We start from the raw sequence: 144,179 nt of genomic DNA, 5'->3' as shown, positions 1-144,179 counted from the left end.
TGACCAGAGTATTTCTTACATGGATTTTATATAGCAAGTTAATACAAGCAACTTGATATAATGGATCAAGTTGACCTGAGTATTGCTTGCAGAACAGACAAGGATTATCTCCTTTCATGCATGACTTGGATCGTCCTCCTTGATCTTAGGCTGATCATATCCTGAGACAAGTGCATACCGTAATAAGAGATAAAACCTTTATCCAGTTTGGATGAGGTAGGAGGAACCAAAGAAAGAGCATTGTACCTACAAACAAATAGTATATACATAAAGAATAAAGAATATGGATCCTTGGTAATGGTTCATGCTTATATGGTCGAGGTATATGTTGTAGTTAGCAAGCCATAATGATCTATGACTGTATTTTGCATATGATCACGTAGCTTGGTGAACTTCCCACATAGACACCATTAGTACATGCCCCAGAACTTCATCAGAATAATGTGTCAAAGATACACAAACAATGCCGTAGGAACCTGATATAAATTACTAGACCATAAATCAACCAAGTATTTGATAGCGTAAACAGAATTTTCTTGTCAAAGAAAATGTCATCTTGTCTTTGTTTTGGTAAGGAAGGATGCATCCTTGTTGAAGACAGTTTTGAGTGTTGATGTTGATTGTGTGGTCGATTGATAAGTGGTCATTTTGTGGAGTATATCACAATGTTTGTTTGGTATCTGCGTGGATGAGTATGTACAATGTGTTTCCATGTTTTTGTTTGATTTTCGACGGTTTTTCGTTGTTTTTTGGATTTTGTATTGTTTTTGAATTTTTTGGTTTTTGAAGTGTTTTGAATGTTTTTTGGATTTTGTGAGATAGTTTTAAATGAAGAACTTTAATGAATCACAAGACAATGTAGAATCCACTTCCATCAATAGGTTAAAGGCATTGCCCCCAGTTTTTAGACATGACTATAAAAAAGCAGGACGTAGGATGCATGCAGTACTTTCATAATTGCATATGAATAACAAGCCCTAGTTTTGGATGGATGGATGTATGTATGAAGTAGATGTGATCGCAACGAGCCTGAAAGATATTGGAGCCATTATCTTTACGAGTGGCGCCTGTTTGCCAGGTTTTCACCATCGCACTTACCCAAGGTGCCATCGGAGTGGTTGTTCACCATTTGGATGCATGATTTTTCTTTACTTTTTGAATGTTTTTGTATTTCTTTAGGACATTTTTCTGAATGTTTTTGGTATTTTCTGATATGCAGGGGAGCCTGATGCTCTGTACAGCTTAGGTATAAAACTGTTTGAGGTGCATGTTGTTAATTGGATCTGCGAGCGGTTCTCCTTCTAATGTAGCCAACCGATATGCCCCGGACCTGAATACAACAGTGACAACATATGGGCCCAGCCAGTTTGATTCAAACTTTCCCTGATGTTCTCTGTGTGGTTGGTTGCGAGGATTCTCTTGTAGAACAAGATCACCTACCTCAAATGTACGAGATCTAACTTAATGATTGTAGCTTCTACTCATGCGTTGCTGATAGGCTTTGAGGTGATTGTATGCAGCTTGTCGTTTCTCATCAAGTAACTCTAAGTCCTGAAGATGGGATACTCTGTAGGCTTCGTCATCGATGAGATTGTGCAAGGAAACCTATAATGATGGTATCTCGACCTCAATAGGCAAGATAGCTTCTGCACCATAGACCAATGAATAAGGAGTTGCACCTGTAGGGGTTCGAATGCTAGTTCGATATGCCCATAGTGCCGGATTTAGTTGAACATGCCAGTCATGGTCGGCATCATTGACTGTCTTCTTTAGGATCCTCAATATGTTTTTATTGGATGCTTCGGCCTGACCATTGCCTTGTGGGTAATAGGGAGTGGAAAAGCGGTGTTCGATATGAAATTTCTCACAAAGTTCGCGGACATCCTGATTTTTGAAAGGAAGACCGTTATCTATGATGATGGACATGGGTACACCATACCAGCAGATGATGTAGTTGAGGATGAATGAGGCGATCTGCTTGCCGGTGACTTGGGTAAGTGGAACAGCTTCGATCCACTTTGTGAAATATTCGGTGGCGGTAATAATGAATTTATGGCCATTGGATGAAGATGGATGAATCTTACCCACAAGGTCAAGGCCCCATTGATATAAAGGCCATGGTGTCGTGATTGGTTGTAGTTCCTGGGTCGGTCCATGTATCAGGTCGCCATGAACTTGACATTTTTTGCATTTTCTGAAAAAGTAGTAGGAATCCTTTTCCATAGATGGCCAATAATATCCAGCTCGCATGAGTTTCTTGGCTAGTGATGGACCACTTGAGTGAGTCCCGTAAATTCCTTCATGTACCTCTTCCAAAGCCTTTGTTATCTCATCTTGTTCCAGACATCGAAGGAGAGTACCATCAAGACCGCGTCGGTACAGGGTTTCGGCAATAATGGTATATCGAGCAGTTTGGCGAATGAAGGTTTTACGTTGGTTATTTGATTGGTTGGGAGGAAGGGTGTGATCGCGGAGATAGGTGTAGAACTCACCGTACCATGGGGATTCAGAACCGACAAGGCGACATATCATCTCGGATTCAGGGATATCATAAGCGGGGATCCAAAGCTGTTCTACCAAGAACTCGTAGCATGTTGAATTTTGTGGAAGATCTAGGAGAGATGTGATGGTAGACATAGCGTCAGCAGCTCGATTCTAATCTCTTGGTATCTGCTCAAAAGTGATAGTAGTAAATGATGTCTTTAGAGTGTCCACCATTTGCTTATATGGCATGAGTTTATCATCTTTGGTCTGATATTCATCTATTGCTTGGCGAATGACTAGTTGGGAATCGCCATATACTTGCAGTTCTTGTAATTTCCATTGTACAGCTAACCTGAGTCCTGTGATCAAGGCCTCATACTCTGCTATGTTGTTTGTGCATGGAAATGTGAGCCTGTAAGACTTCGGGATGCTATCACCCTGAGGTGTGATAAACAGAATGCCTGCCCCCGAGCCGTGCCTAGTGTATGAACCATCAAAATATAGTTTCCATGGTTGTGTTGTTGTGATCATGAATATCTCTTCATCTGAAAAATTGGAAATGAGAGGATGATCGCCTATGAGTGGTGCATTGGCCAACTGATCTGCAATAACTTGACCTTTGATAGCTTTACGGTCCACGTACTCAATGTTAAATTCACTTAGAATCATCACCCATTTGGCCAAGTGGCCTGTCAATGCTGCTTTGTTAAGTAAATACTTGAGTGGATCAATCTTTGCAATGAGTTGTACTTTGTGTGTTAACAGATAGTGCCTCAGTTTAGTGGCTGCTAAGATTACTGCTAAGCAAGCTCGTTCAATAGGTGTGTAATTGAGTTCATAGCCCACCAGTGTGCGAGAGATGTAGTAAACAACACACTCTTTTCCTTCTGCATTATTTTGTGCCAGTAGTACACCCAATGCTGTACTGGTTGTTGAGATATAGAGTAACAATGGTCTACTTGGATCTGGTGGGATCAGCAATGGTGGTTTCATGAGATAGTCTTTAAGTGTCGGAAATGCTTGCTGGCATCGGGCATCCCACTGAAAGCGGATGTTCTTGTGTAGCAGGTGTGTGAATGGGTGACACTTATCAGCCAATTGTGTAATGAATCTTTGAATGGATTGAAGTCATCCTTGTAATGTCCTTAGCTAACTAATATTCTTTGCAGGTGGCATGTCCATGATTGCTTTTACCTTTGCTGAGTCAACCTCAATACCTTTGCTTGAGACAATGTATCCTAGAAGCTTCCCGGAGGTCACTCCAAAGACACATTTCTTTGGGTTGAGTCGAACATGGTATTGTTCCAATCTATCAAAGATTTTATCTAAGATGTGGAGATGCCCTTCTCTGGTGAGTGATTTTGCTAGTAAGTCATCAACATAATCTTCCATCATGGTATGCATCATGTCATGGAAGATGGTGGTCATTGCTCTTTGATAGGTTGCTCCTGCATTCTTTAGACCGAAGGGCATTACATTCCAGCAATATGTGCCCCATGGACATGTGAAGGTTGTCTTATGTTGGTCCTCTGGTGTGATCTTTATCTGATTGTATCCTAAAAAGCCATCCATGAGTGAAAGCATGGCATGTCCTGCTGTCAGATCCACTATGATGTCGATATTTGGTAGGGGGAAGTCATCCTTAGGACATGCCTTATTCAGATCTCTGAAGTCAGTACAAATACGGATGCCCCCTTTTGGTTTGTCGACAGGCACAATGTTGGAGATCCATTATGCATAATCAATTGGCCTAATGAAACCAACATCTAGGAGTTTCTTGAGTTTTGTTTTGACTAGCACTGCAATCTGGGGATGCATCTTACGAAGCTTCTGCTTGACAGGTTTGGCTCCTTCTGCTACAATGAGGTGATGCATGACTAAATCAAGATCAAGCCAAGGCATGTCTGCATATGACCATGCAAAGTTGATCTGACGCTTCTGGAAGAACTCTATAAATTTAGGTTGTTCTTCTGGAGTGAGAAGAGATGCCAGATGTATGATATGAGGATTTTTAGGTGTCCCCACATTGTATTCTTTGGTTTCCTCGATGAGAATCGTTGATCATTCCTGTTGTACATTAGCAAGGAGAATGTCAAACCCTTCATCCTCAAGTGCCTCAGATAGGTTTTCACTGTTGGATACGCTCTTTCTTTTTACTTTTGTCGGATCAAACAGTGCCACAGTGTGGTTTTCACTGGAAGATCCATGTTTTATTGTTATATTTTTGTAGCTGAAAGGTTTGGCATCCGCCCCAAAGTATGTTGCGCTATTAAGTTCGATGGCAAATCCAGCTTTGTGATCCCTGCTTGGTAGGTTATCCCTCAATTCCAAAAAGTCAATGATGGCCTCATCGTTTTGGAAGAAGTCAAGACATGGAGGATTTGGTTGCTTCCATTCAATGAGTTCAGGGTGGATAATGGGCATTACTTCATCGATTAGGTTAAGTGTGTTAGATGTATCAGTGAGGGTCAAGACATTATGGTGAAGGTCGTTAATGGTACTCTCCCTGTCAGAATTAGGCGTAGGATGAGACATAGGGTTTGTGGAAGATGTTTCCAGTTCAGGAACCCAAGTGGTCTTTATCTGTGCTTCTCCGTAAACAGGGACGTCTTTGCGTGGTGGAGGTGGTGATGTGTCTTCCTCATCTGAAGTATTAAGTTGTATCGAATCAAATTCCCATTCATGTAAGTCGATCTCTGAATCACTTTCCAGCATTCGATTACTATACCATACTGGGATGTCCTTGGAGTTAAATACTGCAGGTGTGATTGGTTGATGTACCTTTGTGGTGATCGATGTTGCAGGAAGGTCGATGGGGATTAAAGGATCTGGTACGGGGAGTATTGGCAGTGTTGACTCAGTGGCTTCTGCTGGAACTGCTGGTGCCATAGATGTTGCTGCGGGTTCTGATACAGTTGTTGCTGTTGATGATGTCTTGGATGTTTTTGTTGTTGCGGATGGGATTACAGGCTTGATTGGTGGGATGATTGGCATTGGTGATGGTTGTGTTGGGATTCTGAGCCTCGGTGGGGTAGTGGGGATGGTGCTTGATGCCACTTTGATAATGAAAGGTGTCCTTTTGGCAGTAGGCTGACATAATGGTTTGCTGGGTTTTCCTTTGAATTGGAGCTTAGGAAATATCTCCTTTTCAAAGCCTAGGCCTGTATTATCTTTGGGCTTTAATTCTGGCAGCAGAGGTTCATGTCATCCTTGTTTGCAATATCCTAAAGCACTCTGACCATCATATCCCATTTGTTGCATAATGAGGAGACCTTTGCCATACTGATCCGTAGGAAGTTTAACTTGTGGTAGATCAGTGGTGATGGGATCTTTATAGATCCAGTCCGCTAAGTCCTCATCTTGGGTTTCTTCTTCTTGACTCTTTCCAAGGATGAAAGGCGTCAAAGCACATGCGGGTGTGATTAGTGGTTGCTGGAGTAACTGCTGTGGTTTACCATGTGTTCTAGGAGAAGTGGGCATCTGTTCCACACAAAAGAGTTGACTCAAGTTGTATTCCTCGGGACCTTCCTCTGCTATTTTCATCTTAAGCTTTTCTTGCTTGGGTATAGTGGTGTTTGATCTGGCAAGAGAGGTAGGACTTATATATGATGTGGAGGAAATGGCTTCTCTATTATTAGGAATGGTAATCTCTGGTTGATGGCTGATATTATGGCAAAATGCAAAGGGGTTTGCATCGCTCAAAATTGTGATCTCTACACCGTTATGTGGGAACTTGATACATTGATGGTAGGTAGATGGAACGGCTTGCATGGCATGTATCCAAGGTCTTCCTAACAATAGATTATATGGCAGAGGAAGGTCCAGAACCTGACAGATGATGTGCTTTACCACAGGGCCCACGCGGATTGGTAGTACCACAGCTCCTTTGGATGAACTCTCTGCATCATCATAGGCTTTGAGTGTGATCTTCTTACGAGGATCCACTGATTCTACCGCATATCCCAATGTTGTGACCAACTGTAGTGTATAAATGTTCAGGCCTGCTCCATTATCTATCAAGACTCACTTGATCCTATGTTGGTTGATAAAGCCTTCAATGTGTAGCGAAGCCTTATGAGGTTGCTAGAAGGAAGAGTTGTCACTTTCGGAAAAAGTGAGACAAGGTGATGACTTGAGACTTCCAACCATGGCTGGAAATTGGTTTGTATTCAGATTTGCAGGGACTAACACCTCTTGGAGTGCTTGATCCAAGATAGTTTTATGGGATGGCTATAGGCGCAATAGTTCTAAAATGGATATAAGCGCAGGTGTTTTGTCTAATTGTTCCACAAGATTGTACTGCTTTGGGATGGAGGCGGTGCCTTGTGGAGCTGCCTTTATGGTAACTTTGCCGCGACGCGTAACAACATTGCAATTTGAGTTGGGATTTTTGAAGGTTATAGTTGCAACTTGTTCATTGGCATCATACAGATGATTTACAGTATAATTATATGCAGCCTGTGTATAATCAGTGGTATCAGTGCCTCACCTAGAAGTGGAAGGACCCCTTTGATCTTGTGATGGAAGTGGATTTTTGAACATCAGATGATCATTATTTGTTGTTTTTGGGTCATGTCCTTCAATTTCAATTTCTCCTCGATCAATAAGATCCTGAATGAGATCTTTCAATCGATGACAATTACTTGTCTTGTGCCCTCTTCCTTGATGGAATTCACAGTGTTCAGTATCTCTCCACCATGCCGGTTTGACCTGAGGCTCATAGTTTGATAGTTTAGGTAGAGTGACCAAATTTTGAGAAATGAGTTGTCGCAATACTGTTTCAATGGGTTCCCCTAAGGGAGTGTATGTGCGTTTCTGTTTTTGCTGATGAGGTCTAGGTTCATCGTGAGATGTGATGTGACCTTGATTAGAAGGAACATTTGTGTTGTTTTGAGGTGGAGGATTTTGTCCTGCAAATCGAACCACAGGTTGTGCGTTTTGGATAGTCCGGGCATCCACAACGCCATCGTTGATGATATTCTTGTTTTTATTCCAGAAGCTTGGTTTATCACTATTGAAGCGCGGGCGAGGACCATCTTTTGGTTCATTAAAGATTTTGATGAGTCCTTTCTTGATGAGTGCTCGTTCACATTTTAAACCCTTGGTGATCATATCATTAAAAGAGTTTGTGTCTTTGACATCCAGGTGAAATTCCATTTCTTCGTTTAAGTTGGAAATGAATATTTCCACTAGTTCTCATTCAGGTAACTGAAGAGAACGTCTGCTAGACATTTGGCGCCATCGTTGCAGGAATACTGAGAATAGTTCACCTGGTTTTTGTTTGGTGTTGCACAGATCATCCATGGTGATGTCGCGTTCAATGTTATGAGAGTAATGAGTGAGGAATTTTTGGATAAGTTCCTCAAATGTTCTAATGCTACCTGGTAGTCGGCAAAAACCATGATGTGGTTGTTCCTCCCAAGCTTTGGGGAAAAAGGCGCATTAGGTATGTGTCTTCATATGCTACTTCAAGAAAAGCGGAATGAAATTCTCGGACATGATCGCGGGGATTCCCCTTTCCTCTATATTTTTCAAATTTGAGTGTTTCGAATCCTCGTGGAAATGGTGGCATGTAAAGATTCCTATCAAAAGGATAGGGACAGATGTCATTGAATGAGAATTGGTTAGTCTTGACACCACTATGAAGCTGTTGGACGAGATTCTCAACTTGTTGCCGCAACATCTCCATTTCATTTGGAGGAGGAGGTGGTGGGTTACCTCGAGGAATGTTATATCTGATGGGATCTCTATCTCTTTCCTCTTCATGGCGACTTTGTCTTTCTGATGCTTGTCTTAATTGGGCAAGATCAAAGTCAGAGGGGAGTTTTGCTCCTTCTTGAGCGAGTCTTAAGAAGTGAGCATCCGCATTGCTCCTGAGTATTTCGTCAAAAAGTCTGTTAAAGAGAGGGTTATGCTGAGCCCTTTCTATTGTTGCAGGAGTGGGAGTACTTGGGTTTTCGTCATCTGCATTTCCTCCAAGTGCTTCTTGAAATTCATTGAGATTTTCCTCTTCTTCTTCTTCCCTTTCTATTTCTCGTTGCTTGGACTGTGATCGGGTTTGGGCCATTTTGTTTATAAGCTTTTTGTTGAAGTTGTGTGAAAATGATGATGAGTTTTTGTTGAAATGAGAGATTGATGGTTGGTGAATTGTGTTGCACGTGGATCTCTAGCACCTTTAAGGTGGATGTAACCGAAATTCCTTCTTTGAATTGCTTGTTTGTTTGATAAGTTTTGATGTGATAAGGTGTAGAGAAATCTGAGATGTGTTATAGATTTAACTACCTAGTAATGAGAGGATTCACTCATGAACTAGTTTTAATCTGCGTAGATGTGTCTCTTAGGATGAGCTTATCCTAGATGTAGAAACAATCTAAAAAGTGATGTGATGTGTTTGATTTCAAGCAATATCTAAAAGAGAACTTGGGACAAGAACCTCTTAATGTTTTGAGAGTTGGGACGGATTGATGATGAAGTGATGATGTATGAGTGAGATGATGGATGAAAATGTTTTCAACTTCAATAAAAACTTTGTGTTACAAATGGGACAAACTCTATCTCTTCCCTTTCGGGTGTTGGTGGTATTTCTCGAGCTATGTTGTATGTGATACATACGTTTGGGAAGAAGTTGGGATTAATCTTTCCTCCTTGGTTTTTGTGATAACTCATAGCTCTATATTGCATAAAAGCTTTGCGGTTCAATGATTCGGAATCAAATTCGTTTGTTTTTCCTTGAAGGTAGAGACGCATGTGATGCAGAAAGACTCTATGTGAGACAAAGATTTGTCTATTTATATAGAAGAATTTCCTCCTTTTGATCAAAACCTTTGAGCTCAATGGTCTTCTTTTCAAGTTGATATTCTGATGACGCTTCTTCTTTCGCAAGATGTGAAGAATGGTCATAAAATTTGACTCTTTGTTGTTTGTACCTTGTTTTTGATGTTTTTGGTTTTTTGACAGATGTTTGGTTGGATGAATACTTTGTTTTTGGGAAGTGATTTTTTTATTTTTCTTTGACAAGAAAACAAAGCAAGCACACAAACACAAGAATGTTGCCCCAAAGGCACAAATGAGTATGGGTCTAGATCAACCCAATCCTTGGACTTTTATATAACCCTTCCTTTAGATGTATTTTAAGGTGTATTTCCAAAGCTTGAAGTTGGCTCAATTTGCACTTGGTCTTGACTAAAACGAACACACTTCAAACACTTTTTATCCCTAAGGTCAAATGGCCAATTGTGATAAATTTAGCCCACATCTTGATATTTCTTTGACTTTGGTACTACATACCTTATGAATCTCGCCTTGGCAGGTAAGGATGTGATATACTAAGTCTTGCACGAGCATAACAAATAGATGATCCCTATGATGGGGGAGTCACCACTTTTATCAAGCCACAAGTGACTTTTTAAAAAGCTATGTTTCTACTCAAGGAAATATGTATGGTGAGTATCTTGGGAGCAAAACCATCTATGCTCTTGCACTAAATTATATCGCAAATATCCTCAATCAATAGAACGGGTGGGCTACTACTTAAAGGTGTTTAGTCATGTTTGATGTTTTTGGACATAAGTTCATTTTGCAGTGACTCACTTAAGAGCCTTGTAACCAGTGGTGGGGCCCATTTGTCCTTTCGGCCAGTTACACTGTAGGAACAGCTATACCCAAGGCTATAGCTTTCACTCACACCTGATTTCTATAGCGGCTCGAAGGATTTATCGCTCGAGGTCGTTCCCAAGAGTATCGATCCCTTGGCAGGCCTCTTTTAAAAAGATAAAATTTGAGTGTTACTAACACTTTTCTCTTGCACTTAGGACCACAAGAGCCAAGGGAGAGGATAGTGTGTGTTAGAAGTAGGACCACTCGACCAACTCTTTTGTACAAGTGTGTCAAACACAAAATTCACTCGTTCCTTTTAACTTGTCATCGCAATGATTTTCTATCTATTTGGAGATGTTGCTCCAACAATCATGGTGTTCTTTTTAATTTTCAAAGGCAATTGTTTGAGTAAACTAGAATTTGAAAATCCTGGTTAACTTAATGAAAAACACGTTTGCATGAAGTAAAATTGCTGTAAAAATGAGACAAGTTGATTGTGAATTTTATTTGCACCAAAAATGGAAGTGTGGATTGTGAGTTTTAGCTTGATGCAAGAAATAAAATTTGCCTTGTTGATTTTAAGCACCAAAAGAATTTGTTCCTAACTTTGCAAAAAAAAAAATTTGCGTGTTTGTTTTGGTGATTCTTTTTAACTTTGAACAAATGTGATTCTTTTTAGAGCTCTAAACGAAAGATGTGGTTCTTTTTAAAACTCCAAATGAATGTGTAGTTGATTTTAACCCAAAAGGAAAATGAATTTATTTTATCCTAACTTGAAAGACGAAGTTAGAAATATGAACAAATTTATTTCCTAAGCTAAAATTGCTAAAAAGTCCTATTGTAGGGGTTAGTTAAAACCTGCACAAAAGATAATTAGTTAGAAAAATCTGCATGTTTTGGTGGGCTTCTACAAGCCTAAAATTTTTGGTTTTCGGTTACAAGGAATTTTCTTACAACTCTTTGTTACAATAGCTCTACTCTGTGTGAAACAGAAGTGCTATTTAACACGAAACAGCAACAATATAGACAATAGCGCTAAAGTATCAATTTGCGAAGGTGCTAAATTGAGAACAAAAATGCAAGAGAATGACCTGTGTCAATTAAAACATTCAAAAGTTAGTAGTCTTCAAAATGATTGCTCTTTGATTCACGTCGGGTTCACCAAATGATGCTTTGCAAAAAAAGGATTAGAAAATCTGTTTGATGGCAACACACACAAGAGCACAAGAAACAAGCGTTAGTGTTAGCAACAAAAGATTATCCTAAACAGGCATATCAAGAGAGATATTAAGCATGAAATAGAAAGCATATAAACATAGAATAAAATAGCTAATCAAGATGCTCATAGTTGCTCCTCCCTTGTTCCTCTCCTTTCCAAGTCCCAAATGAGTGTAGCTCTCAACTTTTAGCACTAGCCATGGATGCCATATGAAGATTCAAGATAGTTGAATATGATAAGCAAATGCTATGCAAGTGTAGATAGTGATGCTATGAGAAAGCTCTATGCTAATGCCAGTATAACAACAATACTCTAGTGCTTCTTTCTGCTTGAGGAGAAGGGTTCTATTTATAGAAGAAATGGGGAAATGAAGGGTTAAGATTGAGTAATCTTAACAAGGGTTAGGATTGAAAGATATTCAATCCATGTGAGACTTTCAACCCAATCCCATGTTGACAAGTGTCACCATGAGGAGGCTTGAGAGGAGTGATAAGGAGAATTAAATGCTTGAGGGGACATGATGGTTACCCTAGTCAAAGAAATAAATGCTTTGAAGAGACACATGGGTTACATGAGGGTTAAGTTAGGGGTCAAAGTCCTTAACCATGGGTGCAAGTGGAATTAACCATTAATGGTCATGTAAGAGCCATAAGTGGTTTGGAAGACTTTAGAGGTTAATTTGTTGAACACAAAGCATTAATTGCTTTTCAAAGACTTTGGAGTCTTTGAGAAGTGACTCCAATTTGCTTAGGAATGTGACAATATTTAGGGGATGGATTAGGTTAATTAGGAAGGGTTTAGAAGAATCTAGAAGGGGTTTAGGCATGCAAGTGGATTTTGTAGGAAAATGCAAGTGGGAGAAATTTTGGTATTTTCAATTAAAATAAAATCATTTATTTCAATTAAATGGTGTAATTTGCATTTGGATAAATATTCAAATAAATATTGTAGACACCTAAAATTGTCATGTCTAATTAAATAAATATTTTATTTATTTTACCTAAGCCTAATTCTTCTATTAATTAAATAAATCCTTATTTATTTAATTAATTCATTTATCCTCTTCTAGCCTTATTTCTCATTTAAATAAATACATTTATTTATTTAAATTATCATTTTCCTAAATTAAATAAATATCTTATTTATTTAATTATCCTACTTCTTCTATTAATTAAATAAATCTTTATTTATTTAATTAATTCATTAGCCTTTTCTACCCATGACACATGTCATTCATCTCTTAATTCATACACTACCTACCCCTTTCATTATTTTATTATTTCTTTTACCTACCCTCTAATCATAGCCGATCTCCTTTTACACCTCTCAATCTTATCCCTCCATTTCTTATTGTGTCTTCTATATAAGGAGATGCCTCCTTCATTATCAAACCCTAATCATTCATCCTAATCAAGCATTCTAATGAGCCAACTACTTGATCAATTGGACTACACTACGATCCTACTTGCAACCACATTCCGTTCTTTGTTGAGCTCTTGTGCATATAAAATCTGAGAGCAAATATATCAAGCAAGATCAATGGAGATAGGAAGAATGGAGATTCAAACCCTATTGGACATGTGATGGTATAATCTTTGTGATTTCATGTAATTTGCATTGTCTTAGGTAATCTTCATATGTTATGGTGGATCTTTCTTGTTGTTAGGCTAGGGTTTGGTGGTTGAATTCATTTAGCCTTTCAATCTTGTTGTTATTGTTATCCATTTTCACCATATACATTTTGGCACGCCCGGTGGGACTCTTGTCCCTTTGCATTTAACCTCCTTGTTGCAGATCTTGTGTTTTTGAAGTTGCAGATCGGACATTTTCGGCAGCATTTTTGGTATTTTCGCGTCTGCGCACTTTCGGATCGCGTTTTTTATTTTCAAGCGCGTCTGAGACAACTGGATCCGCGTCTGTGTTCTGGAAATATCTCATTTTGCAGGTTCCAGGGAGGCGCGTCTGTGTCATTTTTACCTGCGTCTGTGTTCTGGCAATATCTCATTTTGCAGGTTCCAGGGAGGCGCGTCTGTGTTACAGAAGCGCGTCTGTGTCATTTTTACCCGTGTCTGTGTTTGGAAAGAGCGTCTGTGGTTTTTACTCGCGTTTGTGCCTCACAGAACCGCGTTTGTGTCGCAGAGTCGCGTCTGCGTCGGGGGTAATCGCGTCTGTGTATTGCCTGTTTCAAAATTTTGAAATTTTATTGATTTAGTTTTCGGATTTTGCATTTAGGGTTTCGGATCTGTTTTATTTTGAGCTAACATTTTCAGATCTAGCTAACAAAAGTGGTGCAACTTGCCTTGGAAGCTAAATCGTTTGGTTGAAGGCTCCTATTTCACAAAGTCTTTTGGGTTTTAAAATTTACCTAACTTGTGTGTTTGCAGGAAGGGGTGATTATTTCAAACAACCCGAACTACTAACAACTCTTTGTTGCAGGTCCTCGGCAAGGGTTTTTGGATTTTTATTGTGTGCCTTATTTTCATAGACTAGCAAACACTTCCATTGGTGCACTAAAATTGAATCATTGTCTTTTGTGTCTTGAGCAATAGGCTCTTTTTGTTTAATCTTTAGAGGGCCTGTCTTCTCATGTGGTCATTAGGACTACTAGTGAGAAGAGAACGACCCAAGTGGTAGCGAGGAAAACCCACCTCATCCGAACCACTATAATCAAATGTATTCATGGTGAAAACTATGAATAACGTATGCTGATTAGTTCATACCGACACTATGTCTCTCCATAAACCCGTTTGATCAAATTTATTTGATCAGTTGTAGGGCGTAACCCCTACCGGCTGGGAGCCTTCTGTATTTACAGAGCTGAAAGTGCCGCATGTATGGCCACACGAGCGGATGCCCTTACTAGCACCATTTTGTTTTAGAGGCCCAAATCCTTCTAGTTGTTGGGGCAGGAAGTCAGACCTCTGGTAGCGGCCCACACACATACGGTTCTTAGTAGAGATACAAAGTTTGCCATGGGGAGTTTTCATGGGGACTGATGCTTGGCTGACCCGAGAAGTGAGTGTCGAGGGTGGAGCCAGTGAGGTCAAGCATCTAAGTATCCGCTCTGAATAGCGTAGCCTCGGGGGTAAAACCCCATGTGGGATCAACAACTATTGTCTTGGCCAGCCATAGGAATTGTGCTTGACTTATGTTAAACATTCAAAACATTCAAGACCAAACAACAAAAACATTGTGTCTTTTGTGTCTTCAAGTGTATGCAAAACAATTTTACATCAAACAACACACTTTTCTTGGAGTCACTGTCAGTCTAAACACTTGCAAACATTGAGTCCTCATCAACATTGTGTCCTCTTGTCACGAAAAACAGTCAAACAGTCAGATTTGGTCACAACAAAACGACTTCACAGATTGGAAAAAATTGCACAAATTTTACAGAAACGCGTTTGTATCTGTTTTAACCGCGTCTGTGTTGTCTAGGCGCATCTGTGAAGGGCAGAATAGCGTCTGTGTTTATAACAACGTCTGTGTTGAATAGAAACACGTCTGTGTCGGGTAACCGCGTCTGTGCAGTATACAGGCACGTCTGTGTTCAAAATTGCAAAAAAAGTTTACAGTCCAGCAAACAAAAAGAAATCAGTTTCGGAATACTTGAGCTTCCTAGGTCATTTCTCCAGGTTTCATCTAGCATTCAACCTGTCTTTGGGTCTCACAAAATCCATCATTGCTTTACATCTTGCTTTACATTCACACTTGTCTAAACTTGAGTCAAAAGGTCATTTGTTTGTCCTCACTATACTTTGTCAACACATTACATACAACAACACTTTGCTAGGTGGTCCCTCATCAAGGTTTCTTACCTTTGGGTCTCATTTGATCTTACTTAGGGTCAAGGTCAGCTTACCTCATCAAGAGAAACTATCCTCTCTTTGGAAGTCACACCTACTCTACTACATACATACTTGGTCTTACACTTTGGACATTGCAAGTACACCTCAGATTCATTTACATTCCATACAACTTTTGGTCTTCCATACTTTTTACATTTTCATCTGGTCTCACACATCTTGGTCAATACCTAGTTCATGGTTGAAACCCGTCTTCAAAAATCTAGGAGAGAAACTAAAGAGGCTCAAGAGTCCACAAACATGAGTTCTTATGAGTATGAGAATGATATCTTTTTCAACACTGATCACACTACATTACCCGACATGGATGTCTATAGAAACATTCCAAATGTTGAAAACACAGGCACTACAAACAACAATGTTACACACAATGACAATTTGGACAACTTATCAATACATTCAGCAGATGTGGAAGAATCCATTATGAATCCCCATTTCAATCGATTGATTGAGGAAATAATGAGGAGAGATAGACAATACTTCTTACACATGATGGCACAAAGTGGAGCCAAGATACCTTATGATTTTGACATGTCTCAAATAATGGAAAACCGACCTTTGCAACAAACTCACTCCAACATGGATCAAAGGAGACCTAATAGTGGAGGAAATAGAGGACCATATATGGTGCCTGAATCACCATCGTCTTTGCTTCAAAAACCAGAGGTCCCACATACACATGGTCAAGCATATGATACTTACCTTCGTAGACCATTATGGAAGTTTTATGCAGACAGATATGCTCAATCACATACTAATGCTAAGGATCAACCAAAGCAATTGGATATTCAAAGGCATGCTCAAAATTTGGACACAAGGAAACCTCATGTCAAATTTGGGGGCAACACAATGGAACATGACATGCCTGTAGAATATGGTATACATGCACAAAATAGATATGGTGTTCCTCAACATGAATCTATACCAAGTGCTCCATATATGCCGCATCACTATAGACCTCCTCCATATGAACATGTGTATGATCAATATCATCCATATATGCAACATGCTCCTCCTCCAATTGGTGCCTTAAGCATGGGGTATGGTCCAAGAAGTCGATCTCCACCTAAGAGCAATTTGGACCAACAAATCAGGGACTTACAAAAGAAAATGGAGGACATAAATACATCGAAGCCAACATACACAATGAGAGACATATGTCCTTATCCATTCGACAAGAGCATTCCAATGCCTCCATTTCCTACACATTTTGTGACGCCTAAATTTGATAAGTATAGAGGAAAAGGGGATCCTAAGGCACACATAAGACAGTTTTTCACAGCTTGCATTGAAGTAGCTTCATAAGAGACATATTTGATGAGATTATTCCCACAAAGCTTAGGCGATCAAGCTATGGAATGGTTCTCCCAACTCCCACCTGGTATTAAGTCATGGGGTGACTTAGCAGAGGCATTTATTCAACATTTCTCCTACAATATAGAGACAGACATATCAATCACTACTTTGTGCAACACCAAGCAAAAAGAGGGAGAGTCTTTTGCATCATTTTTACAAAAATGGAGAAATCTAGCCAGCAGATGCTCTTGTGAAATTCCACAAAAACAAATGGTAGAGATGTTCACACAAAATGTTAACAAAGACATTGGCTATGATCTAAGGAAAGCTTGTTTGTCTACCTTCAAGGACGTCATTGAAAAAGGCTTAGCGACAGAGAAGGTCCTAATTGAACAAGGAGTCATTAAGATATTCAAGGAGAACAAAGATGACTTTAAAGGAAAAGACAAGCCAAGATTTTGGAATAAAAACAAGAACACAGTCAATGATGGTGTTGTTGATGCCAACATAGTGCGACCCAAATTCATCTTTTCAGGATCAAGTTCTACAAACAATCAAGTGAATACTCAAACAACTTCTAGATCATGAAAGAAGTACACCCCATTGGGAGAACCACTTGAGTCAATCTTCAAGAAGCTAATGGCAAACAAGGTAATCACAGTTCCAGATTTTCCTCCATATGAACCAAAGGTTAAACCAAATTGGTGGAACGATGATGAGTATTGTGAATTTCATAAGAGCAAGGGTCATAAGACAGGAAATTGTCATCGACTCAAGAACATCGTACAGGATCTCATTGATAGAGGTGACATTGAGATTGAGGGACACTCATCCAATCAAGAACATGAGATGTTTAAGGAACCATTCCCAAAGCACGACAAGGGAAAAGCTAAAGTCACAGATGATCAAGCTAACTATACTAGAGCACCTTACAACTATGATTCAACTATCAATCACATCTCGAAGGACAATCATATCTCTACTATTACCATCAAGAACAAAAACCCTGAGAATCCTACTCAGAGACCCAAGATTGTCCTAAGAGGTGTTGGATCTTCTTCCGAGCCTACCTCTGAGTGTCATGTTACAACCCGTCGAGGTAAAATTACTTTGTCAGGTGCTTCAACTAAAAACACCGCTTCTTCATCAACTAAACCTGAGTATGACCTTGTAGAATAGTTAGGGAAGACGCCCGCGCTCATCTCCATACTTGAACTATTACGCATATCTCCCGCACATAAAGCCATTCTTGATAAAATCTTGAGAGATACTACTGTTCCTACTGATCTGAATGTGGACCAGTTTCAAGCCATGGTGGGATACCTTTCCGTTCCACGTTCACTTACATTCACAGAAGTCGATGACGCCTCCGTAAGTCAGCCACATAATGCACCATTACACATTGAAGCCTTCATACACAAATATAGAATAAAGCGAGTCCTGATAGATGGAGGAGCTGGTCTAAACATTTGCACATTAAGCACTATCAAACAATTGGGATATTCCGACAAAGCTGTAAATTCAACAAATCAAATCACCATCAAGGCATATGATGATGAAGAGCGCTCATCCAAGGGCACTGTCACCTTACCTCTAAGAATTGGGCCAGTTACAAAGGATGTGGTTTGTCAAGTCCTAGATCTAGACCTCACTTATAATATATTGCTAGGATGTCCTTGGATTCATGAAATGAGGGCAGTCCCATCGACATATCACCAATGCATTAAGTTTCCTCACAATGGAGTTGAAGTAACAATTAACGGTGATCCTAATCCGTTCATATATTGCAATAACCTGAGATCACATACGGAAACCATCATTCCCAGTAATCGTGAAGCTGTTCCTTCTTCCGCATACGTTGATCCTGAGTCATTGAAACCTTTGACATCAAAACAAGGTGAGCTTAAAGGCAAATTTCAGGACAAAGGCATGGGAGAATACACTTTAAATCAGACCATGTACTTACGACAAGTCATGAGTTCTCCAAAAGAATATGGAAGACCACATCCTAACAAATAAGTGTCCGTCGTGATACTCGAATGGGACCCTACTGTCTTTCAAAAATGGGGTAAACTGGAGGAGGAAGATCTATACAAAATGCTTTACAAAGACATTGAAGATGACACACAAGATCACATCAATATACCTTGTGAGAAATATGGTAAAGGCTTCAAGATTTTACAAAAATTTGGGTATGATGGAAGAAGCCCTCTTGGGTTACGAAAGGAAGGCATCATTGAACCTTTACAACCTGAATTGACTTTCAAAAAGGAATGCTCAAAGGGACTTGGTTTTCTGACTTCCAAGATCCACACTAAAAGGACAGAAGAAGCATTACAAATCAAAGCTACCAAAGTTCAACAAGAGGATCGTTATTCCACAGACTCCAATGAATGGGAATGGGGTTCAGACAAATCCTCCAGTGATTATGAGCTCACCGAGACATTTAGAGAGCCAGATGAACCCACAGAAGAAGAGGAATTTTATAAAAAGTTCAGAGTTGGTCAAGAAACAACCCATGAGGATTCCACACAGTCTTCATCTCAAGGTTCTAGGTTGAAATCACATAGGATGAGAACACCTATCCCAGAATGCGCTACTAGTGATGACAATTTGGATTCGCTCGCGATTAAGACTGATGAGGAGAGTGCCATCGATGACCTCGATAATTACCTTGACATACCCGAACATAACCACATCTTCACTCTTAACCCCGCAAACTCCGAAAACCTTAAAGGCCTTCCCCTTGTTCATCACCAACTCATTGACTGGGATTATGAAGGACCAGTACAGTTTGACACATTCCAAAATGATGAAGCTGTTATTGACTATCTTCACATACGAGATGATCTCCCTCCTGGGGACCATAAAGCAGGATACACTATAGAACTCAACAACATGGCATATTTTGGTGAGGGTGTCGGACTTTCCAATCGCAAAAATGTGAAAATAAGAACAAATCAAGGGTCTTATGGCGAAAACCACACTGTGGCGCTATCTGATCCCAAAAAAGTAAAAAGAAAGGACGTATTTGAGGGCGAGAACCTCTCTGAGGCACCCAAAGATGGAAGGCTCGACATTCTCCCAGCATCATATGAGTAAAAGTCATCCATGTTGGTAGAGGAGACTATCAAAACAAACATTGGTACGGAAGAGGTTCCACATAAAATATTCCTGGCTAAATCATTGACAGAATCCGAAAGGTCAAAATTCATAAGCTTCTTCAAAGAACGACAAATCAACTTTGCATGGTCATATGTTGATATGCCTGGACTGGATCCGGATTTGGTAATGCATCATTTGACAGTCAAACCGGGGGCAAAGCCAGTGAAACAGAAATTAAGAAAAATGCATCCACAAGTGGCATTACTAGTCAAAGCAGAGCTGGAGAAGTTATTGGATGTCGGATTCATACGCCCAATTGATTATCCTGAATGGATATTCAATCTAGTGCCTGTCAGTAAACCAGATCGTAGTATCAGAATATGTATAGATTTCAGAGACATCAATAAAGCTTGTCCAAAAGATGACTTCCCATTACCAAATATTGACTTGATTGTTGATCTCACAACAGGCCATGAAATGTTATCATTGATGGATGGATTTTCTGGTTATAATCAAATCAGGATCGCACCCGAGGATCAACACAAAACATCATTCACTTGTCCTTGGGGAACTTTTTGCTAGAATGTCATGCCCTTCGGACTAAAAAATGCAGGTGCTACATATCAAAGAGCAATGACTACTATCTTTCATGATCTCATGCACATAACTGTGGAAGATTATGTTGATGATCTCTTGGGTAAATCAGTAGATAGAGATACACATTTGGACATACTTCCAGTCATCTTTGACCGATTGGAAAAATACAAAGTAAGATTAAACCCCAAGAAATGTGTCTTTGGAGTAACCTCCGGCAAGCTCCTAGGATTCATTGTGTCCAAAAGAGGAATCGAAGCCGATCCAGCAAAGGTCAAGGCTATCTTGGACATGCCACCACCCAGAAATATCAGTCAACTTCGATCCTTACAAGGGAGACTCCAGTCTATACGAAGATTCATAGCACAACTTGCAGATAAGTGTAATCCTTTTCAACACCTGCTACATAAAAATATCAAATTCAAATGGGATGATAACTGTCAAAAGGCTTTCCAGATGCTCAATGATTATCTCTTGAATCCGCCTGTTCTGATGCCACCAGTTCCAGATCAGCCTTTGCTACTATACATATCAGCTACTCCAACAGCACTGGGAGCACTCTTAGCACAACAAATTGCTGGGGGCAAGGAAAAGGCCGTATACTATATTAGTCGCACATTGGTGGGATATGAGCTAAACTACACACCAATCGAGCGTGCATGTCTCGCCGTGGTCTTTGCTTCACATAAATTATGACATTACATGCTCACTCATAAGACTAAGTTGGTTGCAAGAATTGATCCATTAAAATACCTTCTCAATAAAGCAACACTTACGGGGCGACTGGCCAAATGGGTAATGATCCTGAGTGAATTCGACATCGAGTATGTGGATAGAAAAGCAATAAAAGGACAAGCCATCACAGATCAGTTAGCAGATGCCCCCATGATTGATGATGTTCTTCTAAATTCAGAATTTCCAGATGAATCCATTTTAACAGTATCACATACAAAGCCATGGCAACTGTACTTTGACGGCTCATACACACAGCATGGGGCAGGAGCTGGTATTCTCTTTATAACTCCTCAAGGGGATTCTATACCAAAATCATACCGCTTATCATTTCCTTGCACTAACAATATAGCGGAATATGAGGCATTAACAACTGGATTACGGATTGCAATTCAGTGGAAGATCCAGGAACTTCGTTTTTTTGGGGATTTTCAACTTGTCATCCGTCAAGCAACTGATGATTACCAAACAAAAGATGAAAAATTAATGCCTTACAAACAAATGGTGGATGACTAGAAACAACACTTCACAAGGATAGATTTTGAGCAGATACCAAGAGAGCAGAATCGCGCCGCAGATGCCATGGCTACAATTGCTTCATTGATTGATTTACCTCCAAATGAGACCCGCTATGAGTTCTTGGTGGATAACCTTTTGGTTCCATCATATGAGATCACTCCTACTGAAATGATATGTGTTGTTGGTCCCGAATCCCAGTTATATGGTTCCATCTTCACATACCTTCGCGACAATATCCTACCTCCTGATCTATCAAATAACCAACGCCGCACCTTCATTCGCCAATTCTCTTGATATGTCATTTTAGCTGATATCCTATACCGACGAGGTCTAGATGGCACTCTTCTTAGATGTCTAGAAAGCGACGAAGCTCAGATTGCGTTACGTGAAGTGCATGAAGGGATATGTGGTCCACATGCTAGTGGTCCTACCTTGGCCAAGAAACTCATTAGGACTGGATATTACTGGCCCAATATGGAAAAAGACTCATATCAGTTTGTCAAGAAATGTAAGCAATGTCAAATTCATGGAGACCTCATACATGCCTCAGCATAAGAACTACAGCCACTTGCGTCTCCTTGGCCCTTTTGTCAATGGGGACTCGATCTCATAGGCAAGATTCACCCTCCTTCTTCCAATGGTCATAAATTCATTATCACAGCCACAGAGTATTTCACGAAGTGGATTGAAGCTGTGCCTCTCACACAAATCACTGGAAAACAGATTGCCACCTTCATCCTTAACTATATCATTTGTCGATATGGTATCCCTGTTTCCATTATCACTGATAACGGGCGGCCCTTCAAAAATCAGGATATTCGTAAACTCTGTGACCGCTTCCATATTTCCCATCATTTCTCCACACCATATTACCCCCAAGGTAATGGTCAAGTTGAGGCGTCTAATAAAACAATCCTTAAAATCCTCAAGAAGACAGTCGACGATGCTGGCCGTAATTGGCATATCCAACTCAATCCTGCACTTTGGGCCTACCGCACAAGTGTCCGCACACCTACAGGAGCTACACCTTATTCACTAGTCTATGGTTCTGAAGCCATCTTGCCTATTGAGGTCGAGCTACCCTCTTTACGGGTCTCTTTGCAAAACATCATCACTGATGAAGATTACAGAGTCTCTCGCTTACAAGAACTGGAACTGCTAGATGAACAGAGACAAACTGCTTTTAATCATCTCAAGGCTTACTAACAACGAATGAGTCGCAACTACAATCGCAAAGTCAAGCCTCGCACATTTGAGGTAGGTGACTTGGTTCTTTGAGAAAATCCCAAGAATCAGCAAGACAGAGAGAAGAAGGGCAAGTTCGAACCAAACTGGCTTGGTCCTTACATCATCACAGCAGTATATGGCTCTGGGGCATATCAGCTCTCAACTACAGAAGGTGAACCTTTGGAGGATCCTATCAACAGCATGCACCTTCGCAGGTTCTACACATAGCTCTTCGGAATATCCTAATTCAAAAATACAAAAAAATCAAAAAATTCAAAATACAAAAAAATTATAAAACAAAAAAAATCGTTACTTGGTGAAAACCTGGCAAACAGGCGCCTTGTGACACAAAAAAACATTGAAAAATCGAAAAAAGTAAAGAGAAATAATTTCGTCCAATGGTGAAAACCACTTCGGTGGCGCCCTGGGCAAGTACCATGGTGAAAACTAGGTCATCAGCGCCATGCGTAGAGACATTGCTCCTCCCTCCTTCAGGATTCACTTTCATCATTTCACTTTGCACACACTCACAACCTATTCATCTATAATAAACTTACCCATTCCCATCATGGCTTGTTATTGATCTACCCAAGATTGGTTAGCCATTCATAATAAATCTCCCTTTCCATCCATAATAAACCGGATCCTATCTGTGGCTAAGGCAAATCCTACGTCTAGTAATGGGTGTGGAACTAAGAACATCACATGTTTCAAGGAGTACAGTTTCTTCCAGCTTCCTTCAGTCTATCCACGCACAATCCGCAATAAAGCAACATCTGCATCGCCAGTCTGCAATAAAGTTCCATCTTCTCCACAATAAAGTATCAACTTCATGGATTCAATCAGTTTCAGATGAGACACAGCAGCAACAATGGGCTTCAACAAATCAAATCTTTCAACAGACTCAAACAACATTATGGTTCAGTGCTATCTATCCTTTCTGTGACAGTAAACATTGTGACCACAATCAAATAAGACTTATACAAGTGACAAGAGACACTAAACTTGAGGACTACAGTGGATGTTGGTGTCGAGTCTTGGTTTTCTTTTGATTTCATCTTTTGGTGACATGTCTTTTAGCTTTTCCAGGATGTCTTTGACTAGAGATTCTATCTCCAGGATGTCTTTGACTAGAAAGGCGAGGATGGGGTATCGTCACCTATTTGTATTTGTTGTCTGTGGATTGTCTTTTAGTAATGCTATGACTTGTCCAAGGATATGAGGACACTGTGAGTCTAGTGTGAACTGGGGCATTCCTTGTTTGTGACTGTCTTATCTCCATGTAAACAGGTACAATGACTTTCTGGGTCGAGCATATGCCTCGATTGTCATAACCTACTTGCCATAATAAAGCTTAATGATGATAACGCACAAGAAGCTCTTTCACTTTCATATCTTCTATCTTTCATCCCCCTTTCTTGATTGACTTCCATCGTCCTTCTCGAGTCCGCGTAGCCTGCTATCACATGACTGAGTATAATGACACACCAAAAACATTTGCATTTCATATAGTTGCACCTGCATTACAACATATAAGCATTTTATACATACATATAGATATCACAACTACATCACATCCTGCACACAACACTCGTTAGCACAATTTACATTTGCATTATCATATTCATCTACATTACATACATTCACATTTGCATCATGCATATACAACATAAAAGAACAAAAATATGGCATTTCATACATCATTAAACATCTCATCACATAGGTACACATGCATATAGTTGCCGCAAAGATGAATCATCTCATATATATATATATATATATAAAGTGTCATGATACAATGATGTCAAAATCATATGGCTACAAGCACCCGCAGGTGTCTACATCATCATACAAAAAATGGTACAAAACTGATACAAAGGGGAGCCCTCTAAGGCAATGATGAACTCCCTCCCTCGGAGCCGCCTGGCCTCGGTGGAATCTGAGCCCCTGAAGGACCCGCCCCAGGATCACCCTGCCTATCTCCTCTATCTGGTGGTGGTGGTGGACCCATGACCCCACCACTCGATGCCTGTCTCCTCCAGCTCCCCCCCATAGCTATCGCTGTACGCAACGGTCTATGGAAGCTCCTCGCCCACTGATCTGCTGGCACTGCACCATAGTAGAGATCCCTCCAGTAGCCTATCTCCTCTCCTGCCCGCAACACATATGCATATCCTGCCCCTGTGTCCTCCGCCGCCTGTCTCCCTGCCCTCAGTGCTGTCTCAGCCTCTGTATAGCGCTGGATCGCCTGATCTCTCTCTCGCTTAGTATCTCTGAGCCTCGTCCTGAGCCGATCCCTCTCCCTCTCTAGCTCCTGAATCTCATCTGCCTGTCCCTGGCAGATCTCCCTGAGCTCAATCAACTCATCCTCCTCTGGGTCAGCCCCCTCTACCTCTGCCTGTGGCTCCCCCTCTGTGGGTGCCTGCCCCTGTATCTGTACCTGTACTGGTGCCTGTACAGGTACCTGTCTCTGTACATGCCTCTATGCCTATACCTGTCTCCGTCCCTGCTCCTGTGCCTGTACTGGCACCTGTCCCTGTACCTGTCCCTGTCTCTGTACCTGCCTGGGACCCTATGCTGCTGGTACCTGTAGAGGCAATCCACCGTGACCCCTCACCACCCGAGCCTGCCTCTCCTCTCCACCCTCCCTCCGAGGTGCAACTCGCCTCTCTCCAACTACTCCTCGCCTCCTCCGTCGGCCTCGGCCACCATCACCTCCATCATCATCCTCCTCACCACCACCATCTCCCTCCAGTGCCTCTCTTGGATCTGTCAATCGGGGAAATGGATGCTCTGCCCAATATGTTGAATACTCAGCATTCATCCCGACATCCTCGATCTCAGGCCACATGTCCCAGGGTAGGGGTACCATCTCTGCTAGCTGTGTGAGTGCTTGATCATATGACAGCAACGACCCAAACTGCGCCTGATCTCTGACTGTGCGGGCATACATGCCCGAGCCCCGTGGCATCCTCTGAATCCTGCCATACTGCCTGCAAACCCTGTCCACAAGCTGCCTCTCTATCACATAGGGCGTCCGCCCAATCAGGTACCTGCTCTGGAAGGTGTAGGGCAGCTCCACTGCGTCATCCTCCCACTCCTCGCAGCCTAGATATGGTCTCCATATGACCACATCAATATCATCTAGCACTTGCCGCCAATGCTCCAACCTGCCAATCCGTGGCTGCGAGGTGATCATATTGTATAGATGCACAAAACTGCATCCATGTCCCCTGCCTTTGAAGTGTATCGGCCTCATCACTAGCAGATGCTCGTAAGCCCACACCTGCAGCAGTGTCACCCCGCAGCCCAATCCCACTGACCCGTGATAAACAAACTGGTGAAGCTCGTAATACAAATGGGCCAGCACACATGGTCCCCAAGCGTATCTGGTGTGCTGCGTCACCAGTGTCTCCAGTGCTCCCCCCCAACCCACAACCAATCCCTGTGTCGCCCTGTCTGGACACAGGAACCCACTGATAGCTCCTCCGATCACTGCCGGTAATGCTAACCCTGTGGCTGTCATGGTGTCCCATGCCACATGTCCTGCCCTCATCTCCAATCCAGGGTCCTGAAACACTCGTCTCAATGCCTCCCGGTCTCCATCTCGATCGTAGGGGATCAAATCTCCATCGATCGGCACCCGCAGAATCCTTTAAACATCCTCCAGGGTGACTGTCATCTCACCCATCGGTAAATGGAATGTGCATGTCTCAGAGTGTCATCTCTCAGCAAGCGCAGTCAGCAAACCCATGTTTGCCCGAAACTCAAGCACATATAGTACATGTCTCAAACCCATCGCCTTAATGGCAGCTCGGTCCCCAAGTGTCAACTCAAGTCGCAACCTCTGCATCGACGGGAATCTCTCCCGTGACTCTAGCATCGGCAAATACTCCTGCAGTCGAACAACTCAATCATGTCAGTTATAGTGGCATTCACTGTTTATCACAAAATGCTACTCGCTATCTAAATGCATATGGCTATCTATCCTAGTGACACTCACTGTTCATCACAAAGTGTTGCTTCTATCCTAGTGGTACTCCCTGTTCATCACAAAGTACTATGTGTGTGACACTCCCTGTTCATCACAAAGTGTTACTCACATTCGCACTCCCTGTTCATCATAAAGTGCTGCTCATACTTTGGGTACTCCCTGTTCATCACAAAGTACTCTATCTTGGTACTCACTATTCATCACAAAGTGCCTTGATCTATCCTAGTCTACCCTAGAGGACCTGCTTGAGTGTATCCTCTCAGCAGCTTATCCAATCGACAGCATATGTTCATCACAGAATTGCCGATTTGACCTAGAAGACCAAACTTGCATTTTTCAATGCAAACGCGCTTACATTACATAAACGCGCCTACAGACTGCACAGACGCCCCTGCACATCGCAGACGCGCCCGCATTCGACGCAGATGCGGTTCCAGACACAGACGTGCCTGGCACCGACACAGACGCGCCTGGCACCGATGCAGACGCGGTTAGACGGTTTATTACATTTTTCAACTCTACTTCTAAGCGCATTTATGACCCTATTCGACATGCATTAATGACAAAATTAAATGCGTCAAAGTACAAGGAGGTTTGGTGGTACTTACTGGCTCTCCTGCCTCTGCTGGCCTCTGAAATCGGCGAACACGGTCGAATCTATGCACGAAAGCCATCGTTGCTGACTGCTCGTGCTCTTTTCTCGCTCTGCACTTTGATCTCGTGAAGGTGTAGATGACAATGAGGATGTATTTTCCCCCGTGGTCTATCTTATAGCCTACCCTAGCCTTAGCCTTCATTTCCCGAGTCAGTCTTCATTATCTCATGACTTTGTCACTTTATCCGGTCAGTCCATTCTAGCCTTTCTTTCTTATCAAGAGATTGTCTGCAATCTTTTCAGACATTTTCATCCAATCTCTCGAGGGGGCATATCATTCCCATCCTGGGGCAACTCTATATCAGTTCATCTTATCTTCTTTGAAACAACGCGACAAGCCGCGTTGTCTCAAAGAGGGGCAAAATGTAGACACCTAAAATTGTCATGTCTAATTAAATAAATATTTTATTTATTTTACCTAAGCCTAATTCTTCTATTAATTAAATAAATCCTTATTTATTTAATTAATTCATTTATCCTCTTCTAGCCTTATTTCTCATTTAAATAAATACATTTATTTATTTAAATTATCATTTTCCTAAATTAAATAAATATCTTATTTATTTAATTATCCTACTTCTTCTATTAATTAAATAAATCTTTATTTATTTAATTAATTCATTAGCCTTTTCTACCCATGACGCATGTCATTCATCTCTTAATTCATACACTACCTACCCCTTTCATTATTTTATTATTTCTTTTACCTACCCTCTAATCATAGCCGACCTCATTTTACACCTCTCAATCTTATCCCTCCATTTCTTATTGTGTCTTCTATATAAGGAGATGCCTCCTTCATTATCAAACCCTAATCATTCATCCTAATCAAGCATTCTAATGAGCCAACTACTTGATCAATTGGACTACACTACGATCCTACTTGCAACCACATTCCGTTCTTTGTTGAGCTCTTGTGCATATAAAATCTGAGAGCAAATATATCAAGCAAGATCAATGGAGATAGGAAGAATGGAGATTCAAACCCTATTGGACATATGATGGTATAATCTTTGTGATTTCATGTGATTTGCATTGTCTTAGGTAATCTTCATATGTTATGGTGGATCTTTCTTGTTGTTAGGCTAGGGTTTGGTGGTTGAATTCATTTAGCCTTTCAATCTTGTTGTTATTGTTATCCATTTTCACCATATACAAATATTAATTTATTTAAATGAAAAAAAGGAAGATAAAGCATTAAAATGCTTGAGGACTTTGAGGGAAACCATTAAAGGCTTGAAGACTTTAAGGAAAACCATTAAAGTCTTAAGAAGACTTTAAGGGAAGCCATTAAGTTTGAAGACTTTAAAGCCATCAAGTTTGAAGACTTTAAGGGAAACCATTAAAGGTTTCAAGTGGGTGAGGATAAATAGGATTTTAGATAAATAATTTATTTAAAATAGTTGTGCAACTTGCTTTTGTAGGAAAATACAAGTGGGTGGAGAATAAAGGTGATTTAAATAAATTATTTATTTAAAATAATTGTGCAACTTGCATTTGTAGGAAAATACAAGTGGGTGGAGGATAAAAGTGATTTAAATAAATGTTAATTTATTTAAATGTGAGAGGTGGGATTTTGGGGGATTTAAATAAATATTAATTTATTTAAATGTGAGAGAATATTTAATTAAATAAATATGATTTATTTATTTAATTAATGGTCTAAATTTGGTTAAGTGAATTAAATAAAATAAATTGAATAATTTATTTAATTAATAGGAGAAGAGGGTTAAAATGAATTAATTAAATATTAATTTAATTAATTATTAATTGATGGTTAAATAATCAAATAAGTACTAAGTATTCATTTAATTAAGTGGACAGATTTATGTGACTATATATATATATATATATATGTATATGTATGTGTGTGTGTGTGTATGTGTATCTATGTATGTATGTATATATATATATATATATATATATATATATATATATATATATATATATATATATGTATGTATGTATGTATGTATGTATATATATACATGTATGTACATATATGTATGTATGTATGTATATATACATATATGTACATACATACATACATACATACATACATACATATACATATATATGTATGTATGTATGTATGTATGTGTGTGTGTGTATGTATGCATCCATACATACATACATACATACATGTATGCATGTACACACACACACACACATATATATATGTATGTATGTATGTATATACACATACATACATGTATATACATGTATGTATGTGTATATACATACATGTATGTGTGTATATATATATATATATATATATATATATATATATATATATATATATGCAAATACACACACACACATATATATATATATCTGTGTGTGTGTGTGCGTGCATATATATATAAATACACACACACACACACACATATGTGTGTGTGTGTGTGTGTGTTTATATATGTGCATATACATGTATATATATACGTGTGTGTGTGTGTGTGTGTGTGTGTGTGCAACTGATTCTTTTATTTTATTTCGTTGATATATATATATACCCAGAGTTATATATATCAGCGAAATAAAAGAAAAGAATCAGTTGCACACACACACACACACACACACACACACATATATATATATATATATTACACACACACACACACACATATACATGTATATGCATATATATAATTACACACACACACACACACACACACACTATATATATATATATATACCCAGAGTTATATATATCAGCGAAATAAAAGAAAAGAATGAGTTGCAAATATATTTTATTTAATAATGGTCTTATGTTTATTTTTTGTCTTTTGTTTTTCAATAACAAAATTATTTATGAATATGAATCTGTAATAGATCAACGAGGAAAAGAGATTAGGTAATAACATTATAATGTCTGGGAGTGAAAATAATAACACATAAACCACATTTAGATCTGCTAACTTTGTGTACTATGCATTTTATAACTAGCCTATTCTATTTCATTGCAGATGAACAACTTAGTCTAGATTTCTAACATTATCAAGTATAAATACTAATAATGCAAGCTTAAATACCTTTCTTTGAGTTCTAAATTATTTCTCACATCATCTATACATTTTGTTTTGCCATTTTAGAATTCTCTACACTATTCAACAAGGAACAAAAGAATGAAATACTTATTACTTCTTGAAATATAGCAAGAATTGTTGCACTCGTAGTTTCCTTATGAAGCTCACTAACATTTATTTTCATGAAACATGTTACATATGAATAACGAATAATGGTAATTCCATAAAATAGTATTTAGACAACTTTCATGTAAGGAACCAACAAATTTGGAAAAGGAACTCCTAACACAACATTTCTTTTGTTTCATAGGCAATAGAGAAACTTCTCAAAATCCAAATTGCATAAAGGTGACGTGGATGAAAGGCCCACCAAATAAAATTATTAACAAATAGCTACCAATGGGAGCTCACCCCCCAACCATAGGGCTTAAATTAGTCCACCCCCGAGCTAGAGTCAGTTGTAACCCAGGTCTAACAATTCACATAGCACCAAGGCAATTACACAAAAAAACATTTTCAGCAACCAATTCACACTCAAATTTCACTGCACGGGTTTTACACAATACTCCCGATCCCAAAACAAAAGAGAAACCAATTTTTTCCTCCCAAGGGGTGAAATGGGGGCACCTCTTAAGTAAATAATAATCATTACCTTCAACTTACAACACAAACATTACTTCTGTGGTGGCGGGAAAAGCGAAAGAGCCTAGGGAGATAGATCACTTTGGCTACTTCTTGTGAGAAAGAGAGAGCCAAGGAATACCTCTTAGGGTTTCTATTCTTCTTGTTGCAAATAATGAGAAAAACTAGGGTTTGAATGATCAACTAGATTATGAGATAAAGAATGAAGCATAAATGAACTCGAAATTGAACAAACTTGTAAATCTAAAACTGAGATACTAAAAGGATAAAAGGGGGAGGATTCTGGATGTGAACTTGATGTTGCAAATTGAACAAAAATGACCTAGACCAAGGTGCCACGCCATTGTCCTATTTCTGTAGACAGGAGACTACAACTGAGAAAATGCAAATTTGAGATCCTGAAGTTGCAACCTGTTAAAGATCACTGAAAAGTAGGGAGACCATGGTGCCACGCCACTATCCTAGGTAGGACCAGGGCACCACACCCCTATCCTAGGCAAATTAGGGTAGATTTGATGATTCTGGGTGGTTCCTGTGCCTTTTGCTGAGTTGAAAGTGCCTCCGAGTACCTGTTTCTACACTTGCAACTGAAAAGGGAAGGTTTGGGTGGATATATGGGTTTTTTCCTTAGTCAAACCCCTGTGTTGGTGATTTCCACCTCCACAAATAGTCGATAATGTACTGAAAATGTGTGTGCCAGAACCTTATGTGTATGCAAGATCCTAAAATGAAATAAACAATCGAGAGCAATCCTAAATAGTAAACCCTAATTGCTTGTAACTGACAAAGTAAATGCTCTAAATCAATGATGCAAAGTGATCTAAAGCATGAATGTAAATATTCAAATTGATGTAAAGAAGCTCATACAAAGACATGAAAATAACATGAAATCATACGAATCCCAAAGGGAGAGATATTGTCATAAGATCTCCTATTACTCTTAAATGTCTTCAAGGCTCCTAATTAATGATGAATCCTTGACGAAATGTTGTTGAATGTTGTTGAAGCTCCACATAGGCTTCTCTTTCACTACATAGAAGGCTCCTTATGCTCTAAAAACCCACTCTTAGATTCTTAGAAAGATCCTTCCATCTAATTCTTAGTCCCTTTCAAATGAAGAAAAAGAGCTCTTATGTATGAAACCGTAGATCTTAATTTTGACTTAATTATGACTTTAGGCCAATCTAGGAATTGAATTCCCTGCCAATATTTCGGGGTTGACCATTATAATATCATAGAATTGTGCTCCAAAAATTTCAGGAAAAAAGTCGAGAACCATGGCGGGAACGTGCATGGTCCGACCAACTTTTCACCAAATTTTTAGGGTCATTAGATATGATGATATTAGAGTGAATCCCAAAGTTATAGCTAATTTTGAGGTGTTTTGATATTCTAAATCGGGCCTTAAAGGTCGAAATAGGACATAATTAGGGTTTATGATTAAATGATTTATTGGAGGAATAAAATAAAAAGGGGAACACTTAGGGTAAAGGGCCCAATTTTATGATGTGTGAAGCGATGAAATATGAATTTAGATTTAATTAAATTAATTAATTAAATGCTTAAAGGGAAATAATAATGCAAGATGCAAGACATACTAAGGCAGTTTCTAACCTAAGTGTGAAATTGTACCACCCTAGCAAGGGTGTACAATTTATGACACTACAACTTCCAATAAAATTTATAGATCAAGGGGGGTACTCTAATCCCAATTCTCCAAGATTCAAGGGGTAATCATAACCTTCCAACAATATGAAGAGTATTGAAAATAGGGGAAATCTTACCCCCAATGCAAAATCCTTGTATACATTTGGGTACTCATACCCATAATAATTTCATTATGAATCTTGGGCTACTCATACCCCTACTTAAGAGTGCCACACCTGAATCCACCCTTTCCCAAATAAACCAATAAAAATTCTAGCAAGAAAATTTCCCAAATAGAAGAACACTGAAACAACCAACAATGTAACATCTGAAAATCACAACATCAACAAAACCCAATACCCCATGCACACCAAAACTAAACTTAAATCCAGCTGCAACAAATGCAAATAAAACCATATCACCAAGGTATGGGGTACCTACTTAGAGCCCAAATTCTTCAAGATTCCCTTCTTTCTTTCAACCTTCTCCTTCCTCCTACTTTCCTTCTTGTTCTCCAATTCTATTGTTTTTTTTCTCCCAAAAAGAAAAGACCCCCTGCATCCTCTTTTCCATTAGCTAAATATAATTGGAAGAGGAATCACTCCATGCAAAGAGAGGGTGACACTTGTCACTCTCTTTCCATCCATCCCATGAGGAAGAAGCTTGAGGAGATGCCAAGTCTACCCCTTCTCCTTACTCCACCTATCCTCCTAAGCATACCCACATTTTCTAATTGTCCCAAGAGGAGAGATTTTATTCTTCCCCGCCTCTTGTGGGGAGGAGGAAGTTAGGATGGAATCTTATCCATCCCAATCATCTCTAACTCGTAGGTAATAAAAATTCTAAAATTAAAAGACTCAAAAACCATGAAATTCAATAACCCCTTCAAAACACCCCAACCCCTAACCTAATGACCTAGGGTCTTACCTCTTCACTAAGGCTTGGTACGGTGACTCAAAAAGGATCCAAGGAGGGTATAATTTTTTTATGCAACAATGCACATTCACATCAACTGGTACCAACACCCGCAATCACGAAAGCTCACATATAACACATAAACCCACACCCTTCAAAAAGGTTAGGATTGATTAAATCGAATGATTACAAAAAGGGTTACAGCTTGTCCCTGGTTTCCCATTGGCATAATCCTGCATTCTCAAAGTATATGTCAATACAACAATATAATATCATCTAAATATTAAGAACATATGAAATACTTGAAATTAAACCATATAATCCCATTTAATTTGATTCACCACATCCTCAATTCTAAATATTTATACTAGGAGAGAGAGATGATAAAACATAACATGATTTCACTACATCACCAACTCTAAACTATGTTCATAACTATATGTAGAAAACAACCATAGCACATCATATGAGAGTGAATCCAATGTGAAAGATTCATGAACAACATAGAGTAAAGAGGTATGCATAAAGCATATCACATGAGCAACATGATGATAATAGGTGTTCACCTGAACTCTATCATCTAAGCATAACATCACATAATCTAACATAATGTCCAAACCATGAAATGAAAGATCCATAACATAATGTATAACTTCATAATCCAGTCATGAGCCTCCACTGCAGATCTGGGGAAGGGCTTGACATTCCGCCAAGAGAGACTAAACCTAAATGTCTCTATTGCACAATCTATGTTGGCTTCATTAAAGGAAATCTTTTCCTTTAGCCTAACATGAGATTTTGTACACTTGATCTGCAATCACTACAATCTCTTCAATGTCATCTTCATCTCAACAGTTTTAGCAATACTTTCTTCAAAATTCATTGTTCCATCTTTTATCTTATTAAACACATTTCTCATCTACCCTTCATCATTCTAGGATTCTACTTTAACTTCTAGAATTTTCTCATGGAGAAACTTCAACATATTCTCAACTAAAACTCTTGAAACTAAACCAAGTAATAGAATTTGTTATGGGATAACATATCAATATCCAATTTACCTTGTGAGATAGGAACATGTAACAACTTAGGTGAAATATCAAATTTAGGAATAGTAGATGATAAAATTATCAGTGTCTTTTCATACCCTTCTCATTTCTTTTCTTCCTCAAATATTCCTTCTCCTTTCACTTTTACATTCTCTCCTTCAGAAGCACTTACATAAGACAATAAAGAATCTAAGGCATTATAACCTTGTAAATCTTCTAGGTTATCAAACACATCCTTAGGCTCTCATTCTGTCTCTTTCTCTTCTACTTTCTCCGATGCTATATTAGAAAAAATTATAATACCCAAAACCATTTTTGGTTCAACTACAAGAACATCTTCTCTGGATACCAAAGCAACATAGCTTCCACTAGGTTCACCCGAATCAATTTGCTTTGAGATCTTCTCTGAAAGAGAAGATAGCAAGATGGTAACATGTTCTGCAAATTATTCATCTATATTGTATGTTTGTCTTCTTATTCTCTTAATATCCTCAGTGTCATCACCAATGATAAGATTTACCCTTTCCTTGGTGCAAAAATAAATGTTCAACGCTTGTTGAACCTACAATCAAACCTCTTTGCTTAAAGGACTACAAACCTTATCTATTACAACAATTTTGAAGTTTATTTCTTTAGCTATTGCATCTTGTATTTTCTCTACCAAAATCTCATAAAGCTCTTTCAGAATTTTATCTTTGATTTCATTCAATATTTTGTTAAACAAAATCATATATCTAATCATATATTTTGCAAGATGTCCTTATTCATAAGTTTAGAATCATCATAGATTTCTATAACAAAAATTAAAGATTGACAATCCTCTTTTTGGCTTCTTTACCGGAGGTTCTTTCATAGTAGTCTCTTCAGATTTTACTTTTTGGAACTCATTACAAATCTTTCTTTTTCTGAGTCCTCGTAGATGCTTTCATCTATTTACTTTACTTTTCTCTACACTTTTGTTTTCCTCCTAGGTTTCCTTTTCTTTTTCATAGATATATCATCACTCTACACACTTTTGGGTACCTTTGAAACATCAGGCTTGGCTGGAGACAACAAGGATGTGGACTGAGATGTCTGGGGTGCATATTTTTGTGCAGATTTTGTAAGCCCCATTTTAGTGAATGTCACATACATTATCTTATTAAGGGTGTTTGCAAATTTTTATTTTCTCATACTTTCTTCAATTTATTCCACTATTCTAAATTGATTCTCATTGGGATCCTTGCCCAATTTCTTCACCTGCTCAATGTTTCCTGCTGCAATTTCATCAAACACCTCATAGGGAAGCTCCAAAATCCACCCAACACGTGGTTCCCCTACAATGATATAAAAATTATCCCTACTAATAGAAAAAGTAAAATTGTCTCTATATCTATTTATCAAATTAGATGAAAACCTATATCTTTGTTGCATAGACGATTGAAGCTCCTTAAACCAACCACTAAAATCCCTTCGGTATTTCTTGTCATCCAACATAAATCTTCTCACATAATCCCCTATCTGCATCCCCAATAGCGATGTTTTCTCCCATACAACATTATCTCTTTCGGGGAGTTCATTCAAGAACATGAAAGCTAGACAGATTATCAATGAACCAAACTTGAAAGGATATTTGCTCTTCCTTGTTTTATTTAGGTTTTCAATTAATTCTCCCAAAAGAAGTTCACACAAATCAAAGGATTCATTACATATTACATGTTGGCAAATGCTATCATTGATGTCAACTAGGTCAAGCAGTTATAGGTTGCAGAAGAATTAAAATTGATTTTATGTGTTGCAGAGGTGAAAATTCCTTGGGTACATGCCCTACATATATCTCACAATGTGTTGGATCCATCGCTTTTGTGTTGTAGATTAAAAAATGTGAAAAATCCTTATGTTTACTAGTTTTGGTAGTTTTGCCAGTCAGGCTTTTGGTTAACTCAGCTCCTTGCAATTCAACGATAACATTATCCATGCTGGGTGAAATAAAATGTAACTATAGGGGAATTTTGCTATTTTGCAAGTCAAAATTTTTCATTGACTCTAGCCTTTTGTGAAACAATGAAAAGATGGGATGATCGCAGGTAGAGGATTATTGTTTTTGTCATTTCGTGGTCAACATTTTTTGTTGACTTAACTCTTGTGCAAAACCGCAAAATGTTATGACTATTAGGCCCACATCCCTCATGCGTCCACATGTATCCACGTGTCAGCAACGGTTTGGTGTATTTAGACAGTGATGTGTCAATTAGGCCTCCACTCCTCTTTCGCGCTTTGCAGGTATTCAGATGGTGACCACTCATTGGTCCACTTGGACCACCTTGGCAATGATGTGTTGACTGCATGTGGACCCTCTTCTTTTATGCACTCAAACGCTTTCACCATTTCGTGGCTAAACGGTTTAAAAGGTGATTGTGGCCCATGAAACCGCTAAAACAAAAATGTGATCGCAGAGTAAACAAATGATATTGTGGTGAGGGTTAAATGGTGATTTTAGCCATTTCTCAATGATTATCATTAAAGATAGTAATCCTCCCATGAAACAAAGATGAATGCTAAGTGTTTTCACTAGGTCGCAGGTCAAACCTTCTAGTTGACCTAACCCATTGTGAAACTGCGAAAGGGTTAAGTCTTTTGCCTTTTAGTGGAGATGACTGCCAAAATGCTTTAGCCACCAAATATTTAGCAAAGGGCTTTAGGTCAGTATGACCATCAAACCTCTTAGCTATAAAACCCTACTTGTGGTTTTTGACCATATGTGAAGATTTTATCGACACGTCTACATGTCGATAAGAAAAATGATTATTATCCCTTTTGCCTCCAAGTGAGGACACTTGTTAGTTTCAATTGGGGAGAGGGATGTTGTTTTTGAATGATGTTTATGCATGTGGATTGAAATTAAGTCTTCTAGCAATAACTTTTTAGCATGGTCTTGTCATTGATTATTCTTTTAGCTTTTAATAGTTATCTTTGACTCTTGTAAATTTTTGTGCCCGAGTTTTCATGTGAGTCCTAAATACCTATTCAAAATAAACCTTGTAAAAAATTGAGCTAGAATTTAGGGCACTTTCAAATTTTGCAATTTAGCAGTAGTTTGAAGAGGAATTTCAGTCATAGGAGGAGAACCAGTTCATAGAGAGCCAACCATTCATAATCTCATATAAAATGATGAATAATGCAAGGAAGAATTTGTGTATTCTAGTTGGGTTGAATACTTTCATAAGTTAACGGAGTTTGATTTAGATATAGCACTACAATTTTCTCCTACTCTTATGGATGGTGTAGCCATGGTGAAGGGGTTGTGAGTTAATGAAACTATGATGGCTATAACAGATGTTTTGGGGTTGTCAACTAATGACGAGGATTATATGGAGTCTCATGATGTTGTATCTACGAGGGTGGAATTCACCAAGCCAGGAGATAGACCCTTAGAAACTAGCAAGCAATGCACAAAAATAGCAACATTACCTAATAAGCGAGTGACTGCAACAACTCAAATAATCAAATATTTCACTTGTGAGGTTAGATTGTCATCCCTTCATCATCATCACTTCAAATTCTCAAGTCACCTTAGGCATGGGAGGCTAATCAATGTGCCTAATTATTTGCAGTTGAAGTGAAAAAAGGTAAGGACATCTCCTTAACTCGCCATTGTCTTATAACATTGTTTGTGAAAAGAAGCTTCAGAATTTGTTTTCCTCATATGAGTTGGAAAGAGTTCTTGGAAGTAAAGAACATTTAAAAGCATCTGAATTTAGGGCCCGGGGGAAGGAAACTGAGACTTAGAGGGGAAACTAGTACAAAGAAAAGTAGTTGAGAGGAGGACAAGTCTAGCTCCTCGCTCTTTAAAATAAAAAGCATCAAGTCATGAGTCTGAGACAAACCCCTTTGAGGATGAGTATGAAGAACCTAAAACCACACCTCATGTAACTAAAACTAGAAGCCAAAAATTATCTCAAAAGTCACCCCCTGCTAAAAGTGTTAAGAAATATTCCAATATAAAATAAGAGAATGGTAAGGGGAAGTTAGAAGAAAGGGGGAAATCAAATAAAACATTAAAAGAAAGCCCTGATTTGAGATCTACAAAGAAAAATCTTGTGAAAGAATATGCTACTTCCTCATCAAAAGAAAAGAAAAGGAAGAGTTTCCCTAAGAAAAAAGAGAAGTCGGAGGATCCATCTCCTACTCCTGAGAAAAAGATGAATACATTGCCTAAAAAGTAAAGCAGGACACCTAAAAAAGGTGGAATCGTGGCCTGAGGCAACAAAGGAATCCTCCCCTATTGTAGGAAATAAAAGGAAAGTCGAAGATCCATTGAACCCTCCATCATCAAAGCAATTAACTCTTTTTACTCCAATTGATAAATTGCCTCAAAAACAAGAGATTAAACCTTTTATTTTTGCATTTGTGATAGAGAGACCACCATTAGTGTCTCTAGTCTCACATATATTTTATGGGAGAAAAGTTTTAGCCACTACTAATTTGAAGGAAGAATTCAAATTGAAAAAGGTTGTTAAACAAACAACTAGAAGTTCTCATAGGTTTAAAACTGTTGTAAGAAGGGAGAAGAAAAAGAAAATTCAACATGTAATAGGCATACCCTTTGAGGCCATTAGTGAGTATGATTACACTAAGACAGAAGGAAAAACACCAGAAACAATGTAAAGAGGGGCATAGGGTATAGAAGGGCCACATGATATGGAAGAGGTACGAGATGAAAAAGAGGCATGGGAATAAGAGGAAGCTCGGGATGAGGAGGAAGCTCAAGATGAAGAGGAAGAGGTAGTAGATGAAGAAGAGATACATAATAAAGAAGCAACACCCACTAAAGAAGACAAACTAGAAACAAAGGAAGGGTAGAGGACAAAAACTTGTTTAAAATAAGAACATGTTTAGGAACTAGAGGTCAAAGCCATGAATGTGGATGGAACTAATTTGGATCAATTAGAAAAAGTAGTTGCTTAAGGAGTTGAAAGTATTGTAAGTCAAATCACTCGTACAGTTCCTAAACTAATCAACCTATTGTCTGCCATTCCGTTGTCATGGCCTATTTTAGCACCAAAATTATGGAAGCAACTTAAATAGTGCAACTGTAGGAAGTAAAATGGATAAAAGAAAAGAAAAAATGCAACTAAGATTTGATAAAGAGCTTGAAGAGAAGGAGACTTAAATGAAAATATCGAAAGGGAAAGTAGACTATATGGCCATTATGGTTCCTTAGATTATGAATTGTAGACCACCTACTAGAGTACACATTCTCTTTCTCTAACAATAGTTATTGTGTTTCCAGTTTATGCAAGTTTATTGTGACTCACCTTACTCCTTAGCTACTCCAAGGGAATATTTTAATATCTTTTATAATTCCATAGTGGAAGTGCAAAATTTCTTGTGTGAGTTTTATTTACACAACCTTGTTGTACCTCATGATGCATAATGGAATCCCCTCCTTTATGTTGGTGGCCTCCAAATGAGAGATTTATGTTCTTACATATAAAATTAGGAGGATAGGTGGAAGAAAATTATGAATTATAGGGAAAGGGAGAAGTCATTAGTTTTAGGCTTGAGAGAAGAGTCAAAAGATCTAAATTTAATATAAAATAAAGAAATTTTATTGATGAACAAGACAACGATATAGTCTTAGATATTGCAAAATAGGAGGAACAATTATGTTATGTTTACTCAACTAGCCAAAACCATTGGAAGGAGTGTATTAGCACACGTTGCACAGAGATGATGGGAATTGAGTGACGAGCTAAACAGGAAACAGGATCAAAACTTACATGCAATGGCTGATAGGTAGGAGCTTACATAGCTTCCATTGCGCTTTCATCTACCTTTATTGGTGTGGGCAATACTAGATTGGTGAGGTGCTAAATATGGTGTTGATCAAGAAAACATGAGATGGAGAAGGATTGGAAGGTCAAATGGATTCTACTGGAATCTACTTATGCCCAATCTTGGGATTACTACATCTGTTGATTTTAGGGAACTTACTTTATTTAGAAATAGCTTGGTCACCCCTACTTTAGGACAAGTAGGGAATTTAGTTGGGGGGGATGATGGGGTGGTTTAATGGTCCTTTTATATGGTTTTTACATGAATTTTTTAAGACTCTATGCATACTTAAGTGTGTCTTTGATGCTTAAAAATTTGATATTTTGGTAAATTATAATACATATATGCTATACTTTCATGCTTATATATATAATCAAATAATATGGTTATGTGGCCAATTATGGGAGTAAATATGATGATAATATGCATAGATGTGTTAAATATAGTTATTTGCATATTAATTATCTTTTTGTAGCATCTAGACATAGTAAACTAGCTAATCTCATGTAGCTTCAAATTGTTAAGAGTCTTGTAGCCATGCGAGGAAGCAGAGTTGAACCCATCCAACAAAGTGAGGTGTTCCTACTGACCTATCAAAGATGAAGATGGTGAAGATTTGTTCCATGAAGTTTTATCATTCAAAACAAACTATTTATTTATCTTGTTATCGTGTATAAGAGATGTCAGTTATGTTTTAATTGTTAATGCCATACAATCCTACTAGGACTATCTCTCATGGTTGTTGATCTTTATGGTTTATCAAATTTCCTTCCTAGATCTAAGTAGTTGGCTTCTTAGGTAGTTGAATAATTCAAACTTTCATGAGCTCTATATAATGAAGCTTCATGTGCCTATAATGGCTAATATTGTTTTTGAATATATTTATGTTGTAGCTAAATATATGCGATTGTAATTGTTGTTATCACGCATCTATGAATTTATGAAGTATTGTTTTAATTTCTAGATCTTTTGTTGATCATAATTGAAGTGTACTCAAGGGGGCCCACTCGAGATACACTTCCTCCATTTGTAAATATTAGTAAAGTAGATATTTTAGTTTGTAGTTAATAGCCCAATGAGATTAAACAATACTAGTAGATTGTATGTTATTCCTACAACTTGAGCAGATTCAATGAGTTAATAATATATATAATATATTCAATTCGGTCTTAGCATTGCCTTTAGTTGTTATTTTTTATTTCATTTGGTAGGAAGTTAGTTGATTCATCTCATAGCAGTAGGAATCTTTGATTAGTTGAATGAAGTTTTGTTGGAATAACAAGTAGTTTGCTTTTCCTTGTATTTTGCTTTCTAATTAGATAGGTGACAACCCGAGTAATAACATGATGCTTATATTGTGTTGGTCCATTTCAAGTATACGACCTTAGTTTGACAATTAAACGTGTCCAATATTCATGAGAGGTTGCTTAGTTAGATATTTTAGTTTGTAGTTAATAGCCCAATGAGATTAAACAATACTAGGAGATTGTATGTTATTCCTACAACTTGAGCAGTTTCAATGAGTTAATAATATATATAATGTATTCAATTCGGTCTTAGCATTGCCTTTAGTTGTTATTTTTTATTTCATTTGGTAGGAAGTTAGTTGATTCGTCTCATAGCAGTAGGAATCTTTGATTAGTTGAATGAAGTTTTGTTGGAATAACAAGTAGTTTGCTTTTCCTTATATTTTGCTTTCTAATTAGATAGGTGACAACCTGAGTAATAACATGATGCTTATATTGTGTTGGTCCATTTCAAGTATATGACCTTAGTTTGACAATTAAATGTGTCCAATGTTCATGAGAGGTTGCTTAGTTAGATGGGCTATATTTGAGTTTATAGGTTGTGTAGCTAATGATCGCAATTGGATATAGGAAATTCTACAGGTATCTCATTTTCTCTCTCATTTTCTTTACTTGAAACAAACAACTCTTCAATCTTCATGATATCCTCTATAAGCAGTTCACATCATCTTCATCGACACCTTGATAATTTATGTTGTAGCTAAATATATGTGATTGTAATTGTTGTTATCACGCATCTATGAATTTATGAAGTATTGTTTTAATTTCTAGATCTTTTGTTGATCATAATTGAAGTGTACTCAAGGGGGCCCACTCGAGATACACTTCCTCCATTTGTAAATATTAGTAAAGTAGATATTTTAGTTTGTAGTTACTAGCCCAATGAGATTAAATAATACTAGCAGATTGTATGTTATTCCTACAGCTTGAGCAGTTTCAATGAGTTAATAATATATATAATGTATTCAATTCGGTCTTAGCATTGCCTTTAGTTGTTATTTTTTATTTCATTTGGTAGGAAGTTAGTTGATTCATCTCATAGTAGTAGGAATCTTTGATTAGTTGAATGAAGTTTTGTTGGAATAACAAGTAGTTTGTTTTTGCTTATATTTTGCTTTCTAATTAGATAGGTGACGACCCGAGTAATAACATGATGCTTATATTGTGTTGGTCCATTTCAAGTATACGACCTTAGTTTGACAATTAAACGTGTCCAATATTCATGAGAGGTTGCTTAGTTAGATGGGCTATATTTGAGTTTATAGGTTGTGTAGCTAATGATCGCAATTGGATATAGGAAATTCTACAGGTATCTCGTTTTCTTTCTCATTTTCTTCACTTGAAACAAACAACTCTTCAATCTTCATGATATCCTCTATAAGCAGTTCACATCAACACCTTGATCTACCTCTACAACAACCTATACATTTTAAACCTATTCCTTTTCTACTAATTCAACACGTGAGGTTCTTTCACCCCCAACACATTCTCTCTATTATCATTCACCAATCGATGGTCTATAATAATCATGTTCTCCTCTCTTTTCTCTTCATTTCTCACCTCATTTTTCTTCTTTTCATTTGTGTGGGCTGCTCTCTTGTCTTTTTCTGGATCTAGTTGTCCTTTTTCAACAGTATTTTCCACATCTCATAACTCTCTTCCCAATATTATTCCACAAGTGAAATCATCACGAGTCTCCTCATGATCCATCCCCACTTCCTCTTTGAACTCATCCTCTCCTCACTTGCTGCAATATTTCACTTACATTCACTTTACTTTGTGATTTCAAGCTTTCAATCGCTTAGCAATTTGCACACATGTAATGATTCTCTTGAGCTCTCTACAACCACTTCACACTTTCAACTCTCTTTCGACAACTTGTCCCTCTTAACTTGCAATTGTTCAGGGCACCTCACACACCTACATTGATTCTCTTGAACCTCTCAGACAACTCTATAATTTCAAAGTTCACTCACAAGTCTTGGTATAGATTAGACATGCTTAAGACCTCTAGCTCTGATACCAACTGATGCAAGAGGGTACTCCCCTCAAATTGCAATTCACAAAACTCAAACACAAAGAAAAACAAAGACTCTTTATTCTTAGATTGCAACAAGAAATAATTTATTTTTTCATCAAATCTACAAATAATTTTTTTACATTCTTAACTATCCAAAGGCCATCCACTCTACATATATATCTCTCTTTTCTCTTACCCAATTCTAAATTTATCCACACTACCTTTTTAATGATCCTTATTTTCTTTAAATTGAACCAATTTTCAATTCTCCCATGTGCACCTTCTTCTCATTAATCTTACCTCTCTTTACACCACACTAAATCTCCACTTTGTATCATCTTCACCATCCACATTACTTTGAATTTTGATTTTTGAATGTTTATACAAATTTTGGCTTCTTGTTCGAACTCCCTCCTTGGTTTCTACTAGGTCAATGTTATTATTGATGCCCCTATATTTAGCCTTTATGCATAGCCCCACATGATTCCCACTTAGATACTCTCTCTACTAATTTATACCTCCTTATATTGCACATGCAAATGGTTTCCCACCATTTCATCATTCTATCAATGCCCTTTCAAATTCTTTCCTTGGTCGATTACTCTGCCATTTTTTTTATATTTCCCCTTGCTTTCAACACATATCTCCTCTTCTTTCTATGCAACATTTCTTAATTCATCTTCCTATATTTTTATTCTTTTAATCATAGCAACAACACATTTTGTTTTTCCATGAGACAACTAATATTCCTTTCTTTCTCTTTTGTTCAATGCACTAGCCTATATTCTTTTTACCTTGCATAGATGTATTCTTATTTTATATGTAGTTGAGAAGGATTTTCCCCAATCATTTTATATTCTCCCCCACTATGCTATTTATCTTCATTCCTTATTCTTTGAATTCTTTTCCTTGTTTGTTATTTCATCTGCCATTTGTTTCATCTGCTCGACACCTCTTTTCATTTCTTCATTCACTGTTTCATGTAATAGTTATGACATCTATCTATTTTGTTTGAAAGTTTCAAAGCCTTTCCAACAAATACATTTTACACTTGTCATTTGCTCGAAAGTTTCTAAGGCCTTGTTCCAAGGCTCCCATCTTGGCACATGTTGAATGTATGCTAGTAAAGATTGGTGTGTTTGGCTTTGTACAAGCCAATTGCATTTGCTTGAAAGTAACTAAAGCATTGCCAAATAGTTCACATGCTTGGTTTATGCTTCCACATTTTGCATACATGTCTACTAGGATTGTTACAACTAAAACTTCTAACAAAATTCTTTATGAATTGATGGATGTCCATGCTCTGTTCCAAGCTTCCACTTTAACATAGTCTATCAACTAGAGAGTAGGGGTATATTTTAACTTTTTCATCACTGTTGGCATTGCATGAAGATTGAATTAATGAATTATAAGTGTTGTCATTGATGTTAGTTGTAATCGGTAATGGATTTGTATTGCAACTGGTAGCGATGCAGTAATGCAACCGGTAGTGATGCAGTGAAGGAAACTGAGTAGAGAGATCAACCGGTAACCCTAACTTGTTGATATGTCGAACCCTAACCGATGGAGCTTGGTGAATCAGTTGTGTTGATCTATGATCAAATGGTGATTGGAGATGATTATGCCATGTATGCATGATGCACGTGATGAGTTTCAAAGTGGTTTTGGCATGTAGAGATAACTGTTTTATCTTGGGAATGAGCGAGTAAATTGCATGAAGTGGAAACCGCATGATGAGTTACAAGATCCAATGTGTGATGATCCAAGAGCAGTCGAGGTTGTCTAGGACAATGTGCAGATGATTACTATGTAATCTAATGGTCATGTTTGAACAAAAAAATTTGTAATCTCTATGAGATCTTAGGTTTTGTGTTGTGTTACCAACGTATTGTTTTGCTTATAAGGTCGATGAGTTGTTTTGTAATAGTGTTGGCAATTTTGGTTAAGTGTGTTAGTGTGATTGATTATCGAACCAAAATGAGTATTTGCAGAATGTGTGAAGGCAGATAGGAGCATGAAAAGGATATGATCAAGCAAAGTAGTGCTATTATCAGATCAACAAAGACCCAGTTGTTCTTTAACAATTACAATAGTTAAATCCCTTAACTGGGTAAGCTTTAACAGGCTTGGTGTTTTCTAAATCCTCTAACCAGGTGATCCATTAGCTTGGATTTGAAATCCTTTATCAAGGTTACTCCTAGTAGGGTATTGCCTTCAACAGGGTAATGTAGTCAATCCCTTGATTGGGTGGTCCTTAACTGGATCTATTACTAACATGACATTTTTGTAAAGCTTCTAACAAGGCTTGGCTCCTAACAGGGCGAACTTCATAAGAGTTCAGAATACTTGTTGGTATTCATCCCCACCGTGGTTTTTCCATTTGGGTTTCCACGTCAAAAATCATTATGTCAACTGGTGAATGATTTTGTGGTTATGTTTTAATATGGTTAATTTGTTTAACTGGTAAAGCCACTTAGATGTGTGTAGATGATCATAAGTGATTTCAAATATGCTATTACTAATGTTAGTAAAGTGGTTTGATGTTTAGGTTAAATAGTATATGAGTTTCAGATCCATTACACTATTATATTGGTATTCCAGTCAACCGGTAAACTTGGCAATGCAGTTGCAGTTTATAGTTCAATGTTTAAACTGGTTAGTTCAGTGATTAATTTATGAGTTGGGTTTGAGTTTGGTGAAGGTCTTGTCTGTTTTCTATCTACTAATTCACCCCCCTCTCAGTAGTTGACCGGATCATTATTTATTCATCATATCATCAATTAGTATCAGAGCATTTCAGGTCCTCTTATGTTTAAGCCTAACAACTTAGGGTAAAGATCTAGAAGAACATGATGAAGAAAGAAGGTCTGAAATTCAATAGGGAAAACTATAGAATTTGGAGTGATAGGATGAAGATCTATATCAAGAGCTTAGGAAGTCAATATTGAGAACATATTGTTACTAAATATAGCTTTCCTAGCGGGATTTTGTCAGATGATCAAAAGAAGGAGCAACAAGAGAATAATGAAGCATTGGAGGCCATTATTAGTTCCTTGTCTGATTCAGAGTAGTTTGATGTCAATTGATTGGAGACTGCTTATGAAGTGTGGAATAAACTTGAGGATATCTATAGCGGTGATGAGCATGTTAAGATTGCCAAAGAAGAGAGTCTGAGAGGTAAATTTGATGACATGCAGATGGCTAAAGGTGAAAATGTTCAACAATATGGTCAAAGGATCAAGGAGATAGTCAGTGAGATCAAAAGTGCCGGTTGTATAGTGGAGGATACCACAGTGGTTATCAAGGTATTGAGAACCCTTCTATCAGTCTATGCTATCTGAGTTGTAGCCATTTAGGAACTCAAGTCTATTGATAAAACAAAGGTTACTCTTGACTCCATCATTGGTAAAATAACTGCATTTGAATTAAATGGTTATGATGGATGTGTTTAGAAATCAGAATCTGCATTCAGAGCTTCAGTTTCTAACCCACTGGTAAGGAAAAGCAAAGAAGCCAGTCATAGTCATGAGTCCAAATCTAGCAGAGAAGTTGATGATGAAGACAGTATGATTGAGCTTGAAGCATTGTTGGCCAAGCGGTTACCCAAAGGTATTGATAAGTATAGAGGTAAATTATCTTTAAAGTGTTTTGCATGTAACTGGATTGGACATATTGCAGCAAACTGTCCAGATGGAGACAATGAGCAGAAATGTGAGAAGTATAAGAAGTACAAAGGCAAAGGTAAAAGAGATTGCCTCATTGCAGTTGATGGAGGAATTACAGATGAGGAATCTGAGGAAGATGCAAAAGAGGACATTGTCTTTGTTTCCATTTAAGAGGAGACATCAGATCAGAAGGCATTAGTCTTTCGCATGGATAGTTTTGATGATTGGATTATAGACAATGGTTTTTCACACCACATGACTGGTAACCGAAGTAAGTTTCTTACTTTGAAGGAATTTGATGGAGGTTTTTTGAGATTTGAAAATGATTCACCTTGCATAGTAAAAGGAAAGGGAACCATCTCTCTTAATGGAAAGAGCAGTGCATATGATGTCTACTGGGTTGAAGGATTGAAACACAATCTTTTGAATGTTGCTCAACTTAATGACAGAGGTTATCCACTGGAATTCAAAAATAGAATGTGCAAAATCTATGGGAGAAAAGGTGAACTGATTGCAACTGACAAGTAGACAAAAGGTAACTTGTTTCACCTAAATTCTAAAGTCAACAGTTGTTTAATTGCTAAAGTAGAAGATAGTTGTCTTTGGCATCAAAGATTTTGTCATGTAAATTTTGATAACATTTTCAAAGTCAATGAGTCCAAATCGGCAAGAGGTTTACCTCAGTTGGATAAAATGGTGAATGCTCTATGTAAGGAATGTCAATTAGGGAAGATGACATCCTTAACTTTTAAGAGCAAATTTTTCTAAGCATAACATTTTCTAGATTTGGTTCATACAAACCTCTGTGGACCAATAAGGACTAGGAGTATTCAAGGTGATCGATATTTTATGATCTTCACTGATGATTTCTTAAGAATGATGTGGGTCACATTCTTGAAGGACAAAACAAAAGCCTTCATCAAGTTTAAGGCATTCAGAGCCTTAGCTGAAAAGGAAAGTGGAAAGAAGATAAAGTGCTTAAGAATTGATCAAGGTGGTGAATTTACTTCAGAGGAATTCACTAGATACTATGAAGACAATGGAATTAAGAGGCAACTTTCTGCACCTAAGACACCACAACAAAATGTTATTGCAGAGAGGAACAATCGGTCAGTTGTTGAAGTTTCTAGGACTATGCTAATACAAGGAGGTGTTGCTAAAACTTTCTGGAGAGAAGTTATTAGCACAACTGTCTACACAATGAGCTAGATATTGGTTAAAAGAGGTAAGGATAAAACTCCCTATGAATACTGGTATGTTAGATCACCTAATGTCAGTTATTTAAAGATTTTTGGCAGTAGATGTTTTATCAAGAGAGGTGACTATGTTGGTAAGTTTGATGCTAATACTAATGAAGGTATATTTCTTGGTTACTCCACCAAGAGAAAAGCTTACAAATGTTACAACAACTGACAAAAAAAATCACTGGAAGTGCTAATATTCGAGTGGATGAGTGTCTTGAAGATTCAGAAGAAACTAATGAGGAGAAGAAGGAAGATGAACCTTACATTCTAATTTTGGAACCAGAACCAGTGAAGCCAAAAGTTGGTGAAATGAATACTGCAGCACCAGTTCAACCAAAACAGGTAGATTCTACAGAAGATGAAGATAGTGAGGAAGAAGAACCTGAAGATCATGATCATGTTATTCCAAGGTATGTTAGACTCAATCATAATCCTGGTCAAATTATTGGAGATAAATATGCTGGTGTGTTAACCAGAAGAAGAATAAGAGTGAATTCTTGTATGATCTCCACTATCGAGCCTAGGATAGAAAAGGAAGCTCTTGGAGAAGATCAATGGATCAAGGCTATGGAAGAAGAGCTTGACCAGACTGAGAAGAACAATACATGGACCCTAGCACCCAGACCGGTGAACAAAAATGTAATAGGTACTAAATGGGTATTCAGAAATAAACTGAATGAAGATGGAGTAGTAGTCAGAAACAAAGCCAGACTGGTATGCAAAGGTTATGCATAGGAAGAAAGTGAAGACTATGGCGAGAAATTTGCACTAGTTGTTAGTGGAGACACCTAAAATTGTCATGTCTAATTAAATAAATATTTTATTTATTTAATTATCTAAGTTTAATTCTTCTATTAATTAAATAAATCTTTATTTATTTAATTAATTCATTTATCCTCTTCTAGCCTTATTTCTCATTTAAATAAATACATTTATTTATTTAAATTATCCTTTTCCTAAATTAAATAAATATCTTATTTATTTAATTGATCCCACTTCTTCTATTAATTAAATAAATCTTTATTTATTTAATTAATTCATTAACCTTTTCTACCCATGACACATGTCATTCATCTCTTAATTCATACACTACCTACCCCTTTCATTATTTTATTATTTCTTTTACCTACCCTCTAATCATAGCCGACCTCCTTTTACACCTCTCAATCTTATCCCTCCATTTCATATTGTGTCTTCTATTTAAGGAGATGCTTCCTTTATTATCAAACCCTAATCGTTCTATGCATTCTAATAATTCATCCTAATCATTCTATAAACCCTAATCACTGATCTTAAGGACTTGACTATACTACGATCCTACTTGCAACCACATTCTGTTCTTTGTTGAGCTCTTGTGCATATAAAATCTGAGAGCAAATATATCAAGCAAGATCAATGGAGATAGGAAGAATAGAGATCAAAACCCTATTGGACATGTAATGGTACAATCTTTGTGCTTTCATTTGATTTGCATTGTCTTAGGTAATCTTCATATGTTATGGTGGATTTTTGTTGATTGTTAGGCTAGGGTTTGGTGGTTGAATTCATTTAGCCTTTCAATATTGTTATTATTGTTATCCATTTTCACCATATACATTTTGGCACGCCCGGTGGGACATGATTTTTTTTAGATCTGTGTTTTTTGCAGATTTTTCTAACCCTATATTGCTATTTTGTAAAACAATTTGGAGAATAACCTTGTGCAGCTAGGGTTTTGGACACAAAATCAAGATCTTGGAGAGATTCGATCATATCTCACAAACGGCTACGAAATTTTGTACCAAATTTTTTTTGCAGGTTGAAGAAAGTATCAGGAGATCTCAAGCCAAAATTCAGAATTTTTGGAGCACATTTTCATTTTCTATGAATTTTTTATGATTTTTCATAAAAAATTAATTTTGAGAGAAAATGAGAGAATTTTTTGGATTTTCTTACATTTTTGGAAATCTCTCATAATTATACATAGGATCTATTCTTTGTGATTTTAATTTTGATGCAAAATATTTCCCTAAAAATCAGATCTTTAAAAATTAGGGTTTTTCCTTATTTTGATCAGATTTCACAAACCAATTCGAATTTTGACATCCAATTTTTTTTGTAGGTCAGGAAAAGTATCAGAAAGATTTAGTAAAAATTTTAGATTTTTTGGATCTATTTTGCATTTTGTATGAATTTTTTATGATTTTTCATAAAAAATTAATTTTGAGAGAAAATTAGCGAATTTTTTGAATTTTCTTACATTTTTGGAAATCTCTCAAAATTATACACAGGATCTGTTCTTTGTGATTTTAAATTTGATGCAAAATCATTCCTCAAAAATCAGATCTTTGAAAATTAGGGTTTTGCATTATTTTACTCATATCTCACAAACTGCTTGGATTTGTTGCAGAAAATTTTTTGTGCAAGTTTGGAAGACCGTCAAGACTCTCTAGTAAACATTTCAGATTTTTTGGATCGATTTTGCATTTTATATGAATTTTTTATGATTTTTCATAAAAAATTAATTTTTGGAGCAAATTAGCAATTTTTTTGGATTTTCTTACATTTCTGGAAATCTTTTGAAATTTTACAGGTGGTCTTTTTTTATGATGAATCAGATCTTTGAATTGGTCAACAAAACGCATTATTGAAGGCCCCTATTTCACAAAGTCTTTTGGATCTAAAATTTACCTAACTTGTGTGCTTGCAGGAAGGGGTGATTATTTCAAACAATCCAAACTACTAATAAATCTTTGTTGCAGATCCTTGGCAAGGGTTTTTGGATTTTTATTATGTGCCTTGTTTTCATAGACTAGCAAACACTTCAATTGGTGCACTAAAATTGAATCATTGTCTTTTGTGTCTTGAGCAATAGGCTCTTTTTGTTTAATCTTTAGAGGGCCTGTCTTCCCGTGTGGTCATTAGGACTACTAGTGAGAAGAGAACGACCCAAGTGGTAGCGAGGAAAACCCACCTCATCCAAACCACTATAATCAAATGTATTCATGGTGAAAACTATGAATAACGTGTGCTGATTAGTTCATACCGACACTATGTCTCCCCATAAACCCGTTTGATCAAATTTATTTGATCAGTTGTAGGGCGTAACCCCTACCGGCTGGGAGCCTTTTGTATTTACAGAGCTGAAAGTGCCGCATGTATCGCCACACGAGCGGATGCCCTTACTAGCACCTTTTTGTTTTAGAAGCCCAAATCCTTCTAGTTGTTGGGGCAGGAGGTCGGACCTCTGGTAGCGGCCCACACACATACGGTTCTTAGTAGAGATACAAAGTTTGCCACGGGGAGTTTTCATGGGGACTGATGCTTGGCTGACCCGAGAAGTGAGTGCCGAGGGTGGAGCCAGTGAGGTCAAGCATCTAAGTATCCGCTCTGAATAGCGTAGCCTCGGGGGTAAAACCTCATGTGGGATCAACAACTATTGTCTTGGCCAGCCATAAGAATTGTGCTTGACTTATTTTAAACATTCAAAACATTCAAAACCAAACAACAAAACATTGTGTCTTTTGTGTTTTCAACTGTATGCAAAACATTTTTACATCAAACAACACACTTTTCTTGGAGAGTCTAAACACTTGCAAACATTGAGTCCTCATCAACATTGTGTCCTCTTGTCACGAAAAACAGTCAAACATTCAGATTTGGTCACAACTTCACAAATTGGAAAAATTTTACAATCAAGCAAACAAGAACAATCAGTTTCAGAATTCTTGAGCTTCCTAGGTTGTTTCTTTAGGTTTTCATCTAGCATTCAACTTGTCTTTGGGTCTCACAAAGTCCATCATTGCTTTACATCTTGCATTAAATTTACATTTGTCTAAACTTGAGTCAAAAGGTCACTTGCTTGTCCTCATCATACTTTGTCAACACACTACATACAACAACACTTTGCTAAGTGGTCCCTCATCAAGGTTGCTTACCTTTGGGTCTCATTTGGTTTTACTTAGAGTCAAGGTCAACTTACCTCATCAAGAGAAACTATCCTCTCTTTGGAAGTCACACCTACTCTACTACATACATACTTGGTCTTACACTTTGGACATTACAAGTACACTTCAGACTCATTTACATTTCATCCAACTCTTGGTCTTCCATACTCTTTCCATTTTTCATCTAGTCTCACACATCTTGGTCAATACCTAGTTCATGGTTGAAACCCATCTTCAAAAATCTAGGAGAGAAACTAAAGAGGCTCAAGCGTCCGCAAACATGAGTTCTTATGATTATGACAATGAGATCTTTTTCAATTCTGATCATACTACATTACCTGACATGGATGCCTATAGAAATAATCCAAATGTTGAGAACATGGACACTATAAACAACAATGCTACACAAAATGACAATGTGGACAACTTTTCAGTACATTCAGCAGATGTGGAAGAATCCATTATGAATCCCCATTTCAATCGATTGGTTGAGGAAATAATGAGGAGAGATAGACAATACTTCTTACACATGATGGCACAAAGTGGAGCCAAGATACCTCATGATTTTGACATGTCTCAAATAATGGAACATAGACCTTTGCAACAACCTCACTCCAATATGGATCAAAGGAGACCTAATAGTGGAGGAAATAGAGGACCACACATGGTACCTGAATCACCATCAGCTTTGCTTCAAAAACCAGAGGTCCCACATACACATGGTCAAACATATGATACTCACCTTCGCAGACCATTATGGAAGTCTTATGGAGAAAAATATGCTCAATCACATATCAATGCTAAGGATCAACCACCAAAGCAATGGGATATTCCAAGGCATGCTCAAAATTTGGACACAAGGAAACCTCATGTCAAATTTTGGGGCAATACAATAGAACATGACATGCCTGTGGAGTATGGTATACATGCACAAAATAGATATGGTGTTCCTCAACATGAATCTATACCAAGTGGTCCATATATGCAACATCATTACAGACCTCCTCCATATGAACATGTGTATGATCAATATCATCCATATATGCAACATGCACCTCCTCCAATGGGTACCTCAAACATAGGATATGGTCCAAGAAGTCGATCTCCACCTAAGAGCAATTTGGAGCAACAAATCAGGGACTTACAAAAGAAAATGGAGGACATAAATACACAGAAGCCAACATACACAATGAGAGACATATGTCCTTATCCATTTGACAAGAGCATTCCAATGCCTCCTTTTCCTACACACTTTGTGACGCCTAAATTTGATAAGTATAGAGGAAAAGGGGATCCTAAGGCACACATAAGACAATTTTTCACAGCTTGCATTGAGGTAGCAGCAGAAGAGACATATTTGATGAGATTATTCCCACAAAGCTTAGGTGATCAAGCTATGGAATGGTTCTCCCAACTTCCACCTGGTATTAAGTCATGGGGTGACCTAGCAGAAGCATTTATTCAACATTTCTCCTACAACATAGAGACAGACATATCAGTCACTACTTTGTGCAATACTAAGCAAAAAGAGGGAGAATCTTTTGCATCATTTTTACAAAGATGGAGAAATCTAGCCAGCAGATGCTCTTGTGAGATTCCACAAAAACAAATGGTAGAGATGTTCACCCAAAATGTTAACAAAGAGATTGGTTATGACTTAAGGAAAGCTTGTTTGTCTACCTTCAAGGACGTTATCGAAAAAGGCTTCGCAACAGAAAAGGTCCTAATTGAACAAGGAGTCATTAAGATATTTAAGGAAAACAAAGATGACTTTAAAGGAAAAGACAAGCCAAGATTTTGGAATAAAAACAAGAATACAGTCAATGATGGTGTTGTTGATGCCAACACAGTGCGACCCAAATTCATCTTTTCAGGATCAAGTTCTACAAACAATCAAGTAAATACTCAAACAACTTCCAGATCACGAAGGAAGTACACTCCATTGGGAGAACCACTTGAGTCAGTTTTCAAGAAGCTTGTGGCAAACAAGGTAATCACAGTTCCAGATTTTCCTCCATATGAACCAAAGGTTAAGCCGAATTGGTGGAATGATGATGAGTATTGTGAATTTCATAAGAGCAAGGGTCATAAGACAGGAAATTGTCATCGACTGAAGAACATCATACAGGATCTCATTGATAGAGGTGACATTGAGATTGAGGGACATTCGTCTAATCAGGAACATGAGATGTTTAAGGAACCATTCCCAAAACATGACAAGGGAAAAGCTAAAGCCACAGATGACCAAGCCAACTATACTAGAGCACCTTACAACTATGATTCAACTATCAATAATATCTCGATGGAAAATTACGTCTCTACTATTATCATCAAGGACAAAGCATCTGAGAATTCTACTCAGAGACCCAAGATTGTCCTAAAAGGTGTTGGATCTTCTTTTGAACCTACCTCTGAATGTCACGTTACAACCCGTCGAGGTAAAATTACTTTGCAAGGTGCTCCAGCTAAAAACACCGCCTCTTCATCAACCAAACCTGAGTATGACCTTGTAGAACAGTTAGGGAAGACACCCGCACTCATTTCAATCCTTGAACTATTACGCATATCTCCCGCACATAAAGCCATTATTGACAAAATCTTGAGAGAAACTGTTGTTCCTACTGATCTGAACATGGACCAGTTTCAAGCCATGGTGGGATACCTTTCCATTCCACACTCCCTTACATTCACAAAAGCCGATGATGCCTCCATAAGTCAGCCACATAATGCACCATTACACATTGAGGCCTTCATACACAAACATTGAATAAAACGAGTCCTGATAGATGGAGGAGCAGGTCTGAACATTTGTACATTGAGCACTATTAAACAATTGGGATATTCCGACAAAGCTATGAATTCTACAAACAAAATCACCATCAAGGCATATGACGATGAAGAGCGTTCATCCAAGGGCACAGTCACCTTACCTCTCAGAGTCGGGCCGGTTACAAAGGATGTGGTTTGTCAAGTCCTAGACCTGGATCTCACATACAATATATTGCTAGGAAGTCCATGGATTCATGAGATGAGCGCGGTCCCATCTACATATCATCGATGTATCAAGTTTCCACACAATGGAGTTGAAGTGACCGTCAAAGCGGATCCAAATCCATTCATATATTGCAACAATCTGCAACCTCAGTCAGAAATAACAATTCTAGTCAATCATGAAGCTGTTCCTTCATCGACATATGTGGATCCTGAATCCTTAAAAGCTTTTACATCCAAACAAGCAGAGCTAAAAGAAAAGTTCAAGATTAAAGACCTAGGATGTGGTGAGTATATATTTCATGTTGACCAACTCCCATTATCTCCTAAGGTATTATGTCAACAAGAACAACCTACAAACAATTTTCAATGCCAAGGAATTGGGTGTGAACCACCTAGTGTTGTGGCTACTAAGTCTGAATGCAAATCTCCTCTAGCAGTGCAAGCAACTCTTGATATCAATAGTCCTAAGAGTGGTTCCAACAAAGAATCTATTGAGTCTATCGCCAACCCTCTGGAGAACTCACATAGCCTTACCATTTCATCCACTCCTTCCATTTCCACTCCACTTCCAGACTTGGATCAACAAGAATCACAAAAGCCCTCACTCATTGGGGATCAAAAATCAAGCGTTGAAAAGAAAAATCTAAAAGTCACTAATAAAGAAAAGTCCTTTAGTCCAAATCAAAATCAAAAGCTATTGGACTCTACAAAAATCAAAGTCAAGGATAAAAATCCTATGAAGCAAAAAGAGCAAGAGTTGATCTCCCCTAATATCAAAATAACTGGGGGCAAAAGTTCTAAAATTTCAAGTCAAAAAGCATACTTGTTGATCCTAAGTCTCCATCATGCTATCCTACTTTCACTTCTTTTCACAATCATAAGCCTTCATCACTCATCCACTTGTTCCACACATCCATCCCCTTTTGGTGATACAACACGGACCTTTAATGGAGCTTCCTCGAAGGACTTTGCTATCAGAGATGCCCAAACTTCTTCAGGTGACACGCATACGGGCCTGTGTAGTCCACACACTAGTAATTCTATCTCAATTCCTTCATCAAGGAAGACAAACACTCAAGCTACACATCATTCAGTCAAGGAACAATACATCTACAATCATAAAGTCAAGCCTCGCACATTTGAGGTAGGTGACTTGGTTCTTAGAGAAAATCCTAAAAATCAGCAAGACAGACAGAAGAAGGGCAAGTTCGAACCAAATTGGCTTGGTCCTTACATCATTACAACAACATATGGATCTGGGGCATATCAGCTCTCAACTACAGAAAGTGAACCTTTGGAGGATCCAATCAACAACATTCACCTTCGCAGGTTTTACACATAGCTCTTCAGAATATCCTAATTCAAAAATAAATAAAAAATTATAAAACAAAAAAATCGTTACTTGGTGAAAACCTGGCAAACAGATGCCTTGTGACACAAAAAAACATTGAAAAATTGAAAAAAGTAAAGAGAAATAATTTCGTCCAACGGTGAAAACCACTTCGGTGGCGCCCTGGGCAAGTACCATGGTGAAAACTGGGTCACCAGCGCCATGTGTAGAGACATTGCTCCTCCCTCCTTTAGGATTCACTTTCATCATTTCACTTTGCACACACTCACAACCTATTCATCCATAATAAACTTACCCATTCCCATCATGGTTTGTTATTGATCTACTTAAGATTGGTTAGCCATTCATAATAAACCTCCCTTTTCACATCCCTTTCCATCAGACCCTATATGTGGCTACGGCAAATCCTACGTCTAGTGATGGGTGTGGAACTGAGAACATCACATGTTTCAAGGAGTAAAGTTTCTTCTAGCTTTCTTCAGTCTATTCGCGCACAATCCGCAATAAAGCAACATCTGCATCACAGATCCGCAATAAAGTTTCATCTTCTCCGCAATAAAGTATCAGTTTCATGGATTCAGTCAGCTTCAGATGAGACACAACAGCAACAATGAGCTTCAACAAATCAACTCTTTCAACAGACTCAGACAACATATGGTTCAGTGCTATCTATCCTTTCTGTGAAAGTAAACATTGTGACCACAATAAAATAAGACTTATACAAGTGACAAGAGACACTAAACTTGAGGACTACAGTGGATGTTGGTGTCGAGTCTTGGTTTTCTTTTGATTTCATCTTTTTTGGTGACATGTCTTTTAGCTTTTCCGGGATGTCTCTGACTAGAGATTCTATCTCTAGGATGTCTTTGACTAGAAAGGCGAGGATGGGGTATCGTCACCTATTTGTATTTTGCTGTCTATGGATTGTCTCTTAGTAATGCTATGACTTGTCCAAGGATATGAGGACACTGTGAGTCTAGTGTGAACTGGGGCATTCCTTGTTTGTGACTGTCTTATCTCCATGCAAATAGGTACAATGACTTTCTGGGTCGAACATATGCCTCGATTGTCATAACCTATTTTGCCATAATAAAGCTCAATGATGATAACGCACAAGAAGCTCTTTCACTTTCATATCTTCTATCTTTCATCCCCCTTTCTTGATTGACTTCCATCATCCTTCTCGAGTCCGCATAGCCTGCTATCACATGACTGAGTATAATGACACACCAAAAACATTTGCATTTCATGTAGTTGCACCTACATTACCACATATAAGCATTTCATACATACATATAGATATCACAACTGCATCACATCCTGCACACAACACCTGTTAGCACAATTTACATTTGCATTATCATATTCATCTGCATTACTTACATTCATATTTGCATCATGCATACACATATAAAACATAAACGAACAAAAAAAATAAAAAATATTGCATTGCATCCATATCATAAGCATCACATAAGAACATCTCATCACATAGGTACACATGCATATCGCTGCCGCAAAGATGAATCATCTCATATATATATATAAAGTGTCATGATACAATGATGTCAAAATCATATGGCTACAATCACCCGTAGGTGTCTACATCATTATAAAAAATGGTACAAAACTGATACAAAGGAACTCACTGATCACTCCTGCCAACACTATTGGTAGTGCTAATCCTATCCATGTCATGGTATCCCATGCCACGTGTCCCACCCTCATCTCCAGTCTTGGATCCTAGAACACTCGTCTAAGGGCATCCCTGTCTCCGTCTCGATCGTACGGAATCAGCTCCCCATCAATCGGTATCCGCATAATTCTATATACATCCTCCAGGGTGACTATCATCTCACCCATCGGCAGATAAAACGTGCACGTCTCAGAGTGCCATCTCTCAGCCAGCGCAGTTAGCAAACCGATGTTTGCCCGAAACTTAGACACATATAGTACATGTCTCAAGCCCATCTCCTCGATGGCAGCTCGGTCCCCAAGTGTCAACTCAGGTCGCAACCTCTACGTCGACGGGAATCTCTCCCGTGACTCTAGCATCGGCAAATACTCCTGCAGTCAAACAACTCAATCATGTCAGTTATAGTGACACTCACTGTTCATCACAAAGTGTTGCTATTTATCCTAGTGGTACTCACTGTTCATCACAAAGTACTACATGTGTGACACTCCCTGTTCATCACAAAGTGTTACTCACATTTGCACTCCCTGTTCATCACAAAGTGCTGCTCATATTTTAGTACTCCCTGTTCATCACAAAGTACTCTATCTTGGTACTCACTGTTCATCACAAAGTGCCTTGATCTATCCTAGTCTTCCTAGAGGACCTGCTTGAGTGTATCCTCTCAGTAGCTTATCCAATCGACAGCGTATGTTCATCACAGAACTGTCGATTTGACCTAGAAGATGCAAATTCATACTTTTCAAACGCAAACGCGCTTACATGACATAAATGTGCATTTATTACATTACCTAGCATGCATTAATGACAACAATAAATGCATCAAAGTACGAGGAGGTTTGGTGGTACTCACCGGCTCTCCTGCCTCTGCTGGCCTCTGAAATTGACGAACACGGTCGAATCTATGCACGAAAGCCATCGCTGCTGACTGCTCCTGCTCTATTTTCGCTCTGCAATGTTCTCTCATGGATGTGTAGATGACAATGAGGATGTATTTTCCCCCGTGGTCTATCTTATAGCCTACCCTAGCCCTCGCATTCATTTCCCAAGCCAGTCTTCATTATCCCGTGACTTTGTCACTTTATCCGGTCAATCCATTCTATCTTGTCTTTCTTATCGAGAGATTGTCTGCAATCTTTCCAGACATTTTCATCCAATCTCTCGAGGGGGCATATCATTCCCATTCTGGGGCAACTCTGTATCAGTTCATCTTATCTTCTTTGAAACAACGCGACAAGCCGCATTGTCTCAAAGAGGGGCAAAATGTAGACACCTAAAATTGTCATGTCTAATTAAATAAATATTTTATTTATTTAATTATCTAAGTTTAATTCTTCTATTAATTAAATAAATCTTTATTTATTTAATTAATTCATTTATCCTCTTCTAGCCTTATTTCTCATTTAAATAAATACATTTATTTATTTAAATTATCCTTTTCCTAAATTAAATAAATATCTTATTTATTTAATTGATCCCACTTCTTCTATTAATTAAATAAATCTTTATTTATTTAATTAATTCATTAACCTTTTCTACCCATGACACATGTCATTCATCTCTTAATTCATACACTACCTACCCCTTTCATTATTTTATTATTTCTTTTACCTACCCTCTAATCATAGCCGACCTCCTTTTACACCTCTCAATCTTATCCCTCCATTTCATATTGTGTCTTCTATTTAAGGAGATGCTTCCTTTATTATCAAACCCTAATCGTTCTATGCATTCTAATCATTCATCCTAATCATTCTATAAACCCTAATCACTGATCTTAAGGACTTGACTATACTACGATCCTACTTGCAACCACATTCCATTCTTTGTTGAGCTCTTGTGCACATAAAATCTGAGAGCAAATATATCAAGCAAGATCAATGGAGATAGGAAGAATGGAGATCAAAACCCTATTGGACATGTAATGGTATAATCTTTGTGATTTCATTTGATTTGCATTGTCTTAGGTAATATTCATATGTTATGGTGGATCTTTGTTGATTGTTAGGCTAGGGTTTGGTGGTTGAATTCATTTAGCCTTTCAATATTGTTATTATTGTTATCCATTTTCACCATATACAGTTAGATTGGAAGGTGTCGAGACTCTACTTGCATTTACAACATATAGAGGATTCAAAGTATATCAGATGGATATGAAGTCATCATTTCTAAATGGTATAGTGGAAGAGGAAGTCTACACTGAATAGCCAAATGGTTATGCTTTGACTAATGCAAAAGATATGGTGTGCAAACTACACAAGGCACTATACGGTTTGAAGCAAGCAGCTAGGGAATGGTATGAAAGACTACATTCTCACTGGTGAAGATAGGTTTTTAGAGAACTAGTGAAGACAACAATATATATCTCAAGACTGAAGGATATAAGATACTGGTTAGTGAGGTATTTGTGGATGATATCATTTTTGGATGCAATGATGACATGTGTGATGACTTTGCAAATGAGATGAAAAGTGAATTTGAGATGTCTCTGGTAGGAGAGATAAAATTCTTTATAGGTTTGCAAATTCAACATATGAAGAATGGTATCTTTATCACATAGTCCAAATATGTGAAAGAGGTATTGAAGACATTTGGAATGGGAGACTGTAAACCAGTTGGAACACCAATGGTTACAGGCTATATGGTTACAGGCTATAAACTATCCAAGGAGGATGATTATGCATCTGTGGAGGAAAAGGAGTACAGGTCTATGATAGGGAAACTACATTATGTTGTTCATAGTAGACCGGATATTGCTCATGCAGTTGGATTAGTTGCCAGATTTTAGAAGAACCCGAAGGAAACACACATGGTAGCAACTAGAAGGATATTCAAATATTTGAAAGGTACTATTGATTATGGATTATGGTATCCATATGCAGGTAACTTTGATTTGAAAGTCTATACAGATGTAGACTAGGCAGGAAATGTTGATGACAGGAAGAGTACAATCGGAGGAGATTTCTTTCTCGGAGGAAGGCTAGTATCTTGGAGCAGCAAGAAGCAAAGTTTCATATCAAATCAACAACTGAAGTTGAATATGTTGCAGCATATATGAATTGCACTCAGGCAATCTGGATGAAACACATTCTGGAAAGTTTTAAGTTGAAAATCTCAGAACCGGTAAGGATTTTATGTGATAATGCCAATGCAATAAACATTTCAAAGAACCCGGTGTTGCATGCTAGAACCAAGCATATAGAATTGAGATATCATTTCTTGAGAGAGAAAGTGCAGAGTAAAGATGTGTTATTGGAACATGTATCTACTAAGGAAAAACTAGCGGATATCTTTACTAAACCTCTGTCTAAGGTTACTTTTGAGTATCTTAGAGGTCAGCTAGGGGTTGTGCCCCTACATGAGGTCAATTAAGCTGATATGGAAGACATCAGTCCTAGAGCTTATTGAAGATCTTGAAGCAAGATTGGTGTAGAGTGTAGTTACTCCTCAGGGGGAGCAACTAGTTGCAGATTGGTGAAGCTTGGAGTGGTTTACCAGCTGATATTGGTATTCACTTTGGCATTGTTGTCAAAGGGGGAGAAGAACTATATGATTGATAGAGAGAAGAATTGTAGCCAGTTACCAGCTAAAGACAAGGAGACTCAGTTGAAAGAGAGTACATGGAAAAATGTAAACTAGGTTCCTATACCTGTGTATGTGCATTACTCTCAATCATCATAATCAAAGGGCATTGATATTTGTATTGTCATCAATGCCAAAGGGGGAGATTGTTGGCATTGCATGAAGATTGCATTAATGAAATGTAATGTCATTGATGTCAATTGTAACCGGTAATGGAGTTGTATTGCAACCGATAGTGATGCAGTAATGCAACTGGTAGTTGAGCAGTGAAGGAAACTAGTATTACTATTGAAGCAGAGAGATCAACTGGTAACCTTAACTTGTTGATATACCGAACCCTAACCGATGGAGCTTGGTGAATCGGTTGTGTTGATCTATGATCAAATGGTGATCGAAGATGATTATTCCACGTATGCATGATGCACGTGATGAGTTTCAAAGTGGTTTTGGAGCGTAGAGATAACTATTCTATCTTGGGAATGAGCAAGTACATTTCATGAAGTGGAAACTGCGTGATGAGTTACAAGATCCAATGTGCGGTGATCTAGGAGCGATCGAGGTTGTCTAGGATAATGTGCAGATGATTACTATGTAATCTAATGGTCATATTTGAACTGATTTATTTGTAATCTCTATGAAATCTTAGGTTTTGTGTTGTGTTACCGACCTATTATTTTGCTTATAAGGTCGATGAGTTGTTTTGTAATAGTGTTGGCAATTTTGGTTAAGTGTGTCAGTGTGATTGAGTGCCAAACCAAAAGGAGTATCTGTAGAACGTGTGAAGGCATATAGGAGCATGAAAAGGATCAGATCAAGCAAAGTAGTGCTATTACCAGATCAGCAAATACCTTGTTGTTCTCTAACAATTACAATAGTTAAATCCCTTAACTGGGTAAGCTTTAACAGGCTTGGTGTTTTCTAAATCCTCTAACTAGGTGATCCATTAGCTTGGATTTGAAATCCTCTATCAAGGTTACTCCTAACAGGGTATTGCCTTTAATAGGGTATTGTAGTCAATCCCTTAACTAGATTTGTTCCTAACATGACATTTTTGTAAAGCTTCTAACAAGGCTCGGCTCCTAACAAGGTGAACTTCAGAAGAGTTCAGAATACTTGTAGGTATTCATCCCCACCATGGTTTTTTCCCATTTGGGTTTCCACTTCAAAAATCATTGTGTTAACTGGTGAATGATTTTGTGGTTATGTATTGATATGGTTAATCTGTTTAAATGGTAAAGCCACTTAGATGTGTTTAGATGACCAGAAGTGATATGAAATGTGCTGTTACTAATGTTAGTAAAGTGCTTTGATGTTTTGGTTAAATAGTATATGAGTTTAAGATCTGTTACACTGTTATATTGGTATTCTAGTCAACCGATAAACTTGACAGTGCAGTTGCAGTTTATAGTTTAGTATTTAAACTGGTTAGTTCAGTGATTGATTTATGACTTGGGTTTGAGTTTGGTGAAATTTTAGTTTGTCTTCTATCTACCGATTCACCCCACCCCTCTCAGTAGTTGACCATATCATTATTGATTCATCATATCATCAATCACAACTGGCTGAATAGGGAGATGCCAACCAAAACTGTAAACCAAACCAAAATTAAAGACATTTTTTTTTGCGTTGATCATTTAATCACCCGAGATGCTCCTACATCAAGGTATCTCATCCCATTCGGACTTGTAACCATCACTGAGAAATTTTCAACTCTCTAAGATGCAATTACAATTTGTTATGAGATACAAATATTAAATATTTTTCTTCTCATGTTCCCTAGAATGCTTTCTAAGGAATGCTGAGACACATGAATGATATAAGAATGCAATATTCATGTCACCTATCCTAATACCCAAGAGGAGGCATCAAAACCTTTGAAAAAACATTTCCTTCCATTTGAAACAAATTTCTATGAGCTTGCCAACCTCTTCCAAATTCAATTTGGGCTCTTGGAGAAGAATGAAAATAGGCCTAGGAAGGTCAAGTTAACATTTGACTAAACAACTCTTATCAAGGGTGTTGAAGCCCCTAATTGTTAGGAAAATGGTAACTCAACCTTGCATATACATAAGGTTACTATTTTTAGTAAATTTTTATTTGATCGTGGATTGGACTGAAAATTCTTCCCAATTATTCAGATTGGCTAAATTAGAATGTTGTTAAGTTTTTGTGGCAAGACCATGTTTGGTTTTAAAGATATTAATTTTTTTCATTTTTAATGGTGTCGTACGAAAGCTTCAAAGTTGATTTTAAAGACCTTAGAGGCACTAGTTGATCCCAAAAGTGATTTTAAGATATGTAGTATATTTCATCTTGATAGAGTGCTTCACGATCTTTCCAAAACTTCAAATGGTTTGTTAATTGGACACCTGGTTCAAAAGTTATGACCTCTAGATGTTGGGTCTCCCAAAATGGGAAATGTAAAAACATGTTGAACACATGAATGAGTTGTAAAATGGAGGTACATGTGTTGATGTGTGTTTTGACACATCATAGGATGTCTTGTATTGGAGATAATATTGGTGCCACTTTATTGGGTGGTTTTAGCCCATGATTTTGTAATATTGTTTGATGGTCTCATGTATCGTATTTCCTATATACGAGGTGCGTAAGATGGGGGTTGTGTGTAAGAATATTTTAGCTATTGATTTACCTCCAATTCTCTGGTTGATGATACTCTTATGAGAAACTTGCTCTGCAAGTATATTGTAATATATTATTGATTTATCAATAATATATTGGGCGACTTTTGGAGTCTAGTGTTTACCTCTCGAAAGGGTTTTCCCCACTAAATCACCGTGTTATGGTATGAATGCTATTCTATTGTTTTTTTTTAATTTCCATTGAACTATTGTAAAGATCTGAATTTTTTTTTGTATTACTCACTTTTCAATATTAGTGTAGGAAGTTGTTTCGTGACCTTAACTTCCTTACACAAACATTCCATGAAAGGATTTTCAATGCATTTGTGAGGGGAAATTACCCCTCTTTTGAATTTTATTTGTCAAAATTGAGAGTGGATTAGGATCCAAGTTTTATTTCTTCTAGGGTGACCTCCTCTTCTATACTTCTCCCTCTACTTATTGTCATGCCATAATTAACCTTGATTTTCTCAATTTCTTGTTATGATGGCGACCAACTTGTCTTTGTATCCTTTTGGATCAAACCTAACAACACCTTATTCCTTATTGGCATATAGTTGAGGATGTGTTGAAGAAGCATCTAGGCTCATAGATGATCCAACATCAACTGTATTTATATCTTAGGTTTGTCTCTTTTCATGTTAGCTTTTGTGATTGCTTCAAGAGAAATTTTAGGATGAAATTTTTGCTATTTGAGAGCATCATCCTATAGAGGAGTCTAATGGGTCCCTACTTTTTAATTTGACAACAAAGGAGTTGATTTGCCCAATTTATTCCAAATTGTGGTTTCAACCTACTTAGGAACTACTCAAAGGTTATGGGGGTTCCCAAAACCCTAAGAACCCTTGACAAGTTCATGTTCATTCCATAGTTCTTGACAACTCTCCAAGCACTGATAAGTTCCAAGTTCTTTTCAAATCATTGACAAAGACTTAAAGTTTGAAGAGTTAAAAGGTGTTGTATATGGTTTTAAGTGTTTAGGTCAGAGGTGGAAATGGTTTCAAGAACACCAAGAACCCTCAACAATTCTTGATCTCACTAAAACCCTTGATAGAGATTTGGAGCATCGATGCATATCGGAGATCAAAAAATTAATGAAGTGATGAAGGGTGTGAGGTGTTAGTTTTAAGCACCACTTTAAGGGTCGACAAAGGAAAAGATGTGGGTTCCTTATGAACCCCAACACCCTAACAAGCATGGGTATACATAGAGTTTTTGGCAAGGTGCTTATCCTCGATAAGAACAAGGATTGAAGATGACTTGACAAGCAACGCTTGAAAATTTGATGTAGGGCAAAGGGTCAAACATGTTATTTCCAAGCAAAGCTTGAAACCTTGACAAAGTGGGAAAGCCAATAGTTTAAGGAAAAAACAAAGCCCAGCTAGGGTGTACGGAGACACCATCAACCTTGGTGCCTAACAAGAGTGAAAATAAAAATAAAGGTTGAGTCCCAATAAGGATTAAAAGCTTGATAAGATAAGATATTGATGTCAAGTGGGCAACTATAGTTCATGGTTGTACATAAAACCTTAACAAGGTGATAACTAGTGCCACAAAGTGATAAAAAAACTTGAATACAATTATATGGTTTGTAAAGTAGATCAAAGGTGTCAATGCTTGAGTGTTACATGTCTTAAGACTATCATAATACGAGCAACTATTGTTGTACATTATAAATGTGGAATGCCAACTCATTTGAAGATAGCTTGCTATAAGTCTGAGAAGAGATGACTCAGAGAGTCTCCCCAAGAATGTGTTGTAAGGAAAATGTTGAATATTTCCAGAGAAGCAATAGAGGTGAAAGAGAAAGGATTGATAGAGAGATTGAGGGAGAAAGGTTGTAAAGATAATGCTAAATTCTATAATCTTTAACAGATATAATATACCAAAGTAAATAATGATTTTTAAAAAAATTTGTTACGTGAATGAGCTATTTCTCTTCTAATGCAGGTTGAGTGTGTGTGCTACAGATTGGGTGCTTTGGTAAGACCCCTTGGTCATAATTGCATCAAGATGGGTGGGAAAGCAAGTTATGTTGGAGTAGTAAGAGATCTAGTTCCCAATATGGATTTCAATAGTAGGCATGTTGATTTTTTTTTTAATCTATCTGGGCAATTGTGAGTGAGATCTAATGCTAGAGCTCGCTACTTCTTAGCGGTGTTAGGAGAATATGCCCCGATATTACTTTATGAGATATTTAATTTGAAATTTTCCTAAAAGTGACCATTTGACTCATAAGATCTATGGAAAGGAGGATGGATTTCATCTTCAATATATTATTGCCAAACTAACAAACTTGAGTTAAGCAAGATGTTGTGGGATATTTGAGGATGCATGTATAGAGTGATTCCATTATTCTTCTAGTAAGTTGTATAAAAGGATCAAAGTCAAGAGCTTAAAGATACAAAAAATGATGGGATCAAAATCTAGAGACCACCTTTTGGTGAAGAGGTTGGTAAAATCCATAACCAAGGCACATTAACCAAGGTTATCTCTATATATTTAACATCCTTGAACATTCAAAAAGGAAGAAGCCCTCGAGTAGTAACTTAAGATGTACTAATGAATCCTAGGAGGAGACACCCTATTTTCAATGTTTCTCTAGTTGACTAGAAGTACTCTTGATTTTGCTAATTAATGAATTAACTTCAAGTGCATCCAATGTTTACATAATTTCATTTGGGGGTGATGAAATAATAATTTTATTTTACAGGGGACGTAATTGGAGAGAAACGTCTATTGAGGAAAAGGTTAGCCTTTTAGTTTGTCATTTTTTTTGTAATTAGTTTGCCCATTGGGAGGATCTTTAGCCACTTTTGTGAAGCTTTGAATCCTTTTCTATTTATCTATTGAGAATGAAATGGAGATATCCTTGGTTGTAATGTTATGAATAGTGCTTCAACCTTTATTCAATCTAGGGTTTTCAAATGTTAATCAGTTTTACTATTATCATGTGTGAATTCCCTCCAACCCCGTTGAATACATTTTTTGTCTTTATTTGTGCTTTCATCATTTCACTAAGGCTTGACTATTGTATGCTCATACCATTCATTTCCTTGGTTTGCATCTGGGTAACTCACCATTCTCTTGCCAACATCCCATACAACGCTTTTTTTTTTTATAAAACATGATTTCACATTGAGTTTCATATTATGGGTAATATTTTTGTGAAAGTGAAGGTTATAAAATTGTGATTATTACAGTAGAATATCATTGAGGAGCTTTCATACCAAGAATTATTTTTTCTTTGACCAAATAGATAGATGAGTTGATTTAATAATGATAAATAAAGACCAAAGATAGACAAGCATGCAAAATACTAGTACGCCTAGGATAATGATGCAAGCTAACAATATAATTAAGATTCTCTATTATGCTATGATGAACTCGTGCAAATGTTCTTAAATGATAACCTAACATATCTCAATAAATTGAAATATAAGAGGGTACGCTTTTTTTGAATGATGTGAAAATGTGAATCAAAATAATGGAAACAATGCAATACAAGATCCAAACTCACAATCCACAGAAACACAACTGAAGTCCAAGATCTATGCATAAAAACAACTGGTAAAAGACAACACCATTACAAAGACCTTAGAAGACTCCATTATTACTCTAGACTTTCTTACATGAAATGCTTGATGCAAATTTGCTCTTAGATTTTGTTACATAATTTTAATATCTTTATGTTACTATGAAATCTTGATACTTGATAATGGATGCTAGCTCTTGATAGTGATAATGGATGCTTGATAACTTTACTATAGTGTAGGAACTCAAAAGTGCTAGATGTGCTCTTGACAATAATGTTAGCTAGGAAGAAATGAATGAATGAAGGTCTCTCAAATAACAACAAAAGAGATACAAGATGGAAGGTAGAGCACATGGATGAATTAAAACATTAAATGGATGAATAAGTGGGATATTAGCTTAAGAGACTACCCAAATAACAATAGAGAAATAAAAAAAGCATGTACAAGAGAAATTCAAAGAAAGCATGTGGACATGACAACTTGGGAGAAAAAAGGAATATAACATCAAACATTTCAATCCCACGCATGATCATACACAAAGGAACTACATAAGTGAGAAATAAAATGGAAAGCAAAAATGTTAATTGCTTGGATACGAACCAACTCACATCAACTTAGATGTGAAACAAAAGATGGATGATACCTAAAGAGGAGTAGGTAGATATAAGATGTAGATATCGCATGCAAGGAGTGGTAGAGACAAAATGACATTACATCATGGAATGTGCAACTTACAGGGATATTAGGATCAACTATATTGAGATGCTAAAGGTAAACACCTTGAGTAACCTCTTCTAAAAAGAAGAAAGGATAACAAGAGTTGTAGATTATCTGATCAAGATACATAGTAGAAGATCCAAGACGCATAATGAAAATGAGGTCCAATAAGCATAATGTTTTGGAATTTGCATGCTTTACTTTCCTAGCTACACGTGGGTCCCATAGGCTATTTGGCCTCATGGACGTTATTAAAAACATTCAATCATTCATCAATCGATTATGTCTATTTCCATCAGGTAATCAATTAACTTTGTAATTATCTCAATCAAATATTATTAATTGTAGAAGATTGAAAGTGCCCCTTCATAAAATCTTTTTATTTTTATTTTTTAATTATCAAGGATAGGGATAAGAACGAATATAAAACAAAAAAATAATAATATAATGACATGATGATATAAAAAATAATAATAAAGTCTTAATATATATTTTACTTTGGTCAACAAATTTAATAAAAACATAAAAACAATAAGTTGTACTAAAAGCCGTTTCAAGCATGTAAACTGTAGTGTCCTCTGGTACCATGTGGGTTGGGGGGAGACTAGACCTCGCGACCTTGTGCTTCACCATTGGAAGCTCTCACCAATCAAGCTAGGCCCCCAAGTGTGTAAAGAGTTCAATGGTACTTGGAATAATTAGAAAGATCAATGGTTGAGAAAAATTAAGAGAAGGTGAGACTCATAATGCACATGGATTGATGAGGTGTAAAATGCATAGAGGGAATAAATAAAATAAAATTTATTTATTTGAGGTGGAAAAATTAATTAAATATTTGAATTTATTTAAATTTGTGAGGGAAGTGTTAGCTAATTAAATAATTTTATATAATTTATTATAGTGGACAAAAAGATGAAGCAACTTCATAGATAAATTAACAAAATTAACTAATTAAATAATTTTAAAAAATATTTAATTATAGAGGACCAAAAGATGAAGTAAGTGCATAGTTTAATAAAATAAATAAAATATAAATTTTATTTATTTGAGATGGATAAATTAAATAAATATTTTAATTTATTTTATTTTGAGAGGAAGCGTTAGTTAACTAAATAATTTTGAAAATTATTTAATTATAGAGGACCAAAAGATGAAGCAGATGCACAAGATAAAATAGGTGGAAAAATTAAATAAATATAATTTCGAGAGGAAGTGTCATCTAATTAAATAATTTCAAAATTATTTGATTAATATTAGAAGAAAAATGATAAATTAATTAAATAATTAAAAAAATATTTCACTAATAATAGAAAGAAAAGGATAATGAATTAATTAAACAATAAAATTATTTAATTAATAGAGAAAATATTAACTTAATTAAATAATTAAATATCATTTAAGTAATAAAGGCTAGAAGAAAAATGCTAGGATGACATGATGCAAATACAAAGTCATTTCAAGATGTCTACACCTTTTTATACAGTTTAGTATGTAATTTGAAATAATTCACACATTAGTTGCTCATAACAACTAATTGAAAAGGAAATATAGACCCAAGTTAAATTTTAAATTAAAATGTTTGTCTGGCTCTTGGTCTATTAGTGAAGTTGAATGGTTCTAAATGAGCTCAGCAAGGTTCAAGCGTTGTTGAGTGCAAAACCCCAACACCAAAAGGGATGAAGCCAAGGCCATGCCTTGGGTAAATTTGATAAAATGGATACTCCTTAATCCTTAGGCCTTGATCAAAGAGAAAAAAAACAGTTTGGGTCGATACCCTTTATTCCTTAACTTTTAACCAAGGAGGTTTCAACCTAAAGCCCACTCTCTCATAATTAGCTAATCGATTATATGAGTTTGATATCAAGCCCTCCAACTAAAAAAAAGAAAATGTTTGAAAATTAAGTCCATATACATATTGACCTAACTGTGGGCCCTTTGTTTGTGGGTGAAGTTGAATGGCTCTGAATGAGCCCACTAGAGATCAAGTCGATAAAATGTAACACTCCAACATCATAAAAGATGAGGTTGAGATAGTGCCTTGGACAAATATGAATGCATCTCTCAATCAAAACTAAAAGTTTTATATTAGATATGCTATTACATAACAAAAAATCTACTTGAAATGAGCAAAAACCACTAGAAAAAAGACATGCTTATGTGAGGTAGCATCCAAAAGCCACAACTTTCTTTCTAACTTTGGAACTCCCCTTGTCCAATACCTATCATTAACTTGCCCATAAAGAGTCATGTCATGCACAAATGAGTGAGTGATGCCATTGTGATTCCAATATTTATTTATTTATTAAAATTGATTTGTCCTAAAAATTTCCTCGTATCTTTGGAAATGTAGAACTTTAGGCATGTTAGAGTGTGGCCCCCACATGCACTAGTTAGGTGTATTCTTTCTCATCTATTTGTTGAAAAAAAATCACTATTTTTCGGGTAGCAAAAAGCCAATGGTTTGATATTCTCCATCCAAACGTGATCCGCAAGCGATATTAGTGTCCTCAAGTCAAAGGATAGAACCAAAATTAACTATATTACCGTAATTAAAGCCTAATAAAGTACTTAACTACTAGATTATAATTAATGCTGATTTTAAAAAAAACCTCCGACGTCGAAAACCATGTACGAGTTGCATTCCACGAAAGCCCTAACAAAAAGAGCGACTGGTCCACTAAGTTTCATTCCCGGCACGTGTCGGTCAAAACCCTAAGGTGAATTCTGCTTTAGAAAAGCGTAAAGCAAGGTGCCTCAGCCGTTCGATCGGAGGATCGAACGGTCAGGAAGATATAATTTATTGGCACCGTTAGATCGGTTTAGGGTAACGTCGGCCGCACGATGGCTAGGGTCGAGGGTTCCACCGCCATTGGCCACTGCTTATGATAGAAGAGGGGGTGTGCGCTTTTAGTTGTGGTGTTGTGTGTTGGGTTGTTTGTGCCGTGCCGGGAGCGTTAGAGATTTTCGCATTGCAGGTAATTTCATCTGCTTTATGCTTTTGGTTTCTCAGAGTTTGCAGGATTGGTTTTCTGTTAATGGATTTGAGGGTTTCTGGGATTGTTTGGGGCTTCAGATTTGATGTTTTGTGGGGTTTAATGCTTGTGTAAAGTCTCGTGGGGTTTAGAGGCAGAGGAAACTTTTGCAGGTAGAAGGGGTAAGGGTTTGTAGTGGTATTGGGTTGAAAGATTTACAGGGCTTCTAGGTTGTGCTTCTGTTAGGTCTGCCTTTGCCCGCCCTTTGTGTTTTTTATGGTTGCAATGCTGTTTTTATGTTACAGAGGTCTTATGCATAAGCTTGGATTTGTTTGTTTCACAAGGGGTTTGAATGACTTGGTGTGAGATTTATATCAATCTGCATTGTAGATTACAACAGATGTTAACTGTGTTTATGCTTTCTTTGATTTGGCAGTTTGATTTGTTGAAGTAGCCATGGGGAAAGAGAAGACCCATATCAACATTGTTGTCATTGGACATGTCGACTCTGGGAAATCGACAACCACCGGTCACCTTATCTACAAGCTTGGAGGTATTGACAAGCGTGTGATTGAGCGTTTTGAGAAGGAAGCTGCTGAGATGAACAAAAGGTCATTCAAGTATGCCTGGGTTCTTGACAAGCTTAAGGCGGAGAGGGAACGTGGTATTACCATCGATATTGCTCTCTGGAAGTTCGAGACTACAAGATACTACTGCACTGTCATCGATGCACCAGGGCACAGAGATTTCATTAAGAACATGATTACTGGTACCTCACAGGTAAGTCTTAGAAATTTGGTCATTTACCAGGCCCCAATCGATGTTCATATGGATCATACTCGATATAATACCCAATAAATATTTTTTTCACCTTGTGGTGTGATGGTGCATGTGTTCGTTGGTTTTGTTTTTTGAATCCTGAATTCATGATTTGAAGGTCTTTTAATCCAAATTTTGTCATATAGCAGGCCCATATCGATGTTTAAATTGATCAGTCTATAGGATACCCAATTAAATATTTTTTTCGCATTGTGGTGTGATGGTGCATGTTATAGTTGGTAGTTAGATGTTTAAATTCCTGATATCACGATTTAAAGGTCTTTTAGCCCAAATTTTCCATTAGTACTGTTTTTAGTTAGGTTAGTGTTTTGCGTATTGAAATGCCCGTTTGACCTGAATACATAGCTACGGAGGGGATCCACAGAATGCAATTTATGTATTTAGTATTAGCTGTTATGTTTTGATTGCATATATGGTATGGTTGGGTTCTAGGTTTACTTGTTTGTTTTGATTTATTTGTATGTTACTTAAATAGTTCTTTAAATTCGTGTCTTTAGCAGTTTGCTTTTTATGTATTTTTTTTGTGATCGGGTTCCAGATTTGGATGCCCTTTTGATTTTCATGGCGTGCTGTCTAGTGAAATCCTATAGGATCTAGAGTTTCTTAAGACAACTACCGGCCATACCCATCAATGTAATGGGTCTTTTTGATGTCTTGATTAGAGTGTTCTGATCAATGGATTATTCGTTTTTTCTTAAATCCATAATGAGAGATGCTTGCATGATACGTCCAAATCTTTATACAATTAAGATAATTATTATTATTATTATTTATAAGCACTCTCTTGTAATATTTTCAATTTTATGGTCGAGCAGTATTTATGCTCATCACTGCTGTGGATGTTTTGAACTGTTCTCCCTTGTTTGGTAATTTTAATTGCAAGTCAGGAAATCAAGGCTTTAATGATTATTTTGTCATGTATGTATTGATAATTGATCGTTGAATTGTATGGCCTACTGTTTTTGTTCCAAAATATTTTGGGCTGATTCTTGCGGGGATTTATATAGGCCGATTGCGCTGTTCTGATCATTGACTCCACCACTGGAGGTTTTGAAGCTGGTATCTCCAAGGATGGGCAAACCAGAGAGCATGCTCTTCTGGCCTTCACACTTGGTGTGAAACAGATGATTTGCTGTTGTAACAAGGTAATTCTAAAATCTCTAGGCTTTTACAAACAGTTAATGTAGGTTTCGATTTTATTATGTGGCGTTGATATTTTTAAATTAGTTATTTTCCTGACGTTATTTTTTTGTATTTAGATGGATGCCACCACACCCAAGTACTCGAAGGCCCGATATGATGAAATTATCAAGGAAGTTTCTTCATACCTGAAGAAGGTTGGTTACAACCCTGACAAAATCCCCTTCGTACCCATTTCTGGTTTTGAGGGTGACAACATGATTGAGCGTTCTTCCAACCTCGACTGGTACAAAGGACCCACCTTGTTGGAAGCACTGGACCAGGTGAACGAACCCAAGAGGCCCTCAGACAAGCCCCTGCGATTGCCCCTTCAGGATGTGTACAAGATTGGTGGTATTGGAACTGTGCCAGTGGGAAGGGTTGAAACTGGTGTTATTAAGCCTGGTACAGTGGTCACCTTTGGACCGACTGGACTGACAACTGAAGTTAAGTCTGTGGAAATGCACCATGAAGCCCTGCAGGAGGCACTGCCTGGTGACAATGTGGGGTTCAATGTCAAGAATGTAGCTGTCAAGGATCTTAAGCGTGGGTTTGTGGCATCTGACTCTAAGAATGATCCTGCCAAGGAAGCTGCAAACTTCACCTCACAGGTTATCATCATGAACCATCCTGGCCAGATTGGCAACGGGTATGCCCCTGTGCTGGACTGCCACACTTCCCACATTGCAGTCAAGTTCGCTGAAATTTTGACCAAGGTGGACAGGCGATCTGGAAAGGAGCTGGAGAAGGAGCCCAAGTTCCTGAAGAATGGAGATGCAGGATTTGTGAAGATGATTCCCACCAAGCCCATGGTTGTGGAAACCTTTGCTGAATATCCTCCTCTGGGACGTTTTGCTGTGAGAGATATGAGACAGACTGTTGCTGTCGGTGTTATTAAGGGTGTTGAGAAGAAGGACCCCACTGGTGCCAAGGTCACCAAGGCTGCTGCCAAGAAGAAATGAAGACTGGTGGACTGTGCAATGGAAGAGGCAAGGCATGGTCATCATTTGCGGTTGTGCTTGTCTCGGCTATCTGCACAGGATCTGTTAGTGAGGTGTTCTGTAGCTAGGCGCATGCAAACTTGGGTTCTTGACAGACGGTGGCATCATAGTGCAAGTAATTTTATTTGTTGTTAGGCTAGTAGTAGTATTTTTGAGGGATGAGAGATTATATAGGGTATTTTTCACTTTTGTGAGATTGCTGCAAATTAGAGTCGTGCAGTATATTTAATGTTTGTGCTCTTGTTTGAAGACTTATGTGTTGAGTAATTTATACTTTATTCTGTTAAAAATTGTTTGCCATTACATTGGGTTCAATGATATTGTATGTTTTGTTTTATTTAGGCAATTTTTTTTATAAACTCAATTCCTTGTTCTGTTTGGAAATCTCTTAATTAGCAAATTAGAATTTAACTTGATTTGTATTTGTGGAATTTTGATGTTATATTTGGAAATATTGATTGATTTTGAAAGCTAGGTTTGCTGTAATTGTTGGGTTTTTCTTATGCATATCTTTATGAAGGAGTCTTTTTTATGGTTCATTTTAGTGAGCAACAATGTTTCTATTGTGTAAAGATTGTTTCTGCTCTATTAAGTTTCTTAGTATTTTGGATTGTGTTGTAGTTTTTCTGTAATGAAAGTAATGATCTCTTGTTTTATCTGGAGATGCAGTATGATCTACAACGCTATGAAAAAAATATGGTGGCAATGGAATTCAAAAATGGGTTGTTAGAAGTTTTACCAAGTAATTTGCCGATAACGCTTGATATTGATGTGTTTCTGAATTATGTTTCAACTAATTAACTGTATGGTAATCTGGGACACTTTTGGAAGCCATTCTTTAATTTCTTAAACAATTATTTTAAATAATTTTCTGTAAGCCTTGTTGAGCTAGCCCTAATACTCATTTTCTTAAACCCATTAAGGGTAAAAGATTCTATGGAGACTTCCGGATCAATTTTTTATAAGCACCTCTCATGAAACAAATTTTTATGCTACAGGATTAATTTTAAGTTTAATTTCCATTAAAATTGAGAGTTTTTCTGGTGCCGTTTGTTTAAGTAATTAATATTTATTTTGGATTTCTGGTAGAAAATAAAGAAATAAAGAAAAAATAAAGAAATAGAGGAGAAATTAAATAAAAATAATTATTGTTATATGCTAAGTTGCTTATATTTTATATTTCTGCCAGAAGAAAATAGAAGGAAAATGATTATTTATTATTATTATTTTATTTGACAGCATAGTCTACTAGCTTCCTTAAATTGCAAGTTAAAGCTCTTTTAAGTTAAACTGGTAAGTTAAATTCTTTAATGTCAAACAAAACTGTAAGCTGAAGAATAGCTGCTTTAACTGTGAAGCTATATTTTTTTCAAGTTAAACACAACTGAAAAGCTAAATTCTCTAAGTTCAAACTATATTATTTTTTTAATTAAACTATATTATTAAATGCATGGCTGCAAACTTCAAAATATAAAAATATTATTAAATTCATGTTCACAAACTTCAAAATATAAGTTTTATCAACCCACTAATTTGTTTGAAGGAATCTCTTCTCCACGGACCATGTCTTTCTTTAATTAAACCAAGAACCTCTTAGAAGTCTTTTTGTGCCAAGCTTGTTTAAAGACGTGGATTAAATGCTTTAAAGAGAAATGGTTATAGACCATGGTATTTGGCTATGTTAAATCTACGGTTGTAATTGGCCATGTTAAAGCCTAGCTAATAGTATGGTTGGAAGTCATATTGGCCATGTTAAAGTCAAGTTGGTCATGTTAACGTGAGTTAAATATTTTTAATAGTAGTACTCTTGGCCATGTATGTTAGGGTCGAAGCTATTCTGGTTTCAAAATGGATCTTTCACATAGCATCGATAGTGTAATAGTATTTTTTGGTCATGCATGTTATTGTGGGCTAAATGCATGGTTATAACATGGTAATAAGTAATATTGACTAAATTGTTGAACTTTTGATTAAATGCTTACATGGAGTTATTGGGGGTAAATGTATGGTTGTGAGTAATATTGGTCTTGTATTGTGGGGAAGTCTATGATGATAACAAATATTGGCTATTATGTGGACTCTAAAGTTAGTTGTCCAAGTATTATTGGACTAGGGTTACATGAAGTATTATTTTAAATTTGTGATGCCAAAATTGTTAAGATCAGATATGTTTAATATTAAGTCATCATTTGAAATTTTTACTTGGTCCATTGGGGAAGAAAAGTATTATTGGCCTAGTTATATAGGTTTAAGTCCACGGTGCTAAATTACTATGCCTTTGTCAAGCACTAGTGTAGTGATGGGTATGTGGCTCTACCAAATTCACTTTCTAGTAAACCTTGAATTGCGACAAGTACTATTAGTCATGTTATTGTGGGCCAAGGATTTGGTGGTATGCATTATTGGCCATGTGATTGATTGAAGCTCGAGAATGGACAAACATTGAAAGTAGTGTGGCTCATGTGATTGATGGAAGACTTGTTAATGATATTATGTTATTCTGGGTGCACCTTTAATTGGTCATTTAATAAAGACTACTTAGAGCTCATTGAAAGTTGCATTAATTGTGTCGAGGTTAATTTACAATTGGATATTCTTTTTTAATATTAAGAACAATAATATTATATTTGAATTATTGAAGTATATCATATGAGTGGGCAAAAACTTTAAAAGGGAGAAAGTAGATGCAATGAATGTCAACAAGTTTTGATAACGATATGGTAAAGTGTGACAAAGTTTGGTAGTGTCATTTTTTAATGTTCTAGGCATATGTATGCTATTGACCTTTCTTAGAAGCTAGTGTCCCTTATTGGTGTGATTTAAAATCTTTTGTCTATTTAAATATAAATGGTTATAGACATGAAGAAGACCTTCATGAGTTTGTGGGAAGGATATTTTGGTGTCTAGGTTTTAGGAGTTTTGTTTTTAAACATGTTTTAGTCAAGTAGAATGGATAGGTGACGATAGAATGGATAGGTGACGACATGTGATTTTAGAAGTGGAACTGTTTTCAGTTTTAGATTCAAGTAGATTGGATAGGTGAAAGTGTGATTTTAGAAGTGGAAGTGTTTAGAAGTGATGCATGTTAGTGGTGATGAAGAACTTGTTAGTGGTTAGAAAAGTATGCACATTATATAAGGAGGGGAATGGACAATGGAAGAGTATATAGGGATGCTTAGTAACAAAGCTTTTATTTTGTTTTGATCTTAAATAGAACTTGAGATGGAAGGGCGTGAGAGTCTTAAGAAGAAACAAAGGGATTCTTTTCAAAATGATGGGAAAAGTTTGAACCTTACATTTTCAATGTTCAAGTTTATTATTTTTGTATTCATACGAAGAATGGGAAATTTTATTTTGAGATGATACTTTTTGTCATTTGTTAGCCATCTTGAAATATTTTGAAGTTGTAAGAGCATTTACACATCTTTATAATATTGGAAGTGGGTAATTATTTATGGCATATTCTTATGACATGTAAGAGAATGATTGTAATAGAGAATAATGGAATTTTTATTATAATTATGAGAGATATTGTATGCATTATAGAGCATTTTTAAATGGAAGAAAATGACACTCAAGTTATGTGGTCAATTATGACAAACTATGGCAATATGAGAAAGGATATCAAAACATTTTTTGAAGATTACGAGTTTCAAGAATGGGGGTGCTATAATTTGTGCCACTTTTGAGCTCATAATTTTGTAAAATCATTCAATGTTTTCTAGATTGTTATTGATTTATTTTAGAGACAAATATTGGTATGGGTTGTATGGTTGATTTACAAGTATAGTTATTAATGCCTAAATAACTCCATATTTACATTTTGGTGATTAATATTTCCATTGCTTAGATATTATATTATATTTTTTTTTGTATTCTAGAAGTTTCAAACTCAACACCATTTAGTTGCCTACAACATGGACTTTGCCATTAAAGCAAGTGTCCTTTGGCGATATTATATTCTAATTCTGATTGTTGAATAATACAATTGAACTTGCTTTTAGAGGGGGTTTTCTTTTCAATAGATTTCCCCCATATAAACCTTGTCTTATGATATATTTTGTTGTGTATTATTTTATGTAATTGTAAAGATTAACTTTGTTTGCAAGTACCTTTTGTTTAGTGTAATAATCAATTTTTTGCACTGTTCTTCCTTTTCTTTGATATCATTGCATGATCGCATTAGATTTTAAAGCCAGGGGATTTTAGAGCAAGAAAAATGTCAACTAATTGAAGATGGAGATGGAAAAGTTCTTGAGCATTAACTTTGAGCTTTGGAAGAAAGATATGCTTGCGAATAGAGATTTGTGGGCTATAGTATTTAGAGCCAAATCGTTGCAGCATCATAAGAAGACTGGACAAGTTGGAATCAAAGGTAAAGGGTTTTATTAGACTTTACTACCAATCTTTGTGTTGTTAAATGTATCTAAAAAAACCACAATAGTAACTTGTATACCCTTAGAATTTAGGGTGGTCATTCTATAGTGGATCTTTTAAACACGTTTAATATGATTGTGATCTAGTTGCACTCTATTGGACTGAAGATGGAAAAGGATTGTTGCACGACATTGTTATGTTCTTTGCCAAACTTGTGAGATCACTTGGTGATGGCATTCAAGGACAGTGCTTCTAAAGTCAAGATTAATGAAGTAATCACATCATTACTTCTAAAAAATATAAAGAGAAGATTCCAAATCAATCAAGGAGGTTCTACAATTTTTGGAAGATTGAAAGAGAAAGGCAAGAAGGTCAAGAAGAAATACAAGTATACATCCAAATTTACCAAGATTTTCCCACATAATTTGGATTTAGACATGGAAGATTCTTTCTATTTGGGAGTTAGTAGGAGAAAAGAAAAAATGACTAATATGAGTCCAAAACGTCTCAAGATCATAGTTGGCCCTTATCATAGCTTTGACAACATGTGCATCAAAAGGTGTATGGTTGATAGACTAGAGCTTCCTTCCAGATGACCTCATATTAGGGTTGGTTTCAAAACTATGAATATGATGGTAAGAAGGTGTACATTGGAAATGAATCACCTAAAAATTGTTGGTCATGTGAATGTCTTTATTTAGTTCCTTAATGGACATATGAAGGAGATCCATGGTGTAAAAAAAATTATTTTCAGTTAACAAGCTTAATAATATGGGTGCATAGGTAATTTTATTTAGTGAAGGAGGAAGATGATACAAGGAGCTACGATGCTTACTAAAGGTGCATATGAGTTCTTTGTTTCAACTAGATGCAATAGTTCTATTCTTATGGTAAAGAGATATGTATAATTTCCACTTTCATCATTGGAACTAGCATCAAAGAAGAGTGTTGCATCTACTTTTAAGGGTCATGCTTTCTAGGCACTTAACGATATTCTTTTGTTAAAGACCAAGTTACTTACAAAGAAGACTATTTTATGGGGCTAGAGAATGGGCAACATAGATTTTGAAATATTCTCTAAGGAGTACGAAATAAAGAATCACGAGGTAACTCCATATATCCCTTAGTATAATGGAGTTGTAAATAAAAATAATAGGATGTTGTTGGAGAGGGGCAGAAGTTTCTTAGTGAGGCTAGTTTGGAGAAGTTTTAAGTAAAAGCACTTGCCATAATTTGTAACTGACTAACATATCTCCTATGTTGCTTGTTAATGGGCCTGTCCGAGCTAATAGGACTCTGGTGGGCTATTCAAAAGTGGAGTGGAACACGCCTAAGAATGGATGGATCAAAATCAACTTCGATGAAGCATAGAAAGGGAACTCGGGCCCCTTTGGGGTCGATTTTATGGCAAGAGATTGGACAAGAATTTAATGGCATTAGGGGCAAATAAATTGCCGAATGGAACAGATAATGAAGTGGAGGCACATGCATGTCTTTCAACAATTATAATGGCCAAAAAATTAGATATAACTAGATTACACTTCGAAGGAGATTCAATGACAATCATTAATTCATTGATAAATGGTGAAGCCCTATCTTGGAGATTAAAATGAAGCCCTATCTTTTTCCCACTGGGTTTTCTCCCTTTCTCCGTTTGTGAGAGATTGGAATGCATAGTTTTGTTTGCATTTTCATATTGTACATGGGTACCTATAATGGCCTAGTAGTCGTGACCCATCTTGCATTGTTGGCTTGAGTCTTCATTCCCCTAAGATTGCACTTAAGGGGGGTGTTGGTGTAAATAAATATTCATCATGGATATTATTACACTTTACTTAAGTTAACTTAGGATAATGCATCTCTTCATAGTTTGGATATGAGACACTTAGGGAAGTGTGCACATAGGGACATAGCTTGTAGGAGAAATTCCACCATTTGTGGTCTTATCTTGTTGTTACACTCCACATTTGGTGGGTCATCCACCTCTTGTGGAATATTATATTATTTCCCCTACCTACCCCTAGTATTTCTTACCTACCCTTGTTTCCCATTGAGCCACATGTCATGATTGTGTACTCACATATCCATATGGCCTTGCCTATATAAGCAGGCTCATATTCATTGTATTGGTTAATCCAGTTGATCATTTGTATATTGATGAGAATACAGTTCATTCTTGTCATTCTATTGTCTCTCTTTATGCTTTTCAGTGTGCCCTTGATCTTGGCAAAATCTCACAATTTTAAATGTTTTTTTTTTTTTTTTCAATTAGTTTTTAGAATAGTTTTTTAATATGTTATTTAATGAGGGATCTTTGCGAGAAGACTAGTGTATTTTAGCTTATTCTAGTAAGTTTCTCAAATTTCGACTCGCCAAATTCATGTCTTATCCACAAGAGCTAATGTAGGAGATATGTTTTCTTGATTGGTAGTAAATATAGTATTTTATTAAAATATAGAAAATATTACATCATCATCTATAGATTACTGCAAATTCAAACCTTAACCACCATTTAACCAGTATCATTTTACTCTACCATACATCTGATATACAAAAAAGCCAAGTCACCCATACTTTCAAACCTTTTCCATAATACTCCATACTATTGACTATTCACCCACCTAAGCTACAATTTTACATTTAAATCACTAAACAAAAAACTAGCAAACAAATTGACATTCTAAACCCTAATCACCATACTGCACCATAATTCTAACAAAACCACCATCCTTCACACTCTCTACACATATATACCAAAAACAAAATAAAATTGAAAGGAAGCCATGATTTCCTTTTTTTAATCAGTTTTAGGGGGCCATTCACCCAATGGTCATTTAGATCAAACTCCATCTACTTCTTATCCTTCTGCATCACCTTAACATTCACAAAGAGTTCTTTTTTCCTTCTCCTACATAAAGCTCTTTAGAGCTTCCCAACCAATGTGCACCTCCATTTTTTCGTTCATCTCTATCTGAAGAAGCACTCCAATGAATGAAAGGTTACAAGGGCAAAGAGTTCCCCAACCTCTATCCAATTACCACCATGTACCATAAACTTGTCCCCAAGTTGCGACATTGCCAACAAAGACCTCATACCATACAATCATTCTTCTTTAACACATTTTTGCATTACCCACTCAACCTCATCCTTCTTTCCAAGCTCCAAATCCTATGCCATCACCATTGAAACAATATCGATGTTGTTTTGATATCGATGCTCTACATTAATAATTTCTTCATCAAGTAGTATATCTATAATTTGCATGAAGATGGGATCATCAAATTTAAAAAGACTCCACATCCTCTTCTTTGTTATCGTTCACTAAAAATATAATTTTTGTTTGAGCGTGTTGAGGGTAAAATTTGCCTCCATCTCGTCCAAGCCCTCATCACTCTACTTGCTCACCTATCACACCTACATCACACAATACAAAAAGAAGCCACCTCCTCATTCCCTTTAAAAAGTCACTAGCAGGTCTCATTAATTTCCCATTACATTCAATAATGGGTATGCCTTTGGTGACGTACGGTCCACCTCAAAGAACTACACTCAGAAAATCCTCCCAAATCTCATCCAAATGCCCATCATTAACTAACACAACCATCTTGGATAGTGTATCATCTATAATATTACCACCCCTTAATACATGAGTACTCTAAAATCATTAAAGGAATTTCAATAATTTTTTATTTGCAATCTCTCACAAATGGAGAAAGGGAGAAAACCCAATGGGAAAAAACTTCCCCCAAAAGAGAGATGAATGTACAAAAGACTCTCAAAGAAGAAGGACAAAACCTCAAAGAGGAAAAAGTCCCCCCATAAGAGAGGAAGAAGAATTCAGTTAACCCCTCCTAATGAGACATCGCGCACCCCCAAGATAGCTCGCAACTGCTGGAACTTACTCTCGGTGAAAGGTTTGGTAAAGATATCGACAACCTACTCTGTTGTAGGACAATACTACAAATCAATGACCTGCTCCTGAATCAGCTCTCAGATGTAGTGCATGTGGATTTCGACGTGTTTGGTCCGCTGATGTTGGACCGGGTTCTTCGAGAATGCAATAGCACTCTGATTGTCGCAATGTAGAACTGTCGGTCGTGGAGTGGTAAACCCAAACTCTGTGAGAATCTGCTGAAGCCAAATGGTCTCAGTCATTGCGTTAACAACTCCTCGATACTTAGCCTTAGTCAAAGAGAGAGCAATATCATGCTACTTCTTTCTTTGCCAACAAATGGGGCCCGAACCAAGGTGAAAGTTGTAAGCTGAAGTAGAGTTATGATCATCAAGATCACCAGCCCAATCAGAGTCTGTGTAACCAACCAAGCAAAGTCTTGTTCCTGCTGCATACTGGAATGCCATAGTGATGTGTACCTTGGATGTAATGAAGGATCCGTTTGGTGGCTTTCACATGAAACTCATGTGGTTCCTGCATGAAGCGAGAAACCATGCCAACTGCAAATGAAATATCAAGGCGTGTGTGAGTCATGTAGACGAGACTACCCACAAGCTAATGATATAATGTGGCATCAACTGGTGGAGAAGAGCAATGAGCCTCAAGCTTGACTCCTGAAAGAAAGGGAGTCGGGGCAAGCTTACAATCATCCATATGAAAGCGTGCAAGTAGATCAAGAGCATACTTGGGCTGTGATAGTGTAATCCTGGAAGGTGACTGTGAAATCTCTATCCCGAGAAAGCAGTGCAAAAGACCCAAGTCAGTCATAGCAAATTTGTCATGCAAAGCATATTTGACCTTGCTAATGATGGATGCGGTGCTCCCTGTAATGATCAAATCATCAACATAGAGCTTAAGTATCAAGTGTGAGTCATCCTGTCGCAGAATGTAGACATTTGGATCAAAATGACAAATGGTGAACCCTGCTGAGAGAAGAAAGGAATCCATCTTGGCGTACCAAGCCCTGGGGGCCTGCTTAAGGCGATAGAGAGATTTCCTTAGTCTGCAAACAAAGGAAGAATCTCAGATGAAACCCTGTGGCTGCTCCATATAAATATCCTCATCAAGATCCCCATGAAGTAAAGAACTCTTCACATCCATTTGATTTACAACCCAACCATGAGCTGTGGCAATAGCAAGTGTCAAGCGAATGGAGTTCATCTTGGCTACAGGCGCAAAGGTCTCAATATAGTCAACACTTGGAACCTGAGAGTAACCTTTCGCAACAAGCCAAGCCTTATACTTATCCACACTACCATCCGCTGCAAACTTGGTCCGATAGATTCACTTACATCGAACCATCTTTCTCCCCTTAGGAAGAGGGACCAACTCCCATGTGTTGTTCCTCATCAAGGAACTATACTCTTCCTCCATAGCGTGGTCCCACTCAGGAACCCCTGACGCTTCCCGAAATGTTTGTGGATCGGAAGCGGTAGCAATGAATGCATGTGAAAGGCCTTGATGCTGTGAACGAGCCCTCCGTGTATCTGAAGGAACCCCAACAAGAGAATCCGCTGATTCAAGTGTCTATCAAGCCCAACGAGGTCTAGGTGGAGGTGGAGAACAAGGCTCCTCAACTGCAAGTGGACCCTACAGAGGTGTAACCCTGTGAGTTAGAGTTGAAGGAGTCTCATCATCTGAATCACTAGCATCACTATGCATAATGGAGGAAGGTGGAGGAGGTAGAGAGGCTAAGCTAGGACAACTTTCCTCAAAATGAACACTCCTCTCAATGAACACCTCATGTGTCTCAGGATCCATCAATTGATATGCCTTAACACCCTTAGGATATCTAACAAAAAGACAAGGCCTACTTTGAGGTTCCAATGCCTTGCATTTCTGCGGAGGAATGCGAGCCCATGTTGGACACCCAAAGACTCTGAAATGTCTCACAATCGGTTTCCTACCAGCCCAAGCCTCAAAAGGAGTAATACTTGTCAAAGCTTTGTGAGGAAATCGATTTTGGATGTGTGTGGCACAACTGATAGCCTCTGCCCAAAAGGTGGGATCAAGACAACGTGCATGTATCATACAACTAACCACTTCTTTGAGAGTTCTATTCTTGCGCTCTGCAACTCCGTTTTACTGTGGAGTGTAAGCAACATAATACTGAAGACCAATCCCCTCAAATGTACAAAAATCCTCAAGTCTTTTGTTCACATATTCCCTTCCATTATCTGTGCGAAGAATCTTGACCACTTTCTTGGATTGCTTCTCCACACGAGCCTTGAAGTCTTGAAATCTGTCAAACACTTCACTCTTATGAATAAGAAAGTAGACCCAAGTGAAGTGGGAGTAGTCAACAATGAAGGTGAGGATGTAGCGGGCCTTACTAAATGAAGGTGATGGAAATGGACTTGCTACATTGCTGTGAACTAGTTGAAGAACTTCCAAAGCTCTCCAAGCTTTCCCCTTGTCAAACTTCTCCTCGGGATGCTTGCCCATGGAACATACTGAACATACACCCTCTGAAAAATTGATTCGAGGTAGACGACCATGTCTTTAGTGATGAGCTGGTGAAGATAGCGATAGTTGAGGTGACCAAACCGCTCATGCCATAGCTTACTTTCTAAATTTGAATGAGTAAGCAAGGCCCTAAAAGGAGAACTTGGCACAAAGTGGGAGAATGAATAAAGCCTTGAGTTGTCATTGACTTGTCCCACTGCTACCAAGGCATCATCATCAAGTTCCTTTACCACAACTGAATCAAGTGTAAACTCAACCTTTTTCCCATTCCCATAGTGAGTGATTTGGTAGATAGAGAAAAGGTTGGTAGACAAGTTAGGAACATAAAGAACATTCTCAAGTGTTCCATCATCCATGTCAACTAAACCTTTCCCTTCAAACTCAACTTGTGTATCATCACCTATGTAAATGTGAGGTATCTTTGATGGCTCCAATGAAGAAAAATACTCATTTGTAGAACCCATGTGATAAGAGGCACCCGAGTCAAGTATCCATTGTTGTGAAGAACCCGTTGTAGCCACAGCTGCTTTCCCTTTTCCCTTAGACTGTGAGGAAGAGGAAGAAGACGAATCCTTCTTTGTATAGGTGGATGGCAAGTTGACGTTATTTTTCTTAAGAAGATTTGTCAACTCATCAACTTGCTTAGCATGGCATCGATGCTCATCATGGCCATACTTCTTGCAATAAGAACAAGTTGGGTTATCCTTTTTCGGTGGAGTCCCCTTCTTGGAAGAGGATGAAAAATCGCCTTGTGATGGAGAGGATGATTGTTCTTTTTCCTATTGTGGCTTTGACTTAGATTGCTTCTTCTTCTTGTTGGAATCTTTGTCTTGACTCTCTTGACTCCCTTGATTAGCCACCAAATCCTTGGACTTTGAAGACTTGAGAAGCCCCATGTTCAACAACTTAGATTGTTTCAATATCAATATTTATGTGAAAGCATCAAATGAAGGCATAGTGTAGGAACTCCCCACTGTTAAATGATGAGTTTGGAAGCTTGAAACAAATGCTGCATATTCCAGTGCAAGCTTGTTCAACAAGTTGAATATCAATTGAGCATCCTTTTTGTCAATTCCACAATCCTTAAGCTTTGCTCTTAGCCCATTTGCTTTGGTGACATAATCTTGCATTGTATCAAAATTATTAGGATCCAATTTAGTGAGCTCATTGTCAATCTTGTAACCTCTGATTTCATCAACTTGACCATACAATTTTTGAAACATATCTCAATCCTCTTTGATTGCAGTACACTTCTCAAAGTGAAAAACGAGGTCATCTGATACATACTTACGCAAAGTTCCGAGAGCCATGCAATTATTAGTGAGCCATTCTAGCTGAGCATTAGGATCAGCCTTAGGATCAGGTGGTGCTGCTATTGTTCCATCTATGTAATGCGTGAGACCTTTTTCCATTAATTTTCTCCATACTTTAATTTTCCAAGATGCATAATTATGTGGAGTTAAAGGTGAAAATTTATGAGGACTCATTGCAACAAAAATGAAAGAGTACAAGGAAATAGAGGCACAATCACACAAGACACCCCCCAAATTCACTCAATCAAAGAATCCCCCCAAAATGATGATTTGACACTTTATACTTAGTGGGTGTACAATGGGCCACTTGCAAAAAATGGAAAATTGGATTTCTAACTTCAACTTTACAATTGCCTCAATGATGCCAAAGGAGACTCAAACTGATAATGCAAGAGATCTAAACTAAAATCCAAGCAAATTACAAGTACCAAGTAGGCCAAAAAAGACCAATATTTGAAAGTAAAATATCCACTCAAAATATCTGAAAATTGATCATATATTATGAAAGTAGATGAAAAAATATGCACTTAAAAAAAAAATGACACCTGAAAAGGAGGTCGTATGAGCTCAAATGAAGCCTTTGAAGTTGCAAAATTGAGGATTAGATAGGTACAGCTGAGAGAATCCAAAAATTCTGAAAAACTTGTGCACCAAAATAAGAAAAAAACCACACCACTGCGAAGAGAACGAAAAATTAGCCCAAATAAAAAAAAAATTGCACCAAAAAGGAGCAAAATTGAGCAAGTTACGAGCCTCCAAAGTTGACCCAAAAATCCAAACTGCTCAACAAAGCGGGGTCTAAAATTTTCAAAAAATACTGACGTCAACAAAACACTGTGCTAAATTTGATGGCCTTATGATCGTCAAAATGGCCATCGCACCTCTTGACTAGGCTGACTGGGCGGCTGACAGTGCATTGCTGACGTGGCAGATGGTACTGTTCACTGGGCAGAAAAAGCCGGGTGGCGTTGACGTGGCAGGCGGAGGTCTAGTTACTGGCGGCAGAAGTCAGCCAACAGCGGAGGTGGTTGGCTGACGACAGAAGTGGCTGACCAGCGGTGGCTGGTGGGCTGTCGGAGGATGGCAGAGCGGCGGCAGCTGTCCCGGTGGCCGACGGTGTTCGGAGGGCCGACAAGGCTGCCATCGGAGGTCTCCGGGTTGCACAGAGAGATGGCGGGTCGTGGTGGCTGAGGGCTGTTGCGGGTCTACACGACTGTCGGACGACGGTACGACCTGCAAAAAGATGCAGTATGGTGGGACAGGAGGGATCTACGGACCCCCAAAAAATCTTTTTTCTTTTTTTTTTCAAAAGAAAACTCCCTTTTTTAAAAAAAAAAAAATGCCCCCACTTTTTCAGTAAATAAATTTTTTTGAGAAACGAATTTTTTTTTTTTCGCAAATCCAAAAATTCCGTACCGTACTACCCGAATTGGGCAAAAAATTTCTCCACACGCAAAATTTGACTTTCACCAAAATAGGTCGAATTTATATTTGATTTTTATGGAAATGGCCTCCGGACGCTATGGTGAGGTCGAAAAAGCTCTAGGATGCCTCCAAAACATGCAGTACCTCAGATCCAAAAATAGAAGCCTTACAAGATGTCTCCCAAAACCAATCAATGAAGCCCCAATAGCTTTGATACCATGTGATATTTTTCCAAGATCAAGGGCACAATGAAAAGCATAAAGAGAGACAATAGAATGACAAGAACAAACTGTATTCTCATCAATATACAAATGATCAACTGGATTAACCAATACAATGAATATGGGCCTGCTTATATAGGCAAGGCCATATGGATATGTGAGCACACAATCATGACATTTGGCTCAATGAGAAACAAGGGTAGGTAAGAAATACTAGGGGTAGGTAGGAGAAATAATATAATATTTCACAAGAGGTGGATGACCCACCAAATGTGGAGTGTAACAACAAGATAAGACCACAAAAGATGAAATTTCTCCTATAAGCTATATCCCTATGTACACACTTTTCTAAATGTCTCATATCCAAACTACGAAGAGATGCATTATCCTAAATTAACTTAAGTAAAATGTAATAATATCCATGATGAATGTTTATTTACACCAACAAAAATAACTAATTAAAACGCTAATTAAAAAGAAACTTATTTTAAACAACTAATAAAATGCTAATTAAAAACTAATTAAAAAAACCTATTTTAAACAATTAAAAAAATGCTAATTAAAAACTAATTAAAAAAACCTATTTAAACAACTAATAAAATGCTATCATAAAAGAAAACTAATGCCAAAAGAAAGGCTCTACTCTCTTAGCCTTAGTCCTCACGTGGGCCAGGGTTCTTTCTTTTAAAAAGAAAAAAAAAACTTTCAAAAAATGCTTTAAAAATTTGCTAGAAAAGGCTTGAGAAACGTTCAAGTAAATGCATTTTGACTGGTGTACAGTCAAATTCAGCAGCCTTTTTCAACTTCCTCTCACCCTGCGTTTTTGACAGAATGCGTTTGTGGAGTTTTGCAATTCTCCAGTGGAAGTCTTCTATCATCGTGGAAATTTTCTGTTGGCTGGTGTTTTCTCTGCACAAAATGTCATCAATTCTGTAGCAAAACGAAAAGAAAAAAAAAACCGAATGATAATTAAATTGCAGTCTTATTTGACTTCTATTCCGAGTCATAGCATGGAATCCCTTGTTCTCATAATTGCAATTCATCAATACATAGGCTTTTGCATAGCCGGTCTCTCTGGAATAAACTTCCTTTAGCAGACATAAAGAAAAAAAAAAAAACTTTATGAAAATTTAATTTTCCCGCAAACAGATTAGAGATTATAGGACGAAATTAAACTTCCGAAGATTAAACCAGCTTGAGATCTTTGATAGAAAAATATCAAGCGTCGATAATGATGGATTATAATGCAAATAAGAGATAAACATGACCAAATAGACCATTTATCCAAGTAATAACTTCCACAAACCTTTCATACGTTGGGTTCATCAAATGATGCAATGAAAATGGGGATTAGTGGAAAACCAAGATGAGTTTATCTAAATAACATGCTCAACCACAAATATAATGAACGCAAACCCTTTCAAAACATATTAGCAAAGATTAGTTAAACAAGAAGTTAGCTAGGAAATGAACAAAACGAAATGAACTTCCCCATGATGCTCCCTATGCCATGACTCTTCTTTGTCCTCCTCTCCAAGATCCGCTGCTATTTGATGTATGCCCTCAGTTTGAGCACTTAGCACAAAAGGGATGTCAAATGGAGGATGGGAGATGGATGATTGTCAAGTGTTGAATGAGGATGTAGATGAAGTATTAGAGGCAAAATTGTAATTCCAACTAGTGGAAAGACTAAAGCATGATACAAAGGGCTTCCTACAAAACACTCAAATTCTAAGTAACAATAATAATGCATGGATAACTTCTCTGTGTGTGTGTGTGTGTGTATCACAACAATGAAGGAATGAGCTTTATTTATAGAGAAAATGGGCAAATAAAGGGTTGAGATGGATTTATCTTATCAAGGGCTAGGATTGAATGATCCTCAATCCATGTGACACTTTCAAACCAATCCTATGTTGACAAGTGTCAACATAAGAAGGCTTGAGAGGAGAGAGAAGAGACATTAAATACCTGAAGGGACATGAGGGTTACCCTAGGGGCTTTGGTCAAGGTTGAGTTAATGGATAATCCTTTTATCCAAGGGATAAAATTTTGTGCAAGGGTTAAAGGATAACTGTGGTCAAAGAAATGAATGCTTGAAGAGACCCATGAGTTAAATAGATGGTTAAGTTAGAGAGAAAGTCTCTAACCAAGGGTTACAAGTGGGTTAACCATTAATGGTTTGAGAAGCTTTGGAGGTTATCTTGTAGAAGAAATAAAGCCTTTAATGGTTTATGAAGACTTTGGAAGATTTTGAGAAGTGACCCTTTTCTTAAGGAATGTGCAAATGTTTAAGGGGTAATTAGGCAAATAGGAAGTGATTAGAAGAATCTAGAAGGGGTTTAGGCATGCAAGTGGATTTTGTAGGAGAATGCAAGTGGGAGGGATTTTAAGATTTTTAATTGGAATTAATTTATTTCAATTTATTGATGCAATGTGCATTTAGATAGATATTTAAATAAAGATTGATTTATTTAATGTGAAGAATGTATTTAATTAAATGTGAAAAGAGGATTTAATCAAATAAATATGATTTATTTAATTAAAAGTCAGAATATGGTTTAAATGAATTAAATCAAATAAATTTAATAATTTATTTAATTAATAGGAGAAGAGGGCCAGGGTGAATTAATTGTTGATAGATGGTTAAATAATCAAATAAATGCTAAGTATTCATTTAATTAAGTGGACATATTTGGGTCTCTACAGATTGAATGAAATAATTCTCACTAAGATATTGGTCAACCTTAACACAAGCATCTTGGCGATATTTTTGTATGAAGAGTTCAACAAGGTAATCAACTGTGAATATTTTTTTTTATCAAGGTTTTGTTACCTTCCTTAGGAAACAACTTAATTAACCCTTTGTTTAAACTAGGCACAAGTGTAATATTTGGCTATAAAGGTAGCCACCCAAGATCTATAGACCTAATAGAAAACACAAGAACAAGATAGAAAAAATGTGATAAGGATAAAGTGTATTCCTATCAATGATGCAATAGAATCAATCAATTGGATAGAATTGGATGAAATTGAATGAATGGTATATAGGAGGCCCCTTGGTTAAATAGGCCAATGTGGAAACCTAGGAGTGTATAAGATTATGACAAGTGTCGTAATCTTATGAGATGAGACAAAAATTGACACTCTCTCATCCCACCTAAAGTGGAAAAGTGACAGTGTTATAACACCACTAAAGGTGGATCACCCACCTAAGGTGGAAAAGAGAAACCATGAAAGGCGAATGTGATAATGTGATAAAGAAAATAAAGGTGGAGACACTACATAAAGTGGAAATGATAACATGGTAACACCACCTAAAGTGGAGATGCTCCTAAAAAATCCTATTCGGTCCCTAAGCTAGCTTAAGTGATGTGCAATGAGGACCTGGGTGGAGAATAACCAAGGTACACCACCTTAATTACATCAACAACAAGCATTTCTTCGCCAAAAGATTCTTCGTATACATTGTGGAGGTTGTCAACAACCTATCCACTATTTTTCTTAAATTAACTCAATCGGGATAGCATCAGGTTTAGGGGACTTCCCATGTTTAAAAGAATTAGTTGATCATTCTTACCTATGTTTTTACTAAGCTCCTCTCTATCATAGTCTTCAAGCTTCAAAGTGATGATTCAGTTACAAAAGATTCTAGCAACTAGAATAGAAGTACCTTCCTCAAATGAGGTTATTTCTTTGTAAAAGCTTTGGAATACTTCTTCAACCTTAATCAGTTCCTCTGTTAAATCCTTCCCTATCAAGATGGGGCCAATTTTTTTGCTATTATGTTTAGCTTTAAGAATATTAAAAATATATAACAGTCCTCTTATCACACTCACTGCTATTCTTAAACTTCTATAGGTATCTTAACTGATGGACAATCTCAATCAATTCATTGTGGATATTATTTTTTAATTTGTCTTGCTACATATTATATTCAATCTCCAACAACCTATCCTTGAGAATATACTCTTCTCTCCTATTGAGAGCCCCTTTCTTTCCCACGATCTTCTAAACTTCTTTCCATGTAGTAGTTATTTTTTCCCATCTTTTGATGGCTGAATCACAATAGAGGAAGTTGTTAATCATTCTCATACTCTTGATACCAACCATGCATTCTTTATTTTGCAATATAAGAAAATTCAATTTAAGAAACTTTTTGTGCATTGCATATTATTGTTACTTCTTTTGAAATGAATCCAAGATTTAATAGGAAAATGATGTAATATCACAAATCAATGAGTTTTTCAGATGATTTTATTTTATCTTGTTTTCAATATTTTCAGTGAGTTAAGGTGAAAGGAAATATTTTATTTTATTTTTATCATTTTTTTAATTTATATTTTATGATAATTGGGCCATTAATACTAAATAATATTCAAATTTTATCAAAGATGGCATTGGATTTCTCATAGGGCCATCATACATTATTTCTTGAATATTCCTACCAATTATGTTAAGTGTGCATGAGAGACACCATCTGGTATTTAGTGATGGTGGAGATTTTAATGCATTTTTCAAATTCACATTTCCGTCTAAATGAGTTGTGTAACTTATTGGGTACCATTTTGGCACAGTTATCTATACATTTTGAGCTGGAGTCTTTTAGGGGATCTTTTTGCAATTCACATTGTCAATTCTTGTATTCTATCAACATCTTGTTCTACAATAAATTTCCATGGATAAAAATCCATAGGTGATTATAGCTTCTTGATGAAAACTCATGAGTTGTGAACGTTAGAGTACAAAAACCTTTTTCTTCTAAAGGGAATTCCAACTTAGGGAGTGCAATGGAGCTTTGAAGTTTGAGTTTTAGAAATACAGTAGGAGTATTTTCTATTGTGTGTGTTGGTTGTTTTTTTATTAAAGAAGCAACAAAAAAAAGGGTGTTGACCCTTAATACAACAACTCATAGGCGAAAAAGATAACTACAAGGGTACAAGACCCAAAAAAAACAAGGCCAGACAAGAACACATGACCCCAACAAACTAGAAACAACCCAAAACCCAACTCAAGAATGGGGGGGAACACCAAAGACAAGATCAAGAGGGTTTTGGGGGGTGGGAGAAGATTTCCCTTTTCGTCTACAATGTTGGTCCTCGCAATTGGAATAGTAATTGGGTTCTGAAACCTCATCTCAGGGATTGGACATCCTTATAGAGCAACCACCTCTCCTGTGCCAAAGGTTCATTTACTTTATCGACTAGGGTCGCGAACTTGAAATGGGTTGGCACTGTATGTGCACTAAGCTCAAGTTGAAGCCATTCTATCCTACTGCAAGAAAAGGAAATTTTCTGAAAGAAATATGCAGAAACATAATGACTTAACACTTTATCAAAACTCACAGTTGAAAGAAACTTAAACAACTGTTATTAATGAGAATGTTCTGGTCAACGAAAATGGACTACTCTGCCTGCTTTGGTTGCAGGAACATAGATAGGAACTATTTCCAGTGGCTCTAGGAAAAGTTGAATACCAAAACAACTATAACAAAATGGAAATTAACTAACAAATACACATGAACTACTCACCAAGTGGGCCCCCTTGAGTGAGTATATCCAAAACTCAGATAACAATTGATAAGCTTAGAATACCATCATCTTATTTATTTCAAATTGATTTCAGTATACATAAGTCTGGAAACCCGAATACTACTAACTCTATGGTCACTCTGTCTACCCCCGCGAGGAGACAGGGACCATTATTTACAATAAAAACTTATAATAAACTTCCAACTCATCAACCCACGTCCCAAAGGAATATGTGAGCAGGATTTATTACATTAAAAGAAGAAGTCAGTGCATAAATGTACAACAAACAACTGTCCTACTGCTGAGAAAATATAGCGCAACCTCCTTTCCAAGATTTATGCTTCATCAAGAACAATCATGAATGCTCCACTAATTGCTCTGTTGAAGAAGTGGTCAATTGGTTATGAGCTCCTCGATCGTTGCTCCACTTTGTCTGGGTTTGCATCCAACGACATGATGATGTGTCTCTTTAACCGCAAGCTTAGTCATCCTCTCATCTTGGCTGATCCTGCATCATGGCATTAGTGTGCACAAAAGCATGTGTATCCATTGATGCTAACATTACATAAATTAAACCATATTTTAATATTAATTTAGAAAATTTACATAGTTTGACTATATAAAGATCATCAGATAACAACCTTAGGTCTAGGATAAATCAGATTCAGTAATACTAAAAATACATCAACCAGGGGAGTTTTATGACCTAAACATTGTCCAAACATATGGCCAAAGCATGATTTTTATGACAAAATTTGACAAAATGGAGCCATTATTTTGGCTCATCATTGCCCCCCAACCTAGCTTCTTGCTGGTCCTCCAGCAATAGGGAAGCTCCTAATTCTAGCACTCTCTGAAATTCCTGAGGGTAACCTGTCCAATACCTCCTGTAGTCAATCTCCAATAGAATCCCTTCATCTTTTCCAACCGTGTCCACCTAGAGCGCTCTATTGTTTCATCATAAGGTGGAACATTGTCCCCGCATCCTATCAATGGCCATAAAAGAATGGGTGCATGTCTTAGTGCTGCATGATAATTTGATAAGGAATGTGGCTCAGACTATCAATTCATCAAGTAAACTATTCCAATGCTACACTAAATGTCTAATTGCCACCTGACTCTCAACCATAGCCATCTACTCATAATCTTTGAATGCATCTTCCCTCAGGGGCAAAATGTTAGTCCCATAATTTGATTGATACAAAATTTTCTGCCAATCATAATAAAGCCTTCTTGGATTCCCGGATTCAACTCTCAATGCAAGTGAAAGTCAAGTTCCTCCTTCCTGTATACCCTAGATTGCTATACCCTAGTAATTTCATTTTGAATCCATGAAATTAGAGCCCTTAGTTGGATATCTCCAATGTAGAGCAGGGCATTTCAGTCAATATCATTAGGGGCAAGATAATTACGTAGATAGAACTCACAAAGTAAATGTTTGATGGTTGCGGGAGACATTTGATAGACATGGTAAAACTCCTGAGGTGTTTCTAAAGGACTTAAGTCCCCAACAATTCTCATCAATTGGAAACAAATATGCTTCTCTTTCAAATACAGGGAGTAGACTTGAGGTGGTGCCCTGCATTGCATTAGTTGTGGTATCATAGTGACTACTGTATCCACTTTATTTTTTAGCTGAGCATTTTCCTTGTCTTTTTCTTCAATCACTTTCTTCTATTGATCAATAATTTTTTGCATTGGTGTTTTCTCTAATTCCCATTCCTTGTAGAAAGCAAGAGCAACAACATGACTAGTAAGAAGAGAGGGTGGTCTATGAACTGGTGCTCTAGGTTTCAACTTCTTAGTTCCACCTTCTATTTAAATAATTTGTTCTACGATAGAGGCCAAGTTGTCAAGCCCATCCAAGCTCACACCTTCCTGTGGCTCCACAGGTGAGGAAGGTGAAATAACATCCCACTAAGGACTGCTTGGTTCTTGCTCTAGGGAGTCAATAGGAATGCTGACACTTGGCTTCTCTAACTTCTTTTTATTTTTAAGCTTCTTCGAAGCCTACTACTTCTTCTAAAAGACATTTATTTAGTGGTTGTAGGAGAACCTTCTTCAACATTTTTTCTTTTCTTTGTGACAGGAGGGACTAGATCAACACTTTTTCCTTTCTCCTTCTTCTTCTCTGTGTCACTTTGCTTCTCTTTACCTTTCTCCTTTCGTGCAGCGGCCCTAGTTCTCATTGGGGTTTGTGACGAGATCCTTGCTAAGGCTTCTACTAGCTCCAACAAGGTTTCTTTTGGTGAGGGTTCCCCTACTGTAGGAAGATATTGAACTGATGACATTTTAGAGGATTAGGGCTCAACGACAGGGCCAGGTTTTCCCAAATTTCCCCCCTCTTGAGATGGGGACTGCTCTATTGGGCCCACATCGTTCACTCTAAACCTTCTAACCCTTACAAATTTGTCCCAGGTCATCTAGGAAACATCTCTCAAAGACCTTTCTAGCAATAATTTAATCAAATAATGGTGAGTAATGGAGTGAGACCTATCTTTTTGTGTCTTTGTTGCACTGATGGAAAGAAGATTATACAATATATTTGGAACGTTCATTCTTCTTCCATGTCGCAGATGACTTAGGAGCTTAAAATGGTGCGAATGCAGGCATGAGTATCTCCCTTCACAAGTCAAATACTTCATGATATACAATGCTACTTCTTTCCATTTGGGAGGAAGGGATTCTCGTCTGGTCCCCTACTTATTTGTTACCAAAGGTGGGTCACCTGGTTGCGTGAATTCTTCCCTCGCACTTCATGCATCTTTTGTTTTGGGGTATTTCTCTCTGTCGACCAACAACCTCATTACCTCTGCAATCTACTCCTTTGCTGCAATAACTCTCAACCCTTTCACTTGAGATTCCTCGTTAGAAAATCTATGAGTGAATTCTCTTGCAACATCCTCATTGTACTCAGTTAACTTAAGAAAATAATCCAACCAACTATTGTTGTGGAATTTAGCATCGCAAACCTGATCTTATAGAAGGACATCATGCACCGTAGATTCATGGAAAACCATTGGACCACCCATTTCCACGTTGGTATTCACGACACACCACTATAGAAATATGCTCAATTTTGCTAAAACTCTGCAAATTCTCTGTTGGCATTCTGGTGCATTTTGTATGACCGGTGAATGATATGGTTGTCATTGTTGGAAACGCCATTTCCCAAGTCCTCATAGTTTATCCATAATAAGTTGACCAGTATACAGTGGTTAACCGACTATGGAGTGGGTAGACATGCTAAGCAGTGAGTAGACCGACACACAAGAGGTCAACTGACAACCAATGAGTAGATCGGCACAAAAGAGGTCAACCAACAAGCAGAGAGTAGACCAACACATCGGTATACGAAAGGTAATTGATAAGTAGATTTTGATCGGTACATCGATAGAGTCTGTAACCGACAGACTAATACCGTTCGGTTAAACATCTAGTTAAAGTGACAATATTCTCTAGTCAACCAACATACTTATCGACATGAACGACTGTTTTGGCAGAGATTTCTGGAGAGTGATTTATGGTATGGTAACATAATTTTGAATAAAATGTTTTTGGAGGGAAAAGTTGGTGATAGATCCAAAGAATATTAGATTCGCTCAATTAATTTTGATAATGTTGTTGCTCATGTGGACAGTGTGATGAGAAAGTGTGAATATAGGGGGAGCAAAGAATAGTACAAATCCGAAGGCCAGAGGACCAACATAAGTACAAAGCCGAAGGATAGAGAACCGACAGAGTGCAAAGCTGAATGTATAAGTAGGAAACCGGTAGTGTGTAGAGAAGATACAACCGGTGCAAATAGAGTTTGTTTTTTAGTGTGATTTGATCAAGCTATTGGTAGCTACTCCAACAGATCATCCTTCTATTGTTTTCTAACCATTGCAACTAAAATTCCTTATTAGGGTGGACTTTAACAGGTCGCTTTGTAAAATCCCTTAACTGGGTGACATCTTAATTGATGTTCTTAAGTCCTTTAATTAGGCTACCTTTAACAAGGTAAAGGCACTAACCGACCTTAAACAAAATCCCTTAACTGGGTGGCACCTAACAAATGTCTTTGTAATCTCCTAACAGGGATGGCTCCTCAATGGGCGTAGTCCAGAAGAGGACAAATTTTGTGAGTTCCTACTCACACTGTGGTTTTCTCCCATTTGGGTTTCCATGAGATAAATCTTGGTGTCATTGTGTATATTTTCTTGCATGCTTATTCTACTATAGTGGTTATTTATATTGATGAATGTTAAGTTAGTAAAATATTGAGTTAAAAGTTTCAATTGAGTAAAATTGGTAAAGTGTCGATTCTCCCCTCCCCTCTTAGCACCGGTAGGGACTAACAATTGGTATCAGAGATCGATTCCTTTGGAGTGAAGCTTGATAGTTTGAGGATAAAGAACATAGAAGAATACCGGTATCAAAAGCGGATCGATGAAGCAAACACAATTATTGCTCAACTGAAAGAGAGATTGAGAAAATCTCTTGCAAAAAGAAATGAATTAGCTCAACAACTAAATGAGAGTCAAGACATCATAGATCAACTCTTTGAACATAGTGGATCTGAAGAAGATGAAGAAGTAGTCTCATAACTCATGGAAAAGAACAAGAAGTTGATCGAAGAAGTCAGACATCTCAAAAGAGAACATGAAGGTCAGACCTTGAGAATGACTGAGATATTGGAAGCAACCAAAAGTGTTGATGAAAGAAAGAGGGAGGCATAAGAAGATATGTCAAAAGGTGAAAGAGCCAGGAGGCTTGCTAAAGATGCCCTGAGAGAATATGATGCAATCATGATTGATAAAGATGAAGAAATCCAAATTCTCACTCAGGAGAATGAATATATACATAAGCATTTGCATGACAACACAGAAGAAAAAGAGAAGATGGTGAAAGAGATTGAACAACTCAAGAGTGATTTGAAAACTGAAAATGAGAGAAATGAGAAGTGGAGGAAATTCAATGAAAGCTCTGAGAAGGTAGATAAATAGTTGAAGGCTCAGAGAAGAACAAAGGAAACAACCGGTCTTGGTTACCTTGGTTCAGGACCTATGGAAACTGGAGAATCATCTAAATCCAAAAGGATGAAGGATGATAAAAGGAACTATTCAGAAGTGAAAGGTATGAAGTTTTCCAAATCCTCTTGTAATCATTGTGGTAAATCAGGTCATAAGACTAATGACTGTAGAAATAAACCGTATAGTCAAAAGAAGATTTTCACCTTTGATGGTTACTGCCATAATTGTCATAAGTATGGTCACACTACTTATGAGTGTAGATCTCAATCTAGCAGTATGTCAAATAGAAAAAAATTTAATGGACATTTCTTCACATGCAATAAGTTTGGACACAAATCTGAAGAATGCAGGTTCAAGTCAAATGCATCAAGATCACCGTTCAAACCGGTCAGTCCTAACAAAAGGAGTAATCAGTTCAATACCACCTGTTCCATGTGTGGTAATTTTGGTCATGTTGTAGAAAATTGCAGAATGAGAATGGGCCAGAGAAATAATTCAGGACCATGGAGGACAACTGGTATGGCATGTTTCAACTACCATAAGATCAGTCACTTAGCTAGAGAATGCAGAAACCGATCCTACAACCGGTCTGAAGACAAGAACCAGTTTAGCAAGAAAAAAGAGCAAAATGACCTGAAAGGAAAGAAGACAATTGAAGAAGTAAGAAATGAAATGAAAATAACATGGATCAAGAAGGAAGAAGGAAAAGAAGGAGAAGGTCATTCTGAAACCAAGTCATCATCCATTGGTGATGACAGTTCCTCTTCTAACTAGGCATACCGATGCCCAGGGGGAGCACATATGGTAAGATTAATTTTGAATCCCCTTAACAAATATACAGATATGTGGATCTGCATAGTTGTGATGCATAAAAGCCAGTCTAAAATTTCTTGGTTGAAGAATGTCTTGTGAGTCAGTTGTTTGTCTATCGATATTGGTAACAAACAACCGGTAAAGTCAAATCGGTGTACTTTAAGTTGTAAGTTTCAAAACTAACCGTTGTAGTATAACGCCAATAAATCTCAAAGGATAAATAAGGAAATGTCAACATATTTTCATTTATCTTGTTTTCTTGTGAAGTCTCTCGAGCTCGTATGCGATCAAATGTGATTGGAATCTTGCTAAGTAATATTTGTGTGGAAAGTTCAAGCAGAGCGATAGTGGTGTTTGCTATTTCTAAGGAGAAGGTATTCAACTTCGTCTGAGAAAAGCTTGTTTGAAGGACATCATGACAACGCCGATATCGACTCATGTGTTGGTTGAAGCTATCAAAGAACCCCAACCCTAGTTCAAGCTGCATCCGATGAAAGCCGGTGAGATAGACATGACCGGTGCTTTATCATCTGTGCCCTTTGGTGTATTGTTGTTAGAAGACATTCACTCCTACATTCATTGCATGCTCGAAGAACTTGGAGAAAAGTTCATTCGAAATGAGTTTAAAGGGTTATGCATTAATGATCAATTGAAGGCATAATTTATCTCTTTGAAGACCAAGGGTTTGGCTAATGTTGTTGATTTTTCTGATCAGTTTCATGACAAATGGGTTAGGTATGTACTGAGAAGGGTTCATGATCATTTTTTGTGGCTGGAAGCTCAAGCACCGATCAAGATTACAAAGGAGGTGATTAGAAGAGTGACAAGGTTTAGTGCAACCGGTGAAGCATTAACCCTAAGAACAATTTCATCATCTGAAGTCATCTAGTTAACCAAATCCTGATATTATAGTAGAGAAATGACAATCACACATATTGAGGATGCTGAAGTAAGATTTGCCTATGCAGTGTTGAGTTATAGGGTTTATCAATCAAGCCAGATGAATAGTGTGCTGAGCAGTGCCATACATGCTGGCTATCGTATAATAAAGGAGGTTGCAACCTATGATATTCGTGAGATGATTCAAAACTAATTTATGGTGAACATGGAAAGATTTAAGAAGGAGAAGATGCAATATTTCAAATATGGCTCATTACTGGTATGTATATTTTTCTATGTACAAATTTTTTTCCCCGGTAAGGGTAAGGTAGTATAGTTTGAAGAGAAACCTGTCATGGTTTAGATAGGTGAAATGTCTAGGGGTATAGGAGATAAGTTTGGTAAAACAATGTGAGGATACTTTAAGGAATTTCAAATTAGGATGCACAAGAGAGAAAGAATTCCAACCGGAATAGTACAAAAATACAAAGACAACATTTGTTTTTCTTGTAGACACAAACTGTTGTATCATTCAAGCAGTTCAACCCAGAACCTTTTGGGTTCCACCTATGGGCTATGAGGTTGCAACATATATTGTTAAAATTCATTTCAATATGTTATTGTCCAAACTAGTAGACTTGAAGGCAAAGAGATTTGGAACATGTGAGGAGGCAAGCTCCAAAATAAAATAGGAACTTCAGATGCCAATCATGAAAAGAAAAGTAAGAAGAATGATTGATACCCTTGATAAGAAATATGGAGGTGAAGCATCCGGTGCCACTACCTCCATCGGTGCTAGTGAGAAAATAGGGGTCACAAATGCTAAGGATGAAGAATTAATAGGTGGAAAGAAGAAATTGTCAAAAACAAAACCTAAGGGGATTGCAACAACCAAGCCTGCAACATACTCAAAAGAAAAGGATCTAGGTACTCCTATATCTTCCCCAAGTAAAAATAGACCAGTATGAGTGACTTATACCAAAAAGAAGAAGAGTGATACAAAGCTCAAAAAGGATGAGAAAGAGGGTGATATCACTGACACCCTATCAGATGTAGAAATTAAAGAGGTTAGAAGGAGCAAAAGAAACAAAGATCCAACAATTGATGAATTGGTCCATGGGATCAAAGAGTTTGGAGGTCTGGTCAATGTTGGGAGAACATATTCCCTCAGTAGTGAAGAAGACAAAAGGAAAATTTAAGAAGCCCTGATATGGAACCTACACAAGTTTTGTAGGACTCCTAGTGAATTATATGGCATAATCCCATCAAATTTGCAAGATCAAATTGAAGGGAGCTGGAAAACAGCTCTAGCTACTGAAAAGGAACTCAGAATAAAAGTACTCATGGAAATGCAACATGAATTTGACATTGATCAAGCTTCACTAGTAGCTGAAGCATGCATTCAACACTTTAGAGTAAGGAATAGAACTGGAAGAGTGGCAGTTGGTGAAGTTGGAGCAGTGCACGCTGAAGGTGTTGCCTTGTGGAAGAAAATTATGGATCAACAAAAGGAAGCTGAAGATGAAATAGAAAAGGAAACAAAACAGGCCAAGGTCCAGTTGCCCTTGACAAAGGGAAAGCTAAAGAAAAAGACTCCACTAAAGACTTTGATACTTTCACAGTTGAGGACATCTTAGGAAATGTTGTGTCACACATTCCCAATCTGACAAAGGATATCGAACAACCGATTCATACTTCACCAGTGAAGGAAGCTGATCAAACTAAGCTTCCCAGTCAAGATGAAGTGATAGTTGAAGACATTCCTTATGAGGATACACCTCACAAAACCTTATTGACACCAAATCCTATTCTCCCTAAAGATAGAAAAGAGGAAGAAAATAAAACTGAAGAAGGAAAAGAGGAAGAAAAGAAAACAAAAGAAGGAAAAGAGGAAGAGAAGAAATCAAAGGAAGGAAAAGAGGAAGGAAAAGAGGAAGAGAAGAAAGCAGAGGAAGGAAAAGAGGAAGAGAAGAAAGCAGAGGAAGGAAAAGAGGAAGAAAAGAAAGCAGAGGATAATAAAGCAATGACGAACACTCCTCTGACAAAGAGGTAGTTAGATTTAGAAAATGAAAGAGAGAAGAAGATGGTAAGAATCATCACAACAAATAGCTTAGAAGTTGAGACTGTAGAAAAGGAAGATGAAACAAAGGAGGAAGAAGAGGGAGACTCGGTCATTGATATAAAAAAAATGACTCTCAAGCAATTGATGAAAGTCTCAGAAAACTGAGAATCCAAGTTGAAAAGGCTAAACTGAGAGGAAAGAAAAATAAGGCAAGAATTCTCAATTCTGCCAAGACAATTCTCTCTAACCTAATCCTGGAGATTGAAGTTGATGATATTGCATCCATTATTGATCAATTGAATACTCTTGTTACAACAATCAATTTAGAGGCAACCGATCTAGAGAAGGTTGCGGTAAGGCAATATGAAGCGAAGAGATGAGATAACTTAATGGAACAAATATCAGTTGGAAAAGTTGCCCTTTCCACTAGAACAAAAGAAGTTAGAAATATACTACAACAAGTTGGTCAACTACTGATGAAATCTTTAAGTTTTCTTGCTTTAATCAAAGATTTAGAAGACAAAAAAAATCAGATTCAAACATAAAATCAAGATCTGATAAGCTCTTTTGATCCTCTTACCAGTTCAACATCAACCTTTACTGGAAAAGTCAAAATGCTAAATCATGAAATCAGAAGGTTGAAAGAAGAAGAAGACAAACAAAGTCCTAGTTTGTTAGAGCTCCAATGCTATCTAGCACCAATTATTGATTTCACACAACTGAATATTAAAGAAGCAGACCGCCTAATAAATGAACCCGACTACAAGATAGTTGATGATATGGAGGTATTCGTTGCAGTCTTACATGGACACTTCACCACCATGAAACAAGTTCAATATTCATGGGAATCTTCTTTGAAAGTGGCTCAAGAAAACTTCATAGAGATTTTTGCTTTATTTTAACATTTTTTTTTAATTTTATATTTTGGATAGTCTTTGCCATTGATTGAAAAAGGGGGAGTTTTGGAGTCTTGTATAGTGTGAGTTACGAGTTACAGAGGTCAGAAAAAGGGGCCAGAACTGACACAATTTTGTAGCGTTTTGTAGTATTTTCCACCAATTCCAAAGGGGGAGTTTTTTTGGCATTCTAGTGCATTTTGTATGACCGGCGAATGATATGGTTGTCATTGTTGGCAACATCATTTCCCAAGTTCTCATAGTTTATCGGTAATAAGTTGACCGGTATACAGTGGTTAACTGGCTAATAAGTGTGTAGACAAGCTAAGCAGTGAGTAGACCGACACACAAGAGGTCAACTGACAAGCAACAAGTAGACTGACACAAAAGAGGTCAACTGGCAAGCAGAGAGTAGACCGACACATCGGTATACAAAAGGTAATCGGTAAGTAGATTTTGTTCGATACACCAGTAGAGTCTGTAACCGACGGACTAGTAATGTTCAGTTAAACATCTAGTTAAATCGACAGTCTTCTCCAGTCAATTGATGAACTTATCGGCTTGAACAACTATTCTGGCAGAGATTCCTAGAATGATTTATGGAGAGTTATTTATGGTGCGATAACAAAACTTTGAATAAAATATTTTTGGAGGGAAAAGTTGGTGATAGATCCAAAGGATATTAGATTCACTCAATTCATTTTGATAATGTTGTTGCTCATGCGGACAGTGTGATGAGAAAGTGTGAATACAGGGGGAGCAAAGCATAATACAGAGCCGAAGGCCAGAGGACCGACATAAGTACAGAGCCAAAGGATAGAGAATTGACAGAGTGCAAAGTTGAATGTATAAGTAGGAAACTGATGGTGTGCAGATAAGATACAACCAGTGCAGATAGAGTTTGTTTTTGAGTGTGATCTGATCAAGCTATTAGTAGCTACTCCAACAAACCATCCTTGTGTTGCTTTCTAACCATTGCAACTAAAATCCCTTATTAGGGTGGACTTTAATAGGTCCTTTTGTAAAATCCCTTAACTAGGTGACATCTTAATTGATGTTCTTAAGTCCTTTAATCAGGCTACCTTTAACAGGGTAAAGGCACTAACCGACCTTAAACAAAATCCCTTAACCGGGTGGCACCTAACAAATGTCTTTGTAATCTCCTAACAGGGATGGCTCCTCACCGAGCGTACTCCAGAAGAGTACAAAATTTGTGAGTTCCTAATCACATTGTGGTTTTCTCCCATTTGGGTTTCCACAAGATAAATCTTGGTGTCATTGTGTATATTTTCATGCATGTTTATTCTACTGCAGTGGTTATTTATATTGATGAATGTTAAGTTAGTAAAATATTGAGTTAAAAGTTTCAATTGAGTAAAATTGGTAAAGTGTTGATTCACCCATCCCCTCTCAGCACTGGTTGGGACTAACATTCTCAAAAGAAAATATACCCTGTTTGCAAACAACCCTGCTACAACTCCAATTTTTCAAAATAACTCAAGGCAAGAAAGAAAACGTCGACGAAAAGAGGTATAGCAAAGCACAAAATGTCAAATCAAGCCGTAATGATTTTAAATTTAAACTTTTATTTGAGATGACATAAGAATAATTCCATGAAAATAATTCACCATTTTACTTTACCTCCAACCTAAAGCTTAACATGTGTCCACACATGCAGAGGGTGACTACAAGAACAACTATGCAAATATCATTATCATATAAAATATGGTTTAATGAATGCATGAAACAAAAATAAATACACACGAGTGTACCTGTTATCGTGCCATAATGACAACAGTTGGAGAAATCCATCATGTATGAAGTCTAACTGCTATGTATGGTGGGTGAGGTGGAGAAACGAATGACGAAGTGAAATGATATGAAAGAGTGATGGGTGAGTATGAAAATGGAATATTTATAGGCAAAGAAAGGTACTTCCATGGGATATGGAAGTATTTATTATGAGTGAATGTGGAAAGAAATTAGGAAGAAGGTGGGACTACAAGTTCCCCTACCTCTGCTGTAGGAATCTCAGCAGCTACTTGAGTAATGAATTGTTGTAGGAACTCCTCTTTGGAAAGAGGCTTATGATAGAGGCACAATCAATAACCATTTACGAACAACTTAAATTTTACAGGATCGATAGTAGCCAATTGTACTGCACCATTTGGGAATGTTTCAATCACTTCATAGGGCCCTAACCATCACGTCTGTAGTTTCCCCAAATTATCCTTATACTTGGAGTCATACATAAGGGCCCAGTCTCTTGGTTTGAATGCTTTGTCTTTAATATATTTATCATGCCATTTCATGCATTGATTCTAAATTATTTCTATGTGCTACAAGAGGGACTTTCTGATTTCATCTAAGGCATTAAGTTGTGAGAGTCTATCTTGTTGAGCTGTAGAGAGAGTCATATATAATGCTATGGCTGTTCTAAGTGTCTTATGCTCAAAATCCACATGCATCATAGCCAATTTCCCATACACCATCTCAAAGGGTGTAAAGCCTGTAGTTGTCTTGTATGTAGTGCTATATACCCAAACTACTTCTGACAATCTACTAGACCAATCCTTTCAATTGAGGGCTACTGTTTTGGTCAGTATAGACTCAATCTCTCTGTTGTTGATTTCATCTTGTGAATTTTCATGAGGATGATTAGGGCTTGAATTCCTATGCCTTATATTAAAATCATTGACCAAAGCTGTAATCAAAGTGACAGTAAATTGTTCCCCTTGATCAGTCACAATATCTCGTGGAACTCCATATCTTGTAAAGATTTCCTCATACATAAATTCTACTACCTTGTTATCTCTGACATGTTTGAATGCTTTCACCTCAACCCATTTTGTGATATAGTCAGTACAAACAAGGATGTATGATCTACCATTTGAGGGTGGATCAATACGTCCTACAAAATATAACCCTCATTTGTCAAATGGTGTAGCAACCATCTATGGATGCAAAGGCATCTCATCTGAACTAGTGGGTCTCCCCATCCTCTAACATCTGTCACATTTTTTGGTATACTTGACTACATCTCTATGCAAACTTGGCCAATAATAATTAGTATTCAGGATCTTTATAGTTGTTCTCTTGGCAACAAATTTTCCTCCACAAGGCTCGTCATGATAGGCATGAATAATGCCATAAGTTTCATCCTCTCGAACACACCATCTCATAACTTGATCTAGCCCTGTATAAAATAAGTAATCTACTATCCATGGAAAATTGAAACTCTTCTCTACAAGTAACCTTCTTTCCTTGGGTGATAAATGAGAAGGAATTTTGTTAGATACTATGTAGTTAGCTATGTCAGCATACCATGGAGTGTGTACATTGATTGAAAATAAATGCTTGTCTAGAAAGGAATCATCAATGGCTGCAGGATCATCCTTTGTCTGTAATCTGGACATAAAGTCTGTCACTACATTTTCTTTACTTGGCTTGTCTATGATAGTGATACCAAACTCTTGCATAAGCAACAACCACCGTGCCAATCTGCTAGCAATGAAACTTTTATTCATAAGGTACTTGATGACTGCATGATCGGTGTGCACAAATATATGATAGCCAGTGATGTAGTGTCGAAACTTGTTGAGAGCATAGATAACAACTAACATTTCCTTCTTTGTAACAATATAATTTAGTTGAGGTCCCTGCAAATTTTTGCTGATATAATAAATTGTATTCTCTAAAACTTATTGTTTTTGTTCCAAGACTACTCCAATTGCAAAATTTGATGCATTGGTGTGAATATGAAAAGGGAGAGACCAATCAGGTCCTTTGAGCACCAAAGCTTGGGTTAAAGCTCCCTCAAGTTTGGCAAATGCCTCTTCACATGCTGGTGTCCATTCAAGCTCAACATCCTTTGTCAAAAGAGAATACAAAGGACCTATCATCTTACTAAAGTCATTTATAAATCTTATATAATACCCTGCATGGCCTAAGAAACTCCTGACATCCTTTTGTTTTATAGGGACAGGGAGGTTGATTATTACCTCAATCTTGGTAGGGTCGACTTGAATGCCTACTTGAGAAATATGATGCCCTAACACTATCCCTTCTTGCATCATAATGAAGATTTTTTTACTATTTAGGGACAAATTATGATCCTCACACCGCTACAACAGTTTTCCAAGATTGTGCAATGCTTCCTCAAAAGTAATTCCATAAGCAGTGAAATTATCCATATAGATTTCCATGCAATCATGGGCAATATCTGAAAATATATTGAGGACCGTCATCTAGAAGGTTGTAGGAGCATTGCACGTTCCCCAAGGGCAGGTGAAGGTTATCTTTTCCTAGTCTTTTGGAGAAATTCTAATATGATTATAACCACTAAACCCATCCAAAAATGAGAAGTTTATTTTCCTACTAAAGAATCCAGTACCTGATCAATGAAAGGAAGTGGGAAATGATCCTTTTTAGTGGCAATGTTGAGCTCCCTATAATCCACACAAATTATCCATTTACCTTCTTTCTTAGGGAATATGACCAGAGGAGATACCCATAAACTTTCTAAAATAGGATAAATAAACTTTGCATTGAGTAACTTTTGCAATTCTTCCTTAACTATTTCCCTTAATGCAGGATTGATCATTCGCTAAGGTTGTCAAACTGGCTTACAATCTTCTCTGATATAAATCCCATGAGTGCACAATTTAGGATCTAATCCCTTCATATCATGATAATCCCACACAAAATCCTATTTATGGGTCTTGAGTAGTTCTATCAAAGACAATTATTGATTTGTCATAAGCTGACTATTGATATTCAAGTTTCTTCCTGAAGCAACCTCTACTTGAGTAGTTGACTGAATCTTAGACACTTTAGTTAAACAAGAGGTTTGGATTTATTGGGGCAACAAGGTATGAAATATATTTGTGGTTGTAGGAGAACCCAAAAAACTGGAAGATGGAAGAAGAGTATGTAAAGGACACAATGGTAGACCAGGTAACTGATGGGTTGTACCATAATGATTTTATATGATGTTAGAGAGTACCTTATCATCTTCCTAGAGTCCTATGAATGATTCCCTGGCCAAAATCATAAGCTCTTGAACAAAATTAAGTTCCTTTGCTTCTTCTCCTACATCTGGCCACACTATTTTCTCTTGACCAAGTTGAGGTTGTGCAAGAGAATAAAGTACAAGTGTTTTAGTGGTGACACCATCTGAAATAGTCACATTCCCTTATCTACACCCTATGCATGCATCAACTATAGCAAGCCAAGGCCTTCCCAAAATAATTGGATTACCTCCCAATGTTTCTTTAGGAGAGAGTATTATAAAGTCAATTGGATATTCCCAAGAATCTAAAGTGAGAACAATATCCTCAACCATCCCATCAGGTCAGACAGTGGAATTATCTGCAAGTTGTAGGACTTTTGGGGTAGACTTAAGACTAGTAACACTGAGTTGTTGCATGACATCCTTGGTCATAACATTTATAGTTGTTCCTAAATCTAGCAGGGCATTCTTAATTTGAGTTCCATTGATAACTACTTTCACAACAGGATTGCCAGTGCCATAATACTTAGGGACAGTAACTTTACCTAACATATTGTCAGCCAATTGTCCCATTACATGGATTGTTTGTGGGTCCTTTTTCCCCCATCCAGGTTTCTTTAAACATTCCTCCTTAATGCATTTAGCATATATGGGAATATCATCAATGGCTTGGAATAGTGGAATCTTTACACATATATGTTTTAACTGATCAATAAGATCAAAAGCTATGTCGTCTTACTACCTAGTCACTTCTATCTGCAATATTCATTAAGGAAATGAAGGTGTTCTTACATGTGTGTATGAAGTTTTAGATTGAGGTACTTGTTTAGGATTTGTAGGTTGGTTAGGTATAGTATCTTGTGCAATTTCCTTTGATGGTAATTTAGTTATAACTGAAGGTGATGGGGTAGGAAAAGTTGTTCCTGATCGCAAGTGAATGCCACTTACACTGAGAGAGTATGCAGGATATTGATTAGGATCAATTGAATAAACTTGTTGTTGTTGTTGAGGTTTATTATTAGGATTTGGCACAGGCTGAGTTGGCAAATGAGTGGACTTAGGTGGAGTAGCATTAGCAGCTAGTGGCATTAAAGCTAGCTATTGGGGCTATTGTGGTGGCTGTAGGGAACGAGAGGACTGATTTGGCTATTGCTGACCTCCCCTCCATTGAGATGACTATTGCTAGTTACTCTGGGATGGCTGCCATAGACCTTGAGATTGTGACTAATTCCCTTATGGTTGCTGCCACTGAAAGGAAGGGTTTTGATAACTGGGCCAAGGATTTTGGGAATTATTCCAAGACTGAGGTATATAGTTCCCAAAATTTTGGGAATATGGAGGTTGTCACTGATTATTTTATGCATAAGATTTCATATAGGGAACATAAAAAGACAATGGATCCCGTGGAATACCCTGTCTTGGGGACCATGGCCTTCTTTGTGCAATATAGAAGAGTTGCTCATCATCTCCATAAACTGGCTTGAAATCTGGAGGAGCCTAGTGACTGTCAATTTTAGCAAGAAGCTTACATTTGCAGTCCTTTTTCTTTTGCCTATAATGAGGACACAATTCAGCAAGCATTGCCTCTACTTCTTCTTTGTTTGAAGTGTATCCAACTGGGTAGCCATGTTATTAATAATGTCTTCCTTGAAATCCTTTAGTAGATGAGTTATCTCCTGTAGTGTCATAAATTGAACACCCTTGCTAGGGTGGTACAATTTCACACTTAGTTTAGCACCCGCCTTAGTGTGTTTGCATCTTGCATTGTAATTTCCCTTTAAGCATTTAATTAACTAATTTAATTAAATCTAAAGTCTAATTTCATCACTTCCCACATCATAAAATTGGGCTCTTTACCCTAAGTGTGCCCCTTTTTTCCTCCAATAAATCATTTAATCATAAACCCTAATTATGTCCTATTTTGATCTTTAAGGCCTGATTTCGTATATCAAAACACCTTGAAATCAATTGTAACTTTGGGATTCACTCCAACATCATCATATCTAACGACCCTAAAAATTTGGTAAAAAGTTGGTCAGACTGTGGCGAGAGTGCACATGGTCCTCAACTTTTTTCCTGAAATTTAGGGAGCATAATTCTATGATATTATAATGCTTAACCCTAAAATATTGGTGGGAAATTCAATTCCTAGGTTGGCCTAAAGGAATAATTAAGTCAAAATTAAGATATAGGGTTTCATACATAAGAGCTCTCTTTCTTCATTTCAAGGGATCAGATCTAAGAATCTAAGAGCAAATTTTTGGAGCACAAAGCCTTCTATGTACTGAAAGAGAAGCCTATGTAGATTCTTCAACAACATTCAACAACATTTCATCAATAATTCATCATCAATTAGGAGCCTTGAAGACATTGAAGAGTAATAGGAGATCTAGTGGCAATATCTCTCCCTTGGGGATTGGTATGATTTCATGTTATTTTCATGTCTTTGTATGATCTTCTTTACATCAAATTGCATATTTACATTCATGATTTAGATGAATTTTCATCATTGATTTAGAGCATTTACTTTGTTAATTATAAGCATTTAGGGTTTACTCTTTAGGGTTACTCTAGATTGTTTGCTTTCATTTTAGGATCTTGCATACATACAAGGTTCTAGCACACACATTTTTAGTATATTATTGGCTATTTGTGGAGGTGGAAATCACCAACACAGGGGTTTGACTGAGGCAAAACCCTATATAGCCACCCAAACCTTCCCTTTTCAGTTGTAGGTTCAGAAACAAGTACCCGAAGGCAGTTCCAGATCAGGAAAAGGTAGTGGAACCACCCAAAAGTCTCAAAAGTACATAAATTTGTCAAGGATAGGGGCATGGCACCCTGGTCCCTCCACTTTGCAGTGAAATTTGACAAGTTGCATCTTTAGGATCTTGGATTTGCAGTTTCTCAGCTACAACTCTTTGCCAGTCCGTCAGGGACAGTGGCGTGACACCCTAGTTCTGGTCAGTTTTGTTCAATTTGTAGCATCAGGTACACATCCAAAATTCTCACCCTTTCATGCTTTCAGTATCTCAGTTTTAGATCTACAAGCTTGTGCAATTCCGAGTTCATTTATGCTTCATTCTTTATCTCCTAGTCTAGTTGATCATTCAAACCCTAATTTTCTCATCATTTGCAACAAGAGGAATAGAAAACCTAAGAGATAATCCTTGGCTCTCTCTTTCTCACAATGAGTAGCCAAAGTGATCTATCTCCCTAGGCTCTTTCGTATTCCCAATGTGTTGGCAAAAGTGGGATTAGGTCCTAGTCACCCGGTCTTGTTTTTCCCGCCTCCACATTTTGGTGAACCGGACGTGAATCGAATCTTCTTTAATTCTAATTTATGTTCTTAGATTTGAGTGTTTTTTCTATTCCAAATTCAAACTTACATTTACAAGTTTCAATTCCTTACAAATTTCAAAATTTAGAGGTTAATTTTTCTTAAACCCTAATTTTTCAAATTGAAACTTGTGGATAGCTTAATTTGTATCATTGATTTCAGATCTGATTTAGGAATACATTTAACTCATAAATTTTATTTCTCTAAATCAACATTTAGAGTGCTTGCATTGGTTAAAATTGAATATTTCCTTCTATTTTGCATATGTTATCATTTGAAAGAGGATTTCTTTTGTCATGATGCATTCATTTCGTAAATGTGATAATGGGTTAGCTTCTCTTGTTTCAATTTTTCTTTCTCCTAAAGAACCTCTTCCTATCTATGATAACATTTTAGTGCCTAAAATAGTCCTTACCAATCCCTTCAAATCTCTCCTATGCTCTAAGGATGAAGATTTGAAGAGTGATCTTGACATTTCTCCTAAAATGTGCCCTTCACATCTAGCCATCTTAGAGGAAGAAGATGATATCATAAACACATTTCTTAATGTTACTTTACCTTCTTTACATGATGCCTCTCTAATTCAAAAGGTATTTATGGACATTGACCTATCTTCTCCTAAATTTGGTCTTACCAATGGAGGCATGTTAGTACAACAAGAGGTTATGAACACTTCTTCCAAAGATCTCCTTCCTAAGCATGAATCTTTGGAGAAAGATGTTCATCTCAGTCCTAAATAATACTCCCCTCATGAGGTTAATTTTGTGCTAGAAGATGGTATTGTCCCTACTTTTCCTAGTGATGACATTTCCTCTTTCGATTTCAACAAAATTCCCACTAGAGATGATACATTAATTAGAAATGCTTTCCCTTTTCCTAAAGTTTGTCTTACCCCTAAAGATGCCTTAGAGAAAGAAGATGAAATCATAATAATTTTTCTTAATGTTCTCTCCCCTAAGGATATTATTGAAGACATTTTGAGGAAAGAGGATGATTTAAATACATATAGTGATGCTCTCCTTCCTAAGGATGAAGAATTAATAAACATTGTTATCCATTCTCCCGAAATTGGCAATAACAATAAGGACATCTTTGTGCAAGATATTTTTTTCAATGAGCTCACTATTTGGGATGAACCATTAGAAGAAGGTGTTGATTATTCTCTACACCATGAGAGAATCCTAGCCAAAGGGGATGAAATCATGATTGATAACTCCCTTGATAGAATCTCACCTTCAGTGAATCTCAATCATTCTCCCTCTAAAAATAAAGTATCTCCCTCTCCCCAACCAGGTTCTACTCATCATAATACCCTAGTTCAAGACAAGATGGTTAACATATTTTTCAAAGATCTCCCTCTCAAAGGTGAGACTTTAAAGAGTAACATTGATCCTTCTCCTAGAGAGTTAATTCCCCATGAAGATCTTTTGGTGATAGAGGATGATATGACCTTTCCTAGTAATGCTCTTTCTTCTAAAACATAAATTCCTACTTCTAGTTTCCATCCTAAAATTGGTCTTATCCATGATAATACTTTAGTGCAAGAAGAGACTATCAACAATTCTTCCAACAATCTTGTTCATTCTTCTTCTAAGGACACCTTTGATATTCCTAAACCATCCTCAATCAATTTGATACATGTGAATGAAACACCTAATAAACCCCTCTTCACATTTCAAGGTTCTTGTCCTTCTCAAAATTCCCCATGTAAGCCTATCTTAGTGGTTCAAGGTGGTTATGGTAATGATTCTTTTTGTACTCCTAAGTAACCTATTCTTACTCTACAAGGAGGTTATCCTACTAAGAGTCCTTATGAGTATGCTAAGAAAATTAGTGGAGAGTTATAATATAGTTTCTCATACCTACAAAACAAGAAACAATAGGCAACCTAGTCCTCCTCAAGTTATCCCAACTTCACTTCCTCCCTCTCAACCTATTCTTCCACAAGCACCTCATATATCAACCCTTAGTAAGGAGTATGATCTCATTGAACAACTTAAGGCCACTCTTGCTAATATTTCTATTTAGGATTTGGTTCAAACTTCACCTGCTTATCATGGGATGTTACAAGATGCTTTGAAAAACTTAGATGTCCCACCTAGAGTGACACCTAATAACATGACTGCTTTGATTGATCCTACGAACATACCCAAAGCTCAAATTGTATTCACACAAGATGAGTTACCTTCTCCTGAAATCCAACATCAATATAATCCTCTTATGATTATGGTTATTATCCATGATAGTGCTATAAGACAAACCCTTGTGGACAATGGGTCTAGCCTTAATGTTTGTGGTGTGGATTGATTGGATAAGATTAAAGTGGACCATTCTCTCATCGAACCTGCTTCTCTTACTATTCGATTCTTTGATAATATTTCTAAACAATGTCTAGGTATCATAACCTTGTCTGTTAGGGTAGGTCCTATTGTGATACCTACACCTATTAATGTTATGCTTGGTAATTTGACATATAACCTTCTATTAGGGAGACCTTGGATTCATAGCATGCAAGCTATCCACTCAACTTTGCATAGGCAAGTCAAGTTCATTTATAACAATATGACATACACCTTATTCGCTGATACCAAACTTCAAGAATCATTAAAATATGGATCTTTTTGTTCAACTACTTCCCATTCTTCTCCTATTCCTTCTACTTCTTCAAATACATCTACTTCCTTTAATGATTTTGTTCCTTCCAGCACTTCTGATTCTTCTACTCAATCGAAATATCCTTCTGAGTATATCTTTTCTCTCGAAGGAGTATTCTCAGATGATGATTAGGGATCTCTAGACTTTACCCCTACTTTTATAGGATATTATAGAGTATCTTGGAAAGGATCTAAGACTGAGAAGGAAAAATCTAAGGAGGAACCTAAAGAGCAACCCATTTTATCTAAAGAACTAAGTAACAACTTTGTGGTTGCTTCTAATTCAAATAATTCTTAAAATCCTTCCTCTAATTCATATAGCACTGAGACCTATGGGGCATCACCATCTCTTTCTGATTTGGCATCTCTTTATGGTCCTAGTTTTCACATTTTAGCTAAGAGTGGCTATGATGGCAATGGTTGTCGCACAAATGAACAAGGAATTAAAGTTTCTTTAGAACATAACATGCATGAAGCTTCATTTGGACTTGGATATAATCCTTCTAATCCCACCAAAGAATCTAAAGAACATCTCTCAATGTGAATGCTATATTTAGTAGTGGTGATGACCTCACCTCAATTAAATTATCTTCTACTTCTTTCAACACACATCCCCCTCATAAGGAAATCTTGGTGATGAACAAATATCTTTATGAATCTCCTCAAGAGATTTCTAATCCCCCTTATGAGACTTTATCTTCTACTCATTTTAAAATCCCTTCTTCTAGGAATAAGGCTCTAATGAATTACAGTTATCCATCTCCTAAGATTTCTTGTGTGCAAGAAAAGTATGACTTAGTGGCCTATTCTTCTCCTATAAACTTCTCTCTTTCTGAAGACTTTTTAACATTCATCATCTTATACATGTTTTTAATCTCACTTATAGTTAAGCATTTAACATGTCATATTCAAACACCTCATTCAATCTATCATGTCTTTAAATAGCATTAATGGCTATTATGTTGCTCATCATTATGTGACATTGGTAGCTCACTTACTAAGGGCTCATTGTCATTCATGATGGTACAATTTCATGTGCAATCATACTTTTGGAAGAAATATAATAGCCTATTTCTCTCTCATCTCCCTATATATAGGGGGCAAGAGTGATTTCAAACATCTCTCCTTCTTAAGATTAAAATTTTCTCTTTGTTAAGTAGTGTCTTCTATAAGTATTTCTCATTGATTGTAGAGGTGTATTCATATTTGAATTCCTTCTCTCATATTGGAACAAGCATCCCTAATGGAGTATCTTAAGTACATATCCTTAATTAGGACCTCCTCCTTGGTGTTGGAAGTCTTTGATCATTCATCAATTTATTTTCTTCATTGAGTAGTATCTTTTATAATAAACCCTTCTATTTTGTGCACGTACATTTCCTTGATGAGGATCTCTTGCCTTCTTTTAGAAGAGTGTTGTTATAAATAATCTCTCTTTGATGTCATCTCAATCCTCTGCTCTTTTCAAAACTCTTGCATTCATTCGTTCTAGAAGATGTTATATTTGTATAAGACAACTCTTCTTTAAGGTAGATGTCTTTTGAACAAAGATCTCTACTGCTCCAAGGTTCTCCTATACACTTATATAGCAAGATATCTCTTTTCAACTATCTTATCCTTGTTTAGATTTATGACAATGTTGCATGATGGATATCATCTTGGTGTCGAAGGTAGGTATCCTTGTTCTACTTGCACACACATGCATGAGGATGAGTGGAACTAACAATTTTATCACTCTCCTCTCTTACATGGATCAGCTAGACAGACTCTGGGGTCTACATTTTTGTGTCCTTTTCTCCATAGACCACCTAGTTTTAGGGTCAAGATGTCCATGTTTCCTTTTTCTCATGGATCACCAAAGTGTGTATTCATGCTTCCATTTCTTCTCTTTGCATTTGTTTCCATTTAAATCTTTCATCTTGTGTTAGAGAGCTCTCAAACCCTCACACTCTTTGTTGTGTTGGAATTGAGGCTTAGTTCTCTTTCTTACCAAATGATTCTCCATCAGTTTTTAATCTTGTATCAAATCTTCTTGTGAGCATTTGTCATCAATCTTCTTTCACAATTCGATGTGGTAAACATGATACCCTATTTCAACTCACTAAAATTAGCAAGCCGAAACAAGGGGGGGGGCGCATATAGCTACCCTCAAATTTTCATCACCTTCCTTAGTAATAATTTAGGTGATTTTATCTAACATGTGTTTTTGTAGGGTGCGGTTCCTAACTATGTACTGCAGATGCCGCTGGGGCATTCGTCCTACAACTTGTAGATATATCCTTTTTCATGAATGTTTACTTTTGTTTACTTTAACTTGCATATGCATGTAGTGTCATATGACTGCTAAAGTGGGGGCTAAATGTAGTGTCATAAATTGTACACCCTTGCTAGGGTGGTACAATTTCACACTTAGTTTAGCACTCGCCTTAGTGTGTTTGCATCTTGCATTGTAATTTCCCTTTAAGCATTTAATTAATTAATTAATTTAATTTAATCTAAAGTCTTATTTCATCACTTCCCACATCATAAAATTGGGCCCTTTACCCTAAGTGTGCCCCTTTTTATTTTATTCCTCCAATAAATCATTTAATCATAAACCCTAATTATGTCCTATTTTGACCTTTAAGGCCTGCTTTTGCCTATCAAAACACCTCGAAATCAACTGTAAATTTGGGATTCACTCTAATATCATCATATCTAACGACCCTGAAAATTTGATGAAAAGTTGGTCGGACTGTGGCGGGAGTGCACATGGTCCTCGACTTTTTTCCCAAAATTTCAAGAGCATAATTTTATGATATTATAATGCTTAACCCCAAAAGATTGGCAGTAACTTTAATTCCTAGGTCGGCCTAAAGGATAAATTAAGTCAAAATTAAGATCTAGGGTTTCATACATAAGAGCTCTCTTTCTTCATTTGAAGGGATCGAATATAAGAATCTAAGAGCAGGTTTTTGGAGCACAAGGAGCCTTCTATGTAGTGAAAGAGAAGCCTATGTGGAGTCTTCAACAACATTCAACAACATTTCATCAAGCATTCATCATCAATTAGGAGCCTTGAAGACATTGAAGAGTAATAGGAGATCTAGTGGCAATGTCTCTCCCTTGGGGATTGGTATTGTTGTCCTCGATTTCAACATGGCCAAAATCATGAGGCAACCCTACGAAATTGGTTCGTTTTGTACCTTACGACCTTCAGGAGAGTTTGATTGATCCTATTGGTTAGCTCGTCTAGCTTCTTTCTTTTCTTTCTTACTGTTTTCTAGATTTTTCTAAGTTTGCAATTTTACCCTGCAGTTCAGAATTTAAAGTCCGAACTGCAGGGTCTTTCTTTGTAAATTCTTGTGCACATCGGACTTTAAAGTCTGATGTGTACATTTTTGGTCTTCCTCTGTAGTTTGGACCTTAAAGTCCGACCTACAAGTAGTCTTCCTCTACAGTTCAGATTTTAAAGTTTGAACTGCAAACTGTTTGGCCGGAGAGTGCATGTCGAACTTTAAAGTTTGACTTGCACATGTTTTTACCCTGCATGTCAGACTTTAAAGTCCGACAAACACTGCAAGTTGGTCATTAAATACAACATTAATTGTTAAATTTTAGGTTTTATTTAATCACTTTTGCATTTTATTTCTTCATTTCCGCTTGTGCATTTCTCCCTCTGCACGTCTCCTCCTTCGTTTTGCTCGCCATCTTGTGGATCCAATCGCTCCATCATCAGATTTCTTCAAATCACTTGCAACGAAAAAGGTAGGGTTTTATTTCGGGTTTTCTTTTCCTGTTTGGCTTTTTATTTTCCCGATTTTAGTTCCTTTGTTTTATTTTCTCTGGGTTTTGCTTGGTGTGTCGAGAGGGCAATTAGATTTTAAACTCTGATTGCCCTCCTTGTCTTATCTCTCTCCAACCTGCATGATAGGGTTTGAAACCCGATCTGCAGTCGATATGGAGACTTCTTCGCATATCGGACTTTAAAGTCCAATATGCAGGATGATAATCTCCACATATCGGACTTTAAAGTCCGATGTGTGAAGAATTGAGGATTTGATTGACATGTCGGGTTTTTAAACCTAACATGTCAATCAATGGTTTTTCCCCTTTTGAGCACATCGGACTTTAAAGTCTGATGTGCTAGTTTTTCCAAATGGTTTTACCCTCGCACATCGAACTTTAAAGTCTGATGTGCTGTTGATCTTCCCCGGATTGCACATAGGACTTTAAAGTCCGATGTGCAAATAAACTTACCCCAGATTGCACATTGGACTTTAAAGTCCGATGTGCAAGTTTTGTTTTCAAAAGAGCATGTCGGACTTTTTTCCCCGACCTGCTTGTTTTGGCAGTTTTACTCCCAAGCCTGTTTTGAGTCCCATTTTTCGATCCGATTGAGGAAATTTAATTTTGATAATGATGATAACTAATCCTCGGTGTTGGATGCAGTCATCACAAATGTCAAAGATCCCTCAAGATAAACCCGAGCCTTCCACGAGTCAATTGGAATCTTCTCCGGGTAAAACATCAACGAGAAAAATGAAGTACAAGTACGATAAGTACTTGAATATGTACCTAGAGAGTTCAGTGGACTCAAATATCAAGGAAATCAAAGATACTAAGATTGGACATGTCAGTATGCAAGAATTTATTGACCGAGTTGAAAAAGCTCCTGCTCGATTAACCAATCTGATCAAATATGAGTTGCATAAATATGCATCCTTTCCAGTTGCAGCTCATGACCTAGAGTTTGTACTTGCAATAGCATATCACTTTGATCCAAATACAAGACAAGTGAAGGACGCAGATCAAAATATCATCATGACTCTGGATAGTGTATTTTTCAATATTATTTTCAAAGGCTCTCCAGTTGAAGAAGTAACTGACATTTCTCAAGAGAGTGCTCAAGAGTACTATGAGAAAAATGAAGTTAAATGCAAGAAAGTGGTCAACACTGTGTACCTTTCTTCTTCAAGACATTCTACTACCTCACGATGGCCCAAGTCCTTCTATATGAGTGACTTCAATGAGGAATACAACGACATGGTTACCATGTTGTCAAGAGTGAAGGGGCTAAAAGACTCCCACTAATTTCAAACCTGGATGTGTTACTATATGAATATAATCAGGAAAGGGGCTGCAAGAATTGATTGGGGTGAACAGATCAACGATGCGCTCTGTGCTCAATTGAAGGAGGTCAAAGTAACTCTGAAATTCTAAATGACCTCATACCTGGTTTATGCAGCTGCTTCAATGAGACAATATCCAGGTTTGTCTACCAAGGGTGATAGAAGATTGGTGCCTGTCTGGAAATATTATGATCAACTTACCATCAAGAATCAAGGCAGTCACTTCAGAAGAGTTAATGATGCCTTCTTTGCTATATGGAATTGCATATTTGTGTAGCGTTGTAAATTGTACGCACTTGCTAGGGTGGTACAATTTCACACCTAGTTTAGCACCCGCCTTGGCGGATTTTGCATTTTGCATTGCATTTCCCCTTTAGCACTTAATTAATTAAATTAATTAGGTCTAGGGTTCTATTTTATCATCTCCCATATCATAAAGTTGGGCCCTTTCATTAAAGTGTGCCCTTTTCATTTTATTCCCCCAATACATCATTTAATCAAAAACCCTAATTAGGTCCTATTTCGAACTTGAGGGCTTGATTTCGGGGGCCAAAACATCTCGAAATCACCTGTAACTTCGGGATTTGCTCTAAAATCATCATATCCGACGACCCTGAAAATTTGATGAAAAGTTGTCGGGACCATGGCGCCCGGAGTGCACACGGTCTCAGACATTTTTTCTCAAAATTTTAGGAGCGCGATCTAATCATAAAATAAAGCTTAACCCCAAGAAATTGGTGGGAGATTCAATCTCTAGGTTGGCCAAAAGTTGAAATTAAGACCTAGGGTTTCATATATAAGAGCTCTCTTTCTTCATTTGAGAGCATCAAAATTTTGGTTTCAGGGACCTTCTAGGCAACGAAAGAGTAGATCTTTGAAGACTTCAACAGCATTCAACATCCATACATCAAGCATTCATCAATTTCATTCATCCATTTAGGGCTTTGAAGGCATTGAAGAGCAATAAGGGATCACCGACTGAAGATTGGCTTGTACCCCTCCCTTGGGGTTGGGTATGATTTCATGTTGTTTTCATGTCTTTTGCATAAGACTCATTATATCATTTGTATTCATGCTTTAGATCACTTTGCATCTTGATTTGGAGCATTTACATTATCATTTACAAGCAATTAGGGTTTACTTGCTAGGTTGCTCTAGTTTGCTTACTTGCATTTTAGGATCTTGCACACACACAAGGTTTGCACACACACTACTTTTACAATACAACTTGGCTATTCGTGGAGGTGAAAATCACCAAAGCGGGGGTTTGACTAAGGCAAAACCCTATATAGCCACCCACCATACATTTTCAGATATAAGTGCAGGTTTCAGGATTCGGACGACGTCCCAAGTTGCAGATCCGACGGAAGCGGACCGAGACAGAACTTCACACCAAATTCCAACCCAGAAGACCAGGACAGGGGCGTGGGGTGCCCTGGTCCTACCAGGATAGGGGCGCTGGGCACCCTGGTCCCTGGGACAGTGGCGTTGGGCGCCCTGGTCCTTCAGTCAAACAGCAAGTTTCAACATTTCTGACAACTTTTCAGGTTGCAAAACAGTAGTTTCAGGAGTAGTTTCCGGAGCAGTATCAGGACAGTGGCGCTTGCGCCCCCGTCCTGAACATTTTCACTCAGATTTTAACTTCGGGTACGCATCTGCATTCTTGTCTTGTCCTTGTGTTTACAGCTTTCCATTGTTTAATCTCAATTCTGTAATCTTGTTATTAGTTCATACTTGCACTTTGGGGTTAGGAATTGAACTTGCATCATTTTATCTTTCAATTACAACAAAGGAATAGAAATCCTAATAGGTAGGCTGTGGCTCTCTCTTCCACAAAAAGAAGTAGCCAATTGTGTGATACTTCTAGGCTCTTTCGTATTCCACAATGTGTGTCAAAAGGTAGGATTAGGGCATGTTAACCTAGTCTCGCTTTTTCCCCTACACAATTTGATAAGGGCCTGCAGAAGCAAAGATTATCAAAGGCTACTTATAACAGGGTATCTCACTTTGGATGTGTTTTTCTTCAATTTCCTACTTTCACTTACATCCGAATTGGATGTTTCTCAGGTGAGCCTTTTATTCTACTAATATTTCCTTCTAACAAGATCATTCTCATGGAGTTGTGTAGAAAACTAATTTATGTGCATGAAAAACAATCACAAGCACATAAGACTAGGTTGAAGTTCCCGAAGTCAATCGATAGGTACTCAATCCTAACCAATCCTAAAGCCAATAACATGGAGGAAGAAATGCAATGGAATACTATGCGAAAATTCAAGGGATGAAACAATTTTGACTTCCGTGGCATAAATAACAAACTCAAGAGGAATTATACCCATGTCTATAGGTTTGAAGATGTTTGGGAAGATTGTCAGAATGAGGAGGATATAAGAAGGATGAATTTCAGCTGTCTTACCTTGGAACAAATTGAAAACTTGGATTTAGCAAAGATCCCAATGACCATGGAAGACACAAATGACATAATAGACCCTTTCTATTATGAGAAGAAGATTGTTGATTCCCCGCTTCCTCCTGTGCAATGGTTGAAGAAGGAAAGAAAATCTATCACTCAAAGGATTGCTCCCATCTTGGCAAACACCAATGCATGGTTGATAAAGAATAATCTCAGGATGAAATAGTTCCTTGCCAATTCAGGAGATGACGACAATAGTGATGGCACAGCCGGCAAGACAGCTACAACTGAGACAAGAACAAAGAGCAGGGCAGATCCACAAGTACTATCTTTAGCTCCTGTGATACAATCTAAGGAGAAAGGTCCCAAGATTAAATTCATGGTTAAAGGTTCCAAGAAGGTGAGTCGTCATCGACAGTACATGAAGCAGTGACAAACGAACCAGAACAACTGCCTCTTAGTTAAGTTGAAAAAGAGAAGGTAGTTGAAGAAGGTGAAATTCCTCAACAAGAGGAAGTACAGGCTGACGAAACATCACACCCAGCTGGAGTTGATGTCCTAATCACCTCACAGGTAATCGTCCACTCTATTGATTATGAATCTGATCAAGAGGATGAGGATTTTCAAGATGGGGATCTAAGTATGGGCGTGGCACAATCAGAGGTCGCTCAACAATTTTTCACACTAACCAACTTCTCCAATCTGGATGATATCCCTTCGTCTACCATTGAATCTACGATGATGGATTTTAATGAAGCCTTAGAAGAGGCACTTGCAGAACAGGTTTCAATAGACTTACCTATCACTAGAGCCACAACAAAAATTCCACCATTGGTAAGTGCTTGAGTTGCATCCATGACACCTTCAACCCTCCCATCAGTAACTGAAGAGGTGTCGGTAGCTGCAACTATCACAACATCGACAAGTGTTCCATCAGATACTTCAAAATTGGTGCCATCGATAACACTCATAATGGCTCCGAGCTCCATTCAGCCTGCTCTTGAAATTTTAACTAAAAATTAGCAAGGAGCTACTACTCCATCGGCCAATCCAGAATTACCCCCTTGGATGGAAGTAGTGGCCCCTAAGAGAAAAAATAGGTAATTTCTCCAGATGAGTTTAACTTTGAGTGGTTGGTTCCTCCAAAGCCTAAGGGAACAAAGAAGCCAAAGACAGTATCTTGGGTGGTATTAGACCCAACTTCTAAGAGAAAGTATGCTAAGATTATGGTGCCTTCGTCAGATAAGGACAAAGGCAACATACGATCTAAGGATTACACCATGTAGGTCATAGAGCTTGGGGTGGAAACACATGAGAGTGTTAAATTGGATTCTCAAACAACCTTTAATTCTTTGTTGAGGAGATTGGACCAAGAGAGGGATGAGAAAAATTAATTGAAGCATAAGTGTGAACAACTGACCAGTGTTCTTCTAAAGGTCATATAATCTTCTCAAGAAATTGAGCCCATAGGATCCTCAATGGATACCGAAGCTCTAAAGAAGATTGAACAAGTAGGAGCTAAAGGTCGAGTGATGGATGAGTGGATTTCACAGCTAAGGTCAGAAGGCTCTCATCTTCGAAGTTCAACAGTGGGACTATTGGTAGATTATGAAGTAATCCAGAGTCAGATGCAAGGACTCAAAACTTCATTATCACAGGAGATTGAGGAAGTTGTGAAAAGTACTACCTTTTGGAGAAAAATGGAGGACTTCAAGATAGATATCCATGTTGAAAATAAGGTAATTCCCACAAGGGAAAAGTACATCTAGATCTTGTCATTATTGTCTCATAAGCAAGAGACAATAAGGTTGATGATTGCAGAACTGGACCAAGAAAAGAACGAAGGTGATGACAAGATTGATCTCATTTTTGCCAAAGTTGTCGATCTTCCTTGTTACTTATATGATGGCGATAAAAATCTCGTTACTGGTGAAGCTATCACACAAGAATTCTTTGCCTTAATAGATCACTGCATGAGACATGATTTCTCACTTGATACATTTGATAAGCTATTGGAGATTCAGGTCAGTTTCGAAGTCCTTGCGTCCATGCTGAAGGAAGGGAAAAAGAAACAGGTAAGAATTGAAGATGCAATTTCCCGCGTCTAAGTGATCACCAATTCTACTCCAATGCTTAACAAAGCAGAGATGAAAGCTATCCTGGCTATGTTCGAAGATTTTCAGAAATCCAATGAGGAGGAGAATGAAGAATGAAGTGGCCCCTTTTGACACTTTCTCTTTATGCAGTTGCATCGATGGATGTTGTCAGTTTTTATGCAGCTGCACATTTTCTTTATGTTGTAGTTGTAGTAAAATGGGACTGTGCAGTTGAATAAGTCAATTGTGCCCTTTTTTCTCCATTCTTTTCCTATATAAGGAGGACCTCTTTTGTAAATATTTATCTTTTTCATGCTTAGCAAAACTCTATAGAATTTTTACCTCAACTAAGACTTTGGGCTTTTGTTGTGAAAATTCTATCAAGCAAATAAAGGAAACAATTTTGTTGATCTCAAACTTTGTGTTGTGTCAAGCAAATTGTTTATATGATTTAATGTTCTTGTGTCCATTGAATGTATATGTTCTTTATTTCTTTGATCTTGAAGATATTGTTATGTGGGTTAAAGAGCTCCTGAATCGTGCAAGTAGACTATATGCTCCTAACATAATTGGGAAATTTTCTGATAAATTAAGTAATTAGTGGTAAGCTTTGTATTGGTGCAGTTACTTTTAGTTTAAAGAATTAGGAATTCATACTTGAAGACTTTGAGTTGCGAGTTAAAATTCTAACTTTTTGTAATAATCAATATGAGTTAAGATTACATTCAAGAGAGACTTTGTGCTACTAGATTGTAAATTTTAGCGTAGTTTGTTAGATTCATTGTTCTTTTCTTTAAGTATCTAAAGAGGTAGAGAAATTGTAACAAGGTGAAGGGAGAATACATAGACTTTGAAAAAAGAGAGTTATATGCCCAACACCAACCCACATATTTTGATTTCTTATTAATTAGAGAAGAAATTTCAAAGGGAACCTCCCCTTGATGAGAGGAGAGATTAATTTCTCAACATAGCTGTGCGTGGAACATATATTTTATCATTAGTATGTTGGTGACAAAATATTCACCCAATAGGTATGATTTCATGTTATTTTCATGTCTTTGTATGAGATTCTTTACATCAACTTGCATATTTACATTCATGCTTTAGATCACTTCACATCATTGATTTAGAGCATTTACTTTGTCAATTATAAGCATTTAGGGTTTACTCTTTAGGGTTTCTCTAGATTGTTTGCTTTCATTTTAAGATCTTGCATACACACAAGGTTCTAGCACACACATTTTTTAGTACATTATCGACTATTTGTGGAGGTGGAAATCACCAAAACAGGGGTTTGACTGAGCTAAAACCTTATATAGCCTCCCAAACCTTCCCTTTTCAGTTGTAGGTTCAAAAACAGGTACCCGAAGGTAGTTCCAGATCAGGAAAATGCACTGGAACCACCCAGAAGTCTTAAAAGTGCAGAAAACTATCAAGGATAGGGGCATGGCGCCATGGTCCCTCCACTTTGTAGTGAAATTTGTCAGGTTGCAGCTTCAGGATCTCAAATTTGCAGTTTCTCAGTTACATCTCTCTGCCAGTCCATTAGGGATAGTGGCATGGCACCTTGGTCCTGGTCAGTTTTGATCAATTTGTAGCATTAGGTACACATCCAAAATCCTCCCCCTTTCATGCTTTCACTATCTCAGTTTTAGATCTGCAAGCTTGTGCAATTCCGAGTTCATTTATGCTTCATAGTTTATCTCCTAGTCTAGTTGATCATTCAAACACTATTTTTTCTCGTCATTTGCAACAAGAGGAATAGAAACCCTAAGAGATAATCCTTGGCTCTCTCTTTCTCACAAGAAGTAGCCAAAGTGAGTTTTCTCCCTAGGCTCTTTTGTATTCCCAATGTGTTGGCAAAAGTAGGATTACGTCCTAGTCACCCGGTCTCATTTTTCCCGCCTCCACATCTCCATCCTTGAGACTATTGAAGATGCCTTTGCTGCTGAAGATCCAGACCTATAGTATCTACTTTTCTTGGCAGAAGCCCTAGATTAATTTTGACTGATCTTCCTAATGTCATCCCATTGAACTTGATTAATATCTCCTTCTCTCATGAGGTCTAGTGATTCAATACAATCCTCATTGATTCCTCTTAGAAAAATCAATTCCAAGGATTCTTCACTCAAGGTGTTATGCATAGACTTCCTGACATTGAAAAGAAACCTCTCAAGATAATCTTCCAGACTTTCATCTTCTTTATGTGTCATGTGAAAGATATTATCACCATGTCGATCAATTCCTCTGCAGTAATCTTTATACTTCTCCAAGAATTTTTCCTTCATTTCATCCCAGGTAGTTACCGCATCTCTACCTAAACTCATAAACCAACTAAGAGAAGCTTCTTTTAGAGTAGCAAGGAATAGATTGAGTTTATGGGCATCATTAGTATAATCATAGCTTATGTAGAGAATATCAAATTCAAACAAAAAAGTATCTGGATCTTTTGTGATCAAGTCATGGAACTTTGGTAGAAAGGAGGCTGGTATATTCCTCAAATTTGCATTATCATGCAGGTCAGGAATAGGGAATTCAAAGGTGGGATTAGGAGGTGGTGGACCTCCTCCCCTAGGAACTGCCATTTGTGGTTGATAAGGAACCAGAGGTAAAATATTCTGTTCAGGGGGTTCGTTTAAGAAATCAAGGTCTCCTTCTGATAAATCAAAAACACCTTGGTTTTTAGCTTCCACAAAAACTCCAACAAAAGGATTTATATATGGGGCTTGATTTGGGCTTATTTCAAGAGCAAACTACAAGGGAAGAAATATTCCTAATGCATCTCTTCTTTTTATATGCATGCAAATTTTATGAATGAATTCTAACAACTAATTCTAAACCTAAAACAAACTGAAAGACTTAAAACTAACGACCACAATAGGTTCTTAATTTGGCACCATCCTCGACAATGGTGCCAAAAATGTTGGTCCTTGCAATTGGAATAGTAACTAGGTTCTGAAACCTTAGCTTAGGTATTGGACATCCTTACTCAGCAACTACCTCTCATGTGGAAAAGGTTCATTTACTTTATTGACCAGGGTTGTGAACTTGAAATGGGTCGACACTGTATGTGCACTAAGCTCAAGTTGAAGCCATTCTATCCTACTGTAAGAAAAGGATTTTTTCTGAAAGAAATATGCAGAAACATAATGACAACACTTTAACAAAACTCACAATTGAAAGCAACTTAAGCAATTGTTATTAATGACAATGTTCTGGTCAGCAGACATGAACTACTCTGACTGCTTTCGCTGCAGGAATAGACACATGAACTATTTCCAATGGTTGCAGGAACAGTCAAATACCAAAACAACAACTATAACAAAATGAAAATTAACTAACAAATACACAATAACTACTCACCAAGTGGGCCCCCTTGAGTGTTTATATCCAAAACTCAGATAACAATTGATAAGCTCATAATACCATCATCTTATTTATTTCAAACTGATTTTAGTATACATAAGTCTGGAAACCCGAATAATACTAACTCTATGGTCACTTTGTCTACCCCTGCAAGGAGATAGAGACCATTATTTATAATAAAAAATTATAACAAACTTCCAACTGATCAACCCATGTCCCAAAGGAATAGGTGAGCAGGATTTATTACATCAAAACAAGAAGTCAACACATAAATGTAGAACAAACAACTGTCCTATAGCTGAGAAAATATAGCGCAACCTCCTTTCCCAGATTTATGCTTCATCAGGAACAATCATGAATGCTCCGCTAATTGCTCTGCTAAAGAAGCAATCAATTGGTTATGAGATCCTTCATCGCTGCTTCACTTTGACTGGGTTTGCATCCATCGACATGCTGATGTGTCTCTTTAACCATAAGATTAGTCATCCTCTCATCTTGGCTAACCCTGCATCATGACATTATTGTGCACAAAATCATGTGTATCCATTGTTGCTAACATAACATAAATTAAACCATAATTTAAGATTAATTAAAATAATTTGCATAGTTTGATTGTATAAAGATCATCGGATAACAACCTCAGTTCTAGGATAAATTAGATCCAATAATAAACTAAAAAGACATCAACCAGGGGAGTTCTAAACCTAAACATTTTCCAAACATATGATCAAAGCAAGAGTTTTATGACCAAATCTGACAAAATAGAGCCATTATTTTGGCTCATCATATGACAAACCACAGTCCAGACAATACTATCATTAGTCTCAGCAAAAGGAGAGTTAGGCAGGGAGGGATCCATAGAAGGCTAATCAACAACAATTGAAGGGGATGAAACAACATCAGGATGTTGTAGAACATCGTGAGTAGAAATGAGCGAAGGAGAACAATTTTGTAGATCTAGAGGAGTCACAAGGATGGAGGATGCAATTGCTAAAGAAGCGAGAGGGTCCAACGCATCAGCAAAAAAATCATCCTGAAAGGGGGTGTCATCCTCCTGAGAGGAGCCCACAAAGTTAGAGTCTGGTGTTCTATAGTAGCATCTTTCCACCAGGTAGTAGCACCTTTGTGTCGAGGCAACAAACAGTTTGAAGCAAGATGACCTGTAGCGAAGCATCTCTGATAATGAAAGGGGAGACCCTCAAAGTCCAGCGGTTTGGTCCAAGACCTATCACCAACCATTAAAACCACATCCCCAAGGAGAGGTGCGAAAATGTCAATATCCATTAAGATGCGAGCAAAAGTAGAGTGGCTCATTGAAGAGGTAGCATCATCAACCTTCAATAAATGCTCAATAGAGTTGCTAATGGCCTCATAACAAGAATGCTCCCAAAAATGAAGGGGAGATCAGGAAGGTAGATCCAAATTGGATGCACATTAAGCGATTCAATAAGAGGGTTAAATGAAGTTGTCCAGGGTTTCATGGAGAGGGAGTGGTCCCCCTAGGTCCATAGCATGCCCAAAATCAGGTCTTGATCATGAGAGGAGGTAAAGGAAGCATTAAAAACCCCTTGGCACAAGGGAAAAGCTCAATGCTATGTGCAACCAAAGTCTTCCAAGATTCACTTGCCCAACAATGAAGGTCTAGAAGAGAAGGCCAAAACCTAGCAAATCTGCACACCAGGGCACAACATTGGTAGAAATCGATGTTATCCACAACGTCTTGTCCACAAACCACCACTTAGGAGGATTTGGCACAGGGCAGAGGTTGGATCCCCTTGGAGGGATGCACCGCAGAGTGAGCCACATGAGCAAAGTTGTGTTGATCAACGAAGAAGGTTTTGGGAGCACACACAACAAGATCACCAACAATATATGTAGAGGTGGGGGCATTAGCAAACAACACGGTGGCCTCCAACCCATTTGCAATGGCAACACCAAAAGTGACAAACCCCACAGGAGCATCCGGGGGGAAGTCATGAGAGGGGTGATCTAAGAGTTCAAATGCACTTGGGCAGGAGAGTCTTTGGTAGGGAGAGCCATCACAAATGTTGTGTGTCGATTGTTATTTTCAACACGTTAGATCAATTATTTTTTGTACCATCTTATTTTTTGGGTGAAATTTTACAATGTAATGTTGAGGTTTGCAATGTAAAAGCCACCCAATTTTGTGTAGAAGTGCATTATAAGTTTTATTTATTTATTTATTGTAATGTATAGTACTATTAATATTATTTTTCTAATCAAGATCATTTCCAACAGATGAGGATATCTATTTTTGTTGTGGAGAAGTTTAGCGGGTTTCAATGTTCATTAGACAATGTGAGTGATTTGATTAGGTGTGAGTTTGATGCTAGTTTGTTCCAAATTGTAATTGTTATTGTTAATGATGAATTTGATCACAATAGTCTCTCTTTTTATAGAAAATAAATAAAAAATAAAAAATATTACAAGATATGTTTGTGCGAATTTTTGCAACTTTGGTTTTGACAATTTAGGATTTTTTGTGCTTTTTGGTTGTAGTTTTCATGAAGTTTTTTTTTTTGTTCCAAATATGTATCATCATTGAGAAAATTTAAATTGAGACATTTCAAATGGTATAAAAGTCAATATTCTTCTTTCGTGTAGATTATGATATTTGATTATCCCAAGTGACAATGAGCTTAGGTACATGCAAATATACTTGAATAAATTGCATCAAGGTGGGATCATGGCTAGTGAAGGAAAGGAGTTTAAAGAATAGATGGGTATGATGGTCTAAGAATAAAATCAACTTACTGGTATGTTTAGAAATATTTTAATGGATGCAAAATAATGCAAATAAAAATAATGGAGATAACAATGGAGCTAGTGTTTTAGGTGAAGTAAATAGTGGGGAAGGAAAAGAAAAAGAACTAGCTACTCAAAAATTAGGAGTAGGATTTGATAATAGACCTTTCAAGACCAAATTCATACCAAGGGTAGAAGAGATTCCATAAGCATAAACCTCACTCCAAGATGACGTATCAAATGCTTATGTTGATTATAGAGCACTTGAATCTCATTTTTGAGAGATTTTATCATTGACATTTTGTCAATAAAGAAGAACGAAAGTGGTATACATCATGAGCCCAAGTCACACTCTAAGAAAAAATATTTAGATAATTCGTTGAGAAAATTAAGTCTTTCACCTTTTGATGGGTCTAATAAGAGCATTGGTAGGGTCTGGCTGCAAAAACTTGACACATATTCAAGGCTCTTACATCTATGGCAAAAGAGGACGCCATAAAATTTGTAACCCTCAATCTTGAGGGTATCGCTCATGACTAATGGTATTATGGTTTTATTACTCAGAACCATAACAAATAAGCTCTTATGACAAGTTTTGTAGTAGGTTGATTATAATATTTGATAGACAAGATCTTAAAGAGTATTTTTACAGAGTTGACTCACCTTAAACAAAAGGAAATGTGGAAGATTATGTTGCTGATTTTTAGAAATTAAAAAATATGATAACTGACATATCTAAAATATGCCTCATTCTTCTATTAATAGAAGGACTGTCTTGGCATCTTAGGGATCTTGTGAAGGAATTCAATCCTTCCATGATTTAAGAAACTATCTAGAAAGCATTTGATTTAGGGAGCACCGTACAAAAACAAAAATCCTCTATAAGTCTACATTTTGGAGTAGGAAAAAGGGAAGTTTTTGAAAGAAGTCATGGGTTGCTCTAACACAAAAATTATCACCTCCCATTGTTTCTCTTGCAAGGGACCATGGACTCTAGCACATAGATGTTTGGGAGAAGGACAAAGTTCATTACATATAATGCATCTCCAATAAATAATATGAATCAAGTGACTTTGAAGAAGAGTTCCATGACCTCAAAGAAAATCTTTATGAAGAAGAAAAGGAGGAAGAAGATGGTGACGTACTTGCATCACTTTTAGGTGCTCGAAGATACCATTCATTCAAAATTCATGGGGATCTTGCTAGATAGAGAGTGACTATAGTGATAGGTAGTGGAATCACCCACAATTTCATTGATGAGGATTTAGTTATAAGGAGAATACTTAAAGAAAATGATTTTGAACGTTTCAATATCACTCTAGTTGATGGTTAAAGCCTTCCTTGGAAAAATAAGATCCAAAGGCTTGACATTGCCTTTAGAGATCACAAGGTTGATAATAATTTATATGTTATTGGTGTAAGTGACCTTGAAATGGTTTTAGGTGTGCAATGACACATTCTTTGGGAGAATATATTACTAACAATCAAACAATGGATCTCAATTTTAAATAAGAAGGGAAGGATTTAATCTCAATTGGGATAGAAAATGAAGATTCTCAAGCTATCATAGCAAGTGTTACCTTATTTCGCTTCTAGCTCAATCAAGTAGAACTGGAGCAACATTTACATCAAGAAAATAAAGGCAAGAAAATAAAGGTGCATATATGATTATGCTAAGTGTTCATAGAAGCATGAGATGCTATCAAATGAATAATGGATTCAGTGCACATGTTTATAAGCAACAAAGAATATACAATGGAACATAAAGAATTGTTTTCTTTATTCATGAATATCAAAGGTACAATGTCCCACACAAGCCATGGGAAATAACTAAAGAAATGCATTATAAAAGAAAACAATGCATATGAGAATGAATCATAAGAAGAGAGAAGGGGTCCATCATTGTCTGGAATGATGAATCCCACCGTTGAATGTTGCATCTTCACTACCAGTTTACCTTGCCATCCAAGAATAACTGCAAGAAGATAAGAGAGATTGTGTTGGAATCTCGGGATTCCAAATCCAATCTTACACATCATCAATAGATGCACAATCTACTTGTATAATGCATCAAATCAGTTATGCAATCATTACATGAATCAGAGAGGAAAACAAAATAACAAATCCGAATTCTATTATTTTATATAACATGTTTGTTCACTGTGCAAGTACAGGTATGATGTTTATTATTTGAATACTTTATATTCATATTGATATGTCATAATTTCACAACATGTGGTTAAAATGTGGCTCCCACAAGGGTTGAGCCCGACATGCTGAGTTATCAAATAACGAGCTGATATAACACTGATAATGGCAGGGATCCTAATGTTAGTAAGATGCATCATTATGAACAACACGCGTATTGTTCCTGATGATATTAAAGGCATTATGGGAAGCCATTGAATAGTACATATTTCATCCAAATTTAGAGAGCTCATTGGCAATTTCTTAGTAAAAGATAGTCCAAATCACAGAGCACCTCAAGGTGTTAAAGGAGGTTACTATCTAAATTATGACAGATGTAATAGTCAAACTTTGAATATAGAGCATCAAAGTCTCAGTCATGAAGAGCAACACCTTAACCCAAGGATGGAAAGACTGTCAAAACATAATGACTGTCCTAATATCAAATCAATGATGAACCTCATGCATATATGCCATGGCAAACAAATCCTTTGAAGGGGTAGTTACAGTGGTAAAGGAATGAAGTGCACTGAGATATATTACAAAATACTGAAAGTGTTCAAAATAGTCTTAAGGAGACAGAGATGACAAGCAAAATCCAAGTATCATTTAACAACCAAGAGGCAGATGGAGGAAGACATTTCAAATGTATATTTTATGAGTGTTGTGTGTATAATCCTTGAGACATTGTTTGACAAGAATGATGCTTGAATCTAGAGCAACATAGTAGTCAATGAGCATGAAGACAATCATAAAGATAGACACCTTAGCAGAACATCAAAACATTGAAGTGGATCACAGAGTAGCTTTCACATACAAGGAGAAAGGTTCCTGAACAACGAAAGATCATTGAATCTAAGCCATTATATCAATACCACAATTTTCATAACAGTAGGGCATAGATGAATACGCCAAAGTACAATCCCTAATGCAATAAATAATAGTTAACTTCAATCTGACAGCTTCAATGACTCCCAAGAGAAATATGGTGATAGCACATGCTGTAAAGACATGATTCAATCATAAAAGTTACTTGGGTTAGACGGTAAAAGGTTGCAAACAAATAATGAGTAGTCCACACTGATAAGAACAATGATATTACTGTGATGAACAAATACAAAAGCAGTGTTAGCAACTCCTTTACAAATTGTATATGCAGTCATGATATGGCCTAAGAATCCCAAGCTACAAGACAGAGTTTGAACCATAGTAACTAGACCAAGTCCAAGGATTGCAGTCTAACAAAGCAAATAAGCTTCATAAAAGATTGAATTTCCAATGCATAGGATAGCCAGTAACAGTGCTCAAAGTATCAATGTGTCTCATGTGCACAGTAAACCAAGAAGACATATCACAGTCACAGTAGATATAAACAGAAAGCAACATTCATTATAAAAAAGAGAAGCATGCTAAAGGTGTTACAAGTCTTTTAGAGAATCTTATGCATTGCAAAAAGGAAGTATATTGTGAAAAACAGTCACCGTCATTAAAAGCACAACTTGGAAACCCTTGAGAGAGATTGAGGTTATAGCCTTGTAAGGGTTCCAAAATATCTGAAGTTAATCACAAATGTAATTTCAATGGTTGTTATGTTAGGTTAATATCAAAGGCTTACACCCATAACAATAATGAGATGGATGATCACGACAGTGAATGGGAAGGATGGGTTCTTTGAGATTTATGCAACAATCAAATTAGCACTGTGACCTTTGGTGAAGGAGGTTGACAAGAAAACCGATATAAAATCATTTTCACAAAATAAAACATTCAAGGATCATCGATTGAGATCACTGCCAAGAAAAAAGAATGCAACCTTGGGACAATGAATATAGTGCATTGAACAGGGCAATGGATAGTTCCAATCATCTCAAAGGGCATGAATCATGTACACAATATGCAAGGTATTTCCTTCTTGTAGAGATCCAATATGACAGTGGGCAAATTTAAAGAAATATAGTCTCTGTAACAGTCACTATCTAAGAGTAGGCCAGTCATTAAAAGATCTATCACAATCATCATAGTCACTGTCTTAAAAGACATAGTCGAGCAACCTTAGAGCAAGACTGAGTTGCTTTGGTATGGAGAAAGAGCTACCTTTGGCGGCGTGAGTAGTGACAAAGTCTCTGTCAGAGAAAATCTTCAAACATCCTACAGAATCATGTTACAAAATCTCGATCAAAATCCTCTTGGTGGCGCCTTCCCAGCAAAGCAAAATGAAATACCCTTTTTGCCTTTCAAAATCAAAATCAAAATCATGTTTTGGGCATTTTTGCCTTTCATTTTATTTTTTCCCTTTCTCACTAATACCTTCTAGGTTTTAAGGTGATTAAGTGTTTGCATCCCTTTTGACAATGTGAATAATATCTATTAAGTGATGTATAATTGATCACTTAATGAATGTTACTAATGAAATGAATATATATTAAGTGATGAATTATAAATCACTTAATTGATATTAAATGATCAATATTTTTTATGAAGGTCAAAGTGATTGGGCTAGGAAATTTATGACAAGTGCAAAAGAGATAGGGCATGTGTGCTATGAAAAGGGGAGGAATTGAGAGAAGTTAGTGGACATGTGGAGGAGATGTAGGGGTGGTTGAAGAGATTGCAAGAATCTAGGAGGTTGTTTTGGACCTTTTAAGAGCCTTGGAGAGTATTTAGGCATCACTTTGTTGTGCCTTCATGTTTAACTTGGTCAAATTTGATTTCTTCTTCATTTTGGAGCCTTTTTTAAGTCTTATAGTGGGTTGAAAAATAGGATTTTTGAGTGGATTCGATCAAAAGCAGTTAGTAGACCTTATATTCACCTGCTTGGAAAAAGAGTAAGTATGCTTAGAACTTCATTTTTTGAAGTTAGTTCTTATTATGCATTCTAGACTGAGTGACTTTTTTAAGTCCTTTGATAGCTTTGGCATACTTTGTAGCTCAATTTGATATGCATGACAATGGATGCCTTGGAGATTAATGAAGAAAAGCATTTTGCCTACTCAATTTTTTGTCTTATTGTGTGCATTTGTTTGATTGCTGCAACTACTTGTGAAATTATCTAAATCCTTGTAGTTGTCTCATTGTAGCACCTTCTGCAAAATAATATGTTTGTTGCAGGTTGTAGGTTGTGTTGATATGAAAATATTGCCTAGTTATGAGAAGCATCTTTCCTTCTAGGAATATTAGCACCAAGCCTTCTTACAAAATATTTATGCAAGAAACATATAGAATTGAGTTGTGTTTGTTAGATTCATCATTGATCAAAAAGTGTATGTAAGTTGTATACAGGTCAAGTTAATAATTTGTTGCATCACCTTATAAGGTAGTTTCATTTTTATGCAATCTCTTTCCTTTTCATCTACAAGTCGATAGATTAGTTATTGTAGTCACATAAATTTGTCCATTTAATTAAATAAATATTTACTATTTATTTGATTAATTAACCATCAATAATCAGTTAATTAAAATAATATTTAATTAATTAATCTTCAACCTCTTCTTCTATTAACTAAATGAACTATTCAATTTATTTAAATTAATTCATTGAGCCATACTCTAAATCAATTAAAGAAATAAAACATATTTATTTAATTTAGCCCCTTTCCTCCTTTAAATAAATAAATATTTATTTATTTAAAATCCCTAAAATACCCCCCACTTGCATTCTCCTACAAATGCAAGTTGCACCTATTTTGTTGAAATAAAGTTATTTTATTTTAATTAAAATCCTATTTTCCCTCACCCGCCAAACCCACTTGCATCCTAAACCCATTCTATATTCTTCTAAACCATTCCTAATTAGCCTAAACCTATCCCCCAATTATTGTCACATTCCTAAACAACTTGAAGTCACTTCTTAAAGCCTCCAAAGTCTTTGAAAAACATTTAATACTTTATGTCTCCAACAAGGTAACCCCTAAAGTCTTCCAAAACATTAATGGTTCTTACATGACCATTTATGGCTCTTACATAACCATTAATGGTTAACTCAACTCACCCACATGGTTAGAGACTTTCCCTCTAACTCAACCTCCATTTAACTCATGGGTCTCTTCAAGCATTCATTACTTTGACCATGGTTATCCCCACTACCTCTTGCACAAGAGTTTATCCATTGGATAAAGGCATTATTTATTGGATAATGGCTTTATTCATTCAACTCAATCCTAACCTTACCCCCCAAGCTAACCTTCATGTCATTTCAAGCATTTAATGCTTCTTCCCTCTCCTCTCAAGCCAACTCATGTTGACATTTGTCATCCTGGGATTGGGTTGAAAACCCTTACATGGATCATAAACCCATCAATCCCGACCCTTGTTGAGATTACTCAATCTCAACCATCCATTTCTCTATTTTTCCTATAAATAAAGCCCATTTCCTTCATATCCAGATCCAGAAATCTTGTATGCATCTAATCTATACTAAAATTAAGAGAGCATTTTAGGAGCAAATCATATCTAAATTGTTATTTTGGATAAAATCAACATCGCTTAATTAGGCTTTCTCACATTTAGCTTGTATTTGCATATTTTAACCATTTTTTATAAATCTTGAATCTCCATAAGAATTCCATAGTAGTGCAAAAAGTTGAGGGCTACACTCATGTGGAACTTGGAGAGGAGAGAAACAAGGGAGGAGAAACTAAGAGCATGTTGGCAAGCATTTGGGAGTGTTTTGCGTCTTTTCTTCGTTTTTGTATGCTTTCCATAATATGTTTGATATCTCTCTTGATATGCATGCTTAGGATTGTAGTTTCTTTTGTAATTTGTTTATGATTGATACTAACTAACACTAACATTTTGTCTTGTGTGTTTCTTAACATCCTTTTTGCAGTGCATCATTTGGTGAACCTGACGTGAATCGAACATGCAACCTTTTGATATAAAACTACTAACTTTTTTGAAAAATTATTGAAATTGACACACAGGTTGCGCTTTAGCGCTATTGAACATGCTTTAGCACCTTCGACAGTTGATGATTTAGCATCTTTATCTGCATTCTGACGCTTTTGTCTCTAAATTAGCGCCTTTGTCAGAGTTATAGTGCTATTGTTCGTGAAATAACGCTATTGTAACTCGTTTAGCACTTTTGTGCTCTCTGTTTGACAGAATTTTAATTCTGTTTGACAATTTAAATTAGCGCTTTTGTCCCTCTTATAGCACTTTTGGAGTTTTTTTAACGTCTTTGTTATTATTTGAGCGCTTTTGTATTAAAGTGGCACTTCTATGTTTTCACAGAGTAGCGCTATTGTAACAGAGAGTTGCAAAAAAATAATATGTAACCGAAAAATCAAAATTTTAGGCTTGTAGAAGCCCACCAAAAACTTTCATTTCACTAACTTGTTCTCTTTTTGTGCAGGTTTTTGCTAACTTCTTGTTTTGTAGGATTCAAGGAGATAAAACTTAGGGATTTTTATTTTCTTTTGCTTTCTAACTTTGTTTTAAAGTTGGATTAAAAAGAATTCACTTTCCCTTTTTGGACTAAAAACAAACTTCACTTTTCATTTTGGGTTATAAAATCAACTCAATTTTTCAGTTTGGGGCTTAAAAAGAACTTCATTATGCAAAGTTGAAAAGAACCACAAAATCAAACAAACAACTTTGTTTTATTGCAAGTTAGGAACAAATTTTCATTTTGGGCTTAAAACAAACAAACAAATTTCATTTCTTGCAAGGCTAAAATTCACAATCAACATTTCATTTACAAGTTAAAAAAGAACAAACAATTTGTCCATTTTGTTTACACACAACGATTTTAATTCAAGCAAAAATGTGCTTCAATTTGGTTGACCAGGATTTTCACTTTCCTAGTTAGACAACATATTGCTTTGAGGGATTAAAAAGACCACCATGGTTGTTGGAGCAACATCTCCAAATAGCATCTAAATCACATTGCAATAAACCAGTTAAAAAGAACAAGTGTTTTCAGTGTTTGGCACACTTGTGCAAAAATCTGTAGAGTTGTCCTACTTCTAACACACACTATCCTCTCCCTTGGCTCTCATGGTCCTAGGTGCAAGAGAAAAGTGTTAGTAATGCTCAAAATTTTATATTTTTAAGAGAGGCCTGCCAAGAGACACATCACTCTTGGGAACGACCTTGCACGGTAAATCCTTCAAGCCGCTATAAAAATCAGGTGAGAGCAAAAGTTGTAGCCTTGGGTATAGTTGTTCCTACAGTGTAACTTGCCGAAAGGACATATGGCCCCACCAGAAGTTACAAGGCTCTTAAGTGAGTCACTACAGAATGAACTTATGTCCAAAAACATCGAACATTACTAGACACCTTTTATTATAGAAACCCACCCGTTCTATTGATTGAGGATATTTGTCAAAAGTTCAGTGCAAGAGCATAGATGGTTTTGCTCCCAAGATACTCACCATACATATTTCCTTGAGTAGAAACAGGGATTTTTGAAAGGCTACTTGTAGCTTGATAAAAGTGGTGACTCCCCCATCATAGAGATCATCTATATGTTATGCTCGCACAAGACTTAGTATATCATGTCCTTACCTTCCATTGGGGGATTCATAAGGCATGTAGTACCAAAGTCGAAGAAATATCAAGATGTGGGTTGAAAATATTGCATCTGGCCATTGACCTTAGGGATAAAGTGTGCTTGAATTGTCTTCATCTTGTGTCAGACCAGTAACAATTTGAGCTGACTTTGGGCTTTTGGAAAAACATACAAAACATTTGAAAAGTGTCAAAAATTTCATGATTGGGTTGATTTAGACTCACACCTATTGTGCCTTTTGAGGTAAGATTATTGTGCTTGTGTGCTTGCTCTATTTTCTTGTCAAAGAAATTCAAACAAAGTTAAAACCAAGTATTCACCCAACACAATTTTACATCAACATTGACCAACAAAAACAAACATCAACGAGTGAAACAAAGTATCAATTTGTATGACAATCACTCACATTTTGAGAAAAAGGAGTCTTCATCAAAAGACTACATTGAAAAGGAAACAATTAAGTTCAAAAGCTCTTATCAAAAGAAGGAAGTATTTCTATATCAATAGAAAAAAATTTCTCACACAGAGCCTTCTTGCATCATACGCATTTGTATCTTCAAGGAAAATCCAACGGATTGGACAAAGAGGCTTTGAAAAATAGAGCATTTACTTAGTATAGAGCCTTGAATTATCACAAAAACAAAGGGGGCAAGGTCAACCCTAGTTTCTTTCCAAAAATCTCTATCACCTACAATGTAGCTCGATGGGAACCACCAACTCCTGAGAGAGAGGACGAAGTAGAAACCCCCTTTGTGATAGAAAGTTTTTATTGAGGTTCATATTCTATCCACCTTCACCTTCACACATCACAAAAACCATTCAACTCTCAAAACAGAAAAAGATCTTGTCCTAAGTTCTTTTAAATATTGCTTAAATCAAACCAACAAATCACTTTTAAAGTGTCTCTACATCTAGGATCAATCATCCTAAGAGGCATTTCTACACACGTTAAAACTAGTTAATGAGTGCATCCTCTCATTGCTAGGTAACTTAGATTGTAACACATCTCAAACCTTGCTATACCTTATCACATCAAAATTGTTCAAAACATAAGAGCAATTCACAAAGAAATTTGGTAACATCCAACCTTCAGTGTTAGAGATCCATCTTCTAAACATTTCACAAAACACTTATCTTCCATCAAACATTTCATCACCAACTCATAATCACCTTCACCAACCTCAAAACTTTCAAACAAAATGGCTCAAACAAGATCAATGAGAAACCGACAACCAGAGATCGAAGACGAGGAAGAAGAAAACCTCAACGATTTCCAAGAAGCCATTGGAGGAGGCACAAATGATGAATATCCTAGCACTCCAACTCCCAAAGATATAGAAAGAGCACAACACAATCCCAAGTTTAATAGACTCTTTGACGAAATCCTTAGAAACAATGGAGACGCTCATTTTCTGAGACTTGCTCAAGAGGGTGCCAAACTACCCTCTAACTTTGATACCACATAGATACGACAGACATCAGAACAACATAGCCGTAACAATGGTGGAAGAGGTAGAGATTACATCTAATATGACCTTAATCATCAAGGGAATCCCCCCCCCCCCCTCCTCCTACAGAAATAGACATGTCGAGATAACAGGTAGAAAATCTTGCTCAACAACTCAATAGTGGTGTGAAAACTACTTGGTTTTCACTTAACAATTTTTGTCCCTATCCTTTTGATAGGAACATGCACATACCACCTTTTCTGTGAGGGTTTGAAACACCCAAGTTTGAAAAGTACAGGGGCAAAGGAGACCCTAGAGATCATGTATGAGAATTTCACTTAGCTTGTTTAGAGGTGGCCTATGAGGACACCTATTTAATGCACCTTTTTCCTCAGAGTTTGGGAGGCACAACACACAATCGTTTTCTCGATTACCAGGTGGCATTAGAACATTTAAGGAACTAGTTCAAAAATTCATTGCTCATTATTCACATAACATAGAATGAGATGTTACCATGGCAGATCTATGCAACACCCAAAAAAAACCAGGGGAGTTGTTCTCAGCTTTCCTGCAACGATGGAGGCAACTGTCTAGTAGATGTTCTCTTCATTTTCTTGAAAAAGAACTAGCGGAAATATTCATTTCCAACTTGAATGATGAGATGGAATTCCATTTAGACATGAAGGGTACAGAATCCTTTGAAGAGATGATCACTCAAGGATTAAAATGTGAACGAGCCCTTATAAAAAAGGGACTTATCAAAGTCTACAATGAACCCAAAGATGGTCCTCGTCCACATTATAATAGTGATAAACCCAATTTGTGGAACAAGAACAAGAACATTGTCAATGATGGGATAGTATATGCAAGGACCGTAAAAATTGCACAACCTGTGGTTAGGTTTGCAGGGCAAAATCGCCCTCCTAAAAACAACACCATCACTCATCCACAAAATAAAGGTTGCAATGTGCTACAAGAGGAACCAAGACGATGACAATAGAACTATAAACCAAAACGCACATACACACCCTTAACGGAACCCATCAAAACAATATTGCGTCAATTGGTCTCTTCCAATCTTGTGACCTTACCGAAAACATCTAACTATGAACCTTAGGTCAAACCTCCATGGTGGAGAGATAATGAACATTGTGAATTCCACCAGGGAAAAGGGCATAAAACAAGCAATTGCCATCGACTGAAAGATCTTGTTCAAGATCTTATTGACAAAGGAGAAATTGAAATAGAAGGACATGACCCTAAAACATCAAATGATGATCATCTAATGTTCAAGAATCCACTTCCATCACATGATCAAAGGGGTCCTTCCACCTCAGGATGAAACACAGATACTACAACTAATTATACACAAGTTGCCTATAATTATACTGTGAATCACCTCTATGACGCTGACGAACAAGTTGGAACTCTCACCATCAAAGATCCAAATCCTACATGCAATGTTGTTATGCGTCATAGCAAAATTACCATTCGAGAAACACCACAAGGAACGACACCCCTGCCCAAGCAATATAATCTTGTGGAACAATTGGATAAAACACTCGCACTCATATCCATATGTAGCGTCGTAAATTGTACGCACTTGCTAGGGTGGTACAATTTCACACCTAGTTTAGCACCCGCCTTGGCGCATTTTGCATTTTGCATCGCAGTTCCCCTTTAGCACTTAATTAATTAAATTAATTAGGTCTAAGGTTCTATTTTATCATCTCCCATATCATAAAGTTGGGCCCTTTTCATTAAAGTGTGCCCGTTTCATTTTATTCCTCCTATACATCATTTAATCAAAAACCCTAATTAGGTCCTATTTTGAACTTGGGGGCTTGGTTTCGGGGGTCAAAACATCTTGAAATCACCTGTAACTTCGGGATTCTCTCTAAAATCACCATATCTGACGGCCCTGAAAATTTGGTGAAAAGTTGTCGGGACCATGGCGCCCGGAGTGCACATGGTCCCGGACATTTTTCTCGAAATTTTAGGAGCGTGATCCAATCATAAAATAAATCTTAACCCCAAGAAATTGGTGAGAGATTCAATCTCTAGGTCGGCCAAAAATTGAAACTAAGACCTAGGGTTTCATATATAAGAGCTCTCTTTCTTCATTTGAAAGGATCCGAATTTTGGCTTTCAAGGAACCTCATATGTAGCGAAAGAGAAGATCTTTGAAGACTTCAACAACATTCAACATCCATCCATCAAGCATTCATCAATTTCATTCATCCATTAAGGGCTTTGAAGACATTGAAGAGCAATAAGGGATCACCGACTGAAGATTGGCTTGTACCCCTCCCTTGGGGTTGGGTATGATTTCATGTTGTTTTCATATCTTTGCATAAGCCTCATTATATCATTTGTATTCATGCTTTAGATCACTTTGCATATTGATTTGGAGCATTTACATTATCATTTACAAGCAATTAGGGTTTACTTTCTAGGTTGCTCTAGTTTGCTTACTTGCATTTTAGGATCTTGCACACACACAAGGTCTGCACACACAATACTTTTTACAATACAACTTGGCTATTCGTGGAGGTGGAAATCACCGAAGTGGAGGTTTGACTAAGGCAAAACCCTATATAGCCACCCACCATACCATTTTCAGATATAAGTGCAGGTTTCGGGATTCGAACGACGCCGCAAGTTGCAGATCCGGGAAAAGCAGGCCGAGACAGCACTCCACACCAAGTTTCAGAGCAAAAGACCAGGACAGGGGCATGGGGCACCCTGGTCCTACCAGGATAGGGGCACTGGGTGCCCTGGTCCCTGGGACAGGGGCACTGGGCGCCCTGGTCCCTCTGTTAGATAGCAATTTCAGCATTTCCGACAACTTTTCAGGTTGCAAAACAACAGTTTCCAGAGCAATTTCAGGGGCAGAATCAGGACAGTGGCGCCCGCGCCCTCGTCCCAAACATTTTCATTCATATTTTAACATCGGGCACGCATTTACATCCTTGTCTTGTCCTTGTGTTTCCAGCTTTCCATCGTTTAAGTTCAATTCTGCAATCTTGTTATTAGTTCATACTTGCACTTTGGGGTTAGGGATTGAACTTGCATCATTTTATCTTTCAATTGCAACAAAGGAATAGAAATCCTAATAGGTAGCCCGTGGCTCTCTCTTCCACAAAAAGAAGTAGCCAATTGTGTGATACCTCTAGGCTCTTTCGTATTTCACAAGTGTGTGGTTGAAAGTGAGATTAGGGCATGTTTGCTTAGTGTCACTTTTTCTCCCACACACCATATTAGAGCTTTTGTG

At 37.1% G+C, this 144,179-nt stretch overlaps 1 protein-coding gene across 1 annotated transcript; it reads left to right on the top strand.

Moving 5' to 3' along the window:
* The first annotated feature begins 71,828 nt into the window (after window positions 1-71,828).
* Window positions 71,829-75,392, top strand: LOC131064981 (elongation factor 1-alpha). Its single transcript, XM_057999325.2, has 4 exons — window positions 71,829-72,038; window positions 72,472-72,815; window positions 73,883-74,020; window positions 74,135-75,392. Exons 2-4 carry the CDS (start codon window positions 72,492-72,494, stop codon window positions 75,014-75,016), a joined length of 1,344 nt encoding a protein of 447 aa, XP_057855308.1. The 5' UTR covers window positions 71,829-72,038; window positions 72,472-72,491; the 3' UTR covers window positions 75,017-75,392.
* Window positions 75,393-144,179: the final 68,787 nt, after the last annotated feature.

The sequence above is a fragment of the Cryptomeria japonica genome, chromosome 6, assembly GCF_030272615.1.
Source record: "Cryptomeria japonica chromosome 6, Sugi_1.0, whole genome shotgun sequence".
Taxonomy (NCBI): domain Eukaryota; kingdom Viridiplantae; phylum Streptophyta; class Pinopsida; order Cupressales; family Cupressaceae; genus Cryptomeria; species Cryptomeria japonica.
Note: the sequence above shows the minus strand (reverse complement) of the source record. Positions and strands in the feature narration are given on the sequence as shown.

Bases quoted from the DNA above. Each gene is read 5' to 3' on its own strand.
- LOC131064981 (XM_057999325.2), top strand. From the start codon at position 72,492: ATGGGGAAAGAGAAGACCCATATCAACATTGTTGTCATTGGACATGTC. The intron at 72,816-73,882 runs GTAAGTCTTAGA...GGATTTATATAG, and splicing joins TGATTACTGGTACCTCACAG to GCCGATTGCGCTGTTCTGAT. The intron at 74,021-74,134 runs GTAATTCTAAAA...TTTTGTATTTAG, and splicing joins TGATTTGCTGTTGTAACAAG to ATGGATGCCACCACACCCAA.